This window comes from Macaca nemestrina, chromosome 4, assembly GCF_043159975.1.
Source record: "Macaca nemestrina isolate mMacNem1 chromosome 4, mMacNem.hap1, whole genome shotgun sequence".
In the NCBI taxonomy this organism is placed as follows: domain Eukaryota; kingdom Metazoa; phylum Chordata; class Mammalia; order Primates; family Cercopithecidae; genus Macaca; species Macaca nemestrina.
In genome coordinates, this window is record NC_092128.1 from 105,490,797 (window position 1) to 105,634,975 (window position 144,179).

Below are 144,179 nucleotides of genomic sequence, written 5' to 3' on the forward strand. Positions count from 1 at the left end.
AGACTTTCCACAAAGTGTTGACAATTATGGTGTCTATGTGTAGGATCCCTTTGATGTGAGTGCTGGGCATTGCATTGGGTTTCTTGTTGCTGCCTCTCACAATAACCCTGCAAGCTAAGTAGTATTGATTCCATACTTTCTGATAAGGAAACTGAGGCTCGCAGAAGTTCAGGATTTCAGGTAGTAAATGGCCAAGCTAGAATTAGAAGCCGGGTGCACCTGGCTCATGACTTTGACCTTTCCATTGGCCCAGCCTCTCTCTACTGCTGATTGAGAGTGGCTTAGTGTGTTATGCCTTCAGGGAATTTGCTTTCTTTTTCAGAAAGTACTGGAAATGAGTCTGAAAGACTGTCTTTCTAATGATGGCTTTATAGACACCGGGATAGGCAAGGGAGTCATATTTGGGGGCAGCAATCTGCTTGGTATCTTTCGGCCAACCTCCCAATGACCCTGTGTGGGCATCAGAGAGCCCCAGCCTCCCACACCTCTGCTTAGGGCCAAGCAAAAGGTCCTGAGTCAGAGCTGACAGATGGTGTCACATAGTGTCCCCAAAAGTAAGAATATGCCTGCCAATCCCTTTCCATGCAGGGTGAGATCCCAAAGTCAGAGCAAAATAAGGGGCAAGGAGAGGCGGGGTAAAAGGAGAAATCAATAAAGGAGTCTGTTTTTCTTAAAAAAATAAAAAATCCTTTGCGCAGACTGTGAATGATAAAGCCTCCTGGCTTCAGGAAATTGATTCTGGCAGAAATCTTGGTTCAGTTCGATTCTTTTGGTTCCCATAGGGATCTTTGGGTGATAATAAAAGCTCTGTGTCTGGAGCAAACATGGAGCCACAACAATTATTTGCAAAGTGAATGCCTAGTCATTTGGAACCAGAAATATATAGAAATAAATGCAGCATGAGTATCAAAAGCAAAAGTCAAGGGGCATAACACACTTAACTAGAAACACCTATATGCCCTCCTGTGCGTAAGCACACCCAGAGAAGTCCTGGGCTCTTTATCTGTCATTTGAGTATGTTGCTTTCCTGCCTGGGTGTGTGTTCGGCTGATGACACCATACCATTTCAGCCTACTCCTCTTCTGCTGCTATCATGGGCAGGATGTAAAGAACCAGGATTCATTACATTTGGACTATAAACTTTTGCATACAGTACTTCAATGCAAATGTCCTAACAGCCATATGAGATGCTCATTATTTCTTGTACACATTTCACTCAGGAGGCAATGTGACTTCAAGAACGTAATTGACTTGTGCTGGCTCACACAGCTAAGTGTCAGAGCAGATTCAGTATATCCCCAAGCCCATGGTGAATGGGGTGTATTGGTTAGGACCCATGGACCAATTTTTTAATTTCAGCTCTACTACTAAATATTAGTGTGAGCTTGGGAAAATCTCTTCCCCTCCCAGAGCCTCAGTTTCTTCATTTATAAAAAAGAAGATATTGGCTTCAATTTTGTCGGCAAACACTTTCATCTAATAGTCTGTGGTTTTATTATCCTATGTAGCCACTGCTGGTCTCATAAATAAGACACTATAAATGACTCACATCACATGTATTCTTCTGCAAATTATACATACATATTTTTGCTTAACAACATCTTCCTGAGTCATCCATGTTGTTGCCTATTGCTATTTTACCATTTTACATATTCGATAGGATCATACTGGATGATTATACTCAATGTCTTTATCCTTTCTACTATTTACTCCAGGCACACATTCAAGTGATTTCTGGGTTTTCTGCTTTTTTGAACAATGCAGCTCAATAATAAACATCTAAACATGTCTCCTGGTGCATACATGTAGGAATTTTTCTGGGGTATGTATCTAAGGAGTGGAGATGCTGGGTTGTGTTTATTAGGTAATGCCATTTATTTCCAAAGTAGTTACCCTCCACTGGGAGTAAAGGAGAGTTCGTGATGTTTCACATTTCTCAATACTTAAAAATTTTGCCAATGTCATGTTATAAATATTGTTTCATTCTGCATTTCCCTAATTATGAATAGGTTAAGGTTTTTTTAATGAGCTGTTTGTATTTCTTTTTTGGTGAAATGTCCATGTCTTTGGAGTTTTTCTAAAGGGTTCTTTGCATTTTCTTACTGTTTGCAGTTCTCTGTTCTCGAATCTTCTGTCAGGTACTCATGTTGCAAATATCTCGAACACATCATGGCTTACCTCATTCTCTTTTTGATATCTTGTAGTGAACAGAAGTTATTTACCGTAACAGTGAATTTATTGATCTTTTACAGGGAGTGTTTTTTTTTAGGGTCTCAGGAAGTCCTTCTTTAAGGAAATCTCCTTGAGAAGGTAAAGAAATTATCCTATATTGTCTTCTAAGTTTTACAGTATTGCTTTTCATGTTTAGATATTTGATTCACCTGGGGACTTTTATTTTTGTGTATAATGTGAAGTAGGGGCTCAATACCATTGTTTTCGATACGGATAATCAATTATCACAGCCTCATTTATTAAATGTATGCACACTTGCTCCCAAGCCATCTATTCTGCTCTATTAGTTAATCTTTAAAATATTAGTGTGCCAATACTTCTACAGGTCTTGTAATAAATCTTGACATCTTATAGGAAAAATGCCCTTATCTCATGTTCTTCTGACTTATCTTGATTATTCTTTACCTGTAAAAATTTTACATTGTCAAGCTCCATCATAAGTCTTACTGAAATTTGGATTAAAACTTTAGATAAATTTGAGAACTGATATTTTTATATCTTGTTAAATTTATTACTAGGTTCTTGTTTACAGTTTTATTAATGATTGCAATAGACATGCAATTTTCCTTTATTGCATTGATCCTACTGAGCTCTCGGTATTAATGTTGCAGTCACCTAAAGAAATGAGTTTATTTGCTATTCTTTGGATGTTTGTGTAAGACCGGAATAATCAGTATCTTGAATGTTCAGTAGGAAAAGCTTATACAACTGTATATATTGTTTTCTTCAAGGGAAGATTTTAAAAAGTTGTTAATCCAACTTCTTTCCAGGGGATGACTGTTATTTCTATTTCTTCTTGGATCAGTTCTATTTTTTCTAGGAATTTAGACATTTTATCAAAGTGTCCAAATGTATTGACAAAGTTTCTTTATAATATCCCCATTACCTGTTTACCCTCTGCAGCTTCTGTAATTTGCCATTCCTTATCTTTTATACCTTTTCTCTTATCTCCTGATTAAGGTTTCAAATAACCAACTGATAGGGTCTGGCTGTGTCCCCACCCAAATCTCATCTTGAATTCCCACGTGTTGTGAGAGGGACCCTGGTGGGCAGTAATTGAATCACGGAGGCAGGTCTTTTCCATGCTGTTCTCGTGATGGTGAATAAATCTCATGAGATCTGATGGTTTTATAAGGGGGAGTTTCCCTGCACAAGCTCTCTGTCTGCTGACATTCATGTAAGATGTGACTTGCTCCTCCTTGCCTTCGGCCATGATTGTGAGGCCTCCCCAGCCATGTGGAACATAAGTCCATTAAGCCTATTTTGTAAATTGCGCAGTCTCAAGTATGTCTTTATCAGCAGTGTGAAAAAGCACTAATACACCAACTTTGACTTTGTTGATCTACTTGTTTTCTGTTTCATCAATTTCTGCTCATTATTCCCTTCAAATTGGGGTGGGGGAACTATTCTGTTACTTATATTCCTGATATAGATATTTATTGATTTTTGGCTTAATGAATGCATTTTAGACTAACAGCCAAAAAAAAAAAAAAAAGTATCCCTAGAACTGCTTTAGTCATATTCCACATGCAATTTGTAGCATATAATTGTTCTATTTTTTCTCAAATTTTCATCGTAAATTATGAATTAATATTTAAAACTGTTTCATTTGTGTTGATTTCCAACAAAAGGATTTTCAATCTTTAAGGTTGTTCCCCCCCACCCCCAAGAATTGCCATTTGGCTCTAGGTATGATCAATTATTTCCTTTAACAAATATTGGGCACCCACATGTGTCAGGTACTGTTCTAGATGCTTAGGTTACATCTGTAAACAAAATAGGCCAAAAAGTCATGCTTTCTTGGAGCTCATGTTCAAGTTTTTGTCTTTTTGGAGGCAGGGGTCTCACTCTGTTGTCCAGGCTGAAGTTCAGTGGTACAAATCACGGCTCATTGCAGCCTCAACCTCCTGGGCTCAAGTGATCCTCTCACCTCATCTTCCCAAGTAGCTGAGAATACAGGCACATACCACTCTGGCTAATTTTTTGTAGAGACAGGGTTTTGCCATGTGCCCAGGTTGGTCTTATGATACTCCTGGGCTCAAGAGTTCTGCCTGCCTCTGCCTCCCAAAGTGCTAGGATTACAGGCATGAGCCACTGTGCCTGGCCAGGAGCTCATGTTCTACTGTCAACTCTTGGAAATGTCCCATATACCTGAGTAGAATGTATATTCTTTACTTGTTGGGTTCAGTTCTACGTATGACTGTTAAGTCAAATTGCTTTTATTACTCAAATCATGCATTTCCTTACCGATCTTTTTGCTTGCTTATTATCTCAATTTCTAAGGAGAGGTATATTAAAATTTCCTGCTGTGTTTGTTCATTTGTCCATTACTCTTGTTTCTAATTACTATCTAAAAGCCATATTCTTTTAAAAGACAAGAAACTGATGTTCAAGAAACATGACCTATTTCACTAAGTTTGTAAAGGATGGATTATGGATTCCAGTGTAGTTGTCTCTATTATGACAATATTAATTGTGCAACTGTTGTCATCTGTTTTGCCTAATATCTACACCCAATAATAACACACCAGTCCCTTCCCATCCTTTGGGAAATCCCTTTTCCCAGACTTTTAATCAAATTACCAGAGTTCCTTGCTCCCTGTTCAGCAGCAAACGTGTCAATGGCTCATCACCATAGTATCCTGAGCCACACACTGAAATCAGTTCAATGAGTCCCACCCCAGACATATGTATCTGTCTTTATCATATTGCCTTCCAATAAATTCATACGGTCACTAGCCATGTCTGAAAGTACCTACCAAGGATATGTTATGAGGTTAATTATTGTTTAGCTGTTTGACAAGGGTATTTTCCCCTATCATATTTATCTCATCTGATGATGTCCTGCATTTCCTTGTTATTTCTCCTCCATGACTGGAAAACATAAACTGTCTTTTAGTCCTAAAAATAACTTTTATTGCCATCTGGAATGTACTGCATTGTTGAATAAAGTGTGGTTTATTTCAAAAAATCATTAAGCAGTACTAATTTCCAGGAACTGTGCTAGGAGGCACTGTGGATTCAGAATGGAGTAAGACATGTTCTTTTTATGAAGAACAGAATAGAGTGGGGGGAAAGTCATGTTGATAAATGTGTGCAATGGGGTTATGGGCATGTGGGCAGTGGGAGGCAATGCACTCAACCAATGGCAGGCAGTCAGGAAGGCTTCACAGAGGAGGTGACATTTGAGTTGCATCTGAAATACATACTAAGAAAAGCATATTCCAGGAGGGGCAAAAAGCATCTGCAGAGAAGACACATTATTCCTCACACATTAAATTTTCAAAGTGATTTTTGCTCTTTTTCTTTTTGCAGCTATATTCCCATTTCTTCTTGACACTCTAATCAGGGTTTACAAATATGTGGCACCTGCACTGCCACTCTCCCCCTTCTCCCTGCCATTGGCAGGCATCTATAACTGAAGACAGAATTCTTTCCTAAAGAGTCTACTTGGCCGGGCGCGGTGGCTCACGCCTGTAATCCCAGCACTTTGGGTGGCCGAGGGGGACGGATCACGAGTTGAGGAGATCGAGACCATTCTGGCTAACACGGTGAAACCCCGTCTCTACTAAAAATACAAAAAAATGAGCCGGGCGTGGTGGTGTGCGCCTGTAGTCCCAGCTACTCGGGAGGCTGAGGCAGGAGAATTGCAGTGAGCCGAGATCGCGCCACTGCACTCCAGCTTGGGCGACAGAGCAAGACTCCGACTCAAAAAAAAAAAAAAAAAAAAAAAAAAAAAAAAGTCAACACTAGGTGCCATTAGAAATAATGTAGAAATTAATAATCATGGTTAATAAAGTGTACATGACAGACACTTGCTTACCATTCCTACTTTGACTGGGTGGAGATGTGGAAACCTTGTTATTCAGAGGTGAAGTAGGGAGGGCAAGTTCTAAAATGTTAGCCCTAGGGCACTAGAATCACTGGGGATTTAAACAAATTCCAAATCTAAGGCCACACATCTCTAGGGGTGGGAAAAAGGCTTCAGGATTTTTTGAAGCTCCCCAAGTGATTCCAACGTGCAGAGAAGTTTAAGAATTACTGCCATAGAAGTCTTTGTTCAAAAAAGTCAAATTCGTTACCCATGTAAAGGGCTCGAGGAATTACCAAACTGTACTCTTCTGGGAAGAGAATTTTCCAGAGCAAGAGGAAGGCCACTGAACCTGAAGTCTGGTCACTAAGCGGATAGGATACCAGAGTAAAGACCTGAGGAGCTTGGCCAAAGAGCAGGATATCAGCAGCAGGGGGCAGAGCCAGAAGTGGCCTGCAGGCATCTTTCTTTCCCAGTTTTCATGACATGATGCCAAATCTACTTAGCAATGGTCATTTCTTATTTTCATTTCTATTTTTCAGAAATGCATAAGGACTAAGGGTGTCAGTGTAATCAGCATAACAACCACACAAGCTGAAGTTTGCTAAAGTCAACTCCCCCCGCCAAGATACTAAATTTGCCTACAGGAAAAAAGCCCACCAGGTACTTAAAAAAATCAACGAAATGATATTATGCTGCATTAAAAAGAACATGCCTACGAAACAGAATACCATGTAGTGCTACCATTTATTTGAAAGTCATTTTGATGACACTGTGCATACTTTAATTAGAGTTTTGGGTTAAAGATAATTGAGTATAGAAAACTATAGAAAACCTTGCTTTGAAAGTGGAGCCAGTATCAATGTTATCCTAATCTCTTTGCAAAAAAAAAAAAAAAAGAAAACTGTCTCTTAATTACACTACAATCGAATCGAGTCTTCAACTCTTATATATTCATTCAGAATTGTATAATCTCTCTCATGGGAGGAAATGTAAAAGGGAAGTTTTCAAGACCTTTTTGTACCTTAATATCCTTTTCAACTTCTAATGTAAAATGTATTCGTCCTGAGACAATGCTATGAAATAAAGACCAATTCAGGAATGTAATGAAGTTTAAAAGTAGCTCCTCTTTTTCTTCATTGAGGACAATTTTATTGATTCAAATTAGAAACTTCTAGTTGGGAGCAGGAGAAAAAGGAGGAAGAAGAGAGAAGCAAGCGATCTGTGACCTAGTGCTGATTATTGGCTGACCTCTAATAAAGGAAGAAGATTCGGATTTCTGGTGCCAAAACAAAAGTAATAAAGTGGAAAATGAATTTTTGCAATCCCCACACATCACTGAATTTATCTATTATCTTCTAGACAAAGTAATCCTACAAAACGAAGTCCTATTTCAAGGATTTTCACTCCTTTTCCATCTCTGAAAAGAAACAAGGTGCAGTTTGCAGCTTCAAAATATGTAAATAATCTATAACTCATATCAGTGTTCCGATTAAAAATTACCGAATCTGTTCTTTGCTCCTTGCAAGTTTCATTGAAGCAGCGCCCCCTAACAGGCAAACACGGTACGTGGTAAAATTCGGCTCGTGGTAGATTGTCCATCAACCAGCTCTGGGGATGTGCTGTCAGGAATGGAGCGCCCCCTGGAGGCCAGTCATCCAGCCAGTCTGTCCCCATCCATTAGAGCAGAGGCTCACAAGTATGGTCCCTGGACTAACAGCATCGACACCACCTGAGAACTGTTAAGAAATCCAAGTTCTGGGGCCCCACCATAGGCCAACTGAATCAGAAATTCCTGTGATGGGGCCCAGCAATCTACAGGCCTTCCAGGTGCTGCTGAAGCCTGCTAATTTTGAGAACCACTGTATTAGAACACCTCATTCCCCAAATATGTCAGAATCAAGGTGTCATTGTTAAGAAATTAATTATACAGGAATGAACAGAGCTGAAATGTCTTTCCTACATAGAGAATGAACCAAGAAGTTGATATTTGTATTAAGTAAAAACACTGAACTACAATTTAGAAAATGTTGATACCAATGTATTTTTTAAATACATTAAAGCAGCTTTTAGCAACTCTTTAATTATTCCCAATATATAGTTTGAATTACTGTGTCCCTTGATGAAAAGGATAAAGGAATGTAAGTGACTCTACCATAAACATAGGAAAAGTTTGGATAATCTCAGCACCTACTACTACCAACAACAAGACCAATGATCCCTCCCCCTCTCTTCTCAGGACTGCCATCTGACTCAAACCAGTTCATGGCTATCTGACTACAAAATGAGGCCGAACTTGATCACAATCAAGGTGGAAATGAAAATAACAATCAAGAAAAACACTTCCCTCATTTTTAATGATTTTTATTTAACATATATAGTACATGTAAACAACTGGCATAAAATTCATAAAAATACAATACTCCTATGCAATATCACTTTATTCCTGATACATACTTTCATTTTCTCATTAATATCACTGCCTATTTTAACACTGTACTTTTTCAGCCAAGCATTTTTAGAGGCTTATCTTTTTAAAGAAATACTGCCCCGACTTTGTTTTCTAAAATGTCATAGCTATAGCTATTTTGATCGCCTCTTTGCCCATCCTTACTTTCCTCACTAAAGCAAAAATATTTTTAAATGCTAAAAGTATGCAAAACGCTGAGCTTTAATACTGTTTTGTCACGCCTATGGAGCCTGCTACCACTCTGCATTGCCATCAAAGGTGCGGGTGCTCCACAGCGCTGGTGCGGTGAGCTGTGGCCACGGCTGCATAGCAGGGACCTTCAGGCCTCTGCTCCAGACTGGCTTCCCTAATATATAGCCACATTTTGCTGGGGGTTACATTCCTGAACACTGCTACAAAGGATCCTTCTGGAAAAAGCTAATTTACACTACTTTTAATGGTTCCCAGCAAATGAAGCAGTTATAATAGTATTTTTAATGCTTTTTTCCTATACAGTATTTCTACTTATTACATGTGAACTTATTTGGAAGGAAATTACTGGGGGTGAGAAAAATATAGAATAACTCTAAAATTTTTAAAAATTGTAACTGCTGGATGTACACAATCAGCCACACTCAGGTGAGCAACAGTTACAGATAAGCAGAGCGCACCTCCCTCTCCCCGCCCATGTCGACTCCCATCCTCAGCCTCAAGGGTCCACTGCCCCTTTTCCTGGACTGTTGTGCATCATCGCTCAAATGTTGCTTTTGATCCACAAATCACGGGCTGCTTCCCTATTTTCTAAAACTAGCGAAAGCCTAAGAAATAAAAACAGTCAACCAGCAAATGAGAAACAGTGGCCACAAATCTGAAGAACACTGCCAGAGTCCCTCTCCTGGGCCACTCCCAGGGAAGGAGCATCCCTGGGAGCTGCGACTCTGGGCTCTGGGGCAGGATTGGGGGCGGGGCTTCCCTGAGGCCACACCCCTCAGGCTTTGCAGCTGACCCAGGTCGGCAAGCTGCTGCTTCCCCAAGACCAGGCCTGCCCTTGGGCTCTGGTAAGAAGGTAGAAAGGGAACAGCGGCTTCCAGGAGTGGGCACCAGAAACCATCCCTGAGGACTAAGGTCTCAAGGACAATCCACAATGAGGTTAATCTGCCTGTGGTTAAGAAAGAGAAGCTGGATAATTAAATGTGTAGTCAGTCAGCCACAGTCACAGTTTGCTTAGAATTTAAAAGCCTAAAACCTTTTCTCAGAGCTATGAGGTTTCATTGTTTTGAAGAATCTCATTTCACACAAATTAACTTCTAAGAAACAAATATTCATACAAGGAATTCAAAGACGGTGCAGAAATTTTTCAAAATAAAAATAAATAGGAAGAAAAAAACTAAAGAGGAGGACGAAATATACTCATTCTGCATACTAAAATAATGGTTTTTAGAACCAAAATTATAACATAATGCTTAAGGCTTTGTCTTATTAAAGACCGGCAATCTTAAAAGTAAAATATAAAAACTCCATTTATCATTATTCTTTACGTTTTTGACAGCAAAATTAGTCATGTTTTATTGTATCTTAATAGTAAAAGAAAAATTACCATGTACTACAGTCTACTGTTCCACTATAAATGATGTCTACTCAAATATACATTAGTTTCTAGATGCACTATATTTGGGGTTGTTCAAAATAGTTTTTCTTAAAACTATAATTAAACATGAAAAAATTTAAAGTGGTTTAAAGGTATTAAAATATAAACATTTGAATAATGCTAAAAAATGAGGAAAATACAGTTACCATTAATTTTTTTAAAACCAAGAATAAGTACTTGATAAGCAACTAAATGAGTAAACAGTACTTATTTGACAGAAAATGTGGGGAGGAGGAGAAGAGAGAGAGCAAGAGAGAGAGAGCGAGAGAGAGAGACATGGTAATGCCACATGGCTGGCAGTTAAGGGAATTTCCTAACCACAAGGTCCGAGAGTTTGGATTAATAATGGACAGGAAAAGCTTCATTAACAAGAGAACAGAGAACAAAAAGAGCACAAGGAAGTAAAACAGACAGACAGTTCTACACAGCAAACGTTCCATGTCTGCTGCATCTACTGTAACTCAAGCTGATGACAGGGGCTGACACGACCGAAGAACTTACAAAATCACTGAAATGTCCAAAAGACAAGAGCGAGAGGCAGAAAAAAGAAGCATTAAAAGTTCTTACACTATAAAATCAGCCCCTACATAGTCAGAATTGTCCTGTATTTTCATGTCACCCTTGTCACAACCCATTGTGTTTTCTTTATACAGGTAGCTTTGCTTACCTTAGCACAAATATCAAAGTCAAGTACAAGCATATACTCATTTGCATAGCAAATTTTAAAGGGTGCATTGAAACAGTAACCAATTGATAAAGGTAAAAGTCATTTTTATAATTAGAATGACATTCAAATTGACCAAATAAAACGTTTTCTATTTGAAAACAGTTACCTACAAAAGTTTTTGGGATATGAACAACACATGACTTAGCAAAACATTAAAACCGTTACTGATGTAGTTCTCCATAGGCAGCAGTTCATGTAGCAGTCATTCTTTTACAACTTCTAGGACTTTGTAAACACTGTTCTGGAATACAGTGGTGAAGTGAGGTTTGGAATCCTTCACCAAGAGGTTACATAAGGGAGTTTTCCCAGCATTGACAGGATCTTCTACATCCCAAATTTCAGGCATACTGCAACCAGGCCTAGAAAAATGAATGTACACATTAAAAATCAATGTGCATTACATAACTGCAGATAAAGCAGGGCACTTCTTATATTCCTGACCTCATTTCCTTTTCTCCACTTAAATTACTTTAGTTTTTAAACAATCCTTTCATATAGCTATTTTAAGATTTTATAAGCTGCCATGACTCACTTTAGGACAAGGTGAATGCAGCAAAGGTGACTATAAGGAAAGACACAGACCTGCAGATACATATATCCAGGTGTCGGGGAAAGAGACACCTCAGTTAAACTCTGCCGCAGCTACTTACCAAGAATGTGGTTCTGGGCAGGTAGCTTCCCTTGGTCTTAGTTTTCACATTTGTAAAATGAGGAAATAAACACCCATGACATAGGTTTGTTGTGAGGATTATGAGAGATCAGGTATCTAGCGCCATGCCCAGCACACAGAAGAATGTGTAACATTGATTTAAAAAATTATAATGAACAAATATGCTTAGTTCACAGGGAAGCTGCATTAATTGTACAGATGCTCCTCAACTTAGAATGGGGTATGTTCCAATACACCCATCATAATAAGCTGAAAATGCATTTAATACACCTAATCTATCCAGCATCACAGCTTAGCCGAGCCACCTGAAATGTGCTAGGAACACTTGTATTAGCTGACAGCTAGACAAAATCATCTAATGCAAATGCTATTTTATGACAAAATGTTGAATATCTCATGTAATTTACTGAATGCTATACTGAAATTGAAAAACAGATGGTGGTATGGATATTTGAAGTGTGCTTTCTACTGAATGCATATGGCCTTAACACTGTCACAAAGTCAAAAAATCAGTAGGTCAAACCATCTTAAACTGAACAGTCGATATTCTAGAATGAATCAATTTAAAGAAATTCTGGTAGCTGAGCATACATCTTAAACACATAATTAAATCTCAAAAGCAATATATCTTTATAAAGAAGAGAATAAGTAAAATTGGCATCATATGACATTTGCCTAAATAAGTTCTTCAAAATAACAGTATCATTTATTTTAAATCAATAACAGTTTTATAGATATAACTGTTGGATACTGTTATCTACCTTTGAGGAATTTTAGAAAACAGAAAAACATATTGGAAAATTATAGACAATTGACAAGTTTTGTCAATTTTGTCGTAATTGCTTCCTCAAGTTTTGTCATAATTGCTTCCCTTTTTATTTTTATTTTTAAATAAGAAAAAAAAAATTCCCAGCAAGTCTCTCTTAGGTTTAGTAGCAGTCCCTCCCTCACTCTCCACCATGAGGCAAACACCACAGCAGGGATGTACATCATTTTCCCTTTTTAAATAACATCTTTAATTTATAATAGTCATTATAAAAGTATCAAAATATAGACCTATATATATTTTAAAAAATGAAAGTCACCATCATCTCCAATAGCATTTCTCAGAGGTGACTTCTATAAATAATCCAGCATATATTCTGCTGGACCTTTTAAAAAAAAAAATTATTTCAATAGCTTTTGGGAAACAGGTGGCTTTTGGTTACACGGATAAGTTCTTCAGCGGCAGCTACTGAGATTTTGGTGCACCCATCACCAAAGCAGTGTCAAGTGCACCCAATGTGTAGTCTTTTATCCCTAACCCCACCCCTTGCTTCCCCCGAGTCCCCACAGTCCATGGCATTTTTATGCTTCGCATCCTGGTAGCTTAGTTCCCACTTATAAGTGAGAACATACAATATTTGGTATCTGCTGGATCTTTGGTTATCCAATGTCAGACACACATACAGACATGGATATCATTATATACACAGATGCTGTGATGGTCAGTATTGAGTATCAACTTGATTGCATTGAAGGATGCAAAGTATTGTTTCTGGGTGTGTCTGTGAGGGTGTTGCCAAGGGAGATTAACATTTGAGTCAGTGGACTGGGAGAGGGCGACCCACCCTCAATCTGTGTGGGTACCATCTAATCAGCTGCCAGTAAGCTAGAATAAAAGCAGGCAAAAGAATGTGGAAGGACTAGACTGGCTGAGTCTTCTGGCCTCCATCTTTCTCCTGTGCTAGACGCTTCCTGCCCTTGAACATTGGACTCCAAGTTCTTCAGTTTCTGGACTCTTGGGTCTACACCAGTGGTTTGCGGGGCACCTTGGGCCTTCAGCCACAGATTGAAGGCTGCACTGTCAGCTGTCCTACTTTTGAGGTTTTGGGACTCTGACTGGCTTCCTTGTTCCTCAGCTTGCAGATGGCCTATTGTGGGGCCTCACCTTGTGATCATGTGAGTCAGTACTCCTTCATCAACTCCCTTTCATATATACATCTTTTTTTTTTTTTTTTTTTTTTTTTGAGACAGGGTCTCGCTCTGTCGCCCAGGCTGGAGTGCTGTGGCGTAATCCTGACTCACTGCAAGCTCCGCCTCCCGGGTTCATGCCATTCTCCTGCCTCTGCCTCCCGAGTAGCTGGGACTACAGGCAACTGCCACCATGCCTAGCTAATTTTTTGCATTTTTGGTAGAGATGGAGTTTCACTGTGTTAGCCAAGATGGTCTTGATCTCCTGACCTCGTGATCTGCCCACCTCGGCCTCCCAAAGTGCTGGGATTACAGGTGTGAGCCACTGCACCCAGCCACATCTATCCTATTAGTTCTGTCCCTCTGGAAAACCCTGACAGATGCTCTTGAGTTGTTTTTACAAAAATGGAATTATTCTGGGACTCTATCTATACTGAACAATAAAATGTGGCACCATTTTTCCATCTCAGTACATAAAGACCTACTCTCTTGTTTTAAAAGCTTCTAGTTCTCATATGTATTAACCAATTCTTTACAGACAAATACTTTGTTTCCCATCTTGCCATTATAAAGCATTGCAGCTACAAGAGTCTTGTGCCGAGCTCCCTTCTACAAGCTAAACCTCTAGAGCAGCGGTCCCCAACCTTTTTGGCACCAGGGACTGGTTTAGTGCAAGACAATTTTTCCATGGACTGGAGGGTCAGGGGGATGGTTTTGGGATGAAACTGTTTCACCTCAGATCATCAGGCATTAGATTCTCATAAGGAGCATGTACCCTAGATCCCTCGCATGTGCAGTTCTCAATAGGGTTCGTGCTCCTATGAGAATCTAATGCTGTCACTGATCCGACAGGAGCCAGAGCTCAGGCTGTAATGCTCACTCACCCTCCACTCACCTCCTGCTGTGAGGCTGGGTTCCTAACAGGCCACAGACCAGTACTGGTCCATGGCCGGGGGCTTGGGGACCCCTGCTCCAGAGGCAGCATTATCACTCTGCCAAAGGACTGCACAATTTTTTCTTACCTTCCCTTCATCAAACTATCCCCTAGAAATGTTTTGCCAATGAGAGTTCCCATGAAGAGGGTTCAAGTGCACACTTTTTGCACCCCCTTGCTGACACTGGTTTCTGCTGACATGGAACACCTATGATCATATGGCTGGACATGGGTTTTCTACCTTTTTTCTCATACACGTCAAGGCTGAACTGTTACAACACTGAGGGCCGTGGTGGCAGAGAGTGAGACACACAGAAAGTAGAGAACAACCCACAGTTTTCCTGAGTTCAACAGCTTTTAGGAAAAAGAGAGGGCAAACAGCTGTCTTGGGGAGCTCTGGGTGCCTTGTGCAACACTATTTAGTCCTCATCTGAGTTTCCCAAGGTTTCCCCAGGCCAGCCATCTGCAAATAGCATTAGTGAAAATGTGAATAATTTCCTTCTAAATACATGTATTTTATGTCAACTGTATTATTGAAGTAAAAGAAAACAGAGAACTGTAGTTAATTAAAAACTAATCTACAACTTGCATGCAAATATATTTCAGTGTTTAAATATAAACACAGTGTCAAATATTTAAGGAATAATCAAGCCATACAATTAAGCCACTTGTAAATGAGATCATTTAAACATAGTGCTCACCAACTGCCAGGCACAGATTAAGCACTAGATGAATACTGGTCCCTCTTTCCCTTCCTCTCCTATCTGAGTTCCCCATCTGCTTCCCCCATTCCGACAGACTTTCATGTCCCAGCAGTCTACAGGGTGATTTCAGGCTGATCACAACTGAAATGGAGAGTGAAGGCCAAGGAGATAAGGAAGGTCCCAAACCTGGCAGAAAGCTTTGTCAAGAAACTTCCTACTCTGAATGTAAACACTAGGTAAATATTAGTCATTCTTCACTTTCCCCTCCTATCTGAACTCCCCATTTGCTTCCCTGTCGGGACAGAAAGCACAGCTTCTGTTTTGTGTCAAGGTTGAAGCAGAGTGGCCCTGTCCAGGGTTTCCTGCCAGTGCGTCATCAGCCTGGCTTAGATCTTGTACTAGATGGAGAGTGCTGTTTTGATGAGTGGGAAAACAGATGAGAGAGTCACTTTCGTAAATTCCTCCCACTCAACTCCTGCTGTGACAGACACAATAAATGGCAAGTCAAGGTCCAGACGGGGAAATCCAGCACCCCCTCTTCTGCACCCCACCTCTTAGTCTGAGTGCTCGTAAGTGACCTGAAGTCAGTTCAATGTCTGCTATTTTGTTTAGTGTGCAAAGTTTATTGCCATACTTCCTGAATTTGACTTCGTATCCCTTCTTGTGTGGGTAAAACAGTGCTCTGCCTACTCTGCAAACAGCATGAACCCGAACATGAGACTGTTAGAGCTGTGCAAATCCAGGGAGCTCTCCCAACACTCTACAGCACAAAGCCTCTGCAACTTTCACATATTCAGACTCTACGCGGGGGTCTAGGGAAAAATGAACTCTCGAATCAAGGCTCATTGTTAGCTTGGAGAAAAAAGGTTATGAAAATTATTTTTATGTTCCAGTAACTTACAGTTGTTTCAAGAGAGTGAAACCCACAGAAATAAAGAAGATCCCAATTCTGGTAGAAAGCTATGCTAAGAACTGAGTTCTTCCTATTGCAAATGTCAGCCTACCATTCATTTCATATAATTTCCTGATAAGATCGTCATGAGATGCTTAGAACTTTTCTGTCCTAAATTTATATAACAATGTTAAAGGTGAGTATGTGAATTTCATATATATTCACAAACGATTAAAGCATTTTCTAAATTATTACAAAGTAATATTTTCTCTAAATCCTGACTGAATTCAAACCATGGAGCACACATTCATAGGAAAATCATTCTATGATCAACAATTATTTTAGTTTCCTTGTGAGCAAAGCTGTAAATACTATGTCCCAGAACTATTTTTCACTCACAACTCAGTATTTAACAATGTTGTCTTAATACCATATGTGTCATTGAAATATATGGTGGGCAAGTATGATCAAGCCACAAATATAACAATCTCTTGAACGCTTTTGTTTAGTTACAGAGTAGTAAGAATTTAAAAAATATTATTATTTCATAAAATAGTGTTTATTTCTGACAAAATTCTTCCTGTACTGTGCTCTTCATGAAGTGAATGTTTTGGTACTTTAAAAGCAGGCTACTGTCACCTGCTGTCCAGTCACTTACGTGCCACATTTCTAGATCGCTTTAGACTCACATCTGCTTTGAAGATCTTACTGTCACTTGGAGCTATACTCAGCTTAGTAAACATCTCTGTGGAAATAGAAACTTTTAAAAACTATAAACCCAAGAGAATGTGGGTCACAGTAAAGTTCTTTTCCCATTCAAATAAGATGTGAAACGCCGGGAAAGAAAAGTTTCATTCTGAGTTGATGCCGACACGGTATCCCATCCATCGACAGGACATGGTGTAGCACAGAGACCCAGTACGGATAATGCAGCCCCTGGTGCTCAGCTGCCTGACTTCACCAAAAGAGACTCCCTATTACTTGGTTTCAGACCCTGGAAGTCTTTTGAAATAAAATACATCCAACTTTAAATAGAATTTTTTTTTTTTAAACATCAAAAGCAAATATGAACAATTTGGGAGATTATCAACTAGTGCCAATAAAAATCTCTTTAAGGTAGCACACATACAAATCATTATTTTAAAAAAAGATATTTATAAAGACTGAAAAACAAAGTCTCCAAATCACTATCTAAAAGGTTTTTTCAGGCCAGATGTGGTGGCTCATGCCTGTAGTCCCAGCACTTTGGGAGGCCAAGGCAGGAGTAGCACCTGAGGCCAGGAGTTTGAGACCAGCCTGGCCAACATGGCAAAACCCCATCTCCACTAAAAATACAAAAATTAGGCAGAGGCTGCAGTGAGCCCAGATCATGCCAGTGCACTCCAGCCTGGGCGACAGAGTGAGAGCCTGTTCAAAAAAAAAAAAAAAGTTTTTCCACATATACTTTATGTTATATACACATCCCTGTCACCAGCAAAGTATTTGCCATGTGCTTGAATTAACCTTCGTGTCTTCTGATTATAAAATGTTAACTGTGTTGATACTCACTTGGATCTTCTTACACACCATGACTCTTCTAGAATGTAATAGTTCACTTTTAACTTTATCAGTTCTCGCTTCACTTCTTCAGCTGCTTTCCGACTATACATTGAGTATACTATTTTCGTTCTGGCTCTTTAAAGAAAAATAATTGGGCACAAAATTTTCAAGATTAAAACGATTATAATCAACACATTTGGAAGAAAGCACTGAATTAGACTAGACGACGAGGAAGAGGAATCCAGTCAGGAGGAAATTCCCCATGGAAGTTCCTGCTAATGGCATCAGTGAGGTCAAAAGCAGAAGGCAGAAGGAGGCCAAGTCGTGGGAGATGAGGGTCACCTTTAACGCAACCCTACATTTCCAAACTTGGTCATCTTTGTGTTTGTTCACCTATTGATTTGTCTTAAATTCTTCACTGCTCCATCACATGTAAGAGTGAGGTACCCTGTGTGTGAACAGGGATGAACTATAGCAAACACAACTACAGGACTACTCTGAAGCTGCAACAGTCCCAACTTGGGCATCAACAGTAATTCACATTAAATGGTTCTTCATTTTATTTCTAGATTTAAGAAAAACTAAACTTATTTTAAAAAATTGTCTGGAAATTAGCTTGATGAGATTGATTTTTTAATGAAAAAGCTTATTTGTAAATGTACATGCCATTGTTATGCAAAAGAAGATGCTAATAAGATTCACCTAATCACTTAGAAAATGAATAGCTTCACTTGCCTTAGAAACTGCATGAAAAATTAAATTTAAAAAAAGATAATTTAGACCACACATCTCTAAATTATTTTCTAAAGTCTCAAAAAAATCTAAAAAAACAGAAAACACCCAAGATCATTCTAACAGGCTATACTGGTGAAAACCAGAATAAACTCCTTCAAATGACTTCTCCAAAATCAAGAAAAATCACCTATGAGAAAACCTTAATAAACACTCTAAGCTAAACTCTTCAGGGAGTTACAGGATGAAAAGAACTTGGACATTTTAGAGCCCTGTTAACCTGTGGGAAAGTGCTATAGTATGACTTCCTTTTTCTGCCTGGTAGAGAAGATGGCCCCCAAAGTTGTTGCTTTCCTGCCCTGTGAAGCCTTAACGGATTTGTTTAGAGCTTAGCAGTCTTATTTCAGCCTTCTGCTCCCCGACGCGATAAGCCTCAGTTCATCATATCCTTTTGGAACATTCCTCATTCCTTTGCTGGCGTCCTCCACTCACTGTCTGTTTGCATGGAAGGTTTGTTTTGATGATGCAAGACTGTGCACTGACCTCAAGCCTGCGTCTTCATAATGTGGATGATTCACAATGGGCCGAAGTGCAGAGAGCTTAACACTTGCCATCGTGGGCATGGCACCCGCAAACACTGCATCTGGAAAGCAAGAGGAAGGTCTCAGGAAGACACTCAGTAAGGGTGAGAAGGGGTCTCCTTCAAGTTTAAATCAATTATTTCACAGGTAACAGAGCGGAGGCCCAGCAGGTTCATGACTTCAAGATTCAATGGCAGAACTAGAATGAGGTCAGATGGCTGACAAAGTAGCAGTTGGCAGCCAGGTCTGGGTAAACTATTCTCCTTGCAAAATAGAGCTTCATCATCTCATTATTAAAGATTTCTTTCTTTCTTTCTTTCAAGAAAAAAATCTTACAAATCCTTCCTGAATCTAGAAAAGAAGTATCAAATGGACTAGGAAAGCTTTATAGTAACAAAGAATTCTAGATGATGATTTAGCATTCAAAAATTTGACACTCAGATGACAACAAAGACTCCCTTTCCACACATGAGTAAAATATCACATTCCATGAGTGAGTTTATTTCAAGAAGGAATGTGAAGGACTAATATTAAAAATTCATTAAGAAAATAAGCACAGTAAAAATTATTTTAAATGTGGCATTTATGACTGTGAATAAATTTTGAAAAAATTAAAATCTATAAAAAATGGCAGAATAAATTACTAAGAACATACGTATAACATTTCCCCAGAAAACTATTTAAACAGGATTGATATCTCCTTTGTTTTAGATATTCTAAAAGCAACATTGCTTAGAAAGAGTAAGATCAGCGGAAGTAACTAGGGTTTAAGAGTTTGCAGTGGTATACAAAATTGTGGGAAAAACAGCTAAAAAATTAAGTTTTTTTTTTTTTTTTTTTTACCTGGTTTAGTACTATATTTGATCCACTCTATAAGTTCTTCTTGTGGCAAATTGCTGAACTCCCCTACAATATTCCACTGGGTTTGCAGATTTGCTGAACCTTGTATTGACATTGCTGCTAATATAGCAAATACAACAGCACCAGGATGTACTTTGCAAAAGAGCCATCCAAATAGCTGAAACCAAATTAAGAATACATTGGTAATTGTTAGTATAAAGTAGTATGCATCTGTTATGCAAAACTTCTTCCCAGAGAAGAATGTGGCCTCTGCTAGAGTCCCAAAAAAAGGATTAATTATCCTAAAGAAAAAGCCCCAAAATAATAATCTTTGGGATCAAAAGAATTCTACCATCAGCCTCATGTAAGTGGAACACAATGTAGGAAGCTCTTTTCTCAACCTGCTTTCTCTACTCCCAGATTCAAGTAAAGCCACAACCACCTATGCAATTTACAAGGTCCAGTGCAAAACAAAAATGTGGGGTCTCTTGTTAAAAAATTATTAAGACGTTCAAAACAGCAGCAGCAAACATTCAACCAAGTTCAAGGTCCTTCTGAATGCAAGGTCCTGTGTGACCAGCAGGGACCCCACATTTGCAAAACCTGCCCTGGGTGACACTTTCTATTAGGTTGCTGCAAAAGTAATTGCGTGTTTTGCTATTTTGACAAAACCTGTAATTACTTTTGCGCCAACCTGTATCATCTGTCATGCTGCAGGATAAAGACTCAAGATTAAAGGCTTCCAACCAGCCTCCTCTCCTGTGCCAGCCTGAAGGGGTCAGAAAGGAGGAAAGTAGTGCCTTTCTAACATAATCAACATTCTGCTCGGGAACTCCAAGACTGGCTACTTTTTTCCACATTCAAATAGTCCACACTCCATAACAACACTTTGTTCTCTTGATCTTTCTCTGCATGTCTACAGAGCTAGATTTCAAGTTTTTTGAGGGCTTACAAACACTGGCTTTTGACTTTTCTGTCCACTACTCTATCCTCCATCCCTAGAGTGCACAGGGTAGGTGCTTAGTGACTATCTGCTATGTTTAAGGGAGGTGGCTGCTGTTGTACGTAGGCTGGTTGACTGAAGGAAAGGTGACACTATGAAGAAGCATAAATCTATGAATACAGATCAAGGAGGCAGTTATCCAGGAAAAATTAGCAGCAAACCACCAAGGAAGGCTTAAACTAAATTTTAAAAAGCACAAGTCAAGAATGTACATACAAATGTGTACCAAATGAAAAAAAAAAAGTTTAAGTTTGACACAAAAAAAGACCATATAATTTTCAAGCACTTATAACTTGAAATTGTTAGAATTCTTTGTGATATGAATGTCAAAACAAAAAAAGGTTACTATTTGTACAATTAAGCTCTGCTTTCTATCAGCACCTGCAGTAATCACTCATGAACTCAGTCTGTACTAAATCAATGTTTGTTGTACACCAACAACTATTTTAAAGTCTTTAGAAAGATAGAAAATGATCAGCTTTGGCCCTTACCCTTTAAGAAAGATAAGTACAAAACTATGAACAGCTTTAACTATAATCACTTAAAAGACTTTGTAATTCATTATTTTAGGGCCACTCAATAATAAAGGCTAAAATTATTATAGTAGCTATACTCCAACATAACATGTTACCTGTCTTGAGCAGATCAGTGATGCCATAACACACATGTGTGGTGTCAAGAAGAGTTTTAGTCTCATAATTAAAATACCAAGGGCTGTATATGCTAACAATTGCAAAGCATGATAAACCAGCTGAAAGAAAGAAGAAAAAATGTTTTACTCCTACTGTTAGTGAAGTTTAAGAATACTAAGCTGGCAATATGTAGAAAGGGGTATGTTCTCCTTAGTAACAAAAAGTACTAATACTTAGGTTTCTGAAATTTCTAAAACAATTCTTAAAATTCACTTTCAAACTGTTCCATTTTAGTGGAAGGCTAAAATTATAAAGTCATTAAGGCAAGTGCTTCTGTGATTCTCAGAGTCAAACCTGTGGTTAATAAAGCCCACATTTTTGAATCTACCTGGATGCTACCATCAGACCAAGAAAAGACAGTGGTAAAAGAAATGACTGCTGCCTCAAGATCTGAGGGCTCCATTTTGGAACCGCCCTCAAAACCAGGCTGGACCACTAGGAGATGGGAGCAGTAACTAATCACATCTCTGAGGACTCAGGCAAGGTGAGCAGAGAGGAAAGTGATTTCCAATTGTGCAACAGACATCTCATATGTATGTCTAAATGGGCTCCAGAAATCAACTGTCAGAGCAGAACAAATGAGTTTCCTAGTTAATTTTAACAAATGAATGATCAGTGAATCTGCATGTAGCATTCTCATAAAAACACATACCAGGCTATTTTCAGGATGATTGCTGACAATTGCCAACCAAGTTAGAAACTGGAACTAGAAAGGAAAGTCCAAATGCATGCAACTTTAAGATAGTAAAATTATAGTGATATTAAGTCTTTACCTCTCCATGATCAAACTGGTGTTTTCTGGAACAGAAAAAAATATATTGTTATCAACTCATTATTGAAGCACTTACTTCAAATATTTGCATTTTCATCTTGTAAATAGGAGTTTTACAACTTCTATAACATTCTCTCAGGACACATAGAGGCAAATCAAAATTTTAACTAAAAGTCACATGCCAAAACTAGTGCTATATTCTTTTAAGAAAGTTAATGAAGAAGGACAATGTTGTATTATATCCTAACTATTTGATTAGATGGGTATTTATTAGGACAACAAAGGCACACTGTGGTGTCCCAGCTCCCTCACTGGTGATACCCCAGCAAAGCATGGAATGAAAAAAATCTTCGAGATTTTCACTAGGCAACCAAGCACAGATGACAAATAAATGATTGTATGTGTAAATCTGAGTTCAAGGGAGAAGTCTGGTCAGAGACGGGAATGTGTGAGTTGACAACACACACCTTCTCTTTCTTAAGCACTGATACGTTCCCAAGACCCAGAGTAATACCTGGCACTTAGAGCTCAACATTTTTAATGAATGAACAAGTGTATCAATAAACTGTTAATCCAGGTAGCATATAATCTAATTTGAGAATCTGGCCTCAAAAAGACTGATATATTAGCAAACTCAGGACACATAAGGGGGTAGTAAAGGAGATGAAACAGTTCTTTCTTTATTCTTTTTTCACACCTAGTAAAAACTATCAGTTACCATTTGTTGAGTACTTACAATGTTAATATGCTTAGTACATTCCATTAACTCTAATCCTACAACCATTTATTACCCCAATTTACAGCCAAGGAAAGGGAATCACAGAGCTACTAAGTAGCAGCCAGAACCAACATACTTTTTACTACATCATGCTGCCTCTATCCCACTTTACTTCCTGGATCTTTGAGTAAAGAGAATATTGGCATTCACGTCTTTCATAGTTAAGATTTATGTCCTACTCTTCCCCTTTTTACACGGGCTTTGGTAGTTATGCAAAATAAAATGTCAGCATGCCACTCCTCTTCCAAAAAAGAGCTCTGATCCTATTTGAACTGAAAACCCCATGAAACTCAATGGTTCCCTATAATTGTTTCCACAGGTGAGTTATTATTCTTGAAGGGACAGCTTTGTTTCTGTGAAAAGTTCTACCTTCCTCTTCCAGAGTTGCATACTAGAGCTGAAACTTCGTAGCTTCTTCCTCAGCTCTTCAAAAATAATTGCACCTCAAATGAAGAAAAATTTTGGCATTGTAAACCAGAACCTTTTCTTTCCCCCTTAGTCCTCAACTCAAATGTTACAGGTATAAACAAAGGCATAGTTACAGCAAATTGTTTCTAAATGAGAACAAGGATTCTCTCAGGAGTATGTGCAATAATTTATCATTATGTTGGCAGAGACTTGGAGGTGAGGGAATAATATAAGGGTGTGTATATTCAAATTATAAAATATAGGGTCATGCCTATAATCCCAGAACTTTGGGAAGCTAAAACAGGCAGGTCACGAGGTCAGGAGTTCAAGACCAGCCTGGCCAATATGGTGAAATCCCGTCTCTACTAAAAATACAAAAATTAGCCAGGCGTGGTGGTGGTCACCTAGCTATTCAGGAGGTTGAGGCAGATGAATCGCCTGAACCCGGGAGGCGGAGGTTGCGGTGAGCCGAGATTGTGCCACTGCACTCCTCTAGCCGGTGCAACACAGAGAGGCTCTGTCTCAAAAAAAAATATATATATACACACACACACACACACACACACACACAGATACATACATTGAACAATCCTTGTCCCCCAAAAATCCCACAAAAAAATAAAAGCAGAGTTAAAACTACCTTCACTCCATCCTCCAATCCCACACTCTTAATAATTACAGGATTTATCTTTCCAGATCACTTCTATGCACAAACACACAAAAATCTCCAAATTTTAAACAGAAGTATATTCATCCTATACACACACACACACACAGGCAATTTTTAAAATTCAATAATGTATACTGGACCTATTTCCATAAAGATGGCCTAACATTCCACTCTATGATTGGATCATAGGAGATATTTTGGATGTTTCCATTTCTCACATTACACACAGTACTACCAAAGGCATTTCTCCCCATCATCTCTGTATTTCTGTGAGCATCTCTAGAGGGTATACTTGCACTGGTGGAACTGCAGGGCTGAAGGGCAGGCCCACTACATGTTTTACTGTGTACTGCCAAACTTCCCTCCCATCCACTACCTCCCACTCTTGCAAGCACTGGATATACTATTAATTTTTAGAAATATGAGAAGTGAAAAGGTCTTCACTTTAACCTGAATGTCTTTACCATAGGATCAAGACTACCTTTTCACATTCATTAGTCATATGTAAATACTCATTCAACTACTATTTTTTACTATCTTGCAGGCACTGTATATAAACTGTTGAACAAAAATGGTCGCTCCCTTCAGGAGACACAGGTCACACATCAACATTTAAGTACAAAGGGTGATAAATGGAAAGAGTAAGATAAAGGGTGTGATGGAGGAAAATATCAAGCATGCTATAGGCCTCTCTAACTCTCAGATTATAAACATACTCTCTTGGTTAATTTTGGGGTTTTATTTTTTTCCTATACCTAATTCTCTGCTTCATCTGAAATTTATTTTCTGTGAAAAGTGAGAAGTACGAATCCAGTTTTATATTTCCCTGCTCATTTCCCAAAAGGCAGTCCACTGGTCCTAAAACCACTCACATAATAATTTACTTTCCCTGCTGAACTGAAGTACAAAACTGTGTCCTTCAAGTGTAGATTATGTGCAGGGCTACTGTCAGATTGTACTGGATGACATCTGAAGGATGAATAAGTGATGTGCTGTGTTCTACACAGATAGGAAATAAGAAGAAATCCCAAGAAGGGAATGGACCACAAAAAAATATGTATTATCAAATATTAGGTACACAACATGTAAGTATAAAATTAATACACTGTAAATATCTATTTAACAAATGAACAGAGGAGGTAATAAAATTCTTAATAGCATATTTACCTTACATGTGTCTGTTGTTTAGCTAAGACACCCCACATATCACTAATAACCTGTAAACAGATTTTGAAACACTTTAGAAAGGCTGTGTTGGGAAAAACAATATTTTAACCAAAGTATCTTTTAAACTGTAGAACTTCTAATGAAAATATAAGTATAGAGATAAGAGATAACTCAGAAAATAATAATCACAACAACATAATCTTATATTTGTGTAGTACCTGATCAAAGCTAATATTCAACAGCCCTGTTGGGTAGATGATATCATCCTCATTTTGTAAATGAGCAACAAGCTCAGATGGATTAAATGATCGCCCTGTAGGCAGACAACCACTAAGCAGCACTGCAGTCTTGAAACCAGATCTTCTGGCTTCAAATTCACATTCAGTGCTGCTTCCACCATGCCAACGTAGTTGGCAACACCTCTTCTTAACAGTACACACAGAAAACTGGAGAGTTGGCTCAAAGGTTGATAATCACCGCTAGAAGCATTCAAAACACAGTCACTGTGCTTTCATACTTAGCAATAACGGGAGGTCATCTAATCTAAAATCCTATCTCCAGTAAAATATTCTCTACCACACTGCTGACAGGTTGTAATCCAGCCCTTAGAAGAACCACTCAGCTGCTGCTTGAATCTATAACACTTTCCTTATCAGTCGAGATCAGTTCTGGTCAAAAGTCCTACCACCTGGAATTGGCCATGATTCTAAGGAGCCAGATTGTGTGTAACCTTATTTTCAAGGGGCAGGCTTTTAACACATTTCAAAATAATTATCCGCTTTCCATCTGAATCTTTTCTTCTTTAAACAAAACAGCCCAGCTAATGGTTTTCATCAGCTCTCACCACTCAGGATCCTGTCTTTTGCATATGTTCTGGATGGCCAACGCTTAGTATTTTTTGAGTACACACTAGGTGCACATCCATATAAAGTGTATAAAAGTGCAAAGCACACACAAAGCCTAGCACACAGCAGGAACTGACTATTAACTGATTAGAGATGAAAAGTGCTGTTGGAGCACACAGCTGAATACCAGATGTAGCCCTATGACAGGGAAGGTGCAGAGCCCGAGTCTCACTCTTCCCTAGATTTTAAGTGGACATGATGTGAGGCTCCTGACAACATCTTTGATCTTTCAGTTCTGTATGTTAAAATGGGGATAACATTTGTCTACCGACAGGGCTGTCGAATAACCAATTTAAATACTCATGTGAAAATGTTCCATACAAAGCAGAGTACAAATACATAATATGAACAATTGTTATGATACAGAATAGTCTACAAATAAACGAAATTGTGTTAACACAGAAATCACTGGCTACAGATCAGGAAACTTTTAAGGTCTGTCATCTCTTTTTCCATCACAGATTAACTTCTACTCATTCTCTTAAGACACATTTGGTTACAGACTGAACAATTCTTGAAAGAAAAAAAGAGAGGGAAAATCACACTTCCATTGACCTTATTTATATGTGGGCTTAGAATTTTATTATCAAAGCCAAGTTGGGGACCTAAACATTTTATCTAGTTCATCAACACACTGCAAATACTCTGTTTTTTTCTTTCTGATTAATAATAAACACAGGAGTTACTGCACACTGCACAAATCACTTAGAAAGGTATATATTAAATATTTTAGGGAAATATTACATTAACGGTAGAAGCCAGTAATAATTTACACACACAAGTTGTATCTGGGTCAATATGGTCTCTGTTCATGTCTTCCAAAATACATGACTATCTAAACTTGAGCCATCTCTTTCTGATGTCTGTTTTATGCTAGCAGATAGAATATTTTGAAGATATATAAATGTCTATCAAAAACTATCATTAAGAAAACATAGAACATGTTATAGTAAGCCCATACAAAACATTGTATCATATTAATATGTGGCCAAGTATATGCAAATACTATGTAAAAACAAGAAAATACTCTATTATAAGAAAGAGCTCTTAAGTGATAGACATACCTTTCTAACAATAGCAATAAACACTACAAGAACAACCGGAAGCAATAATGTCTTTGTGTATCTCAGTGGAGTCTGAAATTCAAAGAGATGTTTTGTTGAAGGAAATATTTTAACAAAACAAAATTTCATTTCAAATAATGAAATAGGTAAATTTCTGAAAGTAGAGAAATATGAACATTCACCAATCTACCCACTGCCTGCCATCATAAAAAGGAAGGTGCATTTCCACAAAAATGAACTGCCCCAAAATGCTGAGTTGAAACACTAAAAATACGGTACCTAAACCCCTGTAAGTGTGACATGTGACTGAAGAGATTACTGTTCACTTTTTGCATGCTACTTATCTAACTAGAGAGACCAACTTAATAGTCATGTAAGGTACGTAAAGTTCCTTTAAATGGAATAAGCTTTTCCTGTATATTTTGTGGGGGATAAAAATATTATTCTTGAAACACACGCACATACACACTCTGTCTCTCTCATGCATAAACAAAATAATGATCGACGTTTGAGGGGAACAAAAGACTTTTACATTTTCTTTAGTAGCAGAAAAAAATAGAAATAAGTTTAATAACAAAGCCGTACACATTGTGATCCTGTGCACCTCTCAGTTATCTCTCCACCCAAAAAACCACTGTTAAAATTTTGCTCTTTTACACTTTTTTTACTTTTATGTGTGTTAATTATGGGTTAATAAGACTATATCATTTTGTTTACTCCATTATATATCTTAAGCATCTTTCCATGTCAGTATGATATCACGTTAGGAAATAGCACGTTATGGGTATTGTATGGGTGTACCACACAATACACTGTATAGGTGTACTATAATTGGAACATATGTTCCCTGAACTGACACTACTCTGTCTCTACAGCACAGTCCCAATGAATTCAGACACATACAGTGATGCGGAATGGCATGCTGGAAAGAGCTTTGCTATTTTCTTCAAATTAGCTGAAGTCATGCTATGCCTCAATAAATTATTTCTTTCATCACATAACTTATGTTTAATACTCTCAGGTTGTAGCAGTATGTATGATGTTCTCAATAACGTTAAAGAACTTCCACCACATCCTAATTCTCTAATATTTGAAGGAGTCTTGATCCCCTATGAACATGCATTTCAATGTCTTGCAAGATATGCTTCGTTTGTTTGTTTCAGCAGGTTTAACACTAAAACTCATATATCTTTGTCAGTCATTGTGTGTCAAAACCATTTGCCGGAACACAATAAATGAAGACTGACAGGCCACTGGAGTAAAGAGTACCTCTGCAGAACACACTCAACTCCGAACGGCTGGTAGATAAAAGTTTCCTGTGTGGTGCCCTGGCATCCACTGGTCTGGAACTCTGGACACTGGGCTGACACAGTGGGATCATGAGGGAAACTAACATGTCAATAGAGTATTGTTGGCCAGTTTCATATACACACACACCACTCTGAAGGAGTGACACAGATAATATAATTAATCAGTACCACATTGATGGTGTTAAAAATGCACATATATACATGTCTGTTGAACTAAACCAGCTCATAAAGTATTGCAAATTAATATTTTATTTATTTAAATATTTATATATTTAAAATATCAAAGTACTTTCCTATGTATTATCTCATTTTGTCTTCACAATATCTGTTTATGGCATGCTACTAGAAACCAGTAAACTATAACACGAGGAATGAGAGTTGCTTGTTCAAGAACATCAAGCAAAATTGCAGGCTTCTGTCTCACAATCCACTAAACTACTCTCTGCTTTCCTTCTAAATCTCTGAATACAGTTTTAGAAAGAAAAATGCTGTTGGAATGAAAAGCCTGGACTTGATGTTTCAAAACAAATATCTATTTAAATAACCACAAAATGAGTGGAAATGTAAGAGTTTGAGAGCTTGACTAAATTAATGCTATCACAGAAAAATGGCAACTTGAAATGCCTCTGTGTTTACTCACCTAGAAAACCACTGCTCGTCTGAATGTGTTATTTCTAAATTATCAAAATGAGTAAAGGCCATATATTCCAGGGAGCTGCACTAATGTAAATAGAAAAATCTTCCTCTAAGCTGCCAGATTTTCCTTTTCCATCAAACTGAGATAACAGCACATAAAGAGTCTGATATAAGAGGAGCACCCTTTATGAAAAATGTATGGACCAAAACCTTAGGAAACAGAACTAGAAATCACATCTTACCTCTTTTTCCATAAAGTCAAACTCCGCTGCACAGGTATACAATAAAGTATCAAAATCCTTATAACTGAAGAATTTTGACGTTAATAAGTTGCCAATATGAGCCTGGTAAGAAATAAAGTTACCATTACATTAAGCCATACACTGCAATAATATATTTTAATTTCAATAGTATCTGAAAATAGTTTTCATTACATTACGCAGTCCACTGTTCCCATACCAAGGTTGCTTTTGTTAAAGAAGGAAATGCTATACCCTCCACCTTCACAGTTCCCTTCTTTTGCTGAATAGTGATAGCTCCAACGACACCCTACCTTCCACACTCATTAACACCCCAAAGGCTTTTTCCTTTGGGTTTTCCCAGTTTACTGTGCTAAACCTGGTGTAACAGGCTACACAGTATCTCCCTTGCTGGAGCCTACCATCAGCTCTGGGCTTGAGAACACATACAGACATCTCTTAATCATAAAAGCACAATGGGCTATGGGGTAAAGAAAAGGAAATACTAATTCTGAAAAGGAGATTGAAAAGGGTACTTGAGTGAAGTAGAAATCGGCAGGCATTGGAATAAAAGGTACTTTTTGACTGATAATCACCTCCCACATAATTATTCACATGTTATCAAGCATTCTCACTCACACTGCCACATTACCTCCCACAAAAAGCCATGTGAGGAAGGTGGAATTATTTTCACTTTATAAACAAGAAAACTAGGGCACAAAGACAGAATACATTTGCCAAATGTTCAAGTTCACTATAGTCTACAAAAGCAATGACCAAAGAAAAGAGGAGAAATTATATCTAGGACAAACCATGACTAAATTCTATAAGATATCTACATGAAGCAGAAGGAACAGGGTAAGAGTAGGAACTAGATGGTGGCAGGTATGTGATGAAGCATTTCAAAATACTGTGTCTTCTTGGGAGAAGAAATGTATGCTGATAAGTTTAAGAAAACAATAGGAAGAATATACGGCACCTGAAATAGCAGAAAAAAACAAATCCCAAACAAAATAAAAGAAATAAGTCCTAGTATTATAAAAATTAGCATATATGTAAAGAGCATAAATTCACTAATTAAGGGGCAGATGCTCAAATTGGACTTAAGGGGAAAAAATCTAATATTATGTTGTTACCAAAAGAAGTATTTATGTTGAAAATAGAAGAATGGAAGAAGATATACCATGCAAGTTTAAAACAAATCTGTTAGCAATTATAATGTCTCACAAAACTGAATTCAAGCAAAAAATACATGAAAAGAGACAAATATATTATTATAATATAATATTACATATTATATTAAAAAGCAAGATTATACATATTGCCAACAAAAAAGCAAGATTATACATATTGCCAACATATCTGCAGTTAAAAATATAGATGCAAAGTACACAGAATAAGAACTGACAAAAACTAAAGGAAGAAATAGAAAAGTTGACAGTGTTCATTGAAAATGTTAAACACTGCCTCCTTGAATAAAAAAGTTGACAAAAGTTAACATAAAAGGTGAATACAATCAACTAGCTCACAGAGAATATAAACTTCACAAAGAGAATACACATTATCCTTGAACACAAGTGAAATATTTTTGAATATTCACATACCATGCAACAATAAATTCCAAATATATACATATATTTGATTATAAATGCAATAAAACTAGAAAATAACTAAAAATTGCTTTAAATTTTTTTTGATTAGAAATTAAATATCATAAAACTTTAAAAAAAATCACAAATAGCCAATGTATAAGATATATAAAGAAGTACTATGCACTTAGAAGAAAATTTTAGCTTTAAAAGCATTGATCAGAAAATAAGAGAGGTGAAAACAACAGAGCTAAGCATTTCCCTTGGGCATCAGAAGAGAGGAAACAAAAAGATCTAAGAATAAGGACAGGAATTGGTGACAAAGAGAAACACAACAAAACCAAAGAGGACTGAAAAAAGGTATAACTTTAAAAATATTAAAACAACAGACCTCTAGAGCAAGTCCAATGAAGGAAATAAAAGATGCAAACAAAAAGCAAAATGAAAAAGGGAGAAATAACTATGGACTCAACATAATTAAAATAAGAAGAATAGGCTACACAATTTGCTAATAAATTGTAAAAGCTAGGTAAAATGGATACATTTCTGGAACCCCATAAAACACCAACAAAAATAAATAGAAAACTTGAATAGAACAAAAAGCATTCAAATATCTGAAAGAGAAATCAAGTATTTTCCCTCCCAAAAAGCCCTAGACTGAGATGGTTAACATACATGAATTATTAAACTTTCAAAAAAAAAACTTTCCCAAGTTGACAAAAAGTAGGAAAGAAAAAACAAACAAACAAACAAAAAAAACAAAAAACAAAAACCACAACAGCTCTTAATGGGAGACCAATATTAATTCCAAATCCAAATAAGGAGAAGCCAACCAAAGAACAAAAAGATCACTTCCCATATATGCATATACACAAAAATTCCAATAAGAATTTTAACTGACTAAACTCAAAAAGCATTATCCATTTGATGACATATAGAAAATGGGCAAAATTCCTCTAAGGACATAAACTACCAAAGTTCACTCCAGATGAACTGGAGAGCTTCCTAATGAAACTGAATTTGTAGTAAAAAACCTACACAAAAAAAAGCTCCAGGCTGTGAGGGCTTCACTGTCAAATTCTACCAAACATTTAAGGAAGAGATAATACCAATTCTACACAAAAATCTCTCTGAAAACAGGAGACAGAACACTTGCAAATAATTTTAGGAGATGACATTGCCCTGAAGCCAAAACCAGACAAAATCATTACAAGAAAAGAAAACTACAACGAATATTCCTCATGAATAACAGACGAATATCCTTAAAAATATTAGCCAACCAAATCCAGCAATATAGAAAAGAAATACTACATTGAGCAGGTGAGGTTTATCCCAGGATATAAGCTGCATCAACACTCGTATATCAAAAAATGTGTCGACTTCCAAATACCACAGAGTGAAGAAACTAGTATTTCCCATTCTCCAAAACAACTTTAAAATTGGACAAAATTATAAAAACAAAAACACGCATATCGGGTTCTAGAGATTAATCAAAAGGAAGCAACGACGTGGGAAGCATTCATTCATAAAAAACTGAGAAACTCTGGGTAAAAACAGTGGGAGCCTGCGGCATTTTTACCTAGGTTGCTCCCATCCACCTACGTACCACCCTCATCTCCCCCATACTGTTAGTGCAACAGTTCTTTTGAAGGGGGCAGGACGGAGTGTGGCTGGTCATAAAAAGAACCTTCACTACTGGAGCAGGCTGACCCAATTTGGGGCGGACACCTAAAAGCCTACGCTCAGAGGCACTGTCAGTAAAAGTAGAGAACTCAGTAGGAAATGAAAGGCTGGGTAGCCTTGCCACTCTCTTCCTTTAACCAATGTCAAAGTTAAGAACCTATGAGTCAATGCCCTTGATCAACGTTACATATTTCTAAAAAGACTAAAGTTACAACTAAGTTATTTCTAATTTGCAACTAACATAGTTTTCAGCATCTTTTTCTTGGCCCTGGCATAATTTTAGGCTATGACAGAAAATGACAATAATTGCTTTAACCTGAATTAATACCTTAACTGGTTCATTTTCCCCCAGTGAGGTAAAGAGATTCCATAAATGCAGGACTAGGGTTATTTCACTTGTCTTCCTGCTTGCGCTCTGCATACTGGCTGACTCACCCACCTTTCAGCTGTCATCCTCAGATGACTTCCAGGATCCTTCCCTAATGCTCTTCCTGTGTATTCTTGCAGCACTCTGTACTTAATTTTTTATCATAGCCTTTATTACGCTGTATTATAACTGCTAGAAATTGTTCCTATTTTCTGAATTTTCTGCTAGACCATATCTTACTCAGTTTTGTATCTCAGGATACTTTCCATTGTCAGGCACACAGGAGGTACTAAATGAATGAATGAATGAATGAATGAATGAATGAATGAATACATTTTCAACTATAGTTTTAAAGTTTTAAAAATCTTTCCACAGATTGTAGACCACCCATTTAATGGTCCATGTGCTTTCAATCTTTTAAGCAAAAACAACCCTTGTTCTTATGAAAACCTATATGAAAGAGATTAAGGTTAAACTGCCCTGGGTAAGAGAGGCTAGGAGATGGGGGAGTACACAGCTCTCAGGGAAGAGTCCTGGGAAGTCCTAGGACTTAACATAACCCAGTTTCAAAACCATAACATTAATCTAGTACAGAAAGAAGAAAATCACCAATAAAAATAAATTATAGGAAAAAAAGTAGTTTATTTTTTCCATATTGGTTCTTGTGCTGCTTTTTAAAATTAAATCTTTGACAGCCTCCTAACTTAGGATGTGCTGATTAGAACAACAAAATAAAATAGGCAAAGCAATTATGGACAGGGAGAATCCTTAAATTTTTAAGACAGACTTCTCCATTTTATCTTCCCTTCAACCCTAATACCAAAAACAAACAAAAATCTTCTCTAAATAGGACTAACTTGGATTAAATTATCTATAAAGGCTTATAAAAGCCTTTTACAAATAATGACTTGAAAACTGGGGAGAAAAAAGAATGAGACTATAATACGATCTCCAGTTAAGGCTCTGAAGATGGTGTCTTTACCAGTTAAAAAGAAGCTAGAGAAAAATGTCTGTATAGACCTTAAAATTCGATCTTTAATCTCTAGAGTTTTCCTGCTTTAAAATTTTAGTGACATAGAAGGACCAATACAATAAGAGATTGTTTTAAGAAACTAATTTTGGAGAATGAAAATCTATATACAATTACATTTACTTTCTATTATATTAAATAGATAAAATAATAGGTGAACAGACTTCATCCTAGAATTTCATTTTAATAGTAATACTTGAATAACTCAATTTATTCTTAGCCGATTCAAGTCTTTCAAGTTTAAGCAAAAAATGCACTTACGTCATCTGCAATACCAAAAATTTTAGATGTCAAGTATTTAAGTATGACAGTTCCAAATAACCAAAAACATCCTTGAATAACCTAAAAAAAGAAAACAAAAATAACTTTGATGCTTCATATTCCATAGACATAGGCTAGGAAGAAAAAAATAAATGCTTTAATCATACATGACATATATATTGCTGTCTACAAGACAAAATGCTAAAAAATGCATCTCAATATAAAATCAAGCGTGTTGCTCAAAATCAAGGGGCAATAACTAAAAATAAAAATATAATCATACAATCTTATCAAAATTAATATGTTTTATAGAAGATTTATACAACCACTGCAGTTAAATTCCCTTTAACAGATTTTCATACATGCACTGTTTCTCAGATAAAACATGAGTAATAAATAAAACTGGAATTTTTAAACTACATACCCAGGATTAACTTTAACTTGTTTCATAAAAAGGGCAATTTGGTACATTAAAATTGAGCCCTAATACACTATGAAACTGTTGGATCCCCTGAATTACATAGATCATTTTCTTAAAAGTAAAACATAAAACCAATGATATATTTTAGAGAAGAAAAAACATAAGCATTAAAATAGATTGATTCTTACCCATAAACTAAGTTCAGATACATTTATTTTTAGGAAATGTGGTTTCATTGCCAGAATACCCTGAGTAGAGAAAATAACATAGTATACACAGTTAATACTTATAGACATAAATTCAAGTACCAAAAAATTCTTCTAAATAATGCAGATTCTCAAGTATATAAAATGTAGCACATGGTCATCTTTCCACATACCATCCACACGCTCATTTCTATAGTCAGTGACTTCAAGGTACAGCCCTATTATCCAAAGTCAATTAGGTGAGTGCATGACTTTTTAAAGTTGAAAAAAGAATCACCATATGTAAATGTCTATGACTGATTTAACATATCTGATTTATCTCTGAGCCACGAGATATATAATATTTTCAGAATTTTGGACAGCAGTCATACAGGGATAAGATTTTCCTTTAGCTAAAAATTACTGACTCTTAGGGTAAACAACAAATGAAATTTTAATGGATCAACTAAATACTTCTCTGAAGTATTTTTCAGGTGGTAATGCTCCCAAACTGTATTACCCTTGGGGAGCTAAAACTACTTCAAACACAGCAAAAATATGATTAGAGATCCAGACATAAATACTTGAAACCAAATTAAATCTTTTTGGAAGTTTCTAAATACCTAAGAATACAAAATGTGATACAATTCAGGTTTCAAAGTGATTAATTATAAATATATGCAAATGTGTGTTTATAGTTAAATATGCACAAACATGCTGTATTCCCTGTTATCATTTAATACACCAAAATATATGGAATACACATAAATATACTTAATTCACACCTAAGATGCACCTCAGTGCATCTAGCAGCATACCTGACATATAGAACTGAAATGTCCTACAAAATGTACTTAAATTAGATTTTATTTATATGTAATATTCGATTCAATGGTTTCCCTGTCCATAGTACCAAGATTCATGTACTTTATCCTGGGTGATAGCAGTACATGACAAAGTACATATGTAAAACATACAACTGAGTACTTTGTCACCTTTCCTAATAATAAACAGAGTACACAGAACTAAAGAACTATACTTATTAATCCCAAAGTTATAGTTTTTCTCGTTGTTGTTGAAAATATAGCATCATGCTAATTGCTAATTTCTGTAGCTAAGTATACTCAAGGCACAACCTGAAAAGGGTGGTGGCCCAGACTGGGAAGAGGCATATTTTTGAGAAATGTGTTTTTTTTTCTTGAGATACAGTCTCGCTCTGTCGCCCAGGCTGGAGTGCAGTGGCGCAATCTCGGCTCACTGCAAGCTCCGCCTCCTGGATTCACGCCATTCTCCTGCCTCAGCTTCCCAAGTAGCTGGGACTACAGGCGCCCGCCACCATGCCCGGCTAATTTCGTGTATTTTTAGTAGAGATGGGGTTTCACCTTGTTAGCCAGGATGGTCTCGATCTCCTGACCTTATGATCCGCCTGCCTCAGCCTCCCAAAGTGCTGGGATTACAGGAATGAACCACTGCACTCGGTCAAGAAATGGGTTTTTAAATAAATATTATTTGTAAAATAAATGAAAATGGAGGTTTCAAATGTAATGGGTTCTAGAAATTAAGAAACCCCACATGATCTAAGTAACTTAATTACTCAGGAAGTAGAATATATTCCAATTACGACAGTGCAATACCCTTTTAAAGTCATTGGGAAACTAAAGCACATGCACTTTAAACATAAGGAAGTTTGCAAAACATTTTAATGGAAACCCACCAAAAATAAGGCAGTCTGTAAATTTCAGAAGACTTTTAGACTTACAAAGTCAACCTGCCAGCTGGGTACGGTGGCTCACACCTAATCCCAGCACTTTGGGAGGCCGAGGTGGGCAGATCAACTGAGGTCGGGAGTTCGAGACCAGCCTGACCAACATGGAGAAACCCTGTCTCTACTAAAAATACGAAATTAGCCGAGCATGGTGGCATATGCCTGTAATCCCAGCCACTCGGAAGGCTGAGGCAGGAGAGTCGCTTGAACTCAGGAGGCGGAGTGAGCCAAGATTGCGCCATTGCACTCCAGCGTAGGCAACAAGAGCGAAACTCTGTCAAAACACACACACACAGACACACACACACACACACACACACACACACACACACAAACAAAACAAAACAAAAAAAAAAATAAAGTCATCCTGCCAAATGTGGTAGAAGGAATTAGATGACCTTCCATCAATTTGTTCTAATTCTGTAAAATAATCTCTCCATAATCTAAATATGTTCTTGGTAGTGATTTAGCAAAATAAAATTGAATCATCACCTTACTTAAACCATCTGAACAGTCCATACAAGTAGACAAGGGGCAAAAAACAAACCAAAAAAACCCAAAAAACAAAAAACAAAGTAACCAAGGCTTTGATCTTCTGATCACAGTGGAATGCAGAGGGGTGGCTGTTATAAAGATTGCAATGAGAGGAAAGGGGTTCAAAAAGTGGAGCAGTAGTAGGATAAAAATGGAAAGGAGGAAGGGAGAAGAAAGCATAGAAACCTTTCTGGAATGATACTAAGTTTTCCTTTTTTTTTTTTTTTTTTTTTTCCTGTTTTAGGAGTACTTGAACACCATCACATCTAGTATATTCAGTAAGACACCTAAGATGGTTCCTACAGAAAACCCTCATGAATCCTAAGTCAGTGAAGAAAAAATTGTTAAACCACTAGTTTCAAAAATAGCCATATAAGTGTTAATACTTACCCAAATAATTACCAAAGAAGAAGCATAATAAGAAGTTAATAACATTGAGTTCCCAAACATCAAAACAAAGCAAAGTGCAAGAGAAATCTGGAAAAATCCAAGAAAAAAAATATAAGTAGTGCACATAAAACAAAAAACCTTTGTTTTTTATTGTGAAAACTGCACATGCCCATAATAAACAGAATTCCAACTGTTCAAAAGGGACTATAAGATTAAAATAGCGCATTCTCCATCCCACATTTCAAACTCCCAGAGATAACCATCATCAACAGTTTCCTGTGCCTCCTTCCAGATAACATGTATAAATTCTAGTTTATATATTTTGTTAAACCACAAATGGACTTACCCCATAAGCTATACTATTTCTTGCTTTTATTCACAATATGTTTCAGAGAGCTCATGCAAGCCAATCTAATAATACATTCTGCTTAAGAACTGGAAAAAGTATTATATTCTATAGATGTATCCTAATTTATTTAACTAGTCCTCTGAATACTGCTAAACACTTCAGTGCTTTCCACTTCTGTTTTGTTTTGTTTGGATCTTCCTAATACAAACACGGCTATGATAGACATCCTTATGTGTATACCTTATGTACATGTCAGTACATTTACAAATAAATTACTAGAAGTGAAAATTGATGGATCAAGGATATACACATTTTTAAATTCAATACAAATATTGACAAATTGACCTATGAAAAGATTGTGCCAATTCACCTTCCCACCAACTGGGCAGGAGACAATTCCTATGGATATATATTCTGGCAGCATTGTATTATTCTTTTAGATATTTGCCAATCCAGTAGGGAAAAAATGTTACTTCATTGTTTCACTTTTCCATCCTTTTTTTTTTTTTTTTTTTTTTTTTTTTTGAGACGGAGTCTCGCTCTCTGGTCCAGGCTGGAGTGCAGTGGCCGGATCTCAGCTCACTGCAAGCTCCGCCTCCCAGGTTCACGCCATTCTCCTGCCTCAGCCTCCCGAGTAGCTGGGACTACAGGCGCCCGCCACCTCGCCCGGCTAGTTTTTTTTTTTTTTGTATTTTTTAGTAGAGACGGGGTTTCACCATGTTAGCCAGGATGGTCTCAATCTCCTGACCTTGTGATCCGCCCGCCTCGGCCTCCCAAAGTGCTGGGATTACAGGCGTGAGCCACCACGCCCGGCTCCATCCTTTTAATAGTAGATGAAACACAGCACCTTTTATTCTATTTGCTGGTTATATTGTTTTCTGTGTATGTGTGAACTGCTTATTCCCACTGCCCATCTGTCTGTTGGGCTTTCATTATTTTCCTTAACAGCTCTCTTCAGATATTACAGAACACAGCCCCAATATCCAGAATCTACAAGGAACTTAAACAAATTTACAAGAAAAAAATAAACAATCCCATCAAAAAGTTGGCAAAGGATATGAACAGACACTTCTCAAAAGAAGACATTTATGCAGCAAACAAACATATGAAAAAAAAGCTCATCATAAGTGGTCATCAGAGAAATGCAAATCAAAACCACAATGAGATACCATCTCATGCCAGTTAGAATGGTGATCATTAAAAAGTCAGGAAACAACAGATGCTGGCGATGATGTGGAGAAATAGGAATGCTTTTACACTGCTGGTGGGAGTGCAAATTAGTTCAACTATTGCAGAAGATAGTGTGACAATTCCTCAAGGATCTAGAACCAGAAATACCATTTGACCCAGCAATTCCATTACTGGGTATATACCCAAAGGATTATAAATCATTCTACTATAAAGACACATGCACACATATGTTTATTGCAGCACTGTTTACAACAGCAAAGACTTGGAACCAACCCAAATGCCCACCAATGATAGACTGGATAAAGAAAATGTGGTATATATACACCATAGAATACTATGCAGCTATAAAAAAATGATGAGTTCATGTCCTTTGCAGGGACATAGATGAAGCTGGAAACCATCATTGTCAGCAAACTAACACAGGAACAGGACACCAAACACCGCATGTTCTCACTCATAAGTGTTAGTTGAACAATGAGAACACATGGACACAGGGAGGGGAACATCACACACCGGGGCCTGTTGGGTGGGGGTTGCCTAGGGGAGGGATAGCATTAGGAGAAACACCTAATGTAGATGAAGGATTGATAGGTGCAGCAAACCACCATGGCACGTGTATACCTATGTAACAAACCTCCACTTGCTGCACATGTATCCCAGCACTTAAAGTATATATATATATAAGAACCTAGCCCCTTATCAAGTAAATATATTGTAAATATTTTTATCAGTTCATTTTTGACCTTTGTGGTATTTTTTTGTATTATGGTTATTTTCTAAATCTTTATGTTAGCAAATTTATCTTTCCTTTCCTTTAGGTCTTTGGATTTACCTGTCATTTAAAAAGGCACTAAAAATAAAATAATTTTCTTCTAGAAGTTTTACTTTTGATCCATATATGTTAATTTCCATGTGAATTTCAGAATCAGCTTATCAAGCTTCAAAAACTAAAATTTTTATTACAATTACTTTATTCAATAACGTATGTTATTTATAGTTATATCTGTTCAACATTGAATCTTTAGATCCCAAAGCAATACATGTTCCTTCCATTTCTTTAAATATTCTTTTACATGCATTAGCAAGTACAGTTTTCTTTATATAGATCCTGCATATTTTCTTGAGTTTTTTCTAAAGCATATTATTTTTGCTGCTGTTGTATCAAGAATCTTCATATTTTCTGATTGTTTGTATATAGAAAAGTTATATTAAATATGCATCAATGAATATGATTTCATTGTTTCCAGTAGTAGTTTATTTGGATTTCTCAAGTATTCAAAATGATATCAACTACAAACAATGATGTTTTTACATTTTCCTTTGAATTATCTGTTAGTCAATTGTATTAGCTGACATTTCTGCAATAATGTTAAGTAATAAGAGAGGCAGTAGGCATATTTATCATGCTTCTGGCATTAATGGAAATAGAAAATTGTTCTATTGTTTCATCATTTTATGTGATACTAGTTTTTATTTTGAGGTGTGGGTATCTTAAATTTCAATGAAATATCCATCACTTGATTATGGTCTTAAACACCAAAAATAGATGTTGACTTTTATCAAATACCTTTATAGTATCAAAGGCAATTACTACATTATGGATTTTTTAAACTCTTAATGTGATAAATCATATTAATAGAATTTTTAATATCAACACATTCCTGCATTCCTGGAATGAGGCACTTAGATGCAAATTTAACTATGTAAAAAATCTATCTGAGAAAAACTACACAACTTCAAGGAAAGTAATCAAAGAACTTTATAAATACATGAAGCGTTATTCCATGTACAGGAAGATTCCATATTGTCTAGATGTCAGTTCTTCCCAACTTGATCTATAGATTCAACACAATCCCAAAAATGAGCCTAGCAAGTTACCAATAAAGTGATTCTGAAGTTTATATGGAAACATAAAAAACCCAGTATAGAGCCAACTCAATACTGAAGAAGAGCAAAGTCAGAGGACTGACACTACCCCACTTCAAGACTTACTATAAAGTGACTGTAAACAAGACAGTGTGGTATTGGTGAAAGAAGATACAAACAGATCAAGGGTACAAAATATAGAGCCCAGAAATAGACTCACATATATCGTCAACTGATATTTGATGAGGAGTAAAGGCAATACAGTGGAGCAAAAATAGTCCTTTCAACAAAAGATGCTGGAACTAGAGATCCACATACAAAAAATAAATCTAGACTTACACTTTACACTCTTCACGAAAATTAACGCAAAACAGACAATAGACCTAAATGCACATTGCAAAACTATAAAGCTCCTAGAAGATAACATTGGAGGAAACCTAGATGACCTTAGGTATGGTGATGACTTATTACATAAAACAACAAAGGTACAATTTATGAAAGAAATGACTGATAAGCTGAACTTCATTAAAATAAAAAACGTATGCTCTGTGAAAGACAGGACAATGACTGAGAGAAGGTATTTGCAAAAGACACATCTGATAAGGGACTGTTATCTAAAATGTACAAAGAATTCTTAAAACTCGACAATAAGAAAATGAACAACCCAAGGAAATATGAGCAAAAGATCTTAATAGACACTTCACCAAAAAAGATACACAGATGGCCAAAAAAAGCATATTAAAAGATGTTCAACCAAATTAAAACAATGAGATACCAATACACACCTATTAAAATGGCCAAAAAAGCATATTAAAAGATGTTCAACCAGATTAAAACAATGAGATACCATTACACACCTATTAGAATGGCCAAAAAAGCGTATTAAAAGACATTCAACCAAATTAAAACAATGAGATACCATTACACATCTATTAAAATGGCCAAAACCCACTGTGACACCACCAAATGCTGACAAGGATGTGGAGCAGCAGGAACTCTCATTTATTGCTGGTGGTAATGCAAAATGGTTTGGCCACTTTGGAAGACAGTTTGGCAATTTCCTAAAAACTAAGCATACTCTCACCATACCATCCAAATATCACTTTCCTCAGTATTTACTCAAATAAACTAAAACATTCATGTAAAAACCTGCACACAGATGTTTAACAGCAGCTTTATTCATAATTGCCCAAACTTGGAGTTAACCAACATGTCCTTCAATAGGTGAAAAAATAAACAGTGGTACATCCATATAATGTTAATAATAATCAAGATCGAAATGAGCTATCATGCCACGAAAAGACTTGGAGGAAACTTATTTGCTTTTTACTAAGTGAAAGAAGCCAATATGAAAAGGCTACATACTGTATGGTTTCAAACACATGACACTATACAGAAGGCAAAACTATGGAGACAGTAAAAAGATCAGGGGTTGCCATAGGTTAGGGGGAAGGAGGGATGAACAGGTGGAGCACAGAGGAACTTTATGGCTGTGAAACTGTTCTACAAGATACTATATGGTTGACAGATGTCATTATACATTTGTCAAAACCCAGGCTGACTGTGGTGGCTCACATCTGCAATCCTAGCACTTTGGGAGGCCAAGGCAGAAGGATCCCTTGAGCCCAGGAGGTCAAGGCTGTGGTGAGACATATTTGCACCACTGAACTCCAGCCTGGGCAACAGAGCAAGACCCTGTCTCAAAAACAAAACAAAACACAACAACTACCCATAGAAAAGTGAGGCCTAATGTAAACTACAGACTTTGGGTGATTATGATGTGTGATGTAGGTTTATCAGTTGTAACAAATGTACCACTCTGGTGCGGGATGTCAGTAGAGGGATAGGTCGTGCATGGTTGGGGGGCAGGGGGTATATGGGAACTCTGTACTTTCTGCTTAATTTTGCTATAAACCTGGCTGGGTGCGGTGGCTCACGTCTGTAATCCCAGCACTTTGGGAGGCTGAGGTGGGCAGATCACATGAGGTCAGGAGTTCGAGACTAGCCTGGCCAACATGGGGAAACCCCGTCTCTATTAAAAATACAAAAATTAGCCGAGTGTGGTGGTACGTGCCTGTAATCCCAGCTACTTGGAAGGCTGAGGCAGGAGAATCGATTGAACCCAGGAGCCGGAGGTTGCAGCGAGCCGAGATCGTGCCACTGCACTCCAGCCTGGGTGACAGAGCAAGATCCAACTCAAAAAAAAAATTGCTATGAACCTAAAACTTCTCTGAAAAATAAAGATTTTAAATTAAGAAACAAAAACCACAGTGAGATATCACCTTATACCTATTATGATGGCTACCATCACAAGAGCAGAAAATAAATGCTGGTGATTACAGGGAGAAAACAGAACCTCATGCACTGTTCAAAGGAATGTAAAATATACAGCTACTATGGAAAAGTTTGGCAGTTCCTTAAAAAACCAGATTTACCATATAATCAATCCAGCAATTCCACTTCTGGGTACATACTCAAAATAATTGAAAACAAGATCTCAAAAAATATTTGTTTACCCATGTTCATAGCATCATTATTTACTATAGCTGAAACATAGAAGTAACTCAAATATCCGTGGACAGACTGAATAGATAAGCAAAATCGTGTGTGTGTGTGTGTGTGTGTGTGTGTGTGTGTCTGTATACACACAATGGAATCCAAGGATCCATGGACAGGTTGAATGGATAAGCAAAATCGTGTGTGTGTGTGTGTGTGTGTGTGTGTGTGTGTGTGTACACAAAATAGAATCCAAGTATCCATGGACAGATTGAATGGATAAGCAGAATCTAGTGTGTGTGTGTATGTGTACACACAATGGACTATTATTTAGCTTTAACAAGGAAGGAAATTCTGACATGCTTCAACATAGAGGAAACTTGGGGACAGTAGGCTAATTGAAATAGGCCAGTCACAAAAAGACAAATACTGTATGATTTCACTTACATGACATACATAAAGTAGTCAAAATCACAAAGGCAGAAAGTAGAATGGTGGTTTCCAGGGGCTGGGAAGATGAAAGAATAAGGACTTTAATGGGTATAGAGTTTCAGTTTTGCAAGATGAAAAATGTTCTGAAAATAGATGGTGGTGATGGCTGTAAAACTATGAATGTACTTAATATCACTGAACTGTATAATTAAAAATGCTTAAGGTGGTAAATTTTAAGTTACATGTATTTTACCACAATAAAAAATGGAAACATAATTTTCTGGAAATAATTCTACATATTTTTTCTTTTTGTAACTATAAAAATTTAGGAATTTATAAAATGATAATGGAAGAAGATAGAAAATAGTAAGTCATATAATAAAGCATGTATCATTCACCCAAGGTAGGTTTTACTACAAACTACACTGTGTAATTTTATAATTTTATAACTATAGCTTTGAGTCAAGGCCCTCAGCCATAGTTGCCTATGTGACCAGCCAACTCTGAAGGCTTAACATTTAATCTAGTTTACATTACAAAATAAAAAACTATTTTAAATAGTTTGGGAAAAAATAAGCCAAGTCTAAAAAATGTATAATTACTGTCTAACTCATTCATGAACAAGGATGTAAAAATCCCATCAAAATAACAGCAAACTCAATCCAGCGACATGAAAAAATTGTGTTTAGCCCAGAAAAACAAGTTTATTTAATGCTAGAAAATTAATTAATGTTAATTCATTACAGTAACAGACTAAAGAGGGGGAAATACACAGAATCATCTAAACAGATGTAGAAAAGCATTTCATGAAACTTAACATTTATTAATTTTTTTTAAAAGTGCTCAAAGCATGATAAGGACATGTTATAAGGAAAGAGAAGTCAGCTTGAATAGCTGGACAAGTGTGGAACAATTTGAGCATCAACATAAATAACAAAAATAATGGATTACACCGCACTGACTAAAATAGATGTCATTTTCTTTTGGACGTAAGATAAACTGGTAAAAGATCTCAATAAGAATTTACAACAATGGAAACATGAAGGGTGTATAAACATACCAAAAGATGCTCAGCTTCATTATGAATCAGAGAAAATGCAAATTAAGGTCACAAGATACCATTTTACATGAACCAGATTGATAAAATAAAAAAGGATGTAGAATAACATAAGCTGCTATCGGAATAATACATTGCTGTTGGAAGTAGTCCAATCACTTTAGAAAAACAATTTGGTATTTATAAAGTCGAACATGTACATAATTTACCACCCAACAAGTTTACTACTAGGTAAAACACCCTAGAGATACTCTCAACGTATGTGCCCTAGGAGATACATGAAGAATCTACAGCATTATTTAAAACCAAAAAAAGAAGTTGGGGGGAGAGGAGAGAACCTAAACGTCCTTCAACAAGAAAATGAACAAATGAATTATACTTTATTTATATGATGGAAAATATATAGCAGTGAAAATATTTGAATTCTAGTTACATATAAGTAGCAGAAATCTGAGTGAAAAAATAGTATTTATAAAATGCCATTTGTATAAACCTTACAAAGAATGTGAACATTTAATAATAAAAATATATATGATTTAGTAATCCACGTATGGTAAAGTTATAAAGAAAAGCAAAATGATTACAATTCAAAAAGTCAGAATAGCGGTTACCTCTAGGAGCAGTGAGGGGATGAGCTCAGGGCATACAGGACTTAAAAGTAACGATAAGGTTCTATTTTCCATTTGGAGAATAGGCTCCTGGTTGTTTATTTTATGACTGTGTTTATAACTTCCTTACACATTATAAATGTCCTTTTATATGTATAAATTATTAAGAAAACGAAAATAATGGGATATTTTGACAACTGTAAAATTATCAGGAAAAGAACATCAAAATTATAAAAACTAATGAGAGAGAAGACAAACGTTTATTTTTAAAGGACAACCATTCAAGAATATCAACCAACCAGCTTTTGGGTCTTTGTTCTAGCTGTTCCACCAACCTAGAGATCAGTTTCTTTCATATCTATTTGGCGAGCTCCTTCTCCTTTTTCCAATCTTTGTTCTACTCCCCTTTCTCAAGAAGACCTGCCCTGACCACCTCATTTGATTTTTCCATCTCCTACCCCCTGATCTTGGTGCTCCTGATCTGCCTTACCCTGACCTTTTCTTTCTTCTAAAATCTTTTTTTGTATTTTTTTTTTTTTACAGAGATGGGGTCTCACCCAGGCTGGTATTAAACTCCTGGGCTCAAATGTCCTCTTGCCTCAACTTCCCCAGCCACCATACCTCGCCTAAAATCCTTATCACCTTCTAACATCCTACATAATTTACCCATTTACTATGTTTATTATTTATCTTCTGTCTTCCTTCTTTCCCCTATGCTGTTAGAATGTAGTAATATGAATGCTGGTGTGTTCCACATGCCTGGATAGTTGACACTCAGTAAATGAACTTTTTTACTTTTTTGTAAAGATATGGTCTTGCTATGTTGCCCAGGCTGGAGTGCAGTGGCGTGATCATAGCTCACTGCAGTCTCAACCTCCTGGACTAATGCGATCCTCTCACACCAGCTTCCTAAGTAGCTAGTACTATAGGCATGCGTCACCATGCTAAAATTTTTTATTTTGTAGAGATGAGGTCTGGCTCTGTTGCCCAGGCTGGTTTCAAACTCCTGGCATCAAGTGAACCCCACCTTGGCCTCTCAAAAGTGTTGGGATTACAGGCGTGAGCCACCATGTTGGGCCCTTCTACTTTTAACAGGCAACTCCTGGATAATGTATCAGTCCCAAGGTTCTGTTTCATAAATTATTTCTTTTACTGATAATGCATAAGTTGGGCACAACTTCAATCAGATAATATGACCCAAATTAAATATTTGTGAGTGGTCTATCAAAACAAGGTCTGCTGATTATATCACAATGTGTGAACATTTCAAATATTCACAAATCAAATATTAATTAGGAGTTTATTTTAAGGGCAAACTAAATGGAAAAGAACAATAAAAAATTATTACCATGTGTATATAAATGATCTTCCGTAATTTACATATATCAATGTACCCGACAACATACACTGCAAATAATGATGCAATCTGAAATTTAAAAAGAAATTAAAAGTAAAAAAGATAAAATGAACAGCCACAAGAATGAAGAATATTTTTATTGTTGTTTCAACTGATTTATATCTACACACAGTGAGTTCTTTTGTTTTCCTTTTATCTGCCAATTTATCATTAAATATAGTCAATATATTAATATAGAAAATATTGGTTGATTTTTCTCTCTGATACACAGCTCTCTCAATCATGTGAATTGTCTACTTTGTCGATCGTCCAAAACAATACTCATTTTAATTTCAGGTCAACCCCACTGTCAACATGTACAATTAAAAAGTGCCTTATCTAATCAAAAAAGACGAAAATGTAATTATAACATGACAACTAATACATAATTGGGGAAGGTACATTAAACTGAAAAATAATTATGCAATGCATGTGTGCATAAAAATACCTTAATTTCTGCTTGACAGTTACTCTTTACAAGTATCTCCATTAGCGTTCTTTCATTAATACAAATATTCAAGAGTTAGTTATAATCAAATTTATCAATTTCAAATTGAGTACTTTCGCTGTAAAGGTATTTTTAATTTTCTTTTCCATTTGGAAGAAAGTTGTATGTTATATATCAATAATTCTAAGAGTATTGGAATTATTTAGATGAACTGATTAAATGATGATACAGTATCTCTTACATAGAGGTAATATGTCAGACAATGCCTCCACACCCTTCCTCATAGAGAAAGCAACTCAAATTAAATTCTCCCTGTCCTACTACAAAAGCATAGCATAAACAGATTGCAAAATAAACATATAACTTAAGTTTCATTCATCAAGTTTTTTATCTCTAAAGCAATCTACAACAGATTTTTCCATTAGTGAGAAAAACAACAGTTTCTCTTTATTCAGAGTTACCCATGGAGAATACTGCATTTCTTGGGGTGCCTGATATGACACAACAACTGTGGGGAAGTGTGTGTTATTATTCAACATAAGCCCCACAACATAAGGTCCCCTTCACCTCCACAGAAAAGCAGGCGGTGTCCACTATCAGAAGCAATGAGAATGCTCCCTTTTCACGCCAAGGGCTAAGCAACACACAGTACATTTACAGGGTGGAATTTTAAAGACAGAATCTCAGAGACAATTTTAAACCAGAAACTGATTGAAAATGTTATCAAACTAAGTTACACAAACGAGTCTACAAGACAAGATCAAAGTAAAAAGTAGTACAAATAGAGCCTATTTTTTAAAATAATGATAAAACCAACTAACTTTACTGAAACCTACTAAGTACCAGGTATCGTGTTAAGAATCATATACATTACTTCATCTGGTCCTATCCGCAACCCAGTAAAGTAGGTTCTTTTATTATCTCTATTTCAGAAATAGAGAAATGAGAAAACCTAAAGTAAGAAAAGTTAACTATTTTATCCAAATTAAAAGGCTACTGAATAGAATTAGGACTCAAATCCAAGTCTAACTTCATTTCCCAAGCAAGACGTTCTAAAAAATATTAAAAGGTGGCCAGGCGCAGTGGCTCATGCCTGTAGTCCCAGCACTTTGGGAGGCCGAAGCAGGCGGATCACGAGGTCAGGAGATCGAGACCATCCTAGCTAAAACAGTGAAACTCGTCTCTACTAAAAATACAAATAATTAGCTGGGTGTGGTGGTGGGCGCCTGTGGTCCCAGCTACTTGGGAGGCTCAGGCAGGAGAATCGCTTGAACCCGGGAGGTAGGGGTTGCAGTGAGCCAAGATTGTGCCACTGCACTCCAGCCTGGGTGACAGAGCAAGACTCCATCTCAAAAAGAAAGAAAAAACAAAAAAAGCAACTGTTCAACTGCTTTATACAAATATACCAGTACAACAACAACAACAACAAAATAGTAGGCAGGGAAAAAATGAGTATGTAATTTACTCCCTCTCTCAACAAGCTACCTCCATTTATAATGGGCAAGAGTACATGGAAACACAATAGATAAATTTCCAGACTGGTAGAGAGAATTTTGTAAGAGATGAACTGGTTAGCTATTTATCCTGTAATCCTATGTGTCTTTATTCTACGTGCAAGAATGTACACAACTATTCATAAAAGAAACATTTTATGTAAGAGAAATACTATAGATAAGAGAAATACTTAAAGTTATAGCACTAGTCCTCTTTTAAGCACATTAACAATACTGAATAACAAAGATAAGCATTCTTACAAATTTGAGTTCAATAAATGCATTATGTTAGGAAGTAAATAATTAACAATCATTAAAAAATAATTCTACATATTTCTCTACCCTGAACTTTCTTTTGTTCAACATTTCTAAAAAATGTTTTAGAAAAACATTTTTCCTAGAAAATGTTTTAGGACTCAGAATCATAGAACATCTCAGTTATAATTTTATGCAAATGAGTTCACACAGTCAAACATGCTAAGCTTAAAACAACTTAAAATATAATCAGCTCACCTGAGTAAGAAGTACAAATTGGGCAAACTGCCAAGGAAGCATGAAAAACACATTGGAAATGCAGAGTGCAATCAAGCTTCCTTTATAAAGTTTTGTAGCCCTTGAAAAGATAAAATTAAGTATTAGTAAGTTTAAACACAAAATAGTCTAGCATGGCTCCAAACTGCTGCAAATTAGAATCTCTAAATATATATGATCTGGTTATAACACAACCTAAACATAAAATGAACCAATGGGTTAGAAATTATACCTTCTGATACTCAATTACAACAATTTTCTTTGAAAGGTAAATACCCATTATTGCTAACAATAACACAGACAGAAGGAGGGTGGCTGGGTCACTATATTCATGCACATTTTTTTCAAATTATATTTTGGTGAATCCATGTCTGAATATTTAAAAATACTGATTCAACAGATTCATTGGTTAGAAAGGCAGGAGATGCCTGTGAAAAGATGACAGCAGTGTATTTTAAGTGCTAAGTATTACACAGACAACTAGTGCAAGAATGTAGAATAAGAGCTAAGCGGCTGAGAGAGATTTTGTACGCTTGTGAGATAAAAAGTTGGGTCTGGCACAGGTAGGAGAACACAGAAAAGTTAAGTGGAGGAAAAGATATGGGGGCCATTCTGAAGCAATCTTCAGAGATCTCACTATGGTACTGACTTGTAATTTAGGAGATTTTAGGAGATTTTAGATTTTAGATGACTTTATCCTCTAAATCTGCAAGCCAACGCAAAGCCCCACACGTGTCCATCTTCACAGAAGCACAGTGTGCATGTTAATACACTGAGGTGATGGAGTGTAGGCAGCTTGGATACAGTAAAGACATCCTGGTTAGACAAACCTACCTGGAGCATAGAGCACCATTACGAAACGCCTTTCTTCACTTCTGGAAGTATCCCTTCCCCAAAGGACATCCCTCTCTGCTATTTTAATCCAACAAAAGTACTTTTAAACTCCAGATAACCTTTTAATGAGCTATGAAGTCAACTTATGGAATAAAATTTAGCATTTAAAAATGGAGATCAGCAGAGTGAAACGGAATATATATGACTATATCCTACGTACGAGCGGTTCTATTCTGTGACACTTTTCAGTTGTGTGCATACATGTATGTGTATTCTAAGCCACAGTGTAAAACTTATTTCTTATTTCTCATAGATCATAGTCCAAAAGTTTGAAAGCCACTGTCTAAAATAAAGCTTTTCTCTACTGCTTTTGAATACCAAATTTGATTTTCATTTTATGGGTAACAAGAGACATTAAGATTTCTGAACAGAATTTAGTACCAATCTGGCAGCTGGGTAAAGAATGCACTATGGGGAGATAGGAATGAACAGAAAACAAAGAAAATCCAATTGGTGATCAAAATAGCTCTGACCCAAGACAACAGAAATGGAAACATAAATATTGCCAAGGATAATTTAAAAAAAAAAAAAAAAAAGCTAAGAACAATCAAGAAAAAGCTAAGCTGTGCTAGTATTAGGTGATTATATAAACTGAATTTCTAAAAATGCTTAAAATGCAAAACTGGACAAAACCAATTTGTTAAAATATACCTCTAACCTTATTTATACATGATTCCTAGCATTAAGGAACAGTCTCCTTTCCAGTTTGATAACAGTATCCTCAGCACTGCAGCCTGCATCAACACTGCTCAGCTTCTTCTTGGCTCCCCCAAGCCATCACCACCCACCACCTCCCTCTCATGTCACAATATGTCAACTATAGGTAGAAACCAAGAACTAAAGGAAATGGCTGCTCTTCCAAAGGAGACAATGTCAGTAAGAAGGATGAAATATCAGAAGATGAAGATGGCCAATAGAGAGAAGGTTGCTATCCTTCAGAAAAAAGACTGCAGTGTCCAAGAAAGCAAAATGAAAGCCCACACTTCCAAGCAAGCAGTCACAGCCACACCAAGCAAGCAGGGAGCCACACCAACTAAGGAGCATAACCAGGAAAGCCATCGCAATCAGAAGCTGCCAATGAAGATGGCAAGGAAGATCAAGATGGGATGGATCTGAACCAGGAGTGATGAAAGCAGCATCTGATTCAGCTTCAGATGGCCAGGAATATGAGAAGGGAAATGTCAACCAGAATATAAACAGAGACAATGAAGAAGGTTCTGAAGAAAGGAAATTTCTCTAAAACTTTTCAGCAAAAAGTAAAGACAGGTATGAAGAGGTAGGTAAAGCTGAAAAAGACAATGATAAGAGACTAAAGAAAACATAAAAAGCTTGTCACAGAAGGACCTGGAGCCAAAAACAGAGAAGAATCCAACAGAAGGCAGCTCTTAAAGGCAGGAAACAGCAACTGGAAAGGCCCCATCCAGGAAGGCAGAATAATGGCCTCCAAAAATATCTGTGCCCTAATCCCTGGAACCTGTGAACATGTCATGTTGCATGGCAAAGGGGAACTAGGGCTGCAGACGGAATGAAGATGACTAATCACCTGGCCCGATAGTAGGGAATATATCCTGGATTATCCAGGTGGGCCCAGTGTAACCACAGGGTACTCAAAAGTGGAAGACAGGCTGAAGAGAAGGTTGGAGTGAACTGACAAAGAAGGACCCAATCCACCATTGCTGGTTTTGAAGATGAAGGAGCCACAAGCCAAGAAATGCAGGCGGTCTCCCAAGAAATGCAGGTGGTCTCCCAAGAAATGCAGGCGGTCTCCCAAGAAATGCAGGCGGTCTCCCAAGAAATGCAGGCAGCCTCTAGAAGCTAGAAAAGGCAAGAAAATTGATTCTCTCCCCTCCCACTCTGCGCCCTCCGGAAGAGTGTAGCACCTCCAATACCCTGATTGTAAAACTTCGGAGCTAGAGAACTCCAAGACAGTAGATCCCAGTATGTGGTGACTGGCTACACAGCAACAGGAAACTAACACTACCTGCCATGGTGCAGATGGACTAAAGGAAGCGGCGCTCAGTCCCCGGAGCAGCATCCGCACAGCTACTCAGGGACAGATCGGATCAGTGAGTGAAAGAAGAATCAAAGGTTTGCCTTCGCTGGATTTAAGACAGGAGCAGAGGTAGAAAAGCAGGAAGGAACTAGAGACTGATAGTCTGCTGTCTGCACTACACTGGAGAAAAAAGCCATGGTCAAGAATGTGAATGTGGAAAAACAGCATCTGTGGTGGTGAATCAAAGACTCTTACAGCACAACACTTCTTACAGAGATGTCTGAGAAGGGACCGTTGCTCAATGTGCCTCAGAACCAACAGGGCACAGGTAAAGGTTATGAATTCATAGAGGTTCACCTTATTTGAAGGTGCTAAAGAAGCTTTAAACCCTATTAAAGAGGAGTTTAGGAGACAGCTAGAGCTACACAGACTTTAAAAACATTACCCATCCCATGTTCTATGAAAGGTCTGTCTAAAGACACTACTATGTAGGAGACTAAAAGCCATGTGATGGTTCTATGCTTGCTGTAACATTCAGAGGGAAATATAGATTGCCCAAAGCGTTTGGCATAACAGACTTCAACAAAGTTCTTCCGAATTCGGAGGATCACTGAAGGGAGTTATGGGTCTGAGTCATCTTCAGATTTTTATCATGCTTTGTTCCATTTTTCCATAGCCCCCATTTGGTTTCATTTTTACCCTCTGAAGCAAGGCAGCTCAATATTTGTCAGCAGAAAGGGAGAGAACTGTGAATTCTGTGAATTACACTTTGCCCCAAAGGATTGTATCTTACAGGATACACTATAACAAGACCAGCCTTTACGTTCTTTCTGCTCATTTTCAGGAGGTTATACTGGTAACAGAAGAAGACTTGGGAAAGTGGAAACGGCAGGAGAAGTGAAAGCAAATGTGTTCCTTCTCAAGCAGTCACTGTGGACCACAAAGAAAAAGGAAGAGGAATAGAAGGCTGATAGAGGAAATGGTTTTGGTACTATTTTTAAGTTATACTCTTAAAATATTTTTACTAACAACAGCATCATATTGGTTATTTTATTATGTTGACTTTATTATGGAAGATCAAGAAATTCTAGTTTAAATTATTTAATGCAAAAAGAAATAAGGTTAAGTCAAAGTTACCTGAGAATATGAGTCACTAGCAACATTTGAAGAACAAGAAACGGATATGAGAAGCTTTCACGGAGAGGTGGTGTCCACATTACACGGGTACACTGAAAAAAAAAAATTCATAGTATAGTACACTTGCTAAATTTACTAAGATAGACATTCCAAGGAAAAATTGCTATTTATAAATAAAATAAAATTATTTTGAACACAATTTAAATGGCATGTTGTAAAACAAACTACTGGACTTTATTCCATAAACAGCAAAACTAGCATGTGAGAAACATTACTGACAGAGAAACATGTGGCTTAAGATCATGTAAAGCATTAGTATCATGAATTGTCAACAAGAAAATACCAAAAAAGATGCAACTACATCTTAAAAGGCAGGAAAGTACCAGCAAGAAAATGTTCTGCCAAATTTTAGAATATTTTGAGTTGATTATTTATCTATTGTTTGTCTTCTTTCCCATGAATTTCAGCAAAACTATCCATAACCAGTACTTGAGAACTCTTTGTAGTCATCAATTTTAGTATTTTCATTCACAGTGCTGCTACAAAGGAATATTCCATTTTTGGTTTTACTTTTTTGCCTAAGCTCCCCTTGGTTGCAAAATATTTAAAAGTAGGTGGTAGAATCAAATTAAGTAACAAAAGTCCTAAAATTGTTAAGCAAAAACCTTTCTGAAAAGCTCACTTTGGACATAATTAAGCAATGTACTATCACAGTTGTAATAACGTCATTTTTCTGTATATATACTAAACATATTAGTAAGTTCATCCTTCCATCAACAGAAAACAGCATAGAATTAAATACAAGCAATCTGATATTAAGTCACACTAAAATAATGATGTCTTTCAATGCAAGCAGGGGTATCTAAGACTCCACAGAATGACAAAGACCATGTCAGAAATAAGTGTTTCCTATATTTTAGCTCTACCTCAGACTACTGAATATTTCTAGTACTGCTATAAAAAGACTGAGCCAGTTTACTCTTTTCTACCAAGCTCACCATCCTTTATGAAACTGACATACATATCTATTTATGAATGAACTACTCCCACAAGGGAATGCTGAAAAGATTGAAAAGGTCTGCTGATAATGTATAATGTTGTTACTAGAATGCAATTTTTTAAAGCTGTTTATTAGATTAACTGGAGAGTTCAGTATGATTGACAGTAAGATACATAGGCAAACTGCGTTTCATTGCCCTTTACTATGCTTCGCAGATAACGTCTGTTACAAATTGAAGGTTTGTGGCAACCCTGCATCAAGCAAGTCTATCAGTGCCATTTTTCCAAAGCATGTGGTCACTTCACATCTCTGTGTCACGTTTTGGTAATTTTCACAATATTTCAACCTTTTTCATTATTACTATATCTGCTATGGTGATCTGTGATCAGTAATCTCTGATATTACAATTGTAATTGCTTTAGGTGCCTTGAACCATGCCCAATAAGATGGCAAACTTAATGGATAAATGTGTGTGTTCTAACTGCTCCACCGATCAGCCACTCTCCAATTTCTCTCCCTCCCAACAGGCCTCCAAATTCCCTGAGACACAATAATATTAAAATTAGGAAAACTAATAAGCCTAAAAGGGCCTCTATGTGTTCAATTAATAGAAAGAGTTGTTCATCTCTCACTTTAAGTCAAAGGCTAGAAAGGATTGAACTTAGTGAAGAAGGCACGTCAAAATCTGAGAGAGGCCAAAAGCTAGGCCTCTTATGCCTAACAGTCTGGAATGCAAAAGAAAAATTATTGAAGGAAATTAAAAGTAAAACAACCTTATAGATGATATGCAGACAGTTTTAATGTTCTGGATGGAAGATCAAACCAGCCACATTTCCTTAAGTCAAAGCCTAATCCAGAACAAAACCCTAACTCTCTTCAATTCTATGAAGGCTGAGAGAGGTGAGGAAGCTACAGAACTAGCAAAGGTTGGTTCATGAGGTTTCAGGAAAGAAGCCATCTCCATAAGATAAAAGTACAAGGTAAAACAGCAATGCTGATGCAGAAGCTGCAAGTTATCCAGAAGATCTAGCTAACATAACTGAGGCAGGTGCCTGCACTAAACAACAGATTTTCAGTGCAGATGAAAAAGCCTTCTATTGGAAGAAAATGTCATCTAGGACTTTCCTAGTCAGAGAGGAGTCAGTGGCTGGCTTCAAAACATCAAAGGTCAGGTTGACTCTCTTGTTAGGACCTAACACAACCAGTGACTAACTTGAAGCCAATATTCATTCACCATTCTAAAAATCCTAGAACCCTTAAGAATTACACTAAATCTACTTTGCACGTGATCTACAAATGGAGCAACAAGCCTAGATGACAGCACATCTGTTTTAGCATGATTGACTGGATATTTTAAGCCCATTCTTGAGACCTACTGCTCAAAAAAAAGATTCTTTTCAAAATATTATTGCTCATTGACAATGCACTTGGTTACACAAGTGCTTGGGTGGAGACGGATGAAGTGATTAATGTTGGTTTCATGCCTGCTAACACAGCATCTGTTCTGCAGCCCATGAAGCAAGAAGTCATTTCAACTTTCAGGTCTTATTATTTAAGAGATATGTTTCATAAGGCTCTAGTCGCCATAGTGATTCCTCTGATGAGTCTGGGAACATGAAATTTAAATCCGGAATGGATTAAATATTTCAGATACCATGAAAATCATTCTGATTCATGGGAGGAGGTCAAAATATCATCATTAATAGGACTTTGGAAGAAGTTTATTTCAACCCTCATGGGAGACTTAGATGGGCTCAAGACTTCAGTGGAGGAGGTAACTGCAGATGTGGTAGAATTGGCAAGATAACTAGAAGTGGAGCCTGAAGATGTGACTGAACTGCTGTAATAGGGGTAAAACTTAAAGGATAAGGAGTTGCTTCTTAAATGAGCAAAGAAGAGTGGTTTCTTGAAATTTCTTGAAATGGGATCTACTACTGGTGAAGATACTGTAAACATTGTTGAAATTACAACAAAGGATTTAGAATATGACATAAACTTAGTTGCGAAAGCAGTGGCAGGGTTTGAGAGGACTGACTCCAATTTTGAAAGTTCTACCGTGGGTAAAATGCTATCAATGCTATCAAACAGCATCACATGCTACAGAGGACTCTTTCGTGAAAGAAAGAATCAATCAACACAGCAAATTTCATTGTTATCTTATTTTAAGAAATTGCCACAGCTATCCCAATCCTCAGCAACCCCTCTGTCAGCAGCCGTCAACATCAAGGCAAGACCCTCCATTTGAACAACTTGCTGAAGGTTCAGATGATCATTGGCAGTTTGTTTGTTCATTTGTTTTGGGACGGAGTTTCATTCTGCCGCCCAGGCTGGAGTGCAGTTGTGCAATTTCAGCTCACTGCAGCCTCCGCCTCCGGGGTTCAAGCAATTCTCCCGCCTCAGCCTCCTGAGTAGCTGGGACTACGGGCACCCGCCACCACACTCGGCTAATTTTTTTTGTATTTTTAATACAGAAAGGGTTTTACCATGTTGACCAGGCTGGTCTTGAACTCCTGACCTCAGGCGATCTGCCTGCCTCAGCCTCCCAAAGTGCTGGAATTAGCAACTTATTTTTAAATTACGGTATGTACATTGTTTTTTAGACATAATGCTATTTCACACTTAACAGACTACAGTACAGTGTAAACATAACTTTTATATGCACTGGAAAACCAAAAAGTTTGCATGACTTGATTTATTATGGTATTCACTTTATTGCCCCAGTCTGGTCCTAAACCTGCATATCTCTGAAGTATGCCTATATGATCAAAATTTGTAAAGCCATCAGTCTCTGTACAAAAACAAGTATTCAAACAAGCAAGTATTCAAACTATGCAATGTGCAATTTGAGAATTTTCTTCATACAGACGTTTCCCCCACATTTGTTACCCACATTCAATGACATTATCATCTCTCAGGAATTTGTTTCATTTAATAGCTGAAGTCACTCAGTTCACCAAAACTGAATTACATCCTCTGAAAGTAGGGACAAGAAAACCCAATTACAGGACTGTAATGAAGGGCAAGGTCTTCTCCCTCCAAAATTCTGAGTGCATGAAATCAAATGTCCATGAAAGTGCTTTCTATTGTTTCTCTAGTAACACAACGTGCTTTACTGGATCTGGTACAAACATAATTGCCATTCCAGATGACCTCATATACTTTGAAAATAGTGAAGAGATTTGATTTAGTCATGCCTTATGTTTCAACAAGTAAATATTTTTTCTTTCTCTCTAATTTTAAATGTAAAATAAAAATAGTGTGACAGTTTAAAATGTCAATGCTTTTTAAAGGCATTATTTTGAAATTTGAGATTTAAAGGAAATATACATGTGAACTGCTTCAAAAAAGGGTTATACAAATGTATGTTATCTTTAAGTACAAGAAATTCACTTACTGTGAAAATAAATTCAATAAAAATCTTAATTGCATAAACTGCAATCATCTAGTATATAATTTTTAGCACACATTTCATAACACTGATTATATTGCAACATAATACTGTGTAGATATTAACAACAGGCTTTTATTTTCTGCGTAATAATTTTTAATCATTCACTCAAGAATCAATAACTAAGGAATCTCAAAAACAGCTTAATTTTTCAATCTCTATTTTCAATCTATTAACTTACAATATTGGAAATACAGCATAATCTAATTGATTTATCTTCATAACTTCAAAATAAATAGAAGAACAACTGACTAGTGAGTCACAAATTGTGGTTAGTATTAGTATCAAACAGATCATGTTTAAGATTTATTCCAAGAGTTTTTACTAGAGTTACTATTTGCTGGATCAATCCTAACTTGCTACTATAATGTTTAGGGTTAAAACAAATTACCTACCTCTGACTGCTGCTTTTCTTTATTGACTATACTATTGCTTTATATTGCTTAATATTAACTATAATAATGCTTCAAACACTATATGAGTGCTTCCTTAAAAGATTGCTGGCACTATGAAGGTTATGCTACCTCTCTTCAGAGAATGTTATAGTTGTTAAGAATCCTGCTAATCCTGCTATCCACATAGAACCACAAAAATGCTAGGTTTAAGAGACATGGCTTGAACATCTTCTGTTTGATGCTACTTAGGGCAGTCCTATTATCTAGGAAGACTTTTAGTTTGGAGTAGGCTTTGAGGATCTCAGGGCGCTGTATCTTGATAATAAGTAAGCCTGGTTGCTTTCTTGGAGTTTTGGTCTATTTTTGTACCATACATAGGTTGAGTATTTCTTATCCAAAATGCTGTGACCAGAAGTGTTGGTTGGATTTCAGTTTTTCAAATTTAGGAATATTTGCATTTTAATTACTGGTTGAGCATCTCTAATCCAAAAAAAAAAAAAAAAAACCAAAATCTGAAATGCTCCAATGAGAATTTCCTTTGAGAGTCATGTTGGCATTCAAAAAGTTTTAAGACTTTTGGAGTATTTCAGACTTCAGATTTTCAGATTATGCACAGCCCGTACGGATAAGCTGCTCGATTAACCAGTTACATATTTCAATCTGAACTTACAGTACAATTTTGGCTCACACAGAGTTTAATGTGTCAGTGATATGTAAATGCTATTTTAAACTGTACTATCTTTATAAAGAATTTCAGCTGGTTGTATGACAGAAAACATTGATCTTTTTGTCTCTGAAAATCTAAGATATCATTATATCCTATCCTAAATTTACAAAAAACCTCTATGAAAGCAGTCAACTTTGTTGAAAAACCAGTGAGTACACCTCCATGTCTCCATCCATTGTTGCAAAGACTCGAACTTGACCATTGCTTACTCATCTAAAATAGAAAATATATCTGGCAAGATGTTATCAATGTCACCTCTACCACCTTTATCATGCAGTTATAAACTACACTGCTCAAGATTATCAACATAACCAAAATTCTGACTACAAAATGAAAGCATTAGCCAAGATATAAAGGCAATATAAGGAGAAACAGAAACAAAAGATTCAAATTGCACTATCAAAATGATAATACAACATGGAGAAATAAAAACAATTCAGGTTGCTTCTGAATTGTTTAACTTTTATACTCTGACTACACCTCCTTAGTAGAATATACTCACGGGAGAAAAATAACTAGAGAAATACTGAACCATACTTGGCAGGTTTGTTATTGGTAATGACATTAGTGCAGTAACTCTGAAACAATTTTGTGTGTATTACAGAATAATTTGTTTCTGGAACCTTTTTGTATTTGAAAGGAAGTGTTCAGACACCAATGAGATATATTAAAAGGGCAGAAAATAGTGCCAAAATCATAAAATATCTAGAGATTAATAAAATATGTGCAAAACATAAAACATTGCTGAAAGGAATTAAAGGAGACGAATATAAACCTATGTTTATGGATTGGAAGATTTAGTATATTCAGGAATGTTCATTCTAAATTAATCTAGAGATTAACCAGCAGGTTGTATATGTGTTGAAAGAGAGGGGAGTAGTGACAAACTGATTCTAAAATTTGTATGGAAACACAAAGGACCTGGAATAGCTATGGCAATATTGACGAAGAACAAGGTTGGAGATCTTCACTATCAGATATTAAACTTATAAAGCTACAATATTTAAGGCAGTGTGATACTGGCTTGAAGATAAACAGACTAATAGCACATAATTGAGGTGTAAAAATAAATCCAAAACTATATAGTCATTTTATTTATGACACAAAGCCCACTACAATTCAGCAGGGAAAAATTTTCTTTTTAACAAAAACGTACTAAGTTAACTGGGCATCCTATTTGGGGTGGGGTAAGGGAGGAAGGAATCTGGAACCTCTTTCATACTGTATACAAGATTCTAGACAGATTACAAACCAAAATGTGAAAGCTACACCAAGGTTTTCCCTTATATTTTCTTCAAGCTTCTAAAAGAAAATATGAGAAAATCTTTATGACCTACAGTAGGCAAAGATTTTTTTAATCAGACACAAAAAGGACTAAACATAAGAGATTGATAAATGGAACTTCACGAAAATTAAGAACTTCTTCATCAACAAACCCTCAAAAGATCATGTACACAAAGATAAAAATCACAAAACCCAAAAAGATGAAAAGACAGGTCATAAGTGGTGAGAAGTGACTTGCAGAACATATATATACTTGCAGACAAAGAGTTCCCATATATGAATAAAATAACCCAAGTATTTTTTAATGGGTAAAGACTTAGGTATTAAACAAAAGAGAATATCTAAATATGATAAGCCATATTAAAAGGTGCTCAATATCATTACTCATCAGGAAAACGCAAACTAAACCCACTATAAGGTACCATTTCACACATCTGAATGACTGTAATTAAGAGGACTGCCAATGCCAAGCACTGACACGGATGTATTGACAGAAGAAATTGGAATTCTTATACATTGCCAATGGGAGTGAAAACTGGTACAAGCACTTTGGAAAACAATGTGGATACATATCACAGACATCTGTTGAGAGAAAGACGTCAGGCATAAGAAAGTATGACTCCACTCATATGAAACTTCCAAATAGGCAAAACTAATCAATAGTGATAGAGACAGAAGAGTGGCTACCTGTTTTGAAGGATGGGGAGGGATACAGATTGGACAGGAACAGAGGTGAGCCTGCTTGGGGGCTGGAAATAGTCTATACATTGATCTAGTTCCTGGATACAAGATTGTATACATATGCAAAGATCCACTGAACAATTAAAATATGCAAATGTAAATGCATGAAAATTATATATCATTAAAAGGTGGGGAGACTACTACCAGACAAATTTGTGACAATGGGAGCATCAAAAAGAATTGCGATGATTATAAAACATTGAATAAAAAAAAAATCCTATGCATATATAATAAAAGAAAATGGCAGGCGAAGGGATTTATCTTTATAAAACACCATTAAATGTAGATGAAATGGCAGAATTAGAAAATTACAATTTGCAATGGCTAATGTAATAACTAATTCAGGCAAGGATCATCAGTGGATGCATAATCAGTTGGTAAATGTTATGGGAGAAGAGGATACTCAGGTGTCTCAAAGTATCATCCCACATTTCAGCTATTAATTAAAAGGAAAAAGGGCATTTTTATAATAGAGACATATGACAAATACCACCTTAACCATGTGATTTAACTTAGTAAATTCAATAATGGGACAAATTGGTTTTGCATGCCTCCAGAGGTAATGCAAAGAAAAGGACACATCATATGTGCCACATTCTTCATTAAAATGTCTAATCTGGCTGGGTGTGGTGGCTCACGCCTGTAATCCCAACACTTTGGGAGGCCGAGGCAGGCAGATTACTTGAGGTCAGGAGTTCAAGACCAGCCTGGTCAACATGGCGAAACCCTGTCTCTAATAAAAGTATAAAAATTAGCCAGGTGAGGTGGCACACACCTGTAATCCCAGCTACTCGGGAGGCTGAGGGCATGAGAATCACTTGAACCTGGCAGGCAGAGACTACAGTGAGCCAAAACTGTGCCACTGCACTCCAGTCTGGGCAACAGAGTGAGACCCTGTCTCAAAATAAAATAAAATAAAAGTCTAATCTGAATCTATTAATGAGGAAACAATCAGACAAATCCAAATTGTTAGACCTCTACAAAATAATGAGACTCCTCAAAAATGTTAATGCCATGAAAAAAAAGAGAAACCGTTTGAGATAAACTTTTCTAAGTAAAATAACAACTAAATGCAATGTATGATCCTTAATCAGATTCTGGATCCAAAATAAAAGCATCAAAGAATTTATGGGAATAAACTATGAAAATGAGAATATGGGCTGTATTAAGATATTATTGTGTAATTATTGGTGTTAAATTTCTCAAGTATGATAACAGTATTATGATTATGTAGGAGAATGTCTTGCTTTTAGGCAACATATTCTGAAGTATTTAGGGATGAGATATATCTGCAGCTCATTTTCAAATGGATTAGAAAAATGTCTGTGTCAATGTTTGTATAACAGAGACAGCAAATGTGTCAAAATATTAAAACTGGTAAATGAAAGTGAATCTAGAGCATTTCTGTAAGTTTCAATTTGTTCAAAATAAAAAGCTGGAGAAAAAACAGTAGAGAAAAATGGACTTTTCTTGTACTGCCTTTTTAGTACAAGATTTACAGTGGAACTAGACATAGCCCAAGTGAAGATATAGAACAGCTGTTGGCCCTACTGTCACACCTGGGAACAATTGCATAATTTAGGTACGGATCTGCCATAGGCAGAGAGTCTTTGCTGGAACCAAACAAATTCTAACAACATAAACAAGAATCTGAAAAAGGTACAAACACAAAAATGAGTATTTGTTGTGACAGCCACCCCTCCCTCAACCTGGGACACACATAGACATACACACATATGAATCTGGCAGATAAAGGAGTTGGGGAGAGTCAGAACCCAGTGAGATCACAATCTCACACAGCACTTAGGTTCCAGGGCCTTGCCACGGCTGAATCTGGAGATGGATTAAAATTAACTAAAAAGCTGAAAACTAACCCCTTCCCAGTTTAGAGTGGTGAGATCAAAGGAATCGTCCCCTGAGTTGAGCACCTGGAAAGTTGGAGATGGAGGTGGGATTGTAAACTGGTTCAACCATTGTGGAAAACAGTATGGTGATTCCTCAAGGATCTAGAACTAGAAATACCATATGACCCAGCCATCCCATTACTGGGTATATACCCAAAGGATTATAAATCATGCTGCTATAAAGACACAAGCACACGTATGTTTACTGCGGCACTATTCACAATAGCAAAGACTTGGAACCAACCCAAATGTCCATCAGTGACAGACTGGATTAAGAAAATGTGGCACATATACACCATGGAATAATAAGCAGCCATAAAAAAGGATGAGTTCGTGTTCTTTGTAGGGACATGGATGCAGCTGGAAACCAACATTCTCAGCAAACTATCGCAAGAACAGAAAACCAAACACCAGATGTTCTCACTCACAGATGGGAATTGATCAATGAGATCACTTGGACTCTGGAAGGGGAACATCACACACCGGAGCCTATTATGGTGTGTATTAGCCTATTATGGGATAGTGGGGAGGGATGGCATTGGGAGTTATACCTGATGTAAATGACGAGTTGATGGGTGCTGACGAGTTGATGGGTGCAGCACACCAACATGGCACAAGTATACATATGTAACAAACCTGCACGTTGTGCACATGCACCCTAGAACTTAAAGTATAATAAAAAAAAAAATGTTAAAAAAAAAAAAAGAAAAGAAAAAAGAGATCGCTGTAGTTCATTTGAAACTGGAAGTAAACTAAAACAAATTAAAACTATACTACTGCCTTGCTTGGCAGGGCTTCATATGGGATCCAAATTCTCAGTCTCTCTTACTAGGTGCTTGACATAAAAGAAGATGTTCCCTTTTTAGGGAAATTGAAGCAAAAATGATTATCTAGTTCAACCTTTATCATTCTTTTACAGAAATTGTCTTGCATAAAATAAAAAGCTATGAGACATGCAAAGCAGCAGGAAAATATGACCCATTATTAAGAGAAAAAAACAGTCAATGGAGTTAAATTCCCAGAAAATGTAGATGTTGGCATTAGAAGACAGACTTTAAAATAACTACAATAATTAGATTTTAAAATGTATAGAAAAATATTAGTGAGATGAAGAGGTAGGAAATTTCAACAGAAAAATGGAGGCTCTAGGGAAAAAATGGAAATTCTAAGAAGGAACAAAGAAAGAAAGGGAAGGAGAGAGGGAAGTAGGGAAGGAGGGAAGGCAGGCAAGAAGGGAGGAAGAGAGGGAAGAAGAGAGAGAGGGAGGGAGGGAAGGTGGGAGGAAGGAAGGAAGGGATGGAATTTACCAGATAGTGATGATAGCAGACTGCATGCATCAGAATAAAGCATCCGTCAACTCCTAGACATGGTAAGAGAAAATATCCAAAGGGAGGAATAGAGAGGAAAAAAAATGGGAAAAAAAGGAACAGTGTCAAAAATCTGTGAGAGAGTATTTTTTAAAAGTTGAACATACATGTAATTAGAATCCCCAAAGGAGAAGAGAGGAAGAATGGGGAAAATAAAGTATTTAAAAAGAAGATCTTGGCCAGAAATTTTCCAAAACTGATTAAAAATAAAAACCAACCCATAAAAGTGTTCAATGAACAAAACACGTCTAGGTTTACCACCATCAAACCAATAAAATCCAAACACATACTGAAAATCTTTGAACAACAAAGAAGACACATTATATTCAGAGGAACAACAGTGAGAATTATAGCGGACTTCTTATAAAACAGTGGAAGCCAGAAGATAATGGAATGGCATCTTTAAAGTGCTGAAAGGTAAAGCTATCAACCTGTAATTCTTAATCAGCAAACATATACTTCAAAAAATGAAGGCAAGATAACATTTTTAGACAGACAAAAACTAAGGGACTTCTTGGGAGATCTTTATCACAATGCTAAATAAAATTATTAAAATTAAAGAGAAACTATGTCAGATGGAAATTCAGATCTGCAGGAAGAAATTAAGAACACCATTGAGATGCAACCTGAAATGCCCAGTTGTGAAGGATGACTAGGAGTTAATTAGGCACAGGTCAAGATGAGGGGGGCAGAGGTGTATACAAAGCATAGGAAACAGTGTATGCAAAGGCCCTGAGGAAGGAAAAGGAATAGACCTTTCCAGGAACTGGAGAAAGAAGGGCCAATAGGGCTGGAGCAAAACAAACAAAAATAGCCTGAAGAGTGATGTGAGACAAAACCAGAAATCCAGCTGGGGCAAGGTCATAAAAGATGTTGTAGGCCACTTTTCTATTGTAGACTGCTTTTCAAATTTACATCAGCAGATATGCTGCTAAGATTAACACACTCTGTTTTTATTGAACTTCTGAAGTTACTGTAAGTTTAATATAATAAGTTCATAAATCCAGACATACCAGTGAATAGCCTTCATAAAATTATACATCTTGTACTTACAGTTTCCTAAATTCATGTAAAACATAATTTAAATCATGTCATTCTACTAGTCATCATCCTCTAGAGGCATTCCATCCACTCCAAATAGACCCTACAATGACCTACAGAAATCTGCTCTCACTCTATCCTACCTCCAATTATTAACTGCCTGACCTTATCTGCTATCACTCTCTGCTCCTCCTTGCTATTGCCCAAATAAGCCAGTTATTCTCCTGCTTTAAGGCAGAAGATTATCCCACATCATTCACATGATTATCCACAAGGATAGGAGTCTTTGTTTTACTTATACATCTCAAGTATCAAAAAGTATCTGGTGTACAGCAGGCCAAAACCTTACCAACACCGGAAAGAAGGGAAGAAAGAATGAAAGAAAAACGAAGTAAGAGGTCCACAAACTGGCAAGAAAAGGTCTCTGCACCTTTCATTTGTAAAAGATAAATTATAGTGATGTCTTCTTTGAAATGCTACTCCCCTACTGAAGAGTTTCGTGTTTGGAGAGATTAATGGGGAATCAGGAAACTTGTAATCCTCTCTCTGCAAAAAGATGCGCAATATTGATCTGGGCAATGATTTCTTGGATAAGACTGCAAAAGCACCGGCAAGGAAAGCAAAAATAGCCACATAGGATTGCGTCAAACTAAAATGCTTCTGCACAACAAAGGAAATAATGAACAGAGTGTAGAGTCAACCTGAGGACTGGGAGAAAATAACTGCAAACGATGCCTCTGATAAGGGGCCAATATTCAAAATATATAAGGTACTCAAATAACAGCAAGAAAACAACTCCATTTTTAAAACGGGCAAAGAATCTGAAGTCATTTCTCAAAAGGAAAGATACAAATGGCCAGCAGATATAGGAAAAAAATGCTCAGCTTCTCAAATCATAAGGGAAATTCAAATTAAAACCAAAATGAGATATCAACCTACACCTGTTAGAATGGCTATTATCAAAAAAGACAAATGATAAGTGTTGGAGAGGATGTGGAAAAAAGGGAACTCTTGCACACTATTGGTAGGAATGTAAATTCATACAGTCATTTTAGAAAACCATGTAAGTTTCCTCAAAAACACTAAAAATAGAATTGGCAATCCCACTTCAGAGTACATATCCAAAGGAACTGAAATCAGTACATCAGAGATATCTGCACTCCCATGTTCATTTCAGCATTATTCACGATAGCCAAGCAACCCTAAGTTTCCATAAAGAGATTAATGAATCAGGAAAATGTGTTATACATACACAATGGAATATGACAGAACCTTAAAAAAGAAGGAAGTTATGTCATTTGAGACACTATGAATGGAACTGAAAGATACTATGCTCAGTGAAATAAACCAAGCACAGGAAGTCAAATACTGTATGATATCAATTATACGTGGAATCTAAAAGTCATTCTCACAGAAACAGAGAACAGAAAAGTAGTTACCAGAGGCTCAGGGGAGAGAGGGGTAATGGGGATATGATCCAAGGATATGAAGTTTCAGTTGGGCAGGAGGAGTAAGTTTTAATGCTCTACTTGGTGACTACAGTTAATGTATTGCATATTTTGAAATTGCTAAGAGATTTTTAGCATCCTCACCTCAAAAAATGCTAACTTGCTGAGGGAATACATATGTTAACTTGCTTGACTGACTCTCTCTACAATGTATACATAAATCAAAACATCACATTGTACCCCATTAATATCTACAATTATTTGTAAGTTAAAACAAATAATTTTTTAAAATACAAATATATAAAATCACCTCCCTGCTAGGTAACCTTGAGCCAATCACTTAATGTTTAAGTGCTTCCATTTTTATGATACTGGGATACTTACTATATATCTACCATATAAGAATAAGGATTAATGAGATTGTTTTCAAAGTGTTCTAAGAATTCTTTTCCAAATCTTATATAAATGGCATAACTATGTCAATGAGTAATTAGGAACATGTATGTTTATAGTTTAGTCTCAGTTCAGTGCAAAAATATTTAAGAAATATGGGTCAGAAATATGTTGTAGGCCATAAAAATGGTTTAACTAGAGATGAACCCCAAAGCAATCCTTTCATTCACTTTCAATTACTTTTGGAGGCAATCCGTTCATCTACTTTGAAGTACTTTTGGGGGCAATCCTTTCATTTGATTTGAATTACTTTTTAAAAAAGTATTTATTTTTAAAAAATACAAAGTAAGGAATTTCCTCTTCATATGTGTACATCTTTATATGTGTGAACATGTTTTACATGAAACAGCATCAATCATGCTTCACAATAATTTTTTTAATCTTATGAAAAAGCTAAACAATCCTATTTCACAAAAAAAGAATTTCTAACAATAAAAAAATTGGAGAAAAATACTGTATTCAGGTTTTTCTTAATAAACATTCATGTGCTTTCCAATCAGCAGGCCAAAACCTTGCACCATCAACACATGTTGTGTGCATACTGTAAAAGAAAACATTCTAAAGGCAAAACGAAATTGCTAGCTTTCATCTTTGCAAAAATTCTCAGTTGCAACAGAATGAAATTTACTAAAGAAGCTTGATCAATGAAAATATCTGCATAGTTTTTAATATAAAATGTATAACCTCAACATTACTGATCATTACTATAAGACCTTTTATTGCATTTTACAAGTTTCAGATTTGAAGGTTTTAAATGTGTTTTTAATTATTTATTTAATAATTGATTAAGCTATTCATGCTACACATTTTATAACTGCTTTGTTCAGGCAAAATGTTTCCCTTATAAAACCACAGGAGGAAAAAGAAAATTTTAAAAAAGTATACCTATGCTATCTTAGCATCTAGTACAGAGCAAACTAAATAATGGAAATAGAACTTAAATGTAAGTAACAATTCAGAACTATTCTTTGCAATATAAACCAGTCACTCATGTGACCAAAGTAACTCTCCTAAGAAAGTAAGGTACCAATTAGTAACCCACTAGCATTTCCAGAGAGCAATGCTCTATAAAAGCTTACTAAATACATAAATAGGTACTACCAGAATAAATATTTCTGTCCATAGAAAAAGTGTATGCTAAAATATCAGAAAAAAATAGGGTCTGAAAATCTCATTACCTAAAACCAAAATATGTTGAGTTTTTACCAATATTTTACCCAAAACTGCAGTTTATGTTCTCAATTTTAATGACATTACCTGTATTTTCACGAGTAATTTTACATGCAAGTAAAATTATCTACTTATTTCAGTAAAACTGAAATTCTAATTCTAATGATATTCAGTTTACCTTTTCCTAAAAAAAGTGATGTCTAAGCATGCTTTTCAGCTATACCAAGTAGCTGAAAAGTATCAAAAAGACAATTCAACAGCCTGAAAAGCCAACTGAATAGTCTGAATCCCATTGTTAAAATTTAAGAAAACTTTGTAAGGAATGTTGTTCAAGCCACATGAGATTCAAAATTATAAGAAAACATAAGACCAAGAATTAAAAACCATGGTATACACGGAGGGTAGCACGACAGACCTTTGCGCTTTACATACAGTGGTCTTCCTGGCGGTCTAGGTTCCAAAATTTTGAATAACCTCTTTCCTCTGACACCTCATTGTTAACACACAATGCTTCTTTCTTCCATTATTAAAAGGTTATTTCCCCATTTCTTAGGTCATTCTCACAGAATCTGTGGTTCAAAGTGCTTCATGGCCCACAGTATCACAATGTGCAGAATCCACAGTCAGGAAAAGCCAAAACTTTTTTTTTTTTTAAACACATACTATACCAATTAACTGATGTCATGTTGCAACCAGTTGTCAAATACTCTAGCTTTACATTTCTGTGATTCTAAATACTAAGAACATATTAGCTAAGTATCCATTAGTAACTCGCTGACTAAAAGAAGTCCAGCATTGACTCTGCATTATGTTTGGAGATGATTACTCTTATAGCACATGTTAAAACATGTGCATATTCAAATACAGCAGGCACTGAGTGTACAAAAATGCGTGGAAGGACAAAGTCACTTCACACAAAGCAAGCTGACCTTTATTCTTTTCTCCCTCATACAAAAATTTATCATGAAAGAAATCTACAGAGAGATGTATTAGAAATTCATTTACAACTATGATTAATCTAGAAACGTGACACTCTGAATTTATATTAGAATTTAAACTAAGCTAATTAGTCAATAACAGTAATAATACAAGCTAACAATTACATAGCAGCTACCATGTGCCAAACATTGTTCTAGGTATTTACACATATGAATTTACTTAGTCTCTGCAATAATCCTACGAGGTGGGTAACATCATTATGCTCATTTACAAAGAGGAAACTAAGGCAAAGAGAGATTAAATGACTTGCTCAGGTCACAGAGCCACTAAATAGCAGTCAGGATTTGAACCCAGGCAACCTGGATCCAGAGTCTATATTTTTTACAATACTGTTCTCTTTAGAAAGCCCTTAAACACTCAAATATTTTGCAAAAAGTACTTAAAAGAGTATCAAATGTTAACACATTAAAATAAGAATATACTGTGTAGCTCCTGCAACAAAAAGTTATCCCTACAAAAGAAAGTGGTATCGATTACCGCCTACTTCTATTATAACTAAAACGTTAGCTTTCACAGTTTTAAAATTATACAAACAATTGATACTTGAGGGTAGGTGAGGTGGCTTACACCTGTAATCCCAACACTTTGGGAGACCAAGGCAGGAGGACTGCTTGAGGCCAGGAATTAGAAACCAGCCTGGGCAACAAAGAAAGATTGCATCTCTATAAAAAATTTTAAAAAAATTTTAAGAGTGTGGTGATGAGCTCCTGTAGTCCCACCAACTCTGGAAGCTGATTCTGAGGCAGGAGGATCACCTGACCCCAGGAGTTTGAGGCTGCAGTGAGCTATGATCTACCACTGCACTCCCGACTGGGCAACAAAAAGAAACTCTGTCTCAAAAAAAAAAAAAAAGAATTGATACAGTTGATACAGACCCACTATTTCATCAAATTACTAAGCCTTATATCACATAAGAAGTATAATGGTCATGAAAAGTTAACTTAAATGAATGCTAGTGTTTAAATTTTGAATCAAAATAATAAGATCAAACATTTAAAGAATGCCATTATAGATTAAATTTAAAGAAGAAAACTGCATTGCCAGGAGTAATTCTGAGAACGGTTTTTGATTACCTACCTCTCCATGATTGAAAAAGAAGCACAACACTGTAACCAGGCCTCCTAATCGGCTGCCACTGGAAAAGAAGAAAACATAACTCAAATAACAAAAATTCAGGTCAATCCTAAGAAAAACCTTAAAACACATAAGATCATAACCTCTGGTATTATAAAAGATTTTAGTCATACTAGAACTCTCCTATGCTTATTTACAAAATAGTTTATTTCCTCCAAAATTTCATTAGTCAAAATAACATTTTTTTCATTTTTAAAAAATCATTTGCTAACTTCAAAATATATAGACTCAGAAAAGCACGCAAACTGAAAGGGAATAAAAAATTCTTACTAGTCATACTACTGTACATCATGCAACCTGATTTTTCTGTTTATTTTCTTTAGTACCTCATATTTATTTATGTCCTTCAACATTTCTCAAACTGCTTTCCTTGGGACAGATGACATACGTTAGGAAAAAGGGTGAGAAAGATGTGCAAGGAAAGGGATCCATGGTCATGAGAATGGAAAACCCCACACTGCCTACTTGCTCCTAGAAATTCACAAGGCACTTCCACACATGAAAGATTTAATTTCATATTTCCCAAATCCCATCCCCAAGCTACTTTTCTGCAGAATACAGAATACCAGTTTATAGATAAAGTTTTATGTTTCATTTGTTTTCAAAAACTGGAATAGAACACAAATATAAAGTATGACAATCAGGATTATAACTCTAGGTAAAAAAATAAAATAGTATAATCTGCTAGTTCTAACAATTAACCTTCATTTGCTCAGCGAAGAGTGAAATATGTTCCCTACTGTACCCGAAGTCTGGGTAGGGGACATAAGGCTTTGTGTAGGTTTATTTCATCATGTTCTGCATCTTTACTCTTGAGGTCTTCTTACCCGTTTTAGCTCATGCTGCTTTCTCATTATTCTACCCAAATATCCTTCCTTCTTTTTCTTTAAGTATAGGTATACCACAGAGAGGTCAGAGAGGAAACAAAGAACCAGATGGTATAGGCATCAAAGGCCCTGTATTTACTCCTGTGATGTATGAATGAGGAAAAGAGGAAGAGATGCAATGGCCAGCAGGGATAATCCACGTAGGGAGTATCCAGAAGGAGACAGGTAGGGCTGGGACCCAGCACAGGTGGCCTCTTTGCCTTGGCAAAAGAGGAGGAAGACTGCATATTTAGTGGCAAGTACTTTGTGGAGTTTCCATGTTCCCCACAGAGCAGAAGACACAGCCACTTGCTGCTAGAGAGAAACAACGGCAGCATTAAAGGTCTGAGGAAAGACAAATGTCTGAAACACCACTCACATTTCAGGAGAGCGGTAACTGGGGAAAACAAGTGCTGCTGGGATATCTTAAGGGAACAATTGAGGCTGCAGAACACACATCTATAGGGTCACTAATCATAAGACTGTGTGATTTTTGCCTACCGATTATCAGCCTAGAAAGTACAAATGAAATATAAAGAAGCAAAGAAACTGAGAACATTGGCCAGAAAGTGGCTGAAGTGATGGATCACTGAAATAAGAGCATCAGATGGCCGGGCGCGGTGGCTCAAGCCTGTAATCCCAGCACTTTGGGAGGCCGAGACGGGCGGATCACGAGGTCAGGAGATCGAGACCATCCTGGCTAACACAGTGAAACCCCGTCTCTACTAAAAATACAAAAAACTTAGCCGGGCGAGGTGGCAGGCGCCTGTAGTCCCAGCTACTCGGGAGGCTGAGGCAGGAGAATGGCGTAAACCCGGGAGGCGGAGCTTGCGGTGAGCTGAGATCCGGCCACTGCACTCCAGCCTGGGTGACAAAGCGAGACTCCGTCTCAAAAAAAAAAAAAAAAAAAAAAAAAAAAAAAAAATAGAGCATCAGATAGAGGCGCTTAGAAAGCAGTACAGGCCAGGAAGTAGAGGCCAGGGGTCTCTCCTGAAAGGTGCACCACATCTTCTTCAAAAGAGAAGAACACAGGCTAGGCCCAGGCTTCATCACAAGTGATTAGACATTAGAAAGGTTAAGACAGAGTTAAGCGTTTAAAAAACAAATAAATACATTTTAATGTTTTGAACTTTCTCTAACAAGACAAAAACTTTAGAAGTGTATAGGGAAAAACGTGATTTTTCTCTTGCTGCCCTCTCCCAATCCTATTCACCTAAGAACATTTTAGTACATGTCTATTCTTCCAAATCTCTCTCTAACCACACAAACATATATTTTCTATGTGATCATATTAATATCTGAAATTTGTTCCTTTTCTAATTATTCCAGCATAAAGATTATTCCTAACCAATATATGTAATAACCTTAGAGGGATTATTTTTATAGATGGCAAATACTGTATAATACAAATATATTTATTTAGCTCATTCCATATTACTGGACATAGAAACATTTTTCAATTTCTTGCTATAATAAAAAACGGTTAAACTTCCTCGTACATGTAAATACTGGCGCGTTTGTTTCGGCAGGAGGGACCTAACTGTGAGACACGTGAGTCAAAGGATGTGAGCTGTGCCCGGAAGCACTGCAGCAGTCCGCACCCTCGTCACAGAGGATGCAGGAGGTCGTTTCTCCACCCCTCGTGGAGCACCTCATGTGCTTTTCAAATTTTGTCCTTAGATAGGTGAAAACCCTTTTCGCACTGCTTACTTGTATGGATCATCATTTTAGTATTTTGTTTTGCAACATGCATTTTCTCTTCCGTGAACTGCTTATTTACATTCTTGACTATTTTTCTATTAGACTGTCTATTTCCCTACTTAAAAATTAAGGTTATCAAACCTTTGACTGTCAAATGTGAAAATAACATTTAAAAGCTGTCCAAAAAAACAACCACTTTAAGCCTTGAGGGAGATGTGACTGTGATCTGAGTCACACATGGTTACAACTTCCGTTCTTAGATTATAGATTAACTTGCTTTCTCATTTTTCTTGTTCAATACAATGACTAGAGAATTAAACAATGCCAGGCACCAAAACTTCCTACTTTTTTTTTTTTTCCAGAGACCAGGTCTCACTCTGTCACCCAAGCTTGGGTAGAGTGGCACAATCATGGCTCACTGCAGCCTCAAACTCATGGGATTCAGCAATCCTCCTGCCTCAGCCTCCAGAGTAGCTGAGACTACAGGTGTGAGCCTGCCTTCGTAGTTAACAACCTGTTATAGATTAACCTTCTCTGTGTTGCTTTACTTTGCTTAGATCAGGCTATAGAAAATCCATCATTATTATACTTTCTGTAAAAAGAAAAAAAAAAAAAGTTAAATGTACCCTTCCCCAAAAGAAATACCACCTATAACCCATCAAACTGCTGTGACTATGTGCCACCTGTATGAACAATGTTGTATTCCTGCTAAAAATTTCTGTCTCTGCCTATATAAATGAAACCTAAACTTCCCTGCTTCCAAAGGCTGACTTCATTCCTTTGGAGTTGGTGTTCCTGAGTGGTCCACCCTCACACTTTGTGCTTGAATTAATGCTCTTTAGATTCTGATATTTTTGATTATTTTAAGTTAACACACATGTGTGACAAAGTATTCTGATACATTTGTGGTGTATGCTGTCAGAAAGAATTTTTAAACTTTTACGTATTTAAGTATGTTGATATTTTCCTTTATTTCTTCTGCACTTCCTGTCTTGTCTCTGAAGGTCTTCCACACCTCAAAACTATAGTCTCCTAAAATTTCTTCTAATATTATTAATTGCATTTTCCACTTAGCTCTTTCACCCTAATTTTGTTCTCTTTGAAATAGCCAATTATATTAAAATCATTTATCAAGTAAACATCCCTTTTACCAGTGAATGAAATTCAGCCTTTATCTTATATTAATTTCTTACAATGCTAGACTCTCTTCTATTTCATTCAACTGACTTAATTCTGTATTTTTTTGTATCACACTATTTTTATTACTGTAGCATTATGGTAATTTTAACGCATGATTTTAAAAAGCTCCCCACCCCCAACTACTCTTTTAAGATTTTTTAGGTAAATCTTACCAACTTACTCTTACATATAACGTCTGAACCAGTCTCCCAACCCTGCTCCCCTACCCAAGAAAAAAATATCAGGCTTATCAGAATGACATTAAATTTATATATAATTTGGGTTGGGAAGGACGGTCATTTATATGACAGCCATTCAGTTAAACAGTATATCTCTTTCCATTTACTCAATTCAAATTGCATTCCTTTAAATAAAAATGTTAGGGGCCAGGCACGGTGGCTCATGCCTATAATCTCAGCACTTTGGGAGGCCAAGGTGGGTGGATCACTTGAGGCCAGGAGTTCCAGACCAGCCTGCCCAACATGATGAAACACTGTCTCTACGAAAATACAAACAAACAAACACACAAACAAACAAAAAACATTAGCTGTGTGGTGGCACACAACTGTAGTCCCAGCTACTCACGAGGCTAACAGTCAAGAATCGTTTGAACCGGGAAGGTGGAGGCTACAATAAGCTGAGATTGCTCCATGGCACTCCAGCCTGGATGACAGAGTGAAACTGTCTCAAAAAATAATAAAAATTTTTTTGGACAACCAATGTAAGAGTTAAATACCAAAAGTTAAAACTTCTAGAAATACAAAGAGAACATGACAAAATCTGATCACAGTGGAAAATTTTAATTCTTTCATAATCTGACAGGTCAAGTAAGCTAAACGAAACATACTAGGGATTTGAAGGAGACAATCAACAAGCTCAGTGTTGTGACTATACAGAGATTACACATCATTGTCTACGTCACTGGAACATCTAGTTGCAAAGGTACCTCATTCTCTGATTAGAATCTAAAACAACCTAAAACACAAGAAAGATAAGTTTTTTTAAAAATGACACTTGGGGAATTTAATATAAAATTTCCTTTTAAAAATTTCCTGGAACAACGAGGAATCAAAATGGAAATTTAATACTTTAATTTTCTAAATGGCAGAATAAAGGTAGAGAAAGAACAAAAGACTCACAAATCCAATTCCCCGACGAAATCTCAGGATGAGGTTTGCCTAAGAAGTCGCATACCCTCACTCAGTTGCCATACAACCTGGGAGGCTCTGAGGTTGGACAATTTCCTGAGGGCAGAGCCACTGTGACAACATTCCTTTTTCACCAAATTACTAAAATACAGGTTATGGTCCAATATCTTCCATGAATATGGGCTCAGCTTTGCTTAACTAACAAAAGAGGCATATTTTTTCTAGTACACTTTGGGGAACTGCAAAGCTAGAAGAGGAGAATAAAATGCGTTTATCTCCAAGGATGTTCTGAGTTAGAATCACTGTGAAATGATGTGACTTGAAACAAATCTAAAATAGTGTTCTCCATGTCCACCCTCTTACCCCAATCCATAGAGGCTACTATGTAAGTCTTTTTATTTTGCTAAACAGAAAAGACGCAGCAATCAGAATACCTAAAATTAAATTTTTTTTTCCCACTATAGTTGATCAGTTGATATTTTAGCATTCCCTAGTGATTAAAAAAAAAAGTTTCTTCTGCAATATTACTGTCAGAAAATATGAAAGCTCCTATTGTGCAAATTTTAAAACATTCTAAGCTTGCTAAACATTTACCACATTTACTTATACATCTCATTCACCTAAACCTTGATTTTTCTTAGATATAAAATGAGGGGATAATAAAAAAAAAAGCTAAAAATGACCTAAAAATACTTTCCAGTTCTAAAATTTAAGAATTTTATAATTTTCTTCTTTCCTACCTACCACAGTTGTATAGATTTAAATCAATTATTAAGTTTTGATAGGTTTTATTAATCATTGAGATTTTTATCTCTATTTACAAAAATGATGAACCATCCAAAGTTCAACTTTTGAAGAGAAAAAAGCAATCAGAGTTAATTCAAAACTATATTAAATAACTCTTACGAGTAAGCTTTCTTATTGTTGTATAAATGCTTAAGAAAGAGAAAATGGAGAAAAATTTGGAAATAACCAAATTAAGATAATTTCCAATCTTAAGTTGGAGATTGAAGGCTTTGGGCACCTTCCTAGCTCAATGAAGAAATGCCAAGCAGGCCTGGTTCAGAGCTGAGAACCTTCCCCTAGACTCACGGTGGCAGGGGGAGAGGGGATTCACTGGTTACTAAGGAAAGAAAAAGGAAAGAAAGATGAGGAATGAGGATAAGACTCAGGAAGGATGAGAAAAGTTCTCAGCTTGGTCCTTTCCAGTCTGTTTCAAGCAAGTCATTAATGTCTTCAACTCTCTATCTGCCAGTTCTAACAGAAGTTACTTATTTATCAGATTGTGAACTCAATTCACCCATGGTGCCTAGTTCCAAGCCTTGTCCATGAAAGACAGTGAAAGGGTATCTGAAAACAGAACTATTCAATCAAAAGACTGCTGGCATTCCTTTTCTGAAAGCTTGGAGCCAAACACACCACACCTCATGTCATTGTTGCTCTCGGTACTGGCCCCAATACCAGGCAGGGCCATGTGTTCAGGTGAGCCTCTGCTCTGACCCAACCACCACACCTCCTCAACACCTATGCAGACCTCTCCACTGTGTGCTCCAGGCCCTTCATTCCATGGTGAACAACTACCTATCTGACACCCACAGCCTCTTCCCAGAGGCTTCCTCCTTCTCTTGCCCGGAAATATCACTCTCCTCTGAACAAATGCTTCCCCTGGAGCCTCCCCTACAATTCTGCCTCCTAGTATCCCAGAGTCTGTCCATTTCCCTCCACCCCACCACCGCCATACCAGCCCAGGCTCCCATCCTCTTCCCCTGGGCTGCTACAGCCTCCGACACCCCCACCCAAAGCCTGCTCCCTCTACGCTTCAGAGTGTGTTGTCTTTAACAATGAATAGACCCAATCCCACGCCATCCACACAGCCCTTCAATGGCATCCCACTGCCCACAAGGTCAAACCCAAACACCAAAACATGTAAAAAATGCCTCGCAGGATCTGGCCCCTGCATACACCTCAACTCCTTTCACTATTCTTCCTCCTGCTCACACTCTGTTCTCCAGCTGCGCTGTCCTCATCAGAGTTCCTCAAATGATAAGACCACACTGACAAGAGTGTGCAGAGCAGCATGGGAGCAAGACCAGTGGGGAGCAGAGCCCCATGAGCTGATGCAGAGTCATCCCAGGGTGATGGGCTGGCAGAGAAGTGGAAGAATGCCAGAGATATTCTGAAGCAGGACAATAATAATAGGATTTTGTGACTCCTTGGATTACAGAGGAAAGAGGAAAGTCATGGCTATCTCCGAGAGGTCAGACTGGGCATTAGAGTAGACAGAAGAGTCATTTGCTGAGACAGTGAACACATAAAAAGGGGAAGGGTTTGGAGAAAAGATGCCAATATTGCCAACCAATAACCTTCATCAATTTATGCATACTAAATAAAAGTACTTATCTTTTAAATATTCATACACAACTGTTAGACCAAATGGGTTTGATTAAAGATACGTTAGCAGGCCAAGTTAATAGCACATTCAAAAAAAAAAAAAAAAAAGGCCAGGCACGGTGGCTCACGCCTATAATCCCAGCACTTTGGGAGGCCAAGGCGGGTGGATCATAAGGTCAGGAGATTGAGATCATTCCAGCTAACACAGTGAAACCCCATCTCTACTAAAAATACAAGAAAAAAAAATGGCCGGGCGTGGTGGCAGGCACCTGTAGTCCTAGCTACTCTGGAGGCTGAGGCAGGAGAATGGCGTGAACCCGGGAGGCAGAGCTTGCAGTGAGCTGAGATCATGCCACGGCACTCCAGCCTGGGAAACAGAGTGAGACTCTGTCTCAAAAAAAAAAAAAAAAAATTTGTAGCTGGAAAAGTTTGAGATGGTAGAATTCACAGTCTATTTAAGATGCGTTTTTAGCCAAAAATCCAGCCTGTATAAGCAGTAAATGCTTGATTTTTTGAAAATAAAGAATAAGAAAATATGCAAAACAATGGAAGCAAAACTGGCATGAAATTTAAGAAATTCAACTTTTCCTTAAAACAGGTGGAGGGCAGTGGAAGAGTGGAAAATTAATACAAAACGCTCTTCCATTCTGCTACAGAGCTTAAGAATACTAAGCACTTCATAGGTAAGTTGGTTGGATCATGGGAAGAGACGGTAGGAAGATTAACTGTGTTAATGATGACTGCTCACTTCAGATGTAAAGGGGGACATCAAGCAAAATTAAAAAGGGCTTTGACATACAGACTAATCTTCCAGGCCCTCAGGGCTTCTGGAACATATCTAGAAAAAAAGCAGCTTAAAAAAATTTCTCAGGTTTCAAAGAAAAACTCTGAACCTCCAATAACAGAGAACAGAAAATCGGAAGATGAAGGTATTGTCCTCTGACTAGCTGGTTCCTTATGTGGAAGAAAAGGCATTTTCTGCTGACTACTTATGTCTACAAAAGGATGTCCAGGCTTTTCTCACAAAAATTCAGAAACAATGGAGAACTGGGTAGAGAAAAGGGTAAATATTCAAAAAAGGGGGAGGAGATCAGGAACAGATCAGAGGGGACCCAGGGACTCTGGGCAGCCCTCATTAAATGTAGAGAAGTTCATGAAAAAGATCATTTTTCTCTTCAAAAAGCGACCTCATTGCCAGAGAGGGGATGGAAGTGAGGAAAAGGGAACACTGACCCTGCCTCAGTGAGTGTGTGCTCAGCCCTCCCTCATGCATAAGTGTCTGCATATGAGCGGGGGTGAGGGGGAGGAGGAGTCACTGGCACTGGATGTCACTTCTGCACTGAGGTGAAGAATCAGATATGCCTCCTGGACTCCGGCCACAGGCAGAGGCAGCTGAGGCTGGTAGATGAAAAAGCAACAAGATGAAAGGAGCCTGGGTCTCCCCAAACAAAGCAGTTTCCAATCTGCTCATGCTGTAATAAAAACCACTAGTCAGTTAAGACCCATCCACTTTGCAACCTTCTAACCAGCTCCTCATTCTTAGATACAAATGTCAAGCTAGGAATCACCAGGCTGTGGGGATGGGAGCTTCCAATGTGAAAAATAGAAACTAATACAAATTGAAGGGGGACCAAGAAGTAACAAAGACAATGCAACAATTAGAGAAATTTTCAAACTCAAGATTCTTGAAGTTGGAAATCTAACAGAAATGACAATAAAATGTAAAAATAAAATAAGGGAGAAAAACCCTGAGAAAATTCGACTTCAAGAAGTCCAATATCCAGTCAATAACTTTCAAGAAAACAGGGAAAAAAAATTGAGATAAGAAAGTCATTATGGAAATAATACTAAAAAAAGTTGTCCTCCAAAGTGAAGAAAGTGCCCAGATAGATAGAGCACACAAAGTATGCGATGAGAAGGATGAAATAATATCTGCCACATCATGACCTTTTAGGGGACTAAAGAGAGAAAGATGAACCCAAAAGCTGCCAGAGGGAAAAAACTAGCCACACACAAAAGGAACTAACGGTAGAATAGCAGCAGACTTTTGAAAAGCTACACACCATCTTAGAAGACAGTCGAAAAAAGCCTTTAAAAGTCTGAGGAAAAGTTAAAATCAACAACCAGGCAAACCAGTAATTAAGTATAAAAATAAAAAAGGAAATATTCAAACATGCCAAACAAATGTATTTTAAAATTATCTCTGTGACTCTCTTGGAAATTACCTGACAATATGATCCTCAAAAGGATGAAACAGACCAGAAAGAGACCAACTTGGGGCCCAAAACACAATGAATCCAAAGCAAGACAGGAAAGGGGAATTCTCAGGATGGTGGCAAACAAAACTCCCAGGGAATCGCTATACGGAAGCCCAGGCAAGGATGGGTCTAGGATGGAACCAGAGACAGAAGCTCCAGGAGGGAGGCCCCAGGGGATAGGAGTGGGAGAAATGAAATAATGGATTTTATACATTTGACAAAGTATAAAATAAGTCTTTACAGTTCATTGTAGATCTGGAGAGGAATTAATCAGCATACAGAACACCAAGGAAAACACAATATTAGCAATAATTAACCACAGGAAAAATTTTAAGTTACCAAATAAACAATTATTTATACTACTTAATTCAGCAGTAAGCAATATTTTTACAGTCATAATAATGTAACTGTGGACCATGGTTTTACGTATTAGAATTGCTGAGGTTTCAAAGATCTGAAAGTGGCTTCCCCTAGACAAAGGGATTGATGAGGTCGGGTAGACAGATGGGGCAAGGGACCACTGATGTACTTGATTAGAAAAAGTTGAATAATGCCCAAAGATATGTATGTATATACAAAGCAGTGAAAATTCAGTTTAAAAACATACTAATAAGTAACATACCCATTGTAGGACACATTAATAGAAAGAAAGTTGTTCAATTAACTTATTTGGAGACCTCTTGATACTTGCCAAAAAATACTTATCAGGAACAAATCATAAAAATGTTCCAGGTAACATTAAAATAGATGTTCGTAGTCACCACCAAAAGAAATAATACAGTATATTTTAACCTTGGCTTGAAAACCATTAAGGAAAAATCTTCCAAAAAAAGAGAAACTTTCCATACTGAAATTACCAACTACAAACTACCAGACCATGTGAAGGTATGGAGTTACAGTCATCTTACCTAGAGGATGAGGAGTTGGGGAAATGTGTAATCGCAAAAGCAGACATTTAAGAATCCGCCCCCCAACACGGAGTATGTTACCTTTCCCTCCAATGTGTAGTTAGTTCAATAAATGATTCTAAGTAAAATTAACTGAGGAAACTATTAGAATAAAATTACATGTATAAAATTACATGTATGACAGCCACAAATGGAGCAAAATAGGATCCCGAAAAATGACAACACTAGAAAGAGTAAACTTCCACCTATCAAACCAAAACAATGCATACAGAAATATCAGCTGAAGAAGAGAAAAATCCTGGGACCTCAGAATCCTTCAGAAATGAACTATTATGGAACAGTAATATTCTGGAACATGCGAACAGAAAAGAGAACAGAAAATCTAGATCCTTCTTAGTGTCATGTATCTTTAAAACATTTTAAGTAAAACTTTTTATGAAATATAAATACCACTCACTCTGGAAATGGAATAAACACTTTTTTTCTTCATTATGCAGAATCTTTAAACAAAAATTAACTAAAGCTGCAGACAATTTAATTGCTGTGGAAAGAACACTTAAAATGTATTCTCAAAGACCGTAGAGCACACATTTTGGAGGCACTGTTGGTACTCAAATCCCTACTCTGCCAATGTCTCAGTTTCCTCATCTATAAAGTAGTTTGCCTATCTCATGGAGTAACCATATGGATTAAATGAATTTCTGACTGCAAAGAGTTTAGACTAGAGCCTCGCACATAAGCGTTATACATGTACTGAATTTCTCCAATCAAAAACAGTCTTCAGTGAAGATTGGAATCTGCAGAAGGAAAGCTTCAGAATGAGTCCACTGGAAAAACACTTGCTAAATCGGTAAATGCTAGTAAAGCTTATATGATAGATAATACATTTCTATTGTGCCTTTCACATATGGTAACCATAAGCTAAGTTTTTCTTTCAATATTTTATTAATTATCAATTCATGTATTCAACCAAAAAGTATTTTGGAAGGCAAGCATTCCTCTGGGTCCTTTGCAAACACTACCTTATTCCATTCTCACACAGAAGACAGTCTCTTAAACTCATTTAGGTGTTCTCCCCTCTACTCAATCACTTCTTTAAAAATCTTCTATACTCTTCCATTTTAGTTAACCTAATAAAACACCGCACCTCCCTTTTACAACCCTAAAAGACATCTGTTACTTTATATTTTCTTTTACATCTAAAGGCAAACCAAAGAACTGGCAGTCACTCTGAGTTCTGCTCACATCATTTATTCAAACTATATAAAAACTCAACCGTAACAGATTCCACCCACAATTTAGAGCTTCTATACAGCTTTTTTTGGTCTTCTAGCCTTAACCATGACAGCCTAAGTTTGCCAGACATCTAAGGAAAGCACCTAACATGGAAGGTAAAGAAGATGTTTAAAAAAACAAGTGAGGCCAGGCGCGGTGGCTCACGCCTGAATCCCGGCACTTTGGGAGGCTGAGGCAGGCAGATCACCAGGTCAAGAGATCAAGACAATCCTGGCCAACATGGTGAAAGCCCCTCTCAACTAAAAAATACAAAAATTGGCTAGGTGTGGTGGCACATGCCGGTAGTCCCAGCTACTTGGGAGGCTGAGGCAAGAGAAAATTGCTTGAACCCAGAGGTGGAGGTTGCAGTGGGCCAATATCATGCCATTGCACTCCTGCCTGGTAACAGAGTGAGACTATGGCTCAAACACACACACACACACACACACACACACACACACACACACACACACACAAGCTAGAAGATGCCAAGGTTATTCCGGGAGGGTAAAAACATCATTAATACCCTCAGAGGGAAAATTTATTGAATCCATGAAACAAAAATAAAATACTATTTTTTTTTTTTTTTTTTTTTTTTTTGAGGCGGAGTCTCGCTCTGTCGCCCAGGCTGGAGTGCAGTGGCGCGATCTCGGCTCACTGCAAGCTCCGCCTCCCGGGTTCCCGCCATTCTCCTGCCTCAGCCTCCCGAGTAGCTGGGACTACAGGCGCCGCCACCGCGCCCGGCTAATTTTTTGTATTTTTAGTGGAGACGGGGTTTCATTGTGTTAGCCAGGATGGTCTCGATCTCCTGACCTCGTGATCCGCCCGCCTCGGCCTCCCAAAGTGCTGGGATTACAGGCTTGAGCCACCGCGCCCGGCCACTAAAATACTATTTTTTAAAAAGGAATGTTTATAGAACAAACAAAACTTCTTGGAAACTAAAAGCATGATAATGAAAAATAGAAACTCAGCAGAAGGTAGGAAAAAATAAGGCTGATAAAATGTTCTAGAATGTAGAACAAAGCCAAATAAATTAAAAATGGGTTGGGGGGAAGAAAATTAGAGGACGGGAACTATGAACATCCAAACAATAAAAGTTCTGAATCAGAAAACAAAGGGAATAAAGTAAAGAAATAATTCAAGAAAATTCCCAGAAATCAAAACATGACTGAAACAACCCATCAAGTGTCCAAGAGAACACATGAAAGCAGATCTACACTGAGACATAATGCTCTGAAATTTCAGAACCATAGAGACAAAGAAGATATTCCACAATCTTCCAGAGAGAGGAAGGGGAAGCACAGGTCACATACAAAGGTTTAGAAATCTGAATAACTTAGGAACATCTGAATAGCACCGTCTGCAGCAATCAACATTCTTTTTTTTTCTTCTTCTTGAGACAGAGTCTCACTCTGTTGTCCAGGCTGGAGTGCAGTGGTGCGATCTCGGCTTACTGCAAGCTCCACCTCCCGGGTTCTCGCCATTCTCCTGCCTCAGCCTCCCAAGTAGCTGGGACTACAGGCGCCCACCACCATGCTCTGCTAATTTTTTGTATTTTTTAGTAGAGACGGGGTTTCACCGTGTTAGCCAAGATGGTCTCGATTTCCTGACCTCGTGATCCGCCCACCTCAGCCTCCAAAAGTGCTGGGATTACAGGTGTGAGCCACTGCGCCCAGCCAGCAACCAACAATGTTTTCATGTCTAGAGTTCAATATTTGGCCAAGCAGTGAACCAAATATGGAAGCAAATAAAGACATTTTCAAATATGCAAAGTTTCCTAAATGTTTACTTCCCAGCTATCTACTCTCAAGACCTACTTACTAGAAGATGAGGTCTACCAAAGTGAGAAAATAAACCAAGAAAGAGGAACAAACAGGACAAGGGCACAGGAGATCCAACAGGGGAGAGTAGTCAAGGAAATCCCAATGAGATGGCAAAGGAAAATGCCAAGAGGACAGATGTACACAAACCATGGAAGGTGGCCAATCCAGAACCAAGTACTGACTCATGCCCAAAATCTCCATATTTTATTTGTGTGAGCCTGGACCAGATTCTCATCTGTATTTTATCTTGGCTCCACATGCTTTACTGCTGGCATCAGTTAAAGACACTTATGTCACTCACAGAAGTTGTTCTGCTTTGATATGCGCCAGAGCCAGGGTAAACAGTGGGGAATTTAGAAAGAGGGAACAGCTCCTCCCCTCATGATATTTCTGCTGGATATTCAGTACCTGGCCACTACATTTCTGCCAGATGTCCCTACCGACTGAGTCCCACATTTATCCCAGGACTAGCTCATGACCTTGCCTACTGATGTCCTGAGGAATCACGCTCCTGGTTGAAAACGTATATGGGATTTCTCAGGCCTGGTCATATGCAAGGCTTTGCCTGCCAGGCATCACAGGGAAAAGACGCCCTTCACACACCAGGCTTGGTGCAGAGCCAGTGTACTGTATTCTCTCAGGGGAGTTGCAGTCAACGACTCAGCCACTTCTGAGAGATAAACCTCTTCTTATATTTGCCTTCCTAGCCCACGCACCTTTATTTCCTGGTCCCATTCTCTGCTGAGGCCTGGTGGAGAGGGGCTCCTTAAAGTGGCTGTTCCCCACTCTGACTCAGACTCTGCTCTCTTTGGCTCTGAGCCCTTCTCCTTTGCCCCACCACCTCAAGAACCATAAACTGCAGGAGCCTTTTGCTCCCTTTTGATGAGGGTGAGATATCCTGGTCCTCACATCCCACTTACACCATTACAGTAAATGATTAAAGGCTTAACTCTCACTTTTGGCCTGTCCGTTTAACCAGCCACTCCCATACCTGACAGCTCAGCTCCCTCCCGTAGCTCAGCTGAGCTCCTGAGGGCCTCAGAAAGTTCCCTCGGGGAACCTAAAGACCATGACTCAGAAACTCTTCTTCTGGGAACTTTCATCTAACAATGGCAATAGTGTCCTCTCCTTTAAGCAGCTAGGTTTGTGCTTGATACTCAGGTTTTCAAAACTAAATACACCTTATTTAAGGATATGCACATGAGTGGCACAATCATAAAGAAAAACAAGGAAAACATTGGTCCAAAGTTAGGATGCCATTTCCTCTGAGGGTTGAGGGAAGGAAAGAGAATGCATTAAGAAGGAATGCTAAGAGTATGAAAGCTCTGATAATTTATTTATTTTTTTAATCTGTGTCATGGGTACATAAGTATTCATTTTACTCATCTTTAAAAATGTATATAAAGATTTTACACGATTCCATAGTCATAACATTTTACACATAAAAAAGTATTTTTTTACTGGTTATTTACTGGGTCATAGATAATACACTCATATGATAGCAATGCATAAAATAAAGGAAGAAATTTCACACAACTGTTTCTTATAAGATCCTCAATACAAACTGAAGGAATAATTTAAAAGTAAAGTTTCAGTGAAAGTATTGCATGGGGTACAATAAACAAAGGTCCAAGTAGGCAGCAGTGACTGGGCAGCTATCAGTCAACAATGAGACACTCCGCAGGGGCACTGTTCTGTCTGCCCCAGGATGACTCATCAGCCACACTCACTGCCCACTGTTTTCTCCAGAAGACCTCCTCAGACGGCGCTTGATCTAGAAAGGAATCACAGGCTGAAGAGTCTAAAAACCTAATGGGGTATTCTGGGGGCAACCTCGCATAGGATACTGAACGGAAAAGAACTCAAAGATTCTAACACATGATCTAAAAATCAACTTAAGTACTTTTATAATTCCACCATATTTCGCTTATCTTAGGCAAAGGAATTTCTGTCTATCCTTCAGCTCCAGTTTTAAGGATGGTAGTAGGAACTCTGAAGACAGAGGCAGCAGTAATCAGGGAAGAATGCTACAAAGAAAATGAAGCTCAAAGAGACAGCACCAGAGTCCTTTCTGGCCAGCCATAGCCCTGGTCTGTGAAAACCCTGGATGGTTTCATGTATCATTTCACCATCCTGAGATTCAAAACAAATCAAGCAATCAAAGGCAGGGCTGCTAAGTAAGCAGCTGCACAAGCGGGTAGTGGGAGAAGTGAATGGGACCAGGGCCTCACTGCTGGGGAGAGGAGGAAGGGGTGGGAGACTAGATGGGGATAGCAAGGGGACCCAAGGAAAGTCCAATTAAAAAGTTTTGTTGGCTGGGCGCGGTGGCTCACACCTGTAATCCCAGCATTTTGGGAGGCCGAGGTGGGTGGATCATCTGAGGTCAGGAGTTTGAGACCAGCCTGACCAAAATGGTAAAACCCCGTCTCCACTAAAAAAAAAAAATACGAAAATTAGCTGGCTGTGACGGTGCACCCCTGTAATCCCAGATACTCAAGAGGCTCAGACAAGAGAACTGCTTGAACCCAGGAGGCGGAAAATTCAGTGGGCCGAGATTGCACCATCGCACTCCAGCCTGGGCAACAGAGTGAGACTTTGTCTCAAAAAAAAAAAAAAAAAAAAAAAAGAAAAGAAAAAGAAAAAGGTTTGTCTTAATTTTGTCATGTGAGAGAGAAGGTAAGGGATAAACACATTCTGAGGTGGATGGGAAGGAAGCAAGAAAGCAAGCCTGAAGGACAGCGACGGGCAAAGAAGAACTGGCAGCCAGTAGGAATAAATCTAACACCCACAAAGGAATAAGCCTTAAACAAAGGCACTTTTTTCAATGATCCTCTGATTCCACCAGGCCTCTGTATCCCAGTAGTGTACTCCCTCTTTTATTTCAGCTAGTCAGAGTATTTCTGGCACCCTTTTCCAAAGAGAAAGAAAAAAAAACTCCTCCTTAGAAACCCTGTTATTGTTTGCACTCATCCTTACATAGCAGTAAAATTTATAATAAACTTTATATACATATGCATTTTTCCAGAGAACTGTTAAACATATACACATATTTAACAGCTTAATATACTATCCAATCTATTCTTCCTCAACAATGCACCATAACCGAACTAACCCCGAACTCCAAAATATTACTAAAATCACACTAAAGGGCAAAGAATAAAAGCTTTAGTATCACCTGCTTGATATCTGCCTTAGAGTCCAACAACAAAAGTTTTTTCTATTTATAAATAAGAGAACCTTAAGCACATATAAATTTCCTCCAGAAGAAACTATGGGGAAAGTTCTAACTGCCCAACAACCAATGCTCCTTCTTACTGGCAGAACAGAGATTTCCACACACTGGGTCTTAAGAAACTGGCCTTCAGAAACTGTTAGTCTGTGGCTAAGAAATATCAGGGTATCTTATGAAATAAATAACGGTAAGTATAAATCAATACAGCTTCAAAAAATAATTAACAATGAGTATTTTAAAAAAAAAACCTAAAATACTGAGAATTCCAGAAAAAGAATTATACCATGAGTAGGCTGTGTTTGCAAAACAGATCTCACTTCATCTCCTCAAGTTAGAGCTTGGCAGTCTGGCTCCATTCACCATTTGGCTGTTTTCTATTTTTCCTTCTTCCATTTCTGGTGAAATGGACTGGATTACCTGGCTTCTAAAAACTTATATGTATATTATTTCAAAACAAATATACTTCTGAATTTAAAATGTCACAGTCAATCTGCCTGCAAATTTCTAACCTGCTAGACAAATCTCAACTTTTATTTCTCAGTATATAATACAATTTATTTTTTTAATCCTAAAAACAACTTTAGATATCTTCCTCTTTATTTTTAACCCATATTTTAAGAAGTCTGCAGCTTTATCCCTCTCATAAAATTACAAGGGTGACTAACCATCAAGAAAGAAAACATTAAGAACTAACTAGTAATCTGAAACCTCTAAATGTACTTCGGGTCAAAAAACATACAAAAATGCAATGAAAAACACTGATAGAAAAGAAGTGATAAGAGTCTCTATTCAAAATAATATACATCAGGATCAACTGTGGCAAGAACCTTCAGTTTAGGATGCCCTTGAATAGAGCTAAAGAGATGGTTCCGGGTTAAGAAAAAGCCCACAAACAGCAAAAGGAAATCTGGAAAAATAAAAACATGTGCTGCTAGTACAGACCACCATGGGATCCAAGAGTTGGGTAACACAGAAGGGGCCAGCTAAAGCACAAAGCAGTCAAGTGGGTGGAGCTGAAACAAGTTACAGCCATTGACATTGGAAGAAGAACCAGAGACAGTCATCTAGAAAGACGCAAATGCTCTCAGGTAAAAGCTGCTCCCTCATGCCACCATAAGCAGTAGTCTACAGACTTTTTTACACCAAAAGTACAGTAAGAAGACTTTACACAACTTAGCACACACACGTGTGTGTGTGTGTGCATGTGTGTGTGTGTATATATATAGAGCAAATGGAAGTTTCTCTAAATAGTATCTATCCTTATTAGTGTGACAGATGATATTATCTACTTTGTATTTTTTTTTTTTAATATAAAATGAAATGGGCTCAACGCACTGAATCAATTGTAAAACTCTCTAATAAGTGATGCCCTGCAATTTGACAAACGCCGTGCTGAAGTAGTCACTGCTTGACTTTGAGGACTGGGGAAAGTCAAGCGTTCCATGAGATCATACTTCAGCTTGAATCCTGTTTTCATATTGGTCAATTTCTGTATTTATTTCACTTGCTTTGGAATAGGTTTCAACCCAGTCAGTTACCCAGGCCTTTCATCATCCAGCACAACCACTGTTCCCATCTGAATCCTCCACAACACTCCCTGAAGAACATGCATCCCAGCAAAACTGATCTGCTTATTACCTGCTTTCCACACACTAGATTTTGGCCTTTGCCTCTCCCTGGTATGCTTTTATGTTCATGGTTTATTTCCACCTATCCAAATACCTCTGATTCTACAAGGTCACACTGAAGTAGCCCTTCCATGCAGAACAAATTCCTTCTGCCTCTGGAGTTCTAAGCACTCTATCCTTCCTTCCTATCTATCTTCCATTCACACACACCCTGTCGCACTCCCATGCTCTCAGAGCCCAAACAGCCTTAAGAATCTACTTGGTATGAACTGTATGTGTTGACTGAACAACTGAATATGCATCTCTTACATAGACAGAAAACTGCCTACCAGGCAGCACAGGGGTTAAAGACTGAGAAAGGTCAGGTCAGGGCCAAAACCACCAAAAACCCCTCAACCGAAACCAGAAACTTCTATTCTCTTCAGTAGATGTTGTGCCTTCTGCCTTTGAAAAAACAGTTATAACAAGCATCACAAGAAAATATGAATGCTTTAACAATTGTTTATAAGTTCTTCTTTCAATTAAAAAAGTAGCCAGGCAAGGTGGCACACATTTGTAGTTCCAGCTACTTGGGAGGCTGAAGCAGCAGGATTGCTTGAAGCCAGTGGTTTGATGCCCTAGTGCACTGTGACCACATCTGTGAATAGTCAGTGGACTCCAGCCTGGGCAACAATATAGCAAAACCCCATATTTTTTTTTTTTTTAAAAAGGTAGCATAAGCGTAGATTAGCAGTTTAGCAAACATGCCATGTTTCATATTCTAACTTCTCTTATTTAAAATCTAATCTCCCAAATGTAATAAAGCTACCCATAGACAGATGGGCAGTACTTAGCAAAATGAATAGACACCACCAAGTTTCTCTCCCTCTGGTTCATTATGATGCAAGCACACAGGCCCACTTTCCCTCAAGTCAGCCCCCTTTTCTCATTACCATAGTCTTTTGGTTTAACTTACTTTCCTGTGTCTTGTTTCGAAAACAAAATCTTTCACATCATCTTTTAATCATGCATTTTTATTTTTGTCTCCCCAATTAAACAATAATTTTCTTAGACCTAAGTCAGAAATATTAACATCAAAGTATCTTAAATCTACATGCAAATATATTTTACACTGATCTTCTAACAGCTTCCTCGTTTGACAAATGCTTAGCAAGTAGCTGCTAGATACTCAAACGGTGGGCTAGAAACTCAACAGATCTTTGAGGTACTAAACTGAAAATGCCACACTTCCAAAGGAAAGGAGATAATGGGATAATAGCAAATACAAACTCATTATCCCGAATTGAAAATCACATACAATTCTCATAATTCTGTACTACAAAGAATCAATAAGCAGCAAGGAAGAAAATTCTAAAGATAATCTCAAGGTAAAATACTTCAAACATACACAGTATAATAAATTGGCAAAAAAATAAGAAAGAAGAAAAGTAAACATAAAAAGCCTTAAAAAAGTAGTCTTTTAGTTTTAGGAATGCTGCTCAACTACAAACTAAATCAAGTCAGATATTAAATACTCTACAGAAGATACTTCTAAATATTACATAGAAAATACTTCTATTTTAAGGTTAGTAAAGAGCTATTAATATTATTTGATAATGAGTGGTCTTTTCCCTTATATATTATGCAAATAATGTATACTGGAAGGAGCTGAAACAATCTACAGCCATTGACATTGGAAGAAGAACGGAGTCAGCCATCTGGAAAGACCCAAATGCTCTAAGGTAAAAGCTGCTCCCTCATGCTACCTTAAGCAGTAGTCTACAGACTTTTTTTTTTACAACAAAACTATAGTAAGAAGTCAGACTTCACACATCTCAGCACATACACATATACACATACATACAGCAAATGGAATATATTGTTCCATAACAATATATTAGATATTCCATAACCATATATGGAATATATATTGTTTATGCCCAAATGCCTATGAATATTTAAAATTTAGGCACTGTGGCTCATGCCTGTAATCTCAGTACTTTGGGAGGCTGAGATGTGCAGATCACTCAAACTCAGGAAGTTGAGACTAGTCTGGGCAACATAGTGAAACCCTGTCTCTACAAAAAATACAAAAAATTAGTGGAGTTTGGTGGCGTGCACCTACAGTCCCAGCTACTCAGGAGGCTGAAGTGGGAGGATCGCTTGAACCCAGAAGGCAGAGGTTGTAGTGAGCACAGATCACACTACTGCACTCCAGCCTGGGTGACAGAGTGAGACCCTGTCTCAAAAAAAAAAATAATTAAATTTATCAAGTATTCCCAACTCTATTTACACCTCTAAAACTATCTTAAGTGTGATGGGCCATGGCAGTGGTGAAATCATGCAAATAATGAATGATTTTATGATAATAAGGTATTTTAGGATATTTTCATAAAACTGAACTATAAATTAATCAATGATTAACTATTAAGTAATCAACTATTTTATTTTAGTATATCTTATAAACACATAGTAAAATATTATCTTACCTTAAATATGTGCCATATATGAAGAATAATGCCATCATTAGTCCATTTAAAATAAAAATTACAGCAACATAAAAGCAAGCAGGATCTCCCAATCCTTTAAAAATAAACAAAACATATGTTCTAACCACATTAACCCAAATTACCTTATGTGTCTAGCAATTTATATTAAATTGTGTTCATTTTGAAAATGGTGGCCAGATATATTCAATAGTTGCCCTGGTTCCCACATGAAAACATAACACTACTGCAGAACATAAATGCGATCAGGGTAATGAGCAATGGTGATTTTAAAACAGGGCTGCAAATTCACAGATACGCCTCCTCGAGAGGTATGGGGTCTATAGCCCCCATTTTTCAGTTTCATTGGGCTTGTGACTCTTTCAATGGAGTACAGCAGAACAACACTATGTGACTTCTGAGACTAGGTCATAAGAGGCCATGCAGCGTCCACCTTGGAACCTTCAGCTGCCATAGGAAAAGCCTTACTACAACTCTGAGGTACTTTGCTATCAAAAGCCCAAGTCACCCAGAAAGGCCACAGGTAGGTGTCCCAGCTGACAGTTCCAGCTGAGCTCAGCCTCATAGTCCTCCATGCCCAGGAGTCAAAATGTGAGCAATGCAGCCTCTCAGTTAATTCCAGTCTTCCCAGACATTTGCGTCTTACTAGCAGAGGTCCCTGAAATCATGGAGATAAGCCAGCCCTGCTAAAGCCTGCCCAAATTCTGGACCTGCAGAATCCATATGCATAATAAAATGGGTGTTGTTTATACCACTAAGTCTACAGTGTAAGTTTATTATGCTGGATAAGTTTATTATGTTACAACAGATAACTGGACAATATCACAGAAAGAAACTTACCTTCACAGCTTTCAATAGGACTGAGTCCTTCTCCTCTGGTAACCGTCCAACATATCTTGGTCTGAATACCAATCAAGTCCATTATTTTGGTATAAATCCGGTACCAGCTGGCCAAAATTACCTTTTTTTTTTAAAAAAAAAAAAAAAAGGAGGCATCTTAAGAAAATATACTAAACAATTTTCATTACTAGAATACTTTTGAGATATTCTGACAATTAATCATATTTTCCCTTTCTATACCATCCACTTGGCTCCCTTTAAATGTAGTAAAATGAGGCTCAGAATCTCCTAGGCAGATTCTTCACTGGTCAGTTTTCAATTGTTCATCCATGGGTAAGGACAAAATATGGGCCAAAAAAAGCGCTAAATTTATGATTTTCAAAAACTATACAACTCTACTAAGAGACACAAAAGAGGATTTGCACAAGGAAAAGATACTGGGTCTACCGGAATAGACTGAATTATTTAAGATATGAATTCTCCCTCAAATTAATTCATAAACATAAAATAATTCTATTCAAAATTCCTAGTGTCTAAAATGTATCGAGAAAACTAAAGGGAATGTTTTAACAGATATTAAGTCTTACCACTTTCAATAATTAAAATAGTGTGATATTGGCACAAGAATGGCTAGACAGATCAATGTAACCATGGTACAGGTAGTGATAAGCCACCCCAGATTCCCTCTTCTGGGGTGAGGCACTCATTCCTCTAGCTGGTTGGAAGACTGGTTAAGTGAGAGCTGAAAGCTGCATCCCTCCCTGGGAACTGCCCGTGGCTGAAGAAAGTAAATTCACTCAAGGTGACACCCCCTACCCAAGGGCAATCTGCATCCAATAACTGACTAGTCAACAGGGAAAGATATCAAGGTCAGGGGCCCTTCTCTCAAGGTAGGAGAACTCTGTAAGGTCATCCCAGATCCAGAGCTGCCCAGGGACTGGATGAGGCTTTCACAGCGACTGCATCAAAGCTCTCCTCTTCCTCCTGCCTCATTCATCCCCCTTAAGGTGTTGACCCTAAGGACACTCCCTCAACTACTTCCTGCATGTAAGTCTCCATCTCAAAGTCCACTTCCCACAACCTCAACCTAAGGCAATACTGAGCACAAAATCCAGAAACACATGCAAGCATGTAGGTATAATAATTTTGCATATAAAGAAGAAAGCTTACTTCAAAGCAGTGGAGAGAGGATGGACACCTCATCAGTGTTAGGTTATACACAATACCATTTTCAAAAAAAAAAATTCAAGGTTAGATTCCTACCCCACACTATGCATCAAAACGAATTCCAGATAAATTAAAAATGTAAATATAAAAAAATTATGATTACAAAAATGAAGTTTTTTACGTGTATGTATAAAAGACAAAAAAGATTCATAGATATATTTCGGTATAAAAAAATACACAGACATCATACACAAAGCTAAAGGGCAAACAACTGGGGAAAATGTTTCATTATATAGCATTATATTAATATCCAGTATATAATAAATGAGCTCTTATAAAATTTTAATAGAAATATAGATAAAAGGCATGAATTGGCAATTATTTTTAAAAGCAAAAATGTATTATATGTATATGTATGTGTGTTATATACACATATATAGAGAACACTAAAATATATATATAATCAATGAATGAGATACATCATATGACTTCAACTTGTCTATCCAATTAACAAAGATGCAGGTAAATAAATAGTTTCGAAAACACTGCTGGTGGACAGTTCAATATCTATCTTGAAGGACTTTTGACAAAATCATTAAAGTATATATTCTATTGAACTAGAGCTCCACATCAACAAATTTATAGTTTTGCAAGGAGGATAAAGGAGAGGCCAAATGTCATCTCCACTTGCTAAACTGGGCTCACCTTCCCTCAACCCCCACTCAAGAAAGTGCACTCAATTAAATGAGGATAAGGAAGAAAATATTTAACAAATGACATGTAAAAGTAACAGAGCTCCCTTAGCATAAACCCTACAAGCACACCAAATCTAGTTTTTGTATTTTTTAAACAATGCAATCACAACAACAGTTCCCCACAGAATTAAAGCCTTCTCCTCAAAATCAGTAATGATCTTTTTTACGTATTTCTCCACAAGATACATATTTTCTTTATGTTTTTTTTTTGTTGTTTGTTTGTTTTTGAGACAGAGTCTCGCTCTGTCGCCCAGGCTGGAGTGCAGTGGCCGAATCTCGGCTCACTGCAAGCTCCGCCTCCCGGGTTTATGCCATTCTCCTGCCTCAGTCTCCCATGTAGCTGGGACTATAGGCACCCACCACCTCGCCTGGCTAGTTTTTTTGTATTTTTAGTAGAGACGGGGTTTCACTGTGTTAGCCAGGATGGTCTCGATCTCCTGACCTCATGATCCACCCGTCTCAGCCTTCCAAAGTGCTGGGATTACAGGCTTGAGCCACTGCGCCTGGCCCATATTTTCTTTTAAAAAATTAAATACAATTTAATATATTGACTAATATCTTAGATTTAAAATCAGCATTTAATACAAAAAAGTTTTACAAAAGTGAAAAGTCACAACTGGAAAAAGTGCCTTACCTCAGGGTAAAGATTGAATCTTTTTAACGTATTAATAACAAGAGGGTATTCAGTCAGTTTATCATTCATAATCATCCATACTCCATTCAAAAATGAGGGTGCTTCCACAATAGTCTTGAAATAGGAATAATATAGTCCCTGAAATAAGGATAAGCTCAGTTAAAATAACAATTATGATGCCTCTTCTAAGTAAATACACTGTTTTCGAAAAACAAAGCAATTAAGCAAGTAACAGCTATTAATACAATGAATTTCACAGGTTTCTGATCACTGATAAATCCTAAAGTTGCGAAAAAACTATGTATTTTCACATAAACATTTCTTAGTTGAAATAACTGAATACAAAATAGCTTCAAAAAGTTTCAGCATTTACAAAATAATACAACTCAGCATACTTCAACTTAGAAAATCCTATTACCCATACCAATATAACTATTAGAAAATGCTATCTTACGAATAGAGTGAGTGGTTTATTATGGAATTAAAATTTATCACGAACCAAGAAATCTCAAGCCAAAAATGTTCCTCTAACTGCTTATTTTAATCCCCAAAATGACACTATCAGTCATTTTTCCTCTGGATTTACATGCAAAAATGCAAATATGTTGAGAAGGTTATACACTGATGTATTATTACTTATGAATTTCACTCAGGTGCCACCTAATTTTACAGATTATTTTCCCTCCTATCAAGTTAGCATAAGGTAAGAACCCTGTGGGACTGGGGATGAGGGTGGGGAGTGGTCCTATTTTGAAGAAAAGAGATAGTTTTTTAGCTTGGCACACTACTTTGGAAAGATAGCAAGAGTGGAATAATATGTGAGACAAAAAAAAAAACAAGAAAATACTAGAAGCCTAACGGGGAGTCTAAGTGGCAGTATGAGGGAAGACAGAGAAACACAAGATAAATCTACATCTTGTATTTGCATCTTCAGTTTTGCCTGGAGCTGCCCTGGTAACTGCCAAAGTTTAAACTGGGTTTAAGACTCATAAATACAAAAGTGATATGCATACCCAGAAATTTATTGAAAAACAAAAAAATGGTGTTGATACTCCGATGTATTAGCTCTAATATCACTATTTTTATAATTATGTTTCCTTGTGTACTGATTTGGATAGTGTCCCCTAAAATTTCATGTCCACCAGACCCTGTGGATGTGATCTTATTTGGAAAAAGGATTCTTGCAGACGTGATCAAGTTAAGATGAGGTCATATTGGATTAAGGTGGACTCTAAATCCAACAGAACTGGTAAATCTAAATAAAGAGGAATATTTGGACTCAAAGCTACAGGCACACAGGAGAAAAGGCCGTGTGAAGATGGATCAGAGACTGGGGTGAGGCATCAGCATGCCAAGGAATTCCAAGGATGGCCAGCAACCACCAGAGGCTGACAAGAAGCAAAGAAGGACTCTCCCCTCCAGCCTTCGGAGACAAGAGGCCCGTCAACACCTTAATGTCCCACTGCTAGTCTCTGGAACTGTGAGAAAACACATTTCTGCTGTTTTAAGTCACCTAGTTTGTTGTACTTCTTTATGACAGCCCTAGAAAACTATACCTTCCTTCTTTTGTCGGTTTGATTTTGGAAACATATGCTTAATTATAAAACAAAAATGTAAAACTACCTGAATATCAAAATAAAAATGAAAGAAAGGAATGAACTATTTATCAACTTGGGAGAAGATTTCAATTAACAGTAAGATATTGTAATTTTACTGTATATCCCTAGTGGACTATATCCTAAGGTTAAAATGGAGCCCAGGATTTCGGCAGGACTGGTTTCACAAGTTACAGGTCACAAAGACCCTGCTGATAATACAGGATGCGGTAAAGAAGCCGGCCAAAACCTGCCAAAACCAAGATGGCAACTAAAGTGACCTCTAGTCATCCTTATTGCTCATTATAATACATTAGCATACTAAAGGAAACTCCCACCAGCAGCATGACAGTTTACATATGCCGTAGCAACCTCTGGAAGTTACCCTATATGGTCTGAAAGAGGGAGGAACCCTCGTTCCAGGAATTCCCCTCCCTGTTCTCAGAAAACTCATGAATAATCCACCTCTTATTTAGCATATGATGAAGAAACAACATTAAAAACAATGAACCAGCAGCCCTCACAGCTGCTCTGCCTGTGGAGTAGCCACCCTTTCATCCCTTTACTTTCTTAAGATAAACTCATTTTCACTTTACTCTGTTGGCGCATTCTTGAATTCCTTCCTGCCCAAAGCCAAGAACCCACATGGCCTCCTGGGCTGAGACCCAGTTCTGGGGGTTGCCCTGTGCAGAACCGAACTGCAAGAAAATCTTAAACTCTTTTCAGTAATCATATTTTTAATGATACCTTTGGTACTTTTATTCCTAACAAATCAATAATTTGAAACCAAGATTCTCAAACTAAAATGATTAATATCAAATAAGTAAAAAAATCTAATCTTCTTTCCATTTAAAAAATTAATACAAATTCTTGATTTATTTTCTCTTTAAAAAAATTTTTGTAGCCTAATTCTATTCAGTAAAAAGGCCAAAATACAATGGCCAATCTAGTAGCAATGAGCATCTGCCACTGACAGGAATGGTGGCTCATTGGAAAACTGGCTAATGCCAGGTCTGAGAAGAAAATGTCTTGTAGTACCTGAAAGTAAGGAACCTATGGATACTAGTGAGGTCACATCAAGGGCAAACAGGGAGAGCTGCAAGGCCTTTACTAGCTAAGGAAAAGAAAGTTTACAAAATATGTTAAAATCCATCATGTCATAATGATACTCCAAAAGAAGGTACTCCATTGATCACTACTAGAAGATGCTAGGGAAGCTACTTATTTTTCTGAAAACTGGTAAATGAAAAGAAAGAATAAAGCATTTTCTTGTCTTTCCTCTATGAAATATACCTCAGAGAGAAATCAAAAGGTATTGTGTGAAAGTTCTTAATAGAAGAATTGTAGCTAGTAAGTGCAGGGAAAAAAAATGATAGGCTAGGTATCACAGTTTGAAAAGGATAACGAAATAACTAACCTAGGCTGATGGCTAGGCTATAGGAGGAATCAGCATCACAATACCCGAAGCCAGTGATCAATCTCAACATCACAGAAAGTGAGACAACCAGATAATGATGTGCCTCTTGGCCTGACACAATAGAAGTATACAGCATCACCTAGGAAGTATTCCTGCCAGAAAATAAGTCAAATCTTCTGATCCATAAATGTTCAGGAAACTTGGGATACAGGAACATAATTGAAGAATGTGGATTATTGTGGGTATAGGACAAATCACCTGGATTTCTCAACAAACAAATGGCAGGAAAACAAAACAAAAACAGGTAAAGGAATTTACATACTAAAAGACTTAAGATACACATCAACTAAATGCAATCTGTAGGCATTGTTTGGATCCTGTTCAAACACATCAACTGTTTTTCTTTTTTTTTTTTAAGTGCCAAACAGGGCATTTAACTACCGATTTCTATTTGATGATATTAAGGATGTTGTTAAATGTTTTCCAGTTATGTCTTGTGCCATGGTTTTGTGCCATAGTTAAAACAAAGTCTTATCTTTAGAGACACTTATGCACTTACAAAAGTATGAAAGCATGAAATGATATAATGTCTGGGATTTCCTTTAAAAAGAGATAGTTGGCTGGGCACGGTGGCTCACCCCTGTAATCCCAGCACTTTGGGAGGCCGAGGCAGGCCATCCCTCGGTCAGGAGATCGAGACCATCCTGGCTAACATGATGAAACCCCATCTTTACTAAAATGGTGGCAGGTGCCTGTAGTCCCAGCTACTAGGGAGACTAAGGCGAGAGAATGGTGTGAACCTGGGAGGTGCAGCTTGCAGTGAGCCGAGATGGCGCCACTGTACTCCAGCCTAGGCGACAGAGTGAGACTCTGTCTAAAAAAAAAATTAATAAATAAAAATTAAAATTAAAAAAAGACATAGTGAGTGGGGGTGTAGATGAAGGAAAACCGGCTGTGGCTGTCAGCTGTAGAAGCTGGAGCATCCACTCTTTTTACTTTGGAACATCTTGAAATTTTCCATAATAAAAATTCTGAAATGTTTTTAAATTCCTAAAGTACTATGATGAAATGCCAAATAAAAACTAACCATTTCAGTGCGAAAAGCCATCTCCCTTTCCAATGTTGAGAGGTGAGAAAAATGACGGTCATTTTCAAAGAGGTGTGTTATATGGCTCCTGGAAAAACAAAACAAAGCAACAGTGTTAAAACTTACACTGTAAGTATTATTTTTTAAACTAAGCTAAAAGCAAAAATAAAAGTATCAACTAACTTGCAGATAATTTTGTAATAAAACTCAAATACAATAGTATCTATATTTGTTTTCCACTCAGTATGTATTGCATTTATACGAAAATTTCCCTCTATAAAAAAATCAAATTAGATTTTAAAATTAAAATGAACCAGAATATTTTAAGTCAAGTACAATAAAAGTATAGATTAAACTGTAAATGTCATTGGGTTACCATTTTAGAAACATCTAATGAAATTCATATTTCTATCTAGAAGATTAAAAAATTAATCTTTCTCTCACCATGAACATATTAATATTGAGTGAAGTCTCAAATACAGCCTCTTTAATAATGAATCTCTTTTTTATTAAACAATTATATTGTTCTGACCCTGATTTATCAATTAAACTAGTTTTTCAGACTATTGTGTTACATGTAATATATATTCATACTGATCACGCTGAAATTATTCCTTTAAATGTATGGGAAATAGCTTTAGTAAGTTATAAACATCTGCATAAAATACCATAGGAGAAAAAAATCTTACCAGTGCAAAACTGCTGCAAAAGCAGCTGTAAGAAAAAAGAAATTTAAATTAGAATTTTAGCATAAACATGTTCATCTTACAGAAAAGCCATTTCAAAGATAAGCATTTGAAATATTGAAATGTGTAAAAAAGAATACTGTCTCTTCAACAAAAGCCCCAGGGCTACGTTTAAAATTGTGATTGACCGGCTCATAAGGGAATTAAGCATACAATCACCATTTTCATTCACTCACTCATTCAACAAAATATATGAGGGCCTAATATCCGCTAATAGACAGAAACCATTAGATGGAAACTATCGCTAACAGAACTGAGAAAGGAATGGAATCAACAGGTAAAGATAACTCAGAATAAAGAAATATGGTGGCTTAGGGGTACAGGATTGGGGGTGGGAGAAAAAAGGGAACTACCACTTCTGATATACTGCTGCAATACCTGAAATTTTATGACAAATCTTACCTGTGTTTTTAAACCAATTTAAAATGAATCGAGTAAAGGAGAAAAAAAGAAGGAAAGGTAAGAGAGAGATAAGAAGCTAGTAATAAAATCAGTCTCATATGAGAATCAATACCTTGCTATCTGTCCAAGTAGAAAGAACATACTAAGATGAACCTGGAAGACACAATTCAATTTTCTTACATCACAAGATACAACTGATGGCCGGCTTCTGATTAAATAACTCTTAACTAAGGAATCAAACTATGAAAACACTCTTACAAATGAAACCCAAGCCAGGTACAGTGGCACATGCCTGTTGTATCCATTACTGGGGAAGCAGAAGCAGCCTCATCTCTTGAGTCCCGGAATTCAAGGCTGCAGCAGTGTGCTATGATTGTGACTGTTAACAGCCACTGCGCTCTAGCCTGGGCAACATAGTGAGACTCTGTTTCTCAAAAAAAAAAGAGAAAAAGAAGAAGTAGGAGAAAGAAGAAGGAGGAAGAGAAGGAGGAAGAGGAAAGAAGGAAGAAGAGAGGCGGAAGAATAGGAGGAAGAGAAAGAAAGAAAAATGAAAACCAAATAGATCAGATCTTATTGTTTTATCCTTAAAGTTAGTTATATTTTTTCATTTAAAAATCCATTTTGCCTTGGAAACACAAATAGTTACTTCTAGATAATTGAAGTTACAAATATCTAACTTAGTTTGCCATTTGACTTTTTTAAATAAGATATATTCATCTTTTGAAATTTTAAATTTTGTTTCTTATTAACGAATCTACCATTTGTTCCTTTTGGTTTCTGTCTTTAAAAATTTCATCTGCCAGGCTCATGACTATAATCCCAGCTACTCAGCTGGAGGAAGTAGGGGGAACAGCTGAGGACAGGAGTTTAAATCAAGGCTGGGTAACACAGCAAGAGCCGGTCTTTACAAAGCACGTAACTATTGTCCCAGCTACTCAGGAAGGCTGAGCTGGGAGGATCACTTGAGCCCAAGAGGTTGAGGTTGCACGCTAGCCTGGATGACACAACAAGACCCTCTCTCTAACCTAACATAATAAAATTTGGTCTTTATTTTCACAATGATTCAACTATCCTTTTCTGAATAAATTATTTTTCTCCTATTGAACGTAAATGTAACCTTTATCATACTGAAGACTTGCCATGCTTATACTTTGGTAAACCCTCTGAGGTTATAATTGGATTTTCACTTACAAAATTAATTAATAATTAATTTTACATGTTTACAATATAGAGCCTTCAGATCCATAAATGTGGTGTGGGTATATATATGTTGGATATATAGGTATGTGTATATATACAACATATACCTTCAATTGTTCAAATTGTTTTTCGATAGTACTTGAGAAAAATTCTACAGATATTATTAACATATTCATTTCTTATGAAATTTCTCCTGTGAGTTTAACATTTTTTTCTGCTAATATTCATAAAATGTTTTTTATTTACATTACTGGATATTGTTAAGGTATTTATTTTTGAAGAGTATTTATTTTGCAATGTATTTATTTTTAGTTCACTTACTAAACTGTTAATTCAAATAGTTTTTAAAACTTATCTTCAATTCTCCATTTTATTTTATTTCTGAGGAGTCTTGCTCTGTCACACAGGCTGGAGTGCAGCGGTGTGATCTTGGCTCACTGCAACCTCCTCCTCCTGGTTTCAAGCGATTCTCCTGTCTTAGCCTCCTGAGTAGCTGGGATTACAGGTACATGCCACCACGCCTGGCTAATTTTTGTATTTTCAGTACAGACAGGGTTTCGCCATGTTGGCCAGGCTCGTCTCACAGGTGACCCGCCTGCCTCGGCCTCCCAAAGTGCTGGGATTATAGGCGTTAGCCACCACACCCGGCCCTAATTCTTCATTTTAAACAATACTATTTAAATATAATAATTTTGTTCCTGTTTTATAATTTCACTATTAGTTTCTTCTTCCTATTTGACAAAAATAAACTTTTAGAATATTACTGCACAATTCTGGTAAATGGGGGCACTCTTGGTGTTGGTGGTAGAGTGGTGAGCATAGCTGCCTTCCAAAGGGGGCATTCTTGACTTCTGCTGACTTTAACAGTAATGCATTTCCTATTATGCCATTAAGTTGGCCTTTGCCCTTCACAATTCTGGAGTGCTAACTAGGATCTGTCAAGGTCATCATCCCTCTATGTCCTTAAAATACCTCACTTTCTCAGAATAAGGATGGGAGGTGAGAGAGAGGTCTCTGGTGCCTTTTAGACAATACACAAGGACAACACTTGGAGTTCCTGACATTCTTTCACAGTCTCCAGGGTCCATTCATCATCTGCCCAATGTTTTGAATTCCTTTTTTCATTTCAACTTAGTAATAATAACGATGAAAACAACGGAGCTAACACTTGAATGCTTATCACACACCCAACACTTTATAAGTACTTTACTTGTACTAGCCAAATAAATCCTCACAACTACCTTATGTCATATGTACAAATATTTCCACAGTATACAGACTAGTTGAGACACAGAGTAGCTGAGTAACTTGCATAAGAATGCACACCAAGTAAACCCAGAAAAGGAGGCTGAACTCAGGAACTCTGACCTGCACTGCATGGCTGTTGTAGAAAGAGGATGGAACAGATGAAACAAAAGCCTAGGTCTACTTACCCTAAAGTATTCCTACTCTCCCCTCCTTTTTTTTTTTAATCTTAAATATAAAAGAAAAAAATGCTGCAATTCATCTGTTGACATAGGAAGTATATTTTATAGAGGCTATTAATTTTGTATAAAATTTAGAGATATATTTTACTTAAAAATTGAAATACATTATACATATGTATGTCATTTGAACATGAAAGTCCCAGTAAAGCAAATACTGAGTTTTGAGCATGTAATTGAAGAATAAAAATGGAAAATGACAAAAACTTCTGAAGGCACCCCTTAAGAGCTTTTCTTGCCTTCTTGCCTACAGAAAATAATATTTTAAATTATTTTCTCTAAGTTTATTCCAGTGATTATTGACATTTTTGAGAGTCTAACAAAATTGGGAACCCACTTTTTTTCCACTTAAACACATATGCCATTTTTTGGCATTCTAAGGAACCGAGACAAATACGGCATTTTAAAAAATCAGAACATAAAATATATTTTTTAGAAATCCAAACCTATTCTGTTAAGAAAAAGGTGCTCAAGGAAAGAAGGTTTGCTATATAATCTAATTCAAAAAATCGCAATCCTTATGGCTGAGAATTTTGTAAGGTTCATGATTTTGCTGGAAGCACAGAAATTACCTACAATCTAAAGTTAAATTAGACTCTCCAGGATGCTACATTAACTCTTTCTGATTAAAGAAAATTTCCACCAGACTATATGACACATTGTATCAATTTTCAGTCTTATGGGATTTGAGAGGACTCTACTGAAGATTATTCATCTCATGTTAATTACACTCTTGTTTAAACAAAACAGATTGTAACTCCCTGAGGGCAGAAACAATGTTTACCAAACTTTACTACAGTACTTATTAGCACAAAGCTGAGCATGCTCAAGTGTTTGCTGAATTAATGCATAAAGCTTGATATAATTAAGGGGAGGAATGAAATAATCCAAAATCATGTCCTAATAACCTCAATTGAATATATTTTGATAGATACACACACAGGTGTGTCATCCTTTTTCACCAATGGAGCAACCATTTATTTTGTGCAGATTAGATACCCGGTCTATAGGCAGCCAGCTCCCTCCCCTCTTGCAGCGGGAGGAAAGGATGAAGACATTGAACAGACAATCCTCCAAGTCCCCAAACCTCATTCCATCTCCCACCAGCACCCAGGCCCCTGCCTGCTCTTACCTCCTCCCTCTTCCAATTACCCCAAGCCGGGGCCCTTCCTAGACACTGTCGTGAGGGTCACCGGGAAGTAGCAATGCTGGGATCTGTAATTTTAAGATTCCCCAGTTGAGTCTAAGGCAAGCTAAAGTTTGAGACTCACTGTCCTTTCTCTCTCTCCTCCCCAAGGTTTGAGGGCACCATGAGGCCAGGGTGGGCTTCTCCTCGTGCTGCTCTGTAACTTGCAGTCTGCTCTCCCACAACCGCAGCAACCAAGGTGTGTTCCTGACCACAAATCAACATTCCCATCCAGAAGTTAAAAAAAATACTTTTTTTCCTCTTACACGTGTACTTCATAAATACTATTTGTCTTAAAATTCACAAAGCACCTTCACAAAAAACTTGATTTTCACAATAACCTTGTGAGTATTTATTAGCATTTTACAAATGAAAGAGTGGGCTTCTAAGAGGCTATTCCCTGCAAGGCACATAGCTGGTAAGTGGCTAGAGATCGCTGAACCCAGGTGTCCTAATTCTCAGCCTGAGCTCCTTCCACCATGACAGAGCTGCCTCCTTCCCTATGCTGGGCATTTAATGACCTTGTCTTGTAACAATATTTATATGAATAAATGTATTCCTTTTTTTTTTTTTTTTTTTTTTGGTTGGAGTCTCGCTCTGTCTCCCAGGCTGGAGCGCAGTGGCGCGATCTCGGCTCACTGCAAGTTCCACCTCCCAGGTTCACACCATTCTCCTGCCTCAGCCTCCTGAGTAGCTGGGACTACAGGCGCTTGCCACCATGCCTGGCTAATTTTTTTTAGTAGAGACGGGGTTTCACCGTGTTAGCCAGGACGGTCTCGATCTCCTGACCTTGTGATCCACCCGCCTCGGCCTCCCAAGGTTCTGGAATTACAGGTGTGAGCCACTGCGCCAGGCCGAAGAAATGTATTCTAAGTCCAAAATGATATGCATTATCCTGTTGAATAAGTGAAAACTTAAAAATTCAACCTATTCCTAAATTGAGGTTCATCTGTACCTAAAGCATGCTAAAGACTTTTGGCATTACTAACCCTCAAGTGAAAAATGGCATAAAAAGAAGTTAAGGACACTCCTTAAATCTATCTGGATAAAGTTTTCAAATCAAGCTTGACAAGTTCTATTTCCAATCCCTTCCTAACATTACTAGCCACTTCTCAATGTTATAAGGGTTCGTTTTGAGTTTCAAAGTTTTTTTCCAGAAGTTGAAGTCATCAGTGTTGGTTTCCCTACCCCACAAATACAATCCATCCTAGGGGTTGAAGTCAATTTCGAAACATACAGCTCCAAGCATCACATCCCCTTGCTTGAAAAGCCCCATGACTTCCCATTACACATATGTAGCCTACACTGGCCTATTTCCAGTCAATCCCACCACACACCCTTCATTCTAGATGCACTGGGCAACAATCCCCTAAAACCCCAAGTGCTTTAATGATTCTGTGCCTTTGTTCCTGCCTTAAAAATCTGTAATTTGTCCTTCAGAATCAAAAGAATTCAAATGTAGCATTTTGTACTGCTTGTCCAGCTATCCTAGCTATAATACCACTATTACGGCACCTAAATAGCTAGTTACACACACGTCACTTTCCTCTGCTAGAATGCAACGGCCTCAAGGCTGAGTGTGTGTGTGTAATTCATCTTTACACTACTTAGTATCATGCCTGGCACCTCGCTGAGTTAAACGGTTAAATTACTATTACCTACAACCATATAAGAGAAATTATAGAATGCACTCAATTAAACAAAAACCTTAACACATAAAGATACTTTCTCAACAATCCAAATTATTTGAAGCATTCCCATTACATGAAGGTAAATATCTATTTTTATATATACAATACAGTTATAGTACCTGGAATCAAAGCCCAGTTTCTGTATAGTGAACAAATGAAAAGATATTCTTTAGGATCCAGCTTGAGAAAGAGAAAGCAGTCACAGATCCCACAATTTCAGTTTCTTCTTCTTTCTAGTGCCTAGATTTTTGTGTGGATTACTTTGCATAGCTTCAAAGTCAACAACTATCTAAATGCCTATTAGATGCACAACACATTTTCCTAAGAACCAAGAATATTAAAGAAACGTTAGCCCATATCTTTGCCCTTAAATATAAAATCTTCAAGAGATAAGATTTAGGTACATAAAATAATGAGAGAACACATTAAGCACTCAAGCAGATGGCACAAAGTCTAAGAACTATAAGAAACCTGAGAAGGCAGATCAGTAATGACCTTAGGGCATGGTTTATTAAGATGGTTAAAAAGATGGGGTCAGGGTGGGGGTGGCAGCCTCAAGACATGGATATAACTTAGGTGTGGATTTATGGCAAACAGCCAGAAAAGACAAATACAATACAGTCAGATATTGGACTTGGATAAAAGAATTCCTGCCACTAATAATGATGATATAGAATATGAATAATGATGACAATAATGTGCTAATATTTACCAAGGGTCCACTCATTATATACACAGTCTGTCAGGCTTTCAGCACTCCATGAACAGCAGGAGCCAGACTTTCCCAACTAGTAGGCCTGGAAGTGCCAAGAATAAGAAAGCCAGAGTCCCTGGGGCCAGTAACCTCCTGCCTGGCTTCGAAGATACCATCTATTTACCCCACTGTGCCACACAAATATTACCATTTTCTTTGCATGCTATTATGTGGAAGGTTGAGAAGCAGTGACATTGGTCAACAGAGAAACCAAGCAAGTTTCAGAGACAACATCATAATGCAGCAATAGAGAGCCACAGTGGTCCAAACCCTGGTATTGCATTAGAATCATCAGTGGCACTAAAGATAAGAGGTGTTTGAGTATAAATCCAGGGCCCCTAAATCTGCACTCCAGGATTTTTTTGTTTTTATAGTTACAAGTGATTCTGACATACAGTCAAGGTTGATTATCATTGGTACAGAGAATGACTGGGGCAAAATCTAGGTAGTTCCTCACAAAATGTAATGTGAAAATCAGCTTCTTGCTACTCTCAGTGTCCTGGAAACCAGTAGTAATTGTATCACCTGGGAGTAGCTGGAAATGCAGAGTCTCAGGTCCCATTCCAGACCTCCTGACTCCCAATCCACATTTTAACAAGGCTCCCAATCCACATTTTAACAAGATGCCTGAGGTGATTCACAGACACTTTAAAGAGCAGTGTCAACACTGAAAACACACTGGAATCACCCCTGACAACACACTGGAATCACCCGGGAGCTTTCCACATTACTATGTCTGGCATGGCGAGGTGGTGATTGTGCAGCCAAGGCAGAGAACACCAACCTAGGAGTAGTGTGTTAAGCCTGCATTTCTGGGCCCCCACTCTCAGAGATCCTGATTCAACAGATCTCACTTGGGGCTTGGACATCTACATTTTTAACAAATTCTTGGGTGACTTTATACAGTCCAAATTTTGAGAAGCAGTGTCATTATGTCAGAAGGTCCAATGAGAAGAATATAGTAACAATCTAGGAGTAAAATGACCTGGAGACTAGTGATGAAATGGGCTTTATAAGGAAAAGGGAAATGTATTAGTAAATTCAAAAGATACACTGAGAGAGAAGTTGGCAAAACGTGATAGCTGAAAATACTGATTAAGAAAGGGAAAGAATTCAAATTCCTTTACTTTCCTGGTAAGAAAGTCTTCTTAAGAAGAACTATTCCTTAGGTTTTAGATGACTTTCAAGTTATTCAGCTTCTCAGAGTCTCATTTTCACCAAGTATAAAAGTAAGGGGCTAGTCGGGCACGGTGGCTCATGCCTGTAATCCCAGCATTTTGGGAGGCCAAGGCAGGTGGATACCTGAGGTCAGGAGTTCAAGACAGCCTGGCCAACAAGATGAAACCCCGTCTCTACTAAAAATACAAAAAATTTAGCTGGGCGTGGTAGCAGGCACCTGTAATCCCAGCTACTCAATACTCAGGAAGCTGAGGCAGGAGAATAGCTTGAATTCAGGAGGCGGAAGTTGCAGTGAGCCGAGATTGTGCCATTACACTCCAGCCTGGGCAACAAGAGCAAAACTCTGTCTCGGAAAAAAAAAGAGGGGTTTCTCTTTGGTTGTCTCCATCCCTAGCACTTAACGACCTTGAGTAGCTACCTACAGCTATTATCACTAACACACTGGACTCTGTACTCTCCCAGGTGGACTGTACAGCTATTTTCTGACAATTTTCTGTTTTCTTTTTATTTTCCTGCTCCCCAAACTACAAAGTCTTGGTAGGTTTGGCAGTTTCAATTTGTTTTCTATTTTGAATAGGAAAAGAAAGAATGTACTCTATTAATATAGATACTGAGTTTCAAAGTGAGAAGAAAGATTGCTTTTAAAATTCAGTCATGAAGGCCGGGCTCCATGGCTCACGCCTGTAATCCCAGCACTTTGGGAGGCCGAGGCGGGTAGATCACCTGATGTCAGGGGTTAGAAACCATCCTGGCCAACATGGTGAAACCCTGTCTCTACTGAAAAAAAAAAAAGAAAAAAAAAAAAAAAACAACAAACAAAAAAAAACAAATTAGTCGGGCATGGTGGCACATGTCTTTAATCCCAGCCACTTGGGAGGCTGAGGCAAGAGAATCGCTTGAACTTGGGAGGCAGAGGTTGCAGTGAGCCAAAATCGCACCATTGCACTCCAGCCTGGGCAACAAGAGCAAAACTCCGTCTCAAAAAATAAATAAAAATACAATTCAGTCATGATTTGAAAAAACTACTGCTCCTAGTAAGATCTAGAAATCAGTGCTCTACATGATGATCATTTTAAGGACAACTTTAGTTAATCAGAATCTCCTCCATGTATTTTGCATTAAGCAAAACTGTGCTTTCCAACAGTTAAGAAAAAATTAGAAAACTTAATTACAATGAAAATGTCTAACATCTGTTTGTCAGTTGCAGTTGAGAGAGCCCTTTCACATATTAAGCAAAAATGATCCAGGGGTGCCTTTGAGGCAGATACGGGTCACATTTTCCCATGAGGCTCAGGGGCACATGACTGGGATGCAGCAAGGCCTGGAGGAGAACTGGGTTTCTCTGACTCCAAGCTCAGGCTTGAAAACGTTAAGCACATTCAACGAAGAGGATGCACTGGCACACAGGAGGAAATGCCTTAGAAATCACAAAAGCATCAAGGACAAAACCGTTTATTTTAAAGTGAATACAGTATATGAAAACAGGAGAGCATGGAAAGTATATATCACCATCCCAAAGCAGAATATAATTAGGCTTCTAAACAGAGAAATACACTAAGTAAACATTCACATATTTAAATATTTGTATATGTAGATATTAAAGTAGGCAATACTTAATACAATAACTGCTCAACATAAGTGTTTTGAAGACAATAAATTCTAATTTCCCTTAAAAGTCTTATTCTCCCATAATATGAATACAGATGTTACCAGAAAAGGGTCCTGATCCAGACTCCAAGACAGGGTTCTTAGATCTTGCACAAGAAAGAATTCTGGGCGAGTTCAAAGCAAGTTCATTCAGTAAAGGAATAAAGAATGACTACTCCCTAGACTGAAGAGCAGTTTGGGCTACTGAACCAAGGATACTCATAGTATCCTTACACTTACAGTTTTTGATTCTATGCTAAACAAGGGGTGAATTATTCTTGAGTTTTCTGGAAAAGGGGTGGACAATTCCTGGAACTGAGGGTTCCTCCCCTTTTTAGATCATATAGCCTAACTTCCTGACATTGCCATGGCATTTGTAAACTGTCATGGGACTGGTGGGAGTGTCTTTTAGCATGCTAATGTAGTATAGTTAGCATATAATGAGCAGTGAGTACAACAAGAGGTCACTTTTGTCGCCATCATGGTTTCGGTGGGTTTCAGCTGGCTTCTTTACCGCATGCTGTTTTATCAGCAGGGTCTTTGGGACCTGTACCTTTTGCTGACCTCCCATCTTATCCTGTGACTTAGGATGCCTAACCTTCTGGTAATGCAGCCTGGTGGGTCTCAGCCTTATTTTACCCATCCTCCATTCGAAATGGAGTTGCTCTGATTCAAATGACACTGACACAAACGTTTCAAAATCAAACAGTAATCTACACTAGTAATTTTCATAAAGTAACTTTATCCTTATTTAAAAAATGCATTTTATTGTTTTAAGAACAAATAGCTAAATAAGATACACAACCAACATAATATGATCTGCTTCTGAGCATGCATACAGAAGCTGTAAAACTTTAGTAAACCTAATGGAAAAAGTGTAGAAGCTGCATCTCTCCACTAGAGTAAAACGAGAACCACACACACGAACAACACACATCCAGGCCCATCATATTCAGCAAGAGATTTAACAAGTTCATTAACTGATAACCCATTCCAATGGTAAGACATGCATTCCCCTCAAATTGCAAGCTTCCCTTGTGTACCACAAATCTTGTTTATCTTTTCATTTAAGTGACTAAGAAAACTGTGACAGTTTTTACTATTTTACTGTGTTTGTTATGTCATTGCCAAACCAACCAAATGCAATAAAAATATTCAGATTAAATAGTTTTCAAAAATAATCATGTAAAAAAAAACCCGGAGACTGACAGGTTGACCATAAAGATATAAAAGAGTGATTCCCCCAAATAACCAGAAGCCAAAGCAGTGCTCTTGCCAAAAGAGCTATAACGTCTTGGGACACATGAGGTCAACCTCCCACTAATGTGCCCTTGACAGATGCCTTAGACTTTAGATCTGAAACCTACAATTTACACAGATGTAATTAACAAAGCCAAGAGACCTCAACTTCAATCCCAAACTTCACCTGCTGAACTCAGTAATGAACTGGGCCATTCACCTGACCCTACTTTAGTTTTCTCACCAGGAAAGTTCTAAGAGGTAACCTTTAAGTTCTACATTTTTATAACATTCCCATGGATATGAAAGATGAGAAAAGAGTGAGAAGTAAGGTCTCATTTTCAAAAAACAACAACTTTTTAAACTTAGTGGAAAACAATTACATAAGAACTTTATGATTAATATGAAAACCTGCAGAAAAAGATTCTGCTGTTGACAACTCCAGGACTGAAAAGCTATATTATAAAAAGTAGTACTTACTGTTAGGAAATAGGAAACGTATTTGCCCGAAGGGCATAGTAGTAGCACTTTGGGCAAATTTTAGTATTAAAACTATGGATAAAGTCTCACTCTTCTCAATTACAACAATCTTCCTAAACTAATAATTTGTCTAGATAACAAGTTTTCAAAAGTAACTGGTCAAGTGACTTAGAAACTGTGTTTACAATTAGTGCTACTGTAAACTAGTAGATAAAATCACACGCGTTCATGATCAGTACAATAAACCACGCTAGAACTTCTGTAAGTGGTTTTGGTGACAGCTACGCTATTATGTTAACACTTGCTGCTATAATAAAGTTAAAATTACAAAATGCCATCCAAACATTCTTTAGGTGATAGTGATCGTGCTGAAAAACACACCTGACAATCAGCTACAAATATAGAGAAACATGCCAGAAAAACAGAAATAGCTCTTCATTTAAGAGCCCTCAGGACAAAAATAATAGTGAGAATGCTGAGAAAATAGAAAGCAGTATTAAAGCACAAAAACATACTACAATAGTTGTAGATTTATGTATTCTGAAAATAAATTATTCTGCTTTTTAAATGTATTTATATTCAATGATTCTTGATTGAACTACGAAAGGTCCTCCATGGAGAAATGATCTTCCCTGTGAAACAAGACTGCCCTTTATGAGATTAAACAACATCTGGACCTAGATACAGATGTAATTTTTACTAGCTTTGATGACTAGTAGCCATTAGAACTAAATGGTTCTAATAGTAACTAAATAAAACTAGCAGCCTCTTCCCCTGGAAGAGTAATGTCCCAATGGTTTGGCTAAAGTGCAAGCTGATGCAAAAGAACTAGCAAAACAGGAATTTAGGATTAAACATATGAATAATAAAGCCTAAAGCTACCCCATTTCGAAGTATGTACACAGGTTTATGGTCTCTATGACAATGTAGATTTAGTCAGTCCTCTATATCTGTCAGTTCCACATCTGTGGATTCAACCAACCTCAGATTGAAAATAGTAGGGGGCAAACATCCATCTGTACTGAACACACACAGATATTATTCCCTAAACAACACAGTATAACAAATATATACATAACATTTACATTCTGTTAGGTATTCTAAGTAATGTGGAGATGATTTAAAGTATCCAGGAGTATGTGTGTACATTATAGGCAAATACTATGCCATTTTATACTAGGGACTTGAGCATCTGCAGATTTTGACATCAGAGGGAGGTCCTTGAACCAATCCCTCAGGGATACGAAGGAACAACTGTGCCTCATTAGCATGAACTTTAAGAAACATTAATATACCTAACACACTCACTAAGAGAAATTAATACAGCCTAACAGGATAAGTATTTACAATGCAAAGCAGCCACTGTTCAAATATTAGCAACATCCAAATATCCATATGTACATAAAATTGTATGTGCTCTCAGTATTGATGCCCCATTATTGGCCAAAAATCAATCACAAATAGATAACATATGCTTATATTTATATAAACTAAACTCACCAAATTTGTTATTTGGATGCTAATGAGCATCACGTATTCAGACACCTTCTAACTGTATCTTTTAATAATAAAATATGTTTAGGTGATTATAAACATTATTTAGAGTTAGTCAGAAGTCTATTTTAGAAAGAAAAAAAATGGCTATAAACATTAAAGAAATTCTTTAAAATCCCAAATTCCCACTGGCATGACCTCTGTGAATTAACAGAAACACATTCTCACAGTTGGTGCTCAGTTGGGTCTACGTGTCTGTTTGACAGCAAGCACACCAAGATGGCCTGTGTCCCTGGGCCTCATACTTCCTTGGCTTTTCTTGGCCTTATGCCACCCCTAATATGCTCTTTCTACTTCTTGTTCCTGTATCTCTAAGTATGACCCTCTTTTCCTTCTTTTTCCTGGAGAAGGAAGAAACAAGAAAACTAACATTTATTGAGCACAAAATGTTAGGGTTTCTCAGAATTGGACTCTAGGGCTTCATTGCTTTTGCTGTACTATCCCCCTAGAGGAGATGAAATATAGCATGAACTTAGGAAACACATTGCCTGGGTCAAATCCTGGCCCTTCTACATTCTAGGGGTGACCTTGGACAAGTTACTTAACATTTGTGTGCCTCAGATTGCCCCACGTGGTAAAACAAGCACAGTAATCCTAGAGTCACGGTGAGGACTGAGTTAACAGTTAAATGAGTTAATCTAAAAGCACTTCGAATAAAGCCTGGCAAAGAGTAAGCCCCTATCAGTATAAGATGCTATTGTTCCCATAAGCATGGAAATAGAAGTTCAATGGGAATACGAATTCAATTCCCATTAATGTGAAAACCAATTTGCTGATGACTCCCTGTAGTATGTCTCCACTCAGACCTTTTCTCTCATATCCCACCACTGATTGGCATTTCTACTTGGACATCTCACAAATGTCCCAAAAGTAACATGTCCAAGATGAAATTCTTGACCTTTTCCTTCAAACCTATCCCCTCATCCATACCCCTAGTCTTCAGTCTTCACTATCTTGGTGAATGCCACATTATTTACCCAATTAGAGAAGCCAAAAATGTACAAAGTATTCATAACTCTTACCTTTCCCTCAATCCAAGCCCAATTCATAAGTCCTATCATTTTCACCTCCAAAACACATCTCAAATTGACCAACTTCTCTCCATCTCCACAGCCACTGCCTTCATCCAGGCCAGCAACCCTCTTGCAAGGTCCCTGAACAGCCTCCTCATGGGTCTCTCTGCTTTTGTCCTTGTAATGCAATCACCCATTTCCCCAAGAGCAGATTTCTCAAAGTGAAAATTTAATCATGTCACTCTCCTGTTAAGCATTCCTCAATGGCTTCCTGTTGCACTGAGAATAAAACCCAAGCCCCTTTTCAAGATCTGGCCCATGCCCATCTCACTTTGATGCACCTCTGCCCTCTCTTCTTTCAACATGCTAAGCTCTGTCCTACCTTTAGCACATGCTATTCACAATACTCTCTCTTCTTCTGTTCAGCTGACATCTTTTCTATCAGTCTCAGCTTTAAGGCTACCTCCCCAGAGGCCTTTCCTGATCCTACTTAAATTGGGTATTTCCTTTTTTTTTCTATCTCAGCTTGTTTCTTTCCTGCATTGCACTCACTATGTGCAATTATTTTCATTTATTTACCATCCCCCCTTCTAGTATGTAAGTTCCATGAAGGTAGGAGTGACAGAGTCTCATTCTACATTTTAGCCCCACCAACTAGCATCTAGCTTAGTAGACACTCAATGATATGGTATGATTGACTATGAATGAACTTACTGTGCTATTTTACATGTATTGTCTCATTTACTCTTTACCACAATCAGACAAAGCATTTATTATCCCCATTTTAAAGGACAAGCCAACTAAGGGTGAGAAATATTAAGGGAGTGTAGAACAGCTTGAATGCAGAAACAGGATTCAAATGCAGGCCAGTGTTGAAATGGCTATGCTGCCTCCACCACACCACATTGCTCCCCCCATCTACTCCCCAACAGCTAGATTCAACTCTCTGCGTCCACCCAGTTTCTGACCACTTCTGCCTCTAAGAAGTCACAAGTGTTTCCTATCATATGGGCTTCAAGCCTCTCATAAGCTGTGGAGAATAAAAGCAGTGGTCCTAAATGAAGCAATTTTGCCCCCCAGGGTATAATGGCCAATATCTGGAGACATTTTCGTTGTCACTACTGGGGAGGTACTAGTGGCACCTAGTAGGTGGAGGGCAAGGATGCTGCTAAAATCCTGCAGTGCACAGGACAGCCCCCACAACAAAAAAATTATCCCACCCAAAATGCCACAATGCTAAGGTTGAAAAGCCTTGCCAATAAAGAACCAGGTTAGAGCAGGGATACCCTTGCCACTGACCACAGGAACCAGGTGGGTAATGGGAATGAGTCAAACAGGACTGGTGCAAAGCGAGGAAAAGGTAGTTTTTATCATCCACTTTTTCCATACTCAGGTTCTTTTTTTATTGTTTTGTAAATCATATCTCATGTTAGTCTTTCACCGCAGACATGCTTTGTTTGCATGTCTAATGGGTATATCTTTTACTAGCACAATTGTTTCCTGATGGAGCACTGGCATACATAAATAGATCAACAGACATACAGACTTATGCTTATATATACTGAGTTGCATTTTGGAAGTGTAAACAGGTTTAATATAAAATGTATTGTTACAATGTGGGCTGTGGTCAAAAAAGTTTGGGAAACATTGTCAAGGTTTTATTATGTCACAGCCGCCTCTGCATGAGGAAGCTATCCGGTTGAAACTTCTAAAAATAAACATGCCAAGAACCCCTCTTTACAAATGTTACCACTAAATAAGTAGCAAATAATGCCCCCAAATAAGAAAAACATATATTTATTAAAACAGACTTTTCAACAATGCTTAACACTGCCCTACAGTGGAAAGACCATGTTGGTAGGCAGTGAGTTCCTCATCAGTGATTAGAACCTATGGAGGAAAGCCCCAGTCAGTTTCTAACTCTTAAAAACTTGTGTTTCTATCATGGAGCTTCAAGTTACAAAATTACTTTCTAAATAGAAATGAATCCATTTCTGTCTAGCTTAATATTTAGTTGTTATAATTGTTCTTTTTTTGATCAGTTACAAATGAACTCTTGATGAACAAAAGAATATGCAATGCAATGTGGAAAACCAAACATCTATTTTAAAGTCCTATACTGAAATACTGTATAATGTCAGCTCAACTCACACGCATTCTGGGAGGCGGGAAGGAAACAGGAAATAAGGCAGCTTTCAAAAATGTCTAAACTCTGCTCCTCTCTGCAGGATCTGAGTGGTTTTTTGATGCTGTGGCAGGGCATAATCGTGGGGAAGAAACAGGTCTGACATCAGTCTATGAGGGTACAGAGCCAGAGAAAGAAGCAACCCAGGCCCAATCATTCAGCAGAATCATCTCTCAAGGTGCCCTGGGGCCTCATGCAGAGGGTTAACATGGACAGTAAGTCTCTAGACCTACGTCTGTTCATCCAACTTCCATACATCTGATGGCCATGGTCCAGGGTACACCCAAGAATACGGTCTACCACATTCACTGTACCTCCTTTCAGTGCTCAAAGGGGCAAGTCAAGCAACGTGCTATACTGTTACATTAATACAAAACTGTATTTAGGTATGGGCATTACTAAATTCAAAGATAAGTCATTCAAATATAAGTCATGCATCCATCCAAAGAAGATTCAAAGGAAATGCAATCAAAAAAGAAAATATGCAGAAAATAGCAATAAATATCATTATTCTAAGATTTGTTATTGTAACATCCCTGAAGAAGCAATGCCATTTTATATTTTACTACAAAGTGGTTAATGTTTATATTAGTCATTCAATAAAAATGCAACTCCATTCTGTCATCAGATCTCAAATCAGTGTCACACATTTGCTTTTATTACAACAACTACAATGTGTCAAGTGCTCTAAACACAAAGTATCTTCCCATGTATCACCCACCCCTTTTAGTTATGATCCTTAGCAGATCCCTGTGGAGTAAATTTGCCATGTGATAACTCCCCACTAGCAGAGAAGGAAAGACTCACAAAGGAACCTAAAACTCAAACCAAACTGAACCGCTGTGTACTAGATCTGAAGGCTCTGCCTCATCCACTGTATCATGCTGCCTCCCCAAGGTGAGCTTTTCTAACCTGCACACTAGCCAGCTTTTCAAGCTCGCTGAGGAAAGAAAAAAAAAAAAAAAAAAAAAAAAAGGACGGGGGGGGGGGGAATGTGCTGGAAAAAAAAAAAAAAACAACTTAGTTTTTCTAGGCTTGAATCTGCAATGGAAAAAAAAAAGTACCCTAAGAACAACCTTCTTGAGCCCATTAAAACGTACACACAGAGGTGACTGGCTTTTTATGACTGAGTGGCTTTTAGCTGTGGCTGTGATCTCAGGGGAAGCCAATTTGCTGTGTCCTATTCCTTGACTTATACGTCTGTACCCCAACTCCTGGATAAGGGAACTTTGAGTCACTAAGGGAATTTAAAAATATACTAAGGGATAAATCAACAGTAATTGAACAGATCAGTAGCCAAAAGCCCACTTAGGCATACAGAAAAAGCAATGTTAAAGCATTTCACTAGTTGACTTAGAAAAATTAGGCCTGTTATCCAAACTGCTATAATTTGCCTTATCGAAATGTCAACCAGGAAACAAAGGAAACCTGAAGTCAGTCCGAAACATATGCTTCAACTTTTTTTTTTTTTTTCAGCACATCATTACACATCATCCATTTGGTGCATGCCAGAGGGAGGGGAGGAGAGCCCTCCTCACCAAAGGTTCCCAGGCCAGCAAGGAGGATTAAGGCTCGGGCGCCCCAAACACAACGCAACCTAGAAAGTGACGTGTCGAGGGGAATCACAAATAAAGTGCCACCGGCGGCGTTTGCGGCCAAGAAGAAAAAAGCACGCTAAAATTTAATTATAAGTTTAAGCAACTCCCTAGGACATGGAACGTGCGTTTGCTTTGAGCTCCACGGAATCGTTTCCAAGCCAAAGCAAACCATCCTGGCGGCCAGAGGCCGAGATAACGGGGAAGGCGGCCGGTCATGCCAATCAGCAGCGCCCAAGTCTCGTTAGCGCAGACCTGCCGCCCGCGGCCAGGCCGGGCAGCTGTTGATCCCCGGGCCATTCTTTTAGAGCCCAGGCAGAGCGCGGGTGGGAAGCGTGCGAGGAGAGCTGAGCCGGGGAGTTGGGGGAAGGAGAAGGTAAGAACGTCCCACAGAAAAAGTCGGAGAGGGCTGCAAACTGGCTGGTCCGGCCGGCTGGGCTCTGCGCGGCGGAAGCGGGAGGAGAGGGGAAGGAAGGGGAGGGGAGGGGGCCCGCGTCTCAAAGTTCCGCGTCCCGGCGGCGCCCGCGCTCGGGCTGCTCACCTAACAGGAGCGTGGTCCAGGTCCGGCCGCGCCCCGCGCGCCGCAGGCCCAGAGCCCAGCGCAGCCGGGCGGCCAGGCGCCCACCGAGGCCGCCCCCGGCGGGCGGCGCGGCGGTCTCGGCGCGGGGCCCCTTCCTGCCCGCGGCGCCCTTGCGCCCTGGGGACGGCGGCGCGCGCTCGGGCCCGGGCTCCCCGGCGCCGACGTCCGGCGCCCCCCTCAGCGGCGACTGCGAGACGCGGGGCGGCTGGGGCGGCTTGGGAGCCGCCTCCCGGTGCTTGTTCCGCGCCTGCAGGACCATCTTGGCATAGTCGCGCCCGCTCGCTGCGCGCGCCCGGACGGCGGCCGGAGAACGGCGGGCTGGCTGGGCGGCTGGGCGCCGCTCACTCTCCAGCGGGCGGGCGGAGGGCGGGCCCGTCCCTCCCCGCGGGCCGGGAGGCGGGGAGATCGCGGAGGCCGGGCGGCTGTTGCCTGCCTAGCAGTACCGCCGGGAGGCGGCGCCGGACTCGCCAGCCCGCCGCCGTTGCCGCCGCTCCGGTTGTCACGGCGACCGTGGAACGCCGGGGGGCGGGGGCGGGGACACCCTGCGAGCGGCCGCGGCCCCGCCCCCGCCGCCCCTCTGCGCCGGACGCGCGCTCCAGGCCGGCCAGCGCGCACGCGCGGACTTCCGGCGCGGGAGGGGCCCGACCCCGCTGCCGCCGGGCGACCCGCACCTCTTCGGGGCCCGCGCGGGGCTCGGCTGCTGCGAAGACGCGGACGCAGACGCGGACAGCCTTCTGGAGGCGGCAGCCCTTCCATTTGGGAGTGATGGGGGCCGAAGGAAGAGCCCTCTCAGGGATCGGTGCGCTGATCCAAGTTTCGGAGCCTATTAAGGCTGCGCGTGGAGCCCGCGAGGGCGAGACGCGGCGGGGCAGGGAGAAGGCGCCCGGAGCGGCCACTCAGGGGCGCTGTGCGTGCGCCCTGGGCGCCTGGTCGACGTCTCCGTTTACTCCCCACTGTGTGGTCGCGCAACTTGAAGCGCAGCCCCTCACTCACCGACAGGAAGAACGGGCGCGACCCGATTTAAAATAGTAACAGTATTAAAATAGCAGCCAGGAATCTCATGGGTAGCTGATAAGGGCTGAGGCACAAGTGTAAACTGAAGACCAGGGTAGGAGCCAGGCTGAAGGTGATAGGATGGATTGGCTGGAGCAGGAAAGATCATCAATAAGTACGTTGAGTTTGTTATACTTGCTGTAACCTTGTTGCTTAATAGAAAGCAGGAAAACTTTGCGTTGATAAGATAGGAGATTTTAGTCGAAAAATATGCTTTCTTTTACATAGCAGAATGCACGAGTAAATTAAACCCGGGAAAATTGAGAAAATCAGGTAGATCCCAGTTCTCCCTCCACCCCTGCATTCTTTGCACAAAGTCTTACAACCGCATGGGTTACAACTGGGAGGTTCCTTTCCTTTCCGTGCCCAGTGGGCTTGTTCCAAAAAGTTGTCTTTAAGTCCCAGTGTTGTAAATCAAGGCTCTTCGTTCTGCTTATCTCTGTTGTAATTCCAGGGACTTCACGTGACTTTCTCGCTCTTTATGTTTCTTTGCCCTTTGATTTCCTTATTAATACCACCATTCGTTCACTGTTAGCCTTTTTAAGAGACAGTGGATTATTTTGTAAAGGGAGGGTGTTTGCCATGCTAGTTAATACTCCCTCATACCCTGTCTAGTTTGTGAATTTGGATTTTCCAATGTCTTTATTGGAGCAAGGAATAACTATTTTTATACACTGGTTTAAAAAAAATGGTTGAAAGTGGGATGCAGAAGGCTTGGATTCTGAAACAATGTGTCATCCGAACCCAGTGTTACCTCTGGGATTAATGTTGAATTTATTCGGTTAAAAGAAAGCTAATTCAATGTCTATTAAGGATAATATGAATAGCTAGCCAGGAGCCGTGGCTCACGCTTGTAATCCCAACACTTTGGGAGGCCGAGGCGGGTGGATCACGAGGCCAGGAGTTCAAGACCAGCCTGGCCAAGATGGTGAAACTCTGTTTCTACTAAAAATACAAAAATTAGCCGGGCGTGGTGGTGGGCGCCTGTAGTCCCAGCTACTTGGGAGGCTGAGGCGGAAGAATCGCTTGAACCGGGGAGGCAGATGTTGCAGTGAGCCGAGATCATGCCACTACACTCCAGCCTGGGCAACAGAGCGAGACTCCACCTCAAAAAAAAGAAAATAATAATAATACAAATAACTTTTTTTTTAAATCATTAGAAAGACGCATGGAAAAAGAGGTTCAACATTTGAACTATTTGATTGTTGTGTATCTCCTTTATGTGATGGTCCCTGAATTCAGGAATTGCCTCCCTTAAGCTGGTACCCTTGTACCAGGAAAACACTCGTTGAATGAATAAGTGAGTGAATGAATGCAGTTCCGCAAGTGCTTGTCGTTTCCTCTTCTTGGCTTGGCAACCATGCGGAGAATCCCAGCGAGGGGCAGTGTGGGGTATTAGTTTTTTGGGTTTTTTGTTTTGTTTTGTTTGTTTGTTTCTAAACACGGTCAATTTAGATCCAGGTTGCAGCCACTACATTGACCCATATCAGCCTTGACCACGGTATTATACCTCTTTGAGTCTGGATTTCTTCATTCTTAAAACGGAGGCAACAAAAACATGTAGTTCACAGGTTTGTTAAAAAAAAAAAAAAAAAAAAAAAAAGACAATGTATGTAAAGCATCTAACAATTACATATATTCAAGTAGTTGCTCAGTGAATGTTCAAATTGTCTGGTGTTGGTAGTTGCTCAATAAGTGTTCAAAGTAGTGGATGCCGTTTAAGGAGAGTGGCAAACTTCTGTCCTCCCAGATCCTGAGGTTGACATTCCAAGTTGGGGTATAGCAAGGGGAGAATGCCGCCCTGAGCGGGAGAGCAAGAACAGCCACGTGATCTTTGAGCCAGGTCTGCTGGGCTTCAAGCTTCTCAGCTCTCTGGGCGGTTGATGTGCCTGAATGGCTCCCTGCTTTCCACAGATGCTGTATAGATGTTGCCCATCTCATGGGTCCTTAGGCCTGGATGAAATAGTAGGCAACTCCTCGTGCCCCCTCCCAAAAAGGAGGCATTTCACACAGGAAGGGTGGAGGAATGGAAACCAGAACAGCCATGGAAGATCATATGCCAGATTTCATTTTATCCTTAGTATGGAGAGATCCACAAGAGCAGGGAATGGGAATGCAGTTAATTTCTATCTGTATCTGTAGGCTAGTGCTTGCCACACATAGCGGCCACACATAGCAGTGGATGTTAAAAAATTAACCGCTGGCAAACTGAAAGCTGCAAGCACTGAAAGCTGCATGTTAAAAAAACATTTTGTACATGGATGACCTACGAATGGATCTAAGATTATAATGAAATTAAGCATTAAAATTACCAGCTTTAATGTGCTTTTTATTTTTCTGGGAGGTCCAGATGCACCAGAAAGGTACTTCCTGCGTGATGCTGTAGAAATACTGGGTCAGGGCAGACAGATTTTTAAGGACAGGAACCTGAAAGAGCAACCACTTATAAGGAATTGCTGCCCTGGCCCCTGGGGTGCAAGCCGAGTCTTTTTCTCACTACAAGCTATACTTCGGGCATTGAAATAAACGTTTAATTAAAAAGATATATCTTTTAAATTTTGGGGATGGAGACAGAGGAGATTATAAGGAGGAAATGAACATAAAATAAAAAGCAAGAACATAAAATCGTAGAAGAAAACAAGATGTGGAAAAATAAAGCTTAGTGATAATAAGGTATAGGAATCAGGGAAACATTGTCAGATGGGCAATGAAAAAAGTAATTTGGTCAAGGGAAGACCATGTTGGGAACCAGTTTTCCTATGTCTCCACATTGGCATTTTAAAGGCCCCATTTAGAACTTCTAAATATTCCCCTTTTCCTCCTACTTGCTCTCCTACCCATAGAGTGACAGCTGAATGAGAAATCCATGACATTTATTTGTCATTTCCTTGAACTAGGTCACTTGATCACTGTATTGGAAAAGTGTCCTAGGGTCAAGTTCTAGAATCTGACATTTGTCTCGCTAAGCAGTTGCTCATACCAAGAGAGGAACCTGCATAATTCCAGCACACTTCTTGGAAACCTAAAATGGGTGCAACAAAATATGTCTGTGTAACATTCTACTTTCCAAAGCTCCAGCATTAACTTGACACTGTATTATATGTGTTCTGTTAGTCTGGTGAGAACAAATGTAAATTGCTACTCTATTGCTCTTCACATTTTATCTTCTGTGTTTCCTGGAGCTGACCTTGTAATTTAAACTGTTCATGCTCCAATGAGTGTTCCTGAGAAACTCAGAGTTCATTATTAGGTCTAGTTATAGTGCATCATCAAGAACCTCTCTTGCAGAGAGGCATGTCTCTTTAGAATGTAATTCCTGTTGTTGAGGGCTTACTATGTCTTTAGTAGATATTAGAGACACTTAAAATTCATATAGTAAGTCTCCATCCCCAAGGGCTTACAGTTTCATTGGACAGGCAGGGTAATCTAGAAAAAAAATGTAGTTATATAGCAAAATATGTGATTCGGTGAATAAGTACTAAAAGAATTCCAAAGAGAAGAGATGATGGCCAACATAATTTAGTTTTCAGGGAGTAGGTGAAATTTGGTCTAGACCATGCTGGAAGGCTAGATTTTGTTTTAATAGAAGGGACATGGCAAAGGAATTATAATCAGGGAGCTATATATTTCTAAAACCCTTGCTCAGTGCCTGGCACATTGTCAGTGCTAAAATGAGCACTTTAAGCCTTTTCAGATGAAGAAGGAAGGGAAGAAACAACTAATGTATGTTTTAGGAATAAGTGAATGGATTAAATAGTGAATGAATGAGTTAACTAATGAGTGGAACATGAAATGCCTAGAGTACCCCAGTCTGGAGCCTGGCTTTCAGAGTTCCCCAAATCTAAGTGGGCCAGAGCAGGCTTCTCCCCCAAAGGTACTTAGTTCCCCCTACAATGAAGGTGGCTTTAGGAATACTGGGAGGCAAAAATTCTACCTCTGGCCTCCTCTTTGGGCCAGAACTTGCTTTCCTCCAGCTTGTCTCTGTTGAGTCCTTGTCAGAGACCTGAACCTTCCTCTCACCTGCCCCCAGACACAGGAAGATTTGGGACTGATTCAACTGGACACCATACGGTCAATCTCCTACCTCCATTATCTAGGGTGGGCACCTGGGTGTATCATGCAATGTATCCTCTCACTCCTAAGCTGTTCCCTCTACTCAGCCTTGCCTTGTGCTCCCTGGGGTCAGCGATCTGTTCCTGATACACTTAGCTCTTCTCTGTAGCTTCCACCCCTTCCCAGAAGACCCTTCTCCTATGACAGGTTCATTCTCCCACAGCTCCACTCTGTCCCTCCCCAAGCCTTCTTTCTCCCTCTTGGAAAGCTCCTCTGAACTCCATTTTATCTCCCCTCTTTGTCACTGGTGTCTTGTGCAGACTGCCCATCAGCTCCCACTTAACCTCACTAGCATTGACCCCAGTCCTTCCAGATCCTACCAATGCTGGGAATGACTTCAACACTAAGCCTTTCAGCCCCTTGACATCCTCGTCTCCAAGGACCTGCACTCCCACTTCATGTCATTGACCAACACTTCTGGTCTCACCTTGCACCATATCATCACCCCAGTCTGGCTTTGCCTCTGCATTTTAAAATTCAAACATCCAATCCTCCACTGCCTCCAAGTCTGTTTGGTATTCTATCTTCATTCCAGGACCTGTCACTGCAACTCCCTCTGCCAGGATCTTTCCTTGCATGGTCCTTCTGTCTCATCCATGTGGCAGAATGTTACTATCCAACTTTGGATCCATACCTATGCTATTTACTGGAGTGCTGGAGAAATCCCACAACTTAGAAGGCAGGAACCCTATGGATTCATAGTTTCCATTAGCAACTGGATCCTACATACTGCCTTCTACATTCTCCTGGTTCCATTCTCCCAAGAAGATACAGCAAATGTCTACTAGTCTCTTAAACCTGCTACCCTGTCACCAACTCCCACACCTCTAAACATGGCCTTGCCTCCTACTTGGTGGAGAAATGGGGCACCATCAGAAGGAGCTGCCACATACCCTCAGACTCACCAAAGATTCTACTTCTTACCCCAGTGTAAGCACTGAATGGGCAGGTGGGCATATGGGTCTGAGCTGAGGAGAGCTGGCCTGCAGATACAGGTTTGGAAATCTTCAACAAAAAGACAATAATAACATTGCCCAGGGGATGTTTGTGAAGTAAAAAGAGCCTAGTTTTTTAACTCTAGAGGACATCGATGTTTGTGAACAAGAGGTATCTTTAAGGCACACTGGAAAAGAGCAGCCAGAGAGATCACAAAACCCAGGAGCATGTGAGTCAGAGAAACCAACGGAAGGAAGTGGTCAGCTGACATGATAATGACTGGCGTGTCTTGTGAACCAGAAACATGGAGGTCTTTAGCCATCTTGGTGAGAGCAGTTCTGTGCAATATTAGATGAAGATGCCAGACTTCTGTGAACTTGAGTGTGACTGGAAAATCCTTCTGAGGAAAGCACAAGGACTCCTAGAAGCCTCTGAGGAAGCAGAGATAGCAGGTATAAGGGACTCTGCCAAGGATGTCTATGCATGAAGGAAGGAGGGAGATCGGGTGGTTGCCTTGGGGAGATACTGGTTTAGTGGGGAGTTCTAATGAAGATAACAGCCATGTCACTTGGGCATGGTTAAGGCTGTAGAAAGGCAGCCAGAAGAGTGGAGAGATGACCAAGCAGCTTGTTAGTAGAGGGAGCACCATCCCCTGGAAGAGAGATTGGCTGTGTCCAGAAGAGGGACTCCTCCTTGTAATGAGGTATCTTTTAGTCACCTCAAACCCCAAAGCCCAAGCCTGCTTTTCCTCCAGTCTCCTTACTCCAGCAAGTAGCACTACCATTCCCCTTTTTCCTTTATCCAGAAAGTCATCCTGCTGATTCTGTCTCGTTAATGGTCCTCAAATCAATTCATTGCTTGCCACCCTCAATGCCATGATCCACAGTCATTTTTCCCATGGTCTTCAGCAGCAGCTCCTAACTGGCCTCTTTGCATCTTCTCTTGCTGCCCATCAATCTTCCAGAGAGCTGTTTCCAATATGCAAATTGAATCCTGTCACTCCTTGTTTTGAAAACCATTCAGCACTTCCAAATCTGTCCACATGGCTAACTAGGCCTTCAGGATCTATGCCACACACCCTCTTCCTGCCCCTTCTCCAGACTTGCCCCTCACCATTCCCCAGTGCCCCTCACCATTCCCCAGTGCCCCTCACCATTTTCCAGTGCCTCTCACCATTCACCAGTTCCCCTCACCATTCCCCAGTGCCCCTCACCATTCCCCAGTGTCTCTCACCATTCCTCAGTGCCCGATGCCCTCTCTTCCCTGGACATGCACACATATTGTCATCTTGGATGGCCACCCTTCTGTTCTGCACAGGCCCTGCCAGTTCTCTTGGATGTCTCTGGCTTAGTCTTCACATTTCACTTAGAACTCAGTTCCTGTAGGAACTCTCCTCTCCCCCTGTAACCTAGACCTTCCCCTGTCATATCTCTTAGCATACTGTTTTAGTTTTGTTTTGAGACAAAGTGTCACTCTTGTCCCCCAGGTTGGAGTGTGATGGCACAATCTTGGCTTACTGCGACCTCCGCCTCCTGGGTTCAAGCAATTCTCTTGCCTCAGCCTCCCAAGTAGCTGTGATTACAGGCGTGCACCACCACACCTGACTGATTTTTGTATTGTTATTAGAGACAGGGTTTCACCATGTTGGCCAGGCTGGTCTCGAACTCCGGACCTCAGGTGATCCACCCACCTTGGCCTCCCAAAGTGCTGAGATTACAGGCATGAGCCTTACCACACTGTTTTATTTGTCCACTTATTTGTCTGATTTCTTTGTTAGACTGTAAGTTTCTTGAGCCTGTAATGGGGTGAGGAAAGTGGAATTGGGCTGAGAGAAGTTGACTTCAGTCCAATCCAACAGAGAACTCTGGAGCTAGGATGCCCCTTCAAACGCATTGCAAGTTGCAGTAAGGATCTCAAACCTTTGACATTTGCATCAACCTATTATCAGTGCTGACCACTTCCAATGAGCGGGAGTAACCTTGGGAAGGCAGCTCCCTTCAGCCAAGAGCAAATGCCAAAGAGGGACTCAGTTGGGAGCCCTCAGCCACCAACACCCCTGTCATGCTGAGTGGGGAGGGCTTCAGACCTGAAGGAAGAATCCGGGTGGCCACCACAGCATCTGCTACCAATACCTTTGGTGACTCAGGGCCACCAGATACACCATAGGTGCCTATTAAATCTTTGTTGGTTAGTGATTGATTATGTGATTAAATGAATTAATTAAATCACAGAAAACAAGTTTAATTAAGTTAAATGACTTGAGATTCAGGGCCTTAAAGAAGGGCAAATGTTTTATTTAAAAATAAAAGACTAGTGAAGGTTCTTGAGCAAAACACTAATGGATTTTAAACAGGATTTCAGGAACATTGTGCAAGTAGATATGTTAGGAGGGAGTAAATTTGTGACTTGAGGGCAGTGGGGATGGCTGAGATGACGGCAAGAATGTGGACAGGGGGAGAACTCCTAGGGGCTGGGAGGCTGCTGCTTTAACAGGAAGGATGAGGTATGGCACGCCTGTAATACAATGTTTAGAGCATGACAGGACAAATATGAGATGAACTGAAAGGTTAAACTAACTCTTTGGAAAATATGTATGATTGTACTTGACCTCATTAATATTAATAGGTTCAAGCAAAGATTCACCCATTTTGAATATATGAAGTATAGATTAGATGTAAGTTCCTTGAAGGTAATACTGCATCCCCAGTGCCTAGGACAGTAGCTGCACACACTACATGCATAGTACATTTGTTGAATAAGTAAGTGAATCAAATCTTGATTGACAGAACTCTAATACACATTCGTAAAGATTAGGAAACAGATTGGTGTAAGTCTAGACCTTCAAAGTATTCACTGTACATTTCTAAACTATAGTTACTTTAGAGTAATCTTGCAGATATGTTTTAAAACTAAGAGATTTAGTTGTTTTACTTACCAATCAGGCATTATTTCAATTCACCTCCCCTAGTGCCATGAATCATGGTTTGTTCTTAGGAAATGAACCTTAAGGAAATAGCTGGAAACATTTCATTGCCATGGCAAGATGACCTGAAGCACACTCTGCTCAGCAATGCTGGAGTGGCTGAACTCCCTACTTTTGCCTGCCAAGAAGATCCCTGTTGCTACAGTATCCAGTTTGTAGCAGGCAACAGATTAGGGAGGAGTCGCTGGTAAGGAGTCTTTGGCTCTTAAAAGAAAACTAACTGACATGAATTCCAGCACCTGATTTTTGCACCTGGACTATGAACATTGTGTCTGGAGGAGTTAAGGCTGCTCTGGCAAGAGCTGAAGTATAAAGTGCAGTGAAATTGTGCTCCAGCATTGGCGTCTTGCTTGCAGAGCAGGGTACACCATACTAGGTTTCTAGCAGCTTTGGGAGGAATATGCCATGTGTGTTCTGTGCAGTCTCAGGAGGAATCATGATAAGTGATTCCCAGTTGCCATTGGCCCTGAGTTAATGAGAGAATTGGAGGATAGAAGAAAAAAAGAGAGCTTATTCCCATCCTTTCTGGCCTTAACCAAAATGGCTTCTTTTATGGATGCGGTGGACAAAAGAGGAAGTGGCATCAGCTAAGCACAGAGGAAGAAATGGCATCAGCTAAGCACACAGCCCAAAATTCCATGGTTGGTCCATGGACTTCCACCCACGTTTTAAGGGTTTCCACCTCTGACTGGGCTTGTGGGGGAGGGTAATGATGTTAATGATATTTTAGGGCCAGTGCTCTTCTTCACCCTGAGCCTCTCTCAATACTCAGTTGTTCAATGTGTGGAAGTTAGAGAGGGTTAAGTTGGGCCTCTGGATTCCCCCAAAGGGATGCCACAATAATACCCCCCAGTGATTGTTTCAAATGATGTGTCTTGCTTTGTGTGATCAGCATTTAGTTACACTTGGATCTTAAACAGCCTTGAGAGTTAGTTGGAACTGCCCAATCTATGCTTATCATAGCACTGCAATTTACATGCAGACTTGGTGTTTGTTCTCCTTTCCTCATCTCTCAGGATGAAAAAGAAAAACACAACTAGGACTGTAAGAATTGACACACAGTTCCTTCAGTGTCAGCTTCAAAGTTCTAATCTGCGATATTATTTTCTTCATGAGAATTAGACTTGCATGGATAGTCTGATGTTAGTTACTTTACATAACATAGACAACCATGTAATACAAGATTCGGCCCTCCATAGCAATCCTGGACAGCTAGAGAATGCGTGGCTATCTTTGAAGCCCACTCCAGCCAAAGTGGGTATACAATGAAATGATGGGATGCTAAACTTCCACTGCTCAGTGTGTTAAATGCAAACGTTAAAAAAAAATTAGTTTGCCTCACTCCAACCTTATGTATTCTGAGTTTCTTTTCTTCTGTGACTATTTGGACAAATGCATGCATTCCAGAAACCATTGAGCAAATACAATGATTAAAGGAGAAAGAATATAGTGAGGCCAGGGGACCAAGGACCTTAACAAAGGCAGCCTAGGGAATGAAGACATGATGGAGGGAGAGTAGGAAAGCTAAGGGATGGGCAGCTCATTGGAAGCTGGAGGCAGAGGTGACACTGAAGTTTGGAGTCCCTCATGTGGCTGGGTCTGATGCCTCAGGGAAACTTCTCTGGAGCCCCAGAACAGGCCACTGCTGAACCCCACGCCTGCATCATCCCTTCACCTACTTTATTTACTGGGATTCCAGGCACAATTTTATTTTAAAGATGACAACGCTGCTATAAAAAATAAAGGCAAGCAAAATATCTAGGAAGCTTGCTTAAGATGTACTTTATCAGCTCCTGTCCCTAGAGAATGAGTATCAGGTGAGGTCTTTGTCTTCATTTCTAGCCAGAGGACTGTGATGCACATGGATCTTGACCACACCTTGCAAAATGCTGGCCTGAAAGGTGGTTTAAAGGTCATTACTCCAAAGGAATCAGTTCTGAGTGTTTGGAGGTCACATTTCCCAGTAACTTAAGGGTTGGTTTTTTTGTTGTTGTTTTATATGTGTTCTTATTTTTATTTTTATTTTATTTTTTATTTTTTTTGAGACAGAGTCCCGCTCTGTCTCCCAGGCTGGAGTGCAGTGGCCGGATCTCAGCTCACTGCAAGCTCCGCCTCCTGGGTTCGCGCCATTCTCCTGCCTCAGTCTCCCGAGTATCTGGGACTACAGGCACCTGCCACCACGCCTGGCTAATTTTTTGTATTTTTTAGTGGAGACAGGGTTTTACCATGTTAGACCAGGATGGTCTCGATCTCCTGACCTCGTTGTCTGCCTGCCTCAGCCTCCCAAAGTGCTGGAATTACAGGCGTGAGCCACTGCGCCCGGCCTGTATGTGTGTTTTTATAGATATGGAGTCTCACTATGTTGCCTAGGCTGGCCTCAAAATCCTGGGCTCAAGCAATCCTCCTGCCTCAGCCTCCCAGAGTACTGAGATTATAGGCATGAGCCACTGCACCTGGCAAAAGTTTTTCAATTTCTTTTTAACTTTTTGCTCCTGTTTTCCATTTTTTTTTTTTTAGGACAAATATTTTCTCATATTCCTCTTAGGAATACTTAATAATCTATACACTTGTGAAGGACACATTCAGAAAAAGTAAACAAAATTTGTAGAAATCTTGGGGAAAAAATAGAGTCATATTTCCACAGTTTATCCTTCATCTTTCTTTCTTTTCTTTTTTTTGTTTTTTAAGACAGAGTCTTACTCTGTTGCCCTGGCTAGAGTGCAGTGGTGCCATCTCGGCTCACTGCAACCTCTGCCTCCCAGGTTCAAGCGATTCTCCTGCCTCAGCCTTCCGAGTAGCTGGGATTACGGGCATCCAGCACCATGCCTGTCTAACTTTTTTTGTATTTTTAGTAGAAACAGGGTTTCACTATGTTGGCCAGGCTGGTCTTGAACTCCTGACCTCATGATCCGCCCACCTCGGCCTCCCAAAGGGCTGGGATTACAGGCGTGAGCCACTGTGCCCAGCCCTCACTGCCCCCTCCCCCCCATTTTTTAGAGTCATATTTTGGAGGAATAGCTATTGAAGGTCCATCATAATTGTTTTTTACTAGTTTAAGATGAATCTTGGAAACAAGTCTTAAAAATGCTGCCAAGAGAATGAGATAGGTAACATGTACTATTTATAAAACTTTATTAAGAGGTTACACAGATATATTATTTTGGGATCTGTGGAGTTAGACTATTTCAGAGCTGGTGTCATCTAACCCTTTTTTTGGAACCTGAAAGTGGGGGACAAAACGAGTAATGACACTGCTCAGTGGATACCCATAGGCCGCTGCCTCTCATCCCTGCAGCTCTGGCAACATTACAATTACCTGGGAGGCTCTGAGAAATGCTGGTGCCCAGATGTCACTCCAAGAGAATGCAATCAGAAAAGGATGGCATCTGTACCTCTTACAAGTTTCTCAGGTGATTCTGCCAAGTGAGGAGCCTGAGACCCGCAGCTTTAGGGAAAAGAGAAATGACCTCTTTGTTCATTCCTTATGATGTGATAGATTTTTGACATATATTTATCTTTACCCAGGGTCTGTACAATAAAAGGAAAAGATAATGAGGTAACAAGTAATGCAGAATGTCTCTCTGATCACAAGTCAAAATGTGGAAGTGGGTTTCACACATCAAAGGTGGGACTTCGTTCCTGGCACTAGTCTCTATCTGAGCTCCTCTTTTGTAGCATCTACAACAGTTAGATTAGCTCATGAATGCTGATTTATCCTACTGGGCACAGCAGATATACAGTATTGGCTGGAAAATGATTTGAAACTTTAACTTGGGATGCCAGAGGTTTGCCTCCCAGACCCCTACTTGTCTCCTCTGCTCAACTCCAGCTTGGCTGCAGCCCAGGCAACCTGAGCAGGACTCACCCCATCTCCCCTCTCCCTGGAAGAGAAACAGAAAAAGCGTGAAGATGATGGATGGAGGAAGGGAGAAGTGAATCAAGGTGCAAGACTGAGAGCTGGTGAAGAGTCATGAAATATCTTAGAGAAAATCTCTTCAAATCCCCTTTTTTCCTGGAGTTACTCAAGCACAAGATGCATTTCGGGAGTTAGCCAAGAAAGAGGCCCATGGAATTTTAAGAGTCAAGAAAACAAAAGAAATCCAGGCTTACCCAGCCTATAGATTGTGTATGGGCATGATACAAGGCAGTAATGATACATTTGCTCTTTATGCCCCCAAATAAGAGGACTGATACACCATCAAGGAAAACCCCGAGAAAAGGGAAAAACCTTAAAATAGCAAATAAAAAGAGCCCTACAAAACTAGCCTTTACCAAGTTTTAGGGACTGTCTAAGGATATCACATATACTTCCTTGTTTAATTCTCACAGGAGCCTACAAAATGCATCGTTTCATTATCCTCAATTTGTAGGAGAAAGAACTCAGAGAGGCTGAGGAAACTTGCTCAAGGTTATATCACTAGTTAGGCATGGAGCTGGGGTATGAACTCAGGCCACTGTTCCTAACCCTTGACACTACACTGTCTTGTAAGGTGGCCAATTCCCAACCCTGTTCCTAACCCTTGACACTACACTGTCTTGTAAGGTGACCAATTCCAGCCCTGTTCCTAACCCTTGACACTACACTGTCTTGTAAGGTGGCCAATTCGTAAAAGACAACAACATGAGTTTTTTTCCCTTAAAAGCTAAAAATTGCTTCCTTGAAAATAAAGATGCAAAGAGCCCACCCTAAGAATCACAGCCCATCCTAAGAAAGTAAGTTCAGTGCAATTGAGTGTGGCAAATTATGGGGATTAACTTGAATTCTCTTTATATATTACAAAGTAAGTCATTAGCAGACTTTGGAACTCTGTTGTTAGTAACAAATGGCTTACACCCCAGCCCATTGCAACACCCCAGTGTGCTATGATACCACCATTGGCTGGGAAAATAGACCTGGGCGGAAAGATATTTATGTAACTGAGTTGAAGAAGGTAGCTGGAAGGTGCATGAAGCTAGACATTGGCAGTGTGTGTCAGGTGCTCCAGCTTAGAGCCTTACTGGAAAATGGGTAGGAAAAATAGATGGTGACAAAGCAAGCACATCAGTGTTATGGGTGAGGCTGCAGAGATAGGTTCTGGGGCGTTCCGCTGCCTGCCAAGACTACATAAGTCCCAGGAGCCACATCATTTGTTGCATAAGATTAAATCACTCCAAGTTGAGAATTTCCCCCTTTAAAGGAATAAATGGCAAGGCACGGGGGAAAGAATGAGCCAACTTGTCTAGGACATGTGTGCCTCCACTTAGGCATTTTGGTCCCTTGACCCTCCAAGACATCGATGTGACTTTAGCCAAGTCACTGGTTGTTACTATGAGGGGATGAAATACATGTTTCCCTAAATCCCTTCCAACTCAAAAAATATGGGATACTTTGAATAAAATGAGATTGGTACAAAATTCTGATTCCCTTTGAGAATGTCTAGCTCTGATTGCTAGATTTTCACTGCATATTTTCCTCTGGCTTTCAATCATCTCCCAATAATTTATCCCCAAATCTTTATTATTTCAAATGAATAGACTTTTCATAGAGCCCTACTGCATCTCTGGTCCACAGACACTAAGACATACATTAGCATTATTAAATTGTAAGCCAAAGACATATCTATATATCTAAGTACCGTGTCTGCATACTTTCCCTGATCATTATGTACTTTTTTCCCCATTCCATTACCACCTAAAATGCATTTTGTGATATTTAATTAAAGAGGAATAATTATATTAGAGAAGTTTGTTTCCAGCCATCAACATGTGCCTTTGGGTTACATTTCAAATGATCAAGATGGACTTAAAAGAGATAACAATGTTTAGTGTGCTAATTATCACAAGATTCTCAAAGTACACCAGAACTCTAGGTGATTTTGCTTTTTAAGAAATGTGACTGTAAAAACTTCCACTCATAAAGCTTAGCATGCATTGACTACCTACTATGGATTGGACTTGACATTGAGGATAGAGATGAACAAAACAAGTCTAGTAGAGCAGGAAAGTGTGGTGTAAATACATTGTAGCAGCCACCCTCTGGAGTGGCTCTCCATTTCACCAGGAATCCCTTAGGCCCTCCCCAGCAGCACTCTTTTCCCTTCTATGCCCAGGAGCCTGCAGCACAGTTATGTTATGTGGCATAGCCCTGAATGGATATTGGCCCCTGCACAACCAGGCAACATTGTCTCTCCCAAGAATTTGGACCTGTAACTAAGAGTTTTAATTTAACCTGGGCAAGCCTGGTAAATGACAGACTCAAAACTGAAGATTATGGAGTAGCCACTTCTGCTTGTCATGTTGGCTGAGAAGTAGAAATATAGAAATAATCAGTGTGCAGAGTAGAGTGCAGCAGACACAGTGGGAAACGAGGATGGGGGAGAGAGAAAGAATGAATAATTAGATGACTGAATGAATCCTGGAGAGCCTTGCTTCCCACCAGCTGTTGGTTGCAGACCCTCCAGCCACATTCCAACACCCCAGTGCTTGAGGCCCCCTACATTTCCTTTTTTTGTTGTTTAAGTCTTGATTTTTTATTCTTTGCAACCAAGAGTTCCAACAAATAAATGAGTGTAATAGCTTGTTATTGGTATGACAATGGAAGTGGGTACAGAACAAATTTTAACCTATCTTATTTAGACAAATAACCTATCTTATTTGTACAAATAGAGTACAGATGTCAATTGTGCTTAATGTTAAATAGGTCAATGACAACTCATTTTTGTTCTTAAATCCTTTCCACTATAAACATTTATGCACAGCAACATTGGCAAGACATTGGGCTTTGGCAGTGAGTGTAACAAGATGCATAGCAATGGTGGGCAACTTTATTTTGATCAAGAGCAAATTAGGAAAAAGCAAAAATTACTTACAGGCTATATTTCTCTCTCATTCAAAATGGCTTTATTGTTGATCTTATGGGGAAAGTTATATTTTTGCAACTCAGGTGATTTATTTATTGCAGAGAAGAATGCCAACAAGAAAACTTTTTCAGCCTCTGAAAGATTATAATATATTCCAGTTTAAGAATTTGTAACTCCAGACAGCTCTAATTGTCCATCTCTTATGTTTAGACTGCACCTTAATTTTCACCACGTGAGTTCATCTGCATTAGCCCCAAGTATCCTTCCATCCCCCCTACAAAAAAAAATCTGGCCCGTGAGGTATTATTATCCTCGTTTAGAGGATATGGAGAAATTGAGGCTCTGTTTCAAAGCAAGTCTGTAAATTCTTTAACATTATTCTCATCAGGAAGAGAGACCTATCCCCTGGAACATGGGCAGCACTTTTGACTGTCTCCATGCATATAATATGGTAGAAGTGACGTTGCTTGACTTGTGAAGCTGGATCACAATGGGTGATTGACTTCCACCTCTAGCGACAGGTGACTTCATGTAAGAAGGCCAGCTACTCTGGCAGAGAGTCTACATGGAGGGAGCACACTGTAATAGACAGAGGTGCCTGCGGAGTCCCGGCTCTTCCAGCCACCAGCTATTTAGGTCTCCCCAAGCCAGGCACCAGACAGTATGAATGGAAAGGCCTTCAAGAGAAATCTAGTCCCAGTCATTGTCTGACTGACCCTGCATGAGGAACAAAAACTGCCTAGTGAGCCCCATCAGCCCCAAAAGCAGTGAAAGATTGTAATGACAAATGCTTGTTGTTGTTTTATAGCACTAAGTTCTGAGCGGTTTGTTATGCTGCAGGCTCCAAGAGAAGTAAGTTTCTAAGATCACTTAGGAATTTCTTAGTGGAACCAGGGCTAGAATCAATTCACTGCATTTAATGCAGTATTAACCAGACAACTGTATTGGACCCTGGGGACCAGAGAAGAATTAAGACACAGCCCAAGCCCTCCCCTGGTCTGAGCTTCTTCTTTCCACCTTCATATTCATGGCAGCTCCTTCTTGCTGGGAGTGGGTAGGATAGAGGAGCCCTAGGGCTGCTGGCTTCTGGAAGGAACTGGCTCCAGGGCACCCTGGCTATTCCCCTGCTTCATGCTGTCTGCAGGTGGCTCTGGCACCAAAAGGTGGCACCAAACCTGCTGCCAGCCTTGGCTTTCTCACCAGTCCTCCTCTGATGAGTCGACAGGCTGTGTTTGGAATTGAGCATGGCGGTATTACAAAGGCAAGTGGGTACCACACAACCTGCTGCCGAGTGTTGCTTTGTTCTGATGAATTACACCCAGTCCCTGGATTCACATTTGGCTGGATTGTCAGGAAAAATATGTGTGTTCTGGGTGCCAGCTGATCTTTTCATCTAGCTTCTGTCCTCAGGTAAACATTCCCTGTTAAAATTCTAAATTTTCATCTGCTTCCTCTAAAGAGATTGGTAAAAAAGGCATAAAACACCTAAGAATCAGTGTTACTTGTAATGAGCCCAGGGCTGCTGCAGGGGGCGCCATATACATAGACTCCTAGGTGAGTGGTACAGATAATGTGTTTTCACAAAACATCCACATGTTTCATGAATTAAGCCAACAAGTATTTACCAAGTATCCTTTAAATCCTTTAGTATTTAAATTATCATTATTTCCAAAAAAAAAAAAAAAATGAGGGCCAACTTTTTTTTGCCTGTCGTGAAATCAAAGGCCAATTAAATAATCACTGCCAAATTTATATTTCTGTTTTATAGGTTTTCTTTATTCAAGGCATTCTTGTACAGTAAAGGGCAGGAAAAGGAGAGGGAGAGGGAAAGGGAGAAGAGGAGGAAGGAGGAAGGTGTGTGTGTTGGGAGTAGGAAGAAGCTTTGCAAATGGGTTATTATTTGACTTTTGGTTTTAAAAAAAGTTGCATCAAATTAAGCAATAAGCAATTATGAAGCAGGCAGTGACATGCATAGAGCAGATTTTCCTAAATCATCTTCCCCAGAACACCAATTCGCTAAGATGTTAATAAGCATTTTCCAAATAAAGATTTTCATTTTTCAGATAAATTCAGGACCGGCTGCATCTCCACTCCTGGTGAGTGACAATTCATGTTAGCATGTTAAAGGCTCTGGAAAATGCTACGGTAAAAGCAAAATGAAAACAAAACAAAAACCTTGTCTGACTTCCTTTAGCCTGGCACCCCCCAGGTGCTGGACCTCTGTTATTAAAGTCACTGAGGAACAGAGCCCGTAGCACATGTGGAAAATCCTCTGCTGGATGAGGTGACTGGGGGATGGTCTCTGCTGGCTCCCTGCTAGGTCAGAGTGGAGCACTGGAAAAACACTGAACTCTTACCCAGGCAGGAAAAGGTCTGTTTCTCTGGCATCCTGCCTTTTGGTAGGGAGAAAAACTTCCGGTTTGTGTCTGAGGTGAAAATCACTTTCCCCTTGCACCAAAGTCATGGAAACCCTGATGTGCCATTATACCATTCAACGTTCCCATCCCTGCAGTGCCTCAGGCTTTTGCAGTTTGCCCTCCTCATGCCCTTTCCTGGATCACGACCTTCTTCCAGCTGCCATTCCATTTTCACAGTCATTTCCATGCCCCCTTTGGCTAACTCACCACTCCCTCAAAAGGAGATGTCCAAGTCAAAAAGCAGAGCTTTGCCCCATGTCCTTCCTGGAGCCTGGAGGCTCCTGCTGAGTCCAGAGGGAGCAGCGAGCAGGTCAGAGAAGGGCCCCTTCAGGTCAGAAGCTAGGGACTGCTTCTGCTGTGAACATTTGGGTCCTATTACTGTGCTTTCCCACACCTCTCCCAGATGCTGCCACAAGCTTTACGTGAATGCTCAGCCTCAGTTTCCTCCTGTCTCAAATGTTCTTATTTCAGGGTTGGGATAAAGAGTAAAAAAATATGTTTAGAGTATTAAGCATAGTGCCTGCCTGCAATAGGTGCTCAACAAATGGCCGTTACTATCATCACTATTCTTGCCTTATCGTCCCAAAGCGTCTCCATACTGAGGATACAAATGAGGTCAGGTTAACAGAACCAATTTAAATCCCACTGACTGCTTGGCCTCATTTGCACCTGCAGACCTTCACAGCTCCTCCACCTGTAAGCTCCAGGCCAGTATTTCTGGGACTTTCCGGAGGGTGTCTCACGGGTGTGTAAGAACAAGCCAACTCTCTGTGCCACGCAAGCCTGCCCATGGCTCACTTGTCACCAGAATGCTCGCCACCAGCTGTCACAGCTCCACGGGGTGCGGGAGTGAGACCCTGGCTGCACCTGGCACAGCAACTCCATGTTGGTGGTTATGGCCTGTGTGCCACCCATCTGCACTTCTGTCCTAAGAACGGACTGTGCTGTGGCCTCTGAGCAGCCAGCTTTTTGAGTTACTGGCTGTTGGACGGGGGCCGAGTAGGGCTCCTTGAGACCTCCCATGTTAGAATTTACTGACAGAGTATTTCTTTTTGGAATTCTCACCTTTTTCCTCCTTAGGAAAGGAGCTGGGCTGGGGACGGGGTGAGTCACTTCCTTCACAGGGAGCTTGGAGTCTCTGCTGTCTTCACCACTGAAGGCTTTGTTGTCAGGTCCAGCGTCTTGCCCTGGCACTACCCCACCTGGGAAGTGTTCTCCTCTGGTGGTCTATTCCGTTCCTTACAAGCAGCGGGCCCCCATGGCGGGCCCAGATTGAGTCCTCTTCTGGGAGGCTCTTCTGCCTGTGCAAAGGGGCCACCGCCAGGCCCAGCCCTCTGTGCACTGGTCTCAGTCTCAGTGGCCCCACCATGGTGCTGCCCTATGGGAGCAAGCCCTCCCGCATCTCCATCCTCCTCACAGCACTAGCTACTGTGGCGACCATGGGTCCTACCTGGTCCTGCTGGTGACTCCCTGCCACCATTGCCAGGACACAGCTCCTTCTGGCCCAGAGTGACAATTCTGGCAAATTTAGCTTGACATTGGCTATCCAAGGACAAGTATATGGTGAGCACTAAGCACCAGGCATTGTGTCTAGATTCTGGCTCTCATAGATTTGCTAGGATTCCCCTGTAATGGCGGAGGTGGTGACAGGAGCTTACTCTACCCTGGGCAGGAGCGAGACCTCAAACCCAAGTCTGGCTAAATCAAAAGTCGAGGCTTCCTAGAGACTCACGGTCTCTTTGTTCCTTCCCAGAATCTTTGCTCTTATCCTCACACCTGTGCCACGCAAAGCCCCTCAGGAGCTAGGCTGATCATGACTGGACCCCACACAGTCTGCCCAGCATGCTTCTCCCCGTTGCCTGTAAGCTGGCCAGGACCCCGGGGGGCTTTCCCCATGCACTACCCTGGCACCTTTCTGGGGCACCGTAGTAACTATCCACAGCCCCTCTTGGAGTGTGTCTCTTCATCCTGAGGTCTAAAGTCCTGGTAATCTCCCCCAGTGAACCTGCAGTTTCTCTGAGAGGCCGGGTCCTCTGAGGACATGGGTCCCCTGGTGACTGCCTTACCATTACTGGACCTTCTCAGATGAGTGTGCACACCACATCCCTGATCCCCAAGGAGCATTAGCCCAGAGGAAGCACCTGATCAATCCCTGCCAATTTAGGCTAAAAGCCACCATTAAAACAAAAAACAAAAAAACAAAAAACCTCATCAGAATGACCTCCTATACCACAAAACCTTGCCCTCAGCAGAACTCTCTATAGGTCTCGAAGGTGACAATATGAAGCACTGCTGGAAATTCCCACTCTCCTAGCATCCTATTTATTGATCACATAGCTGCCTCCCGGGGGTGGAACCACTGGGAAATGTGTATGAACAGCACTCATCAACCATCACATTTTTATTTGGCATTAGCTCCATGCCCAGTGAGGTGCCAGGTGGAAACTGATATTCATTTAAAAATAGAAAGCGTAGTCTTGCAAATAATTTGCAATTAGCCAGGGAGATACACTTATACCGGAGAATTGAAGAACAGTTACAAGTACGCACCTAAGTAGGAAAGTTCTACGACTTCCCTGGCTTCCTCCCACTCTCAGCCCTGCAATCTCACCCCAGCTGAGCAGCCCACTGGCTGGACCTCAAACGTGCCAAGAGACTCCTGCCTCAGGAGCTTCTCCTGGTTATTCCTGTGTCCTGGAAAAACCTTCTCCCAGAACTTCCCCATGGTCCTTCCCTCACTTCCATCCATACTCTGCTTCAATTCCCCTTCGCAGAGAGGCCTCCCCGGTCACTGTCTCTAAAACAGTTCCTCCTCTTACTCTTCTTACTTTGCTTTAGTGTTTCTTCATAGCACTTGTCACTACCAAATATCCCACTTGTCATTTACTTGTTTGTTTTTGTGTATTAACTACATATATATTTCAGTTGAAAGGTCTGTTCAAAACTTTGATCCTTTTAAAAATTTCCTTGTTTTTTATTGTTGCATTTTAGAGTTTTATTGTTGCATTTATTCTGTTTGGTTTACTGCAGTATCTCCAGAGTCTGGAATAGCACCTGCCACAAAGGAAGCTATTTCCTGAGGAAATGAGGGAATAAATGAAGGGATGGATGAATGAATGAATGAATGAATGAATGAATGAATGAATAATGAGACAGACTGTACCTCGTGGTGGGATTTATATAAAATGAGAATAATATAAAAATAACGCAATGTTATATTTGCATATCACGCATTCCATATATGTGATTGTGAGTTGCATCCCATCTGTGTGGTGTGTTTCTGTGGGTATGTATGTGTGAGTGGTGAGTTTGTGCATGCTGTTTATGTGGATCTAGCCAATTGATCGCTGTGCAGGAGTAAGAACTCAGACCTTGGAGTCAGAGGAATCTGGCTTCACATCCCTACTCGGTCACTTGTTAACTGTATGACAGTAAGTATGTTTCTCGACTTTTCCAAACCTGGGTTTATTCGTGTTAACATGGGGATGAAAGTACCTCTTTCATAGATTTGTTATGGGGATGGAATGAGACAGCATACAACGTACTTAAAACACGTTACAAATGTGAAATGCTTAGAAAAAACTATATTTGATATGTATACTTTTCTTTTGATTTCTTAATTTTTAATTTACATAAGGTAATATTCACTGATTTTAGTGTATAGTTGTATGATTTTGGATCCCAATCAAGTTTTATGACCCCAAAGTGTTCCTTCTAACTGTCCCCCAATTTGGGGCAACTTCTGTCACTCCAAACTCTTGGCAACCACTGATTTGTTCTTCGTTCCTGTAGTTTTGCCTGTTCCAGGGTAGCGTGTAAATGGATTACCATATGCAGCTTTTTGAGCCTAGCTCCTTAAATTTAGCATAATGAATTTGAGAATCTTCCATGTTGCATGTATCAATAGTTTGTTCCTTTTTATGGCTGAATTTGCTTATTCATTGTGTATCCATTCACTAGTTAAAGGACATTTAAGTTGTTTCCAGTTTGGGGTGATTTGGGATAAAGCTGCTATATTACATTTGCATAATGGTTTTATATGAACATAAGTATTCATTTTTTTTGGATAAATACCTTAAAATGAGATTGCTGGATCAGAGAGTAAGGGTATATTTCAGTTTCTTATAAGAAACTACCAAGCTGTTGTTCAAATGCTCCAGTGGCCTGAATCTCACTAATACATTGTACTGTCATATTGTGTTTAAACTTTAGCCTTCCTAATTGGTAGGTAGTGGTTTCAGTTTGTATATCCCTAATGACTAATGATGTTGACTGTCTTTTCATGTGCTTACTTGCCATACATATGTATTTTAGTTGAAGTATCTGTTCAAAATTTTGATTCTTGTAAAAATTTCCTTGTTTTTTTTATTGTTGCATTTTAGAGTTGTTTTTATATTCTGGATCCAAGTCTTTTGTCATATATGTAATTCACAGATGGTTTTTTCCTAGTCTGTGGCTTTTCTTTGCATTATTTTGACAATGTCATTTGCAAAGCAAATTCTTAATTTTTAATGAATTCTAATTTACCAATTTTTTTCCTTGAAAGCATTATGTTTTTGATGTTATTTATATATAAGAATTTTTGCCTAATTTAGGGACGCAGTAATTTTCTCCCATATTTTTCTTTAAAAGTTTATAGTTTTACATTTTATACTTAGCTCTATGATTCATTTTGAGTTAGTTTTGTTAAAAAGACCATCCTTTCTCCACTGAATTACCTGTGTATGTTTTTAGAAATTCAGTTGACCATATTTATATAGGTCTATTTCTGGACTTTATTTGATTGACTTAGGTGTTCATCTTTTTACCAATATCACATTTGATCACTCTAACTTGAAATAAAGTGGTATGAGTATTCCAACTTTACTCTTTTTCAAATTTGTTTTGCTATTCTCGTTCTTTTGCTTTTCCCTATGTACTTTAGAATCAGCTTGCCAATATATATAAATAATTTTGTGGAGTTTTTGATTATAATTGCATTGAAGCTACAGATACATTTGGGGAGAATTGACACCTTACGAATATCCCATAAACACAGCATATCTTCCCATTTATTTGGCCCTTCTTTGGGATTTTTTTCTTAAATCAGGGTTTATAACATATAGATCCTGCAGATACTACATTTACACTTAGTATTTTATTTCATGGTGCTATTATAAATGGCATAGTGTAAAATTTCAATATAAATTATTTATTGGTAACATATAGAAATACATTTTTTTTTTTTTTTTTTGAGATGGAGTCTCACTCTGTTGCCTAGGCTGGAGTGCAGTGGCATTGTCTTAGCTCACTGCAACCTCTGCCTCCTGGGTTCAAGTGATTCTCATGCCTCAGCCCTCTGAGTATCTGGGATTACAGGCGTGTACCAGCATGCCTGGCTAATTTTTTTCTACTTTTAGTAGAGATGGGGTTTCACAGTGTTAGCCAGGCTGATCTTGAACTCCTGACATCAAGTGATCTGCCTGCCTCAGCCTCCCAAAGTGATGGGATTATAGGTGTATACCACCATTCCTGGCCAAAATTAATTTTTATATATTGATCTTTTTAGTCAATTATGATTATGAGCTCTAGAGTTTTCTTAGAGATTCCCTGGAATTTTCTACACAATCATGTTGTCCATAAACAAAGTTTTATTTCTTCCATTCCAATCTGTATGCCTTTTATTTCTTTTTCTTGCCTTATTGCACTGGCTAGGCCTTCCAGAATAATGTTGTAAAAAAGTGGTAAGAGCAAAGCTCTTTGTCTTGTTTCCCATTTTAGGGGAATGCAGTCTTTTTCCATTAAGTATGAAATTAACTATACAGTTTTTTCTACATGTCCTTTATCAGTTTAAAAAATTTTCCTTCCATTATTAGTTTGTTGAGAATTTGTATCATGAATAGATATTAAAAATTTCAAATGTGTTTTCTGTATCTATTGAAGCAATCACGGTTTTCCTTCTTAACCTATTAATATAGTTAATTATATTGATTGACTTTCAAATGTTGAACCAGCCTTACATTCCCAAGACAAATCCTGCTTAGTCATGATACATTATCATATGTAAATATTGCTGGAATAGATTCACTAAAATTTTGTTCAGAATTACTTCACCTATGTTCATGAGGAATATTGGTCAGGTTTTAATGCTGGTCTAATTCTAGCCTAATAAAATGGGTTGTGAAGTATTTCCTTCTTTTCTAATTTTAATACAAGATTATATAGATTTGTTACTTCTTCCTTAAATGTTTGGGAGAATTACTCAGTAAAACCATCTGGACGTGGGGTTTTCTTTGTTGAAGTATTTTAACTATAAATTCAGTTTCTTTAATAGATATGAGATAAATCAAGTTATCTAATTTCTTCACCAAGCTTTGGTTGTTTGTATCTTTCAAGGAATCTGTCCATTTAATTCCTGATTTAACCCTGATTTAAACCCAATTTTATGGTAATAGAGTCATTTGTTTTTATGTTCTGTAGTTATATCCACTCTTCCATTCCTGATATTGATAGCTTTTGTCTTCTCTGTCTCTCCCCAATTTTTGCTTAGTTTAGCTGGAGATTTATGCATTTTGTTTATATTTTCATTGGCTTCGTCTACTGTTTTTCTGCTTTCACTTTCATTGACTTTTGTTTTTATTTTTGTTAATTCATTTTCTCTGCTTGCTTTGGGTTTAATTTGTTCTTTCTTTGTTTTTGTTTTAGTTTTAGTTGTTGTTGTTGTTGTTGTTGTCTGTTTGTTTTATGGAGTTTCATTCTTAGCATCTAGGCTAGAGTGCAATGGTGCAATCTTGGCTCACCGCAACCTCCACCTCCCGAGTTCAAGCAATTCTTCTGCCTCAGCCTCTTGAGTAGCTGGGATTACAGGCGCCTGCCATCACAGCCAGCTAATTTTTTGTATTTTTAGTAGAGAAGGGTTTTCACCATGTTGGCCAGGCTGGTCTCAAACTCCTGACCTCAGGTGATCCACCCGCCTCGGCCTCCCAAAGTTCTGGGATTACAGGCGTGAACCACCATGCTCAGCTGTTTGTTCTTTTTTTCTAATGTCTCACTGTGGAAGCTTAAGTTATGGATTTGAGACTTTGTTTTCTAATATGAGCATTTAGTGCTATAATTTTCTTCTTTCTAAGCACTTCTACAACTTTTTATAAATTGTATTTTTATTGTTATTTATTTTAAAATATTTTATTATTTCCCTTGAAACTTATTTGACCAATGAGTTATTTAGAACTGTGTTGTTTAACACAGTTAAATTCTGTTGTTTGATTTCCAAATGTTTAAGTATTTTCTAGATATCCTTGATTTTTTATTTTTTTCTTTAACCATTTATGGTCATACATACTGATTATTGTCAAAATATTTGGTATGATTTCAGTTATTAAAAATTGTTAAGGTTTATTTAATGGTTCAAAATGTGTCCTCTACAGGTACTTGAAAAGAATGTGTTTTTCTGTTTTGGGAGTGGGTTGGCACCTGTTAATGGTTTTTCCCTTGACTACTGGTCACATTTTCCTGATTCTTTGTATGTTAAGTAGTTTCAGATTGTATTTTAGACAGTCTGATATTATGTTGTGAGACTCTGAGTCCTGTTAAAATCCTCTAGAGAATATTGATTTTCCATAATGACCACCCTGTTATGCAGTTCCACATGACTGGAGAGACAAAGAGAACAAAAACAAAAATTTTCCCCCGTCCATTTGGAATGATAGGGAACTCTTTTGAACATCCTCTGACCAGAGAGACAGTGGTTTGGTTGCTTTCTCAGTGTTTTAGGTGCTCATGCCACAACTGCTGCAGAGAAACTCTAGACTGTGACTGCTTCTAGCTTAGAGATAGGAGAAAAAAAGAGGGAAAAACGGGGGCGGGTGGGGGGAAGCCTTGGAATATGTTCTACACTTTTCTGCTTACAGAGGTCTCTGTATCTGTTTGGTTCGGTGAAGGAGATTTCTCT

The 144,179-nt window shown here is 38.6% G+C and overlaps 1 protein-coding gene and 1 long non-coding RNA gene across 4 annotated transcripts; one reads left to right on the forward strand and one right to left on the reverse strand.

The window, feature by feature from the left end:
• Window positions 1-8,391: 8,391 nt before the first annotated feature.
• Window positions 8,392-118,811, reverse strand: LOC105475857 (dpy-19 like C-mannosyltransferase 1). 3 transcript variants are annotated; one of them, XM_071095033.1, is made up of 22 exons: window positions 118,580-118,811; window positions 99,663-99,687; window positions 98,974-99,061; window positions 94,875-95,012; window positions 92,319-92,439; window positions 91,461-91,554; window positions 70,527-70,584; window positions 53,473-53,564; window positions 49,431-49,530; window positions 46,929-47,006; window positions 37,582-37,668; window positions 34,896-34,955; window positions 34,287-34,367; window positions 29,360-29,461; window positions 27,172-27,243; window positions 25,203-25,252; window positions 22,181-22,205; window positions 21,347-21,466; window positions 19,716-19,890; window positions 18,835-18,934; window positions 17,569-17,694; window positions 8,392-11,226 (listed from the first exon to the last, which is right to left on the reverse strand). In XM_071095033.1, the coding sequence occupies exons 1-22, from the start codon at window positions 118,662-118,664 to the stop codon at window positions 11,070-11,072; spliced, it is 2,034 nt and encodes a 677-aa protein (XP_070951134.1). In that variant the 5' UTR covers window positions 118,665-118,811; the 3' UTR covers window positions 8,392-11,069. The 3 variants fall into 3 exon arrangements, with proteins under 3 accessions (XP_070951134.1, XP_070951131.1, XP_070951133.1); XM_071095030.1 differs by lacking the exon at window positions 118,580-118,811 and adding an exon at window positions 117,870-118,376; XM_071095032.1 differs by lacking the exons at window positions 94,875-95,012; window positions 118,580-118,811 and adding an exon at window positions 117,870-118,377.
• On the forward strand, window positions 18,899-28,225 carry LOC139362841 (uncharacterized). Its single transcript, XR_011622283.1, has 3 exons — window positions 18,899-18,976; window positions 21,694-21,891; window positions 28,047-28,225. It is a non-coding gene; the product is annotated as an uncharacterized lncRNA (long non-coding RNA).
• Window positions 118,812-144,179: the final 25,368 nt, after the last annotated feature.

Coding starts and splice junctions, on each gene's coding strand:
- LOC105475857 (XM_071095030.1), bottom strand. CDS start 118,167: ATGGTCCTGCAGGCGCGGAACAAGCACCGGGAGGCGGCTCCCAAGCCG. Junction 99,688..117,869: donor CTGGACCACGCTCCTGTTAG/GTGAGCAGCCCG, acceptor TTTTTCTTACAG/CTGCTTTTGCAGCAGTTTTG. Junction 95,013..98,973: donor TGGCTTTTCGCACTGAAATG/GTTAGTTTTTAT, acceptor TCCTTATTTCAG/GGACTATATTATTCCTATTT.